The 143,334-nt window shown below is 48.1% G+C and overlaps 2 protein-coding genes and 2 long non-coding RNA genes across 9 annotated transcripts; 2 read left to right on the top strand and 2 right to left on the bottom strand.

Annotated features, from left to right (window-relative positions):
* Positions 1 to 53,971: 53,971 nt before the first annotated feature.
* On the top strand, positions 53,972 to 54,970 carry NPBWR2 (neuropeptides B and W receptor 2). Its single transcript, XM_042832482.1, has one exon. The coding sequence runs from the start codon at positions 53,972 to 53,974 to the stop codon at positions 54,968 to 54,970; it is 999 nt and encodes a 332-aa protein (XP_042688416.1).
* Positions 54,971 to 63,536: 8,566 nt separating this feature from the next.
* On the bottom strand, positions 63,537 to 86,019 carry OPRL1 (opioid related nociceptin receptor 1). Of its 3 annotated transcripts, none has more exons than XM_042832449.1 (3): positions 85,526 to 86,019; positions 66,626 to 66,981; positions 63,537 to 66,349 (listed from the first exon to the last, which is right to left on the bottom strand). In XM_042832449.1, exons 2-3 carry the CDS (start codon positions 66,969 to 66,971, stop codon positions 65,826 to 65,828), a joined length of 870 nt encoding a protein of 289 aa, XP_042688383.1. In that variant the 5' UTR covers positions 66,972 to 66,981; positions 85,526 to 86,019; the 3' UTR covers positions 63,537 to 65,825. The 3 variants fall into 3 exon arrangements, with proteins under 3 accessions (XP_042688383.1, XP_042688382.1, XP_042688385.1); XM_042832448.1 differs by lacking the exon at positions 85,526 to 86,019 and adding an exon at positions 74,969 to 75,421; XM_042832451.1 differs by lacking the exon at positions 85,526 to 86,019 and adding an exon at positions 67,614 to 67,628.
* Positions 86,020 to 86,153: 134 nt separating this feature from the next.
* On the bottom strand, positions 86,154 to 135,190 carry LOC122167654. 3 transcript variants are annotated; one of them, XR_006171068.1, is made up of 6 exons: positions 135,008 to 135,190; positions 92,430 to 92,581; positions 91,545 to 92,142; positions 90,354 to 90,461; positions 90,026 to 90,223; positions 86,154 to 86,540 (listed from the first exon to the last, which is right to left on the bottom strand). It is a non-coding gene; the product is annotated as an uncharacterized LOC122167654 (long non-coding RNA). The 3 variants fall into 3 exon arrangements; XR_006171069.1 differs by lacking the exon at positions 135,008 to 135,190 and adding an exon at positions 115,253 to 115,338; XR_006171067.1 differs by lacking the exon at positions 135,008 to 135,190 and adding an exon at positions 111,791 to 112,031.
* LOC122167655 lies at positions 133,685 to 140,532 on the top strand. 2 transcript variants are annotated; one of them, XR_006171071.1, is made up of 3 exons: positions 133,685 to 133,928; positions 136,367 to 136,506; positions 139,765 to 140,532. It is a non-coding gene; the product is annotated as an uncharacterized LOC122167655 (long non-coding RNA). The 2 variants fall into 2 exon arrangements; XR_006171070.1 differs by lacking the exon at positions 133,685 to 133,928 and adding an exon at positions 133,959 to 134,384.
* The last annotated feature ends 2,802 nt before the right edge of the window (positions 140,533 to 143,334 follow it).

Genomic DNA, 143,334 nt, shown 5'->3' with positions numbered 1-143,334 from the left:
AGCAGAGATCAGAAACTAAGTCTTAGATATGAAGGGTTATTTTTATTTGTTTTTAACCTGTCACACAGTTCTGAAACCAACCACGTGCATCCAGAATAGCAGCTCATGACTATTTATTGCTGAAAGGCTTCCCAGGTGGCAAACTTGAAGAAAAGAGGAAACAGTTCTGTCTCTCCCAGGGCAGCCAGGCTGCTGCTGGGGTAAAGTTTTATCTCTGAATAATTGCCACAGAGTGCTTGGCTGCTGCCCAATAGATCAGATCCATAAATCTCCCTGTCAGACCCTCAAAAATGGCTGCGTAGGATAAAGGAGTTTTCAAAGCCTGAGGGGGTGCTGCAATCAGGGCATCTCTGAAAATCCCCTCGTGGCACAGATACGCACACAGGGAGTTCCAGCTCGCCTCTCTCCATCAGCCCGCTGTGGAGACACATTCTGCACACTACTGGAAATGGAAGGTTTTTCCAGCCCTGATTTAGGTAATGCAAATACAATTTTAAACATTTGCATATATGCTCCTGGAAAAGGGTAGAGGTGGCTTCAGGGAAGAGTACTCCTGCCTTCCTAAACGTGGCTTTTATGACCCATCACTATCCTGGATGCTCTCAGAGACACCCTTCTTAAAGCCAACTGTTTGAGCAGATGTTCAGTGCTAAGCAACTTTGGAGAAAAGCATTTATACATCAAGCCCAAAGGCAAACCACACCAGAGCCACCAGCAGTTGGACATCCCCCCAGTTCCTACCCAGGATCCTTCCAGCTTCCAGCACCAAGGGATCAAACAGGAGATCAGTCCCACCTGTTAAGCACAATCTCAAAAAGGAAGACCTTGAAACACAACTTTCTTGTACCAGCACTGCACATTAGCCCAGCTCTGACACCTTCATCCTCTGACACATGGCTCAGTGCGCTCCTTCACAGGACCACAGCACGGTTGCTCAGTGCTAGCAATGATGGAGAGCTCACAACATGCGTGCAGCCGAGAGCGAGAAGCACGTCCATGTAAAGGAACACTGCAAATCACTGAGCACAGGGCTGAGCACACACGGACACGTGTCTCCTGCCACTTGACAATTCAATTACACTGTGTTCAAAGCACTGCTGATCCGTAAGTGAGCAGACGTGTGAGGGAAGGAAGTGCCAATTAGTGAATCTCAGCAGCCCTACTCATTCTTTCCCCTTTATTTGACTTCTCAAGGCTCAAAAAGACTAACCATTTATTAATGCTAATTGGGGCTTGCAGGCGGAGCTGCCCTGCAGGAGCCCTGGGGCTGCACGGTGGCAGAGCCCCTCCTACCCTGTGGTGCTACAGGAGGGGACCAGACCTGGCTTCCAGCCCCCCCAGCAGCCAGAGCCATGCAAGCATCCTCCGCAGCACCTTCATTTCATAGAATATCCTGAGTTGGAAGGGACCCATCAAATCCACCTCCAGGCTGGACTACCCCTTCTCTCCTTCTCTCCTCCCCCTCCCCCCCCCCCAAAAAAAAACCCAGACCATACGAGTCACAAAAATACTCTGAGAGATGAAATACCTCCCTATGAGGACAGTCTGAGGGCTGAGATTGTGCAGCTTGGAGAAGAGAAGGCTCCAGGGAAACCTGAGAGTGGCCTGTCAGTATCTAAAAAGGCTGTAAGAAAAAAGGGGGGAGAATCTTCAGTGGAGTCTGCTGTGATAGGACAAAGGGAGATAGGTTCAAACTAAAAGAGGGGAGGTTTGTGTTGGATGTAAGGAAGGTTTTGTACAATAAGGGTGGTGAGGCACTGGCACAGGTTGCCCAGAGAAGTGATAGTGACCCAACTCTGAGGACACCCGGGGTCAGGCTAGGTGGGCTCTGAGCACTTGATCAATCTGATGTAGATGTCCCTGTTCATTGCAGGGGAGTTGGATCAGATGGCATTTTAGGGTCCCTTTCTGACTCAAACAATTCTGTGGTTCTATGACTGGATAAGCTCCCAGCATCGGACTCCTCATTCCCTCTCTCTTTCTTAGAGCCACAGGGTATAGTTTTCCATCCTCACATTCAGACATCCACCTCTCACACCTTTTCCCACTTGTGTTTCAGCATTTCCGAGGCAGGATCATGCTGGGACACAGCAGCACTCACCACCATCTGCATCCCCAAGCAGGGCAGCGCTCCACAGCAAAGACCCCTGGGCATTCCTCTCTTCTCTCCTCGATGGAGCAGAAGCAGTGCTGGTCCCACTCCCCTCCTGCATCCTCAGAGAGCTTGTGCACTGCACATACAAAAAAGCCATTGAGGAAGAGCATTGGAGGCAAAAAGAACATATTCCTTCCAAGAGGCTGCACTGAAATCGCAGCTTTTCAGAGCCAGGCGCGTTCCCTGGAGGACTTCTAGCAATGATTTTCGTTATATCCCATCTTTTTGGAAGTTTCCCTGCGTTTTATCTCGGCAGGAAAGCACAGGAGCTGTGCTGTGCCGATCCCACCAGGGGGCAGCGCGCACCGTGCAGTGCATGAAGGAAACACTGTTGCTGTTGTTGGTCCTCGCTCGGGTTAGTGGGAAGTTCTGCTGGAAGGAGTTATGATGTTCTCACCCCATTCAATGGAATTTTAAACAGGGGGGGAAAAAAATGCAATGCCTTAGGTGGGTGATGTCGTGCCTTAGGTGGGCAAGCTGTAATCAACTATAAGCTTTGCTGAACAAAGAGGGGTTTCCACTGGGATTCCAGCCCTGAGGATGAGCAACTTAATGCTGTGTCAGAGAGGAACTGCTGAGTGAAACGGGCTCATCCCTGCACCACTTTCTATTCAGGTCACTGAGTTTTGATCGTCCATAGAAGCAGGCAGGGGCTGGGGAGAGCTGCAGCCAGGAGGGCTCCTTCTGGTCAAGGAGTAAGGGAGTGAGCCAGAGTTGTACACTCCTCTTTTCAGCATGCAGCATCAGGTTGTCAGATCCTTCTCCAAGCTGATCAGATGCACAACTTGCTCCTCACTGTAGCTGTCCCACCTCAGCTCAGTTAGAAGGCTGCAGCACTTACAAAGGATGCCTCCTGAAACAATGGGATGCTGCAGCAGGAATTTTCCAGTGGGGGGAAATTATACTCCAAGGAATGGGCTACTTTGGAGAGGCAAAATTAAACCTTCTCTCATCCAAACACCTAAACTGACAGCTTGACAAAACAGTTACCATAGCAACTGGAGGGAAAAAGTCATCAAAAACTCAGATCTTTTTTTCCTGTTGAATGGAGAAAATCAACTTTTGATTGCAGCGAGCTTCACTGCAGTGCTGGTGATAAAGTGGCTGCCATGGGGCTTGCTGTGGCTCACAGCATGGGACAGCACAGCTCCATGTGGTGCCTGGCCCAAGTTTCTCCTGCAAACCCTTCCTCCTCCAGACCTAGAAACACTGGGAAGCCCCAATGGACTTTGGAAAGGATTGGTTTTCCTGCTTTTTAGGAGAAGAACAAAACCCTGAGGGGAGTCACAGTGCCAACATCCCAGGAAAGGAAAGGAGGCTGAAAACTCAAACCGTGGTTTACAACGGAGGGATGTGACCCACAAAGCAAAACAGCTCAGGCATGCTTACTCCCATCCAGGCTGACAATCAGCAGTTTATTTCCAGTGGGTTTCCCCCAAACACTATTTAACACTCTATTTGTTATCTCTGGTGCAGTGTGATGCTGATGCCAATCATACAGCAGCCAAAAACCAGAAGTACCCCAAAAACCTGTGAACTTCAGCCCCCCCAGCATCACCTCAAGCTCTTTGCTGCTGTACTTCAGCACAACCCTCTCATTCTCCAGCCAAAGCATCACCCCCTTCCCCCCCGGGATCTCTGAGCCCCAAGGAGACAGGCTGCAATACAAGTGTGTTTGTTGTCGGTCTCAGAAACAGCACAGGCACAACCTCTGCAAACACCTCAGCTCTCCAAGGAGGCCTCAGACAAACCTGGCAGTGCCCTGCCTTTTAATAAAAGCAGGCTTAGCCCAGTCCAAGAAGCAATTATTTGCTGCAAAATGTTCCATTGGACCACTTTAGAGTATTTTTATCTTGCTGATAGAAAACACAGCCTGAACCATCAACCCCTGTCTGACCACAGGGCTCAGCCACAAAACTCTCCCACACTGTGAGCAGCTTCTCCTGCCCGGCCCTGTGCTCCCCCTGTGCCTTTTCCTTAACAAAGCAGCTTTCGATTCCAGCGCGATGCTTCCAGTTCTGAGAAACAACATGGATAAGACACTGCAGACCCCTTAGGTTTATGTAAACGTGGTCTGTTTATTATCCTTAGCAGTCGCTGTCTGAGCTGAAATGCTAGCACTTAGAGGGGAAAAAAAACAGGAGAAACTGGGTCTTTCTTTTGCTGTGCTTGCGTGAGGCTGTAAATAGGGCTTGGGCAGTCCTGTTTAAGGTCAGTGATGCCTTTATTAATGGAAGAGGTTTTTTTAATAGCTCAAAACGCACTCTTTGGTGACTCGTTTTCCTCTCCCCAGTCTCCCCACTCCCTCCAGCCATCACAGCCAAGCTGACAACCCCACAGCACCCAAACTACAGGCATCCAACCATGGGTGCTCCTCCCAGTCTGCCCCAGGGGATGGAGACCCCAAGAGCACAGGGTGAGAGGCAGTGCAGAATCCAGCACGTCCCCCTTCCCCTTCATCCTCCTTCACCAATCCATCACACAAACAGGTTTTTCATGTTGTTGTTTTGCAAAACTATCCTTTCCAGCCCATGACTCCAGATAATTTATAACAAGGCAACAACGAGCAACAATGAATTATAGAGGAAGATTATGGGAAGGTCTGACACCGATCACGTTTGGAGGAATAAATGGGAGCAGACTGTTAAATATGATTATTCCTGTTAGTGCCTGCCTTTCCTTAGGGTGCCTATCCCCAGAGCACAAGTGCCACGTGCATTAATTAATTGAAACAACACATTTACATAATTAGGGATTAACTCCTGTACTTCTCCTCTGGCTAATTAGTGTATCTATAGATCTATTTAGAAAGAAAATACACTCAGAAGGCCCCTGCCTCCCCCAAGGTATTCATGTGAACTAGCTGTCAAACGCAGGGATTAGAAAAATGCTTGCTTCTCCCTTCCCTCCCATGGCACCTCATCTTTGCTTATTTCTCTCATCTCCTATGCAGCCACCACACTGAGTTTTACCATGCAAACACTACTGTTCGGGTTTTTCTCTCCCAGGTTTCTTGCTGGCTGTCATCATCAGACTGCTCACAGGAAATATGCCCAGGTGGAAAAGAAGATTTTACAACAGGGATTTCAGTCTGGTGGCTTAATTAGTTCCTCCTGTGCAGGACACGGCTTAAATCTCAGCTCACAGGGAGGAAAAAGCAGTAACTTTTATGTGAGTACTGTTGCAAGCAGAGCTGTAGGCACCTACCCAGTCTCAGTTCTGGATGCAGCAAACCTGTCCATGCCCCAAACCCAGCTGCTGGTTTTCATAGCAAATAACTGGGCTTGCCCAGCTGCCTTATGGGCTCCACACAAACTCTGGAACCCAGTGCACCTGTTTGCCTCTCACCTTACCAACATCTCTCCCAGTTCCCAAATGATATTTGCATTTGTGGTTTTTGTTCTGTACCCTGGAGGCGTGCTGGGAGTGCATCCACAGATGCTGCTTTTCTTTCTCAAATGCAACGGGTGCAGTTGGCCTCATCACCCCCATCACCTGCTCTGCAGCCCATAAGGGGCTCTGATATGTTCACTGAGCTGCTCGGCAGGGCTGCTGAGCTCCAAAAGTCACAGAGCTCAGCAGAGTTGTGTAGGGACACAAAGTCTGAGAGAATTAAACATTGTCACTGCTGGAATAACACAAAATCCATCAAATTAGGTTTTAGGAAGCAAAGATATTTACACTGAAAAAAAAAAAAAACCAAAAAAAAAACCAGGAGAGAAATTCTCTATGAAGTTCAGTGTGACAAATTTCTCCTGCTTGCATTCAGGGGAGATCCCTCCTCTCCAGCTGCACCTCGACACAAAATGCAAAGAGGCTGCTCTGTATTTTCTTAGGAGGAAGAAAATGCAGTAACAAAAACTCTGCTCCCTCAGAGCACAGAGGTACTCACTTAAAGAAGGTCTGAGCAAAACCTTTCATTATCTTCATCTCCAGCTCCTCTAGAAGAAGCTCTGATCCATTGCTGGCCTCTATTTGCAGGCTGAGAAGGAGGAAGGCAGAGTTAATTCATTAATTACCAGCAGCTGTGGCCAAGCTTACTGTCTTTCCTAGCTCTCATACTGCAGATTTCCATGCATTTCCCCTATGGAAGAACACAGCCAACCCCAATGATGAATTTCCTTCCTCACCCTTTTATTGGGCTTACACTTGAGGGTAGCAGAAGAAGCTTATTGGGGTTTCTCTGTGGCAGAAATACACTGTTATGGTGCTCTTACTGCAAGACTTTATCTTTCCCTAATGTACCTGCATGAGCACCAGTACTTCTGTGTGCTTACACTGTAGGTATTGCAGTAAGCTGTGCACACCCCAACATCTGCATGCAAGTAGCTGTGAGCTCCTTTGTAGCACAGAGTTCTGCATCTGCCCCCAGGATCTCACCTGAGGGTGCTTGCAGACCAGAGCTGTCATGCACTGGAAAAAGGTGTCCTAATCTGAGCAACCACTGGGAAAGCTAAACAGAAATATGAGCATAACCACTGCTGGCTGAGATAACATGGGAACACCTGTGGCTGGAAATCCCTAGGGACAGACTGTAAAGCCTCTTCAAATGGCTTTTGGGAGAACCCTTGCAATGCTGATCCATTGACATCACGCCACAAATCTCTTCTCTGGAGCTGAGGAAATGGCATTTCAGGGAGCAGCGTAAAGCAACTTGCAGCAGATCTCATGAAGTTGGTGGCTGTGAATCAAATTTAAGAGGCTCTTTGCAAGGACCTCATTCTCACATCTTCCAGCAGTAGGAAAAGCAGTAAGACCGAGCCTTACTGCTGCTCTGTTTGCAAGTGGCCACTGGGGGAAAATGCTGTTTCAAAGTTTCTGTGCATCTCACAGCCCATGAGCGACTTCCACAATGGAGGCTCATCAGCACATATTACATCTCAATGATTCACACCATTTCTGTTACCAAAGACTTACTTAGAAACTCATTTTGGATACCCAGGAAGAAAGAGTGAGGCTCATTGCTGTGAGAAATGCTTTTTCTTGGACTGAAAAGAAACCCAGCCACTATTGCAAAGTGAAATCCCAAATGGGTTTTTTAATTCACTGTCACACAAAGATCCTTACGATCCTTTGGTGCTTGAACATACAGAAGATACCTACAAGATGGAGTTTACAAGCTAATGCAAAGCCCAAACTGAAGTGCCCGTGCTGCAAAGTGACTGCAAAAGCAGTGATGTCTCCTTGCATGGGTGTAGATCTGCTAAAGAAACATTCAGCCTTATTTTCCATTATTTTTGTAACATCTTGGGCTCCTTGACTGCCTGGAATAAAGGATTCCCACATAACAAAATATCAAGCCTATACAAATGCATGCTGATTTTTAGGCTCCAGTTCTCATCTTCTCCTCCACCACTGAAGCCCAAGTGGATCATTCTGGTTTATTCACACTGACTCTCACAGAGGCAACTGAAATTAAAATGAGTTAAATGGTTCTTCATCTTCCTTAAAGCTGTCTCGATTTTCAGTCTCTGCTAACTACGATTTGATTGTTGAAGCCATTTAAACAACACTTGGGGTTGAAGGGAAAAAATCACATAATTGAACATTAAAATTATTATTTGTTCTTCCCAATTGTGACAGGTTTTGAACAGATAAAATGGGGAAGTTTGAGACGCACACTTGTATGTTTTTCTGTTTTCAGAAAGGGAAAAGGAAAAAAAAAGCTGCAACAGAAGTGTTTTTCTTGGCAGTCTGTGAGCAGTTGGCCTTTCACTGTGCTTTAATTAGCGGCAACAAAATTCTGTTCTGCTAATTGGCCACGGCCACGCATTCTGCTAAACATCCTTCCTCTAGTCCAGAGCTGTTTATGTATTTGCACTGACCCTGCTAACAAAGTTGGTCCTTGAGATGCATGGAGCAAACATCTCCACCAACTGAGAGGTGAGGAACATTTCCCTGTTTGGTATCCATGGGGTGACTCATAGAGATAAAATCAGACAGGTGCCATACGTGGCTGGAGGACTGAGGTGGTAAAAAAGGCTCTGCTAACAGGAGTGACTCACAGCAGATACAGGCCATCTGGAATTTTGGTGGAGGTGGGTATGGTTGGAGAATGGAGAACTCACAAATGGAGTGCAGGAGGAACTTTGTAGGAGAGAGACAGTTAGCAGGCATGGTGGGGATGGGTTGGGGTTGGTGATCTTAGTGGTGTTTTCCAACCTTAATGATCCTATGATTCTAAGTGGGAAATCAACCAGCCCAGTGTTAGCGGTGCCAAGATGAGGTTTTTCTACTTCTAGTGATTGCCTTTGATTTCCCCTGTCCAAGTCAGGCAGTTCAAGCAATTGACACGTGTTCATTTCTGTGAGACTTCCTCATTACCCACAATGTTGATTGCAGCTCCCTGTGCTGAGACTGGCAGTGGCTTTGTATCCACAAATTGACATTAGAAATGAACACACTGCTGATTTTCATGATGAGAGAGAGAAAACAAGCAAGGAGGACAGCAGCTCCTGATGAGCTCTAATGGAGAACTCTCCAGCCCCAAACAGTGTGAAGGCTGTCGTAGAATCATGGAATCGCTCAGGTTGGAAAGGACCTTAAAGATCATCAAGTCCAACCACAACCTAACCATGCTACCCTAACAATCCTCCTCTAAATCTCTGAGCACTGCATCCAAACTGTTTTTAAACACATGCAGGGATGGTGACTCAACCACCTCCCCTGGGAGCCTTTTCCAGTGCTTTAACAACCCTTTCTGTGAAGAACTCCTTCCTGATATCCAACCTAAACCTCCCCCGGCTCAACTTGAGGCCATTTCCCCTCCTCCTGTCATGCTCCATCCTCCTGGGCTGGAAGACTCAACTAACAGCAAGGCCAGCTCTGTTAGCAGCACTAAAACAGGCCTGTAAAAAGGGAGAAGCACTGCATGCACATGGGGACACGGCCTTATTTCTAAAGGAAATAGCACAGATTTACTTTGGGGGAAAAAAACCTCACAACCCTAAATATCCACATGAGAGCCCAGTTCCTCTACTTGAAGACAGCTGGTGATGAGACAATGGGGAGAACTGGTGCACACATGGGGGGAAGGGAGGAACATGCCAAGCAAAATAAACCCTCCAGTGAAGTTCAATTTCTGCACAGAAAGCTCTCTCAGCAAGGCTTGGCGTAACCCAAAATTTCATTCCCTTCATCAAATAAATAAATAAGGAGTACAGGTGGAAAGCATTAATCCTTTGGCTACCCTAAGATTCACAGCACACTGCTGTGGCTGGCAGCTGCAGAGCTATTCAGCTGCCTGCCTGCTTCATTGCAATGCTGCACACACCAGGGAGGGCTGGACAAAATCCAGTTCTCCCAGTGGCAGGAGGAGAGGTGTCACTGGTGTGCCATCGCTTCCCCTCCTTATTGAAGGCAGCACAGGGAGATGGGAGCGTGCTGGCTGCTGATTGGCACCTCCAATCCAAAACTGTGGCTGCTTTCTAGAAGGAGTTTTTCTTAGTTTGGAAGTACTTTCTAAAAGAAGATGGATTGCATACATGGACTGCCTAAAAGTTAAGTATTATAATTAATTGTTAAAAAAAAAATCCCAGAAAAAAAAAATCGGGGTTGGGTTGTAAATTAGGTTCTCTTGAGTTCTTTATTTCCTTTTGGAAGAAAGTAAGGTGGTTTAGCTTGAACTGTTGCTGCACACTACCTGTGTCATTACTGAATGCATTTACGCACTGAAAACAAGCTGAGCAATGATCTTAGACTTGGAGACCAGGCTCTGAAAACCCTCACTGAGCTGCAGGTGTTCCTGTTCACTGTAGGGGAGCTGATCTCGAAGGGTCCCTTCCAACTCAATTCTATGATTCTAAACTTGTTCCTCTTTTTTTTTTTTTTTTAAGTAAAGATCTCAGAGGACGATCCTGAAAGCAACAGTGGGTTAAAAACTTCTTGTTTATTCCCCTCTTCCCCAGGACCAGGACCACTCAGCACCTCTAAGAGGTTTCAACCACTTTGCTTATGCCCCTGAGATAGAATCCATCCTGGTTCAGAAGCCTCATCCAAAACTATTCTGGGTCTATAGATAAGCAAAGAGGGGTTTGATGGTTTTGCAACCCACGAGGGTGGATAAGACAAGGAGGAGCAGAGCAGGGGAGGACACAGAGCAGGGTGGTGATGTGCAGACTGCAGTTCCTGTGTAGCAGAACACTTGTTTTTGTCAGAGTTCTTAGAGTTTTTTTTAATTGGAACCTGAAAGAAAATGGGAAGACTAAAAGTGAATCTAAATCTACCAGACGTACTGGAGAGCCTCACGAAATCTGCTCCATGTTCCTTAACTTAATCTGAAAATGCAGCTCCAGTTTGGCAGAATGAATGATTTCACGTTTGCGACATGCTCAGCTTCAGCTCTGCAACTCTCCCATAAGCTGCTTTTCCCACCTCAGTGTGGATTTACAATCACCTGCCAGCATCTGCTTGGAGCCTGAGGTATGGAGAGAGCTCAGTGCTTTGAAGTGCCGATGCATCACCAGCACAATGTTACCACTGCATCACCTCAAGTCAGACACTGAGGCACGAGGTATCGTCTGCAGCTGGCTCTAATCACATCCCTGCACTGCACACAGCCAAAGTTTTGTCTCCTTCTATTGTTTCCCACGGCTCTGTGGGATTTGAAACAGAGCAAGAGGAAAGAAGCCCCATCAGCCCTTCAGCTCTTCTTCCTGGGGATAACACCTCCTGCTTGAATTGATGCAGTCAATAAGCACTCCCTTGTGTAAAGCAAAGCCGTCATCACAAATAAATAAGATTTTTGAGCCAGCATGACGAGACTGAAACATCTCCTGGCTGCTAGAAGCGTGTTGCTTCAGTGTCCCTAAAGGATTGCACTGCTCCAAAGACCCCTTGACTCCATAATCTCAACTGACCGCTGTGATTTCTGCCCCTGCAAACGTTGGGTTTCCACTTTTCCCTGAGCAGTATGGGGTGGAGCATCATATGGCCCAGGGTTAGGACATAGCAACCTTCATTGGATGTGCAGGGTCTCAGAGGAAAAGAGGATACCAAACTCAAGCCCTAGCACCAGCTAAACAATTTCCATCTAACTGAAAGTAATAGAAGCCGTAATCATTACTAGAGCTGACTGCATATGGCTACAAATCCTCCAGCAGAAGCTGCTCATTTGCAGGAATTATGAGGTGCTCATGCATGGGAGAGAAGTTCTGGGAGATACAGACACAGAGATAGGATTTAAGACAAAGCCAGCCAATACAATCTTTAACATCCTTAAGCTGAACAGAACTTTGGTGCATCAAAAGTCCATCACTATTTCTGCTTCTTGGTAATAACTAATCCTTTGGCAACTTGAATTCAAAGAGGAAAAAACCCACGCATTAAATATCTTTCTTCTCTTGCAAAAATCTATAATCCTAATCTCCATATGCCTCATCTGCCTGCTAGGCTCCAACAAGCTTTCAGACAAGCTACACTGGAAGAAAAAAAACCTAGCTGTGGCTTGTTCACTATTCACCCCATAAGAAAAGCTCAGTATGAGTTTTGTCCCCCTGACCTCACGCAAGCCCAGGCAATGGCTCACCTCACCTCACTGCTCCATGCAGCTTCCTCAGCACAGCTCCAAGGCCCCAACTCTGGGGGAGAGGAGCAAACACCTTCAGGGCTAAGGAAAGCAAGAACCCAGAAGCTTGGCAAGGGGTACAAAACCATGCACCCAGACAGCTGAGAGAAGAACACCATGGCCAGACTTGCACATGGCAGCACTTATTTCCCCAAGTGGAGCAGCTCTGATGGGCCAACGAGTGATGCCCAGCAAACCTGGAGGCTGGGGCTGAGGGAGCCTGCCCTTCGTTACCAGTGACAGGAAGCAGATGGCTCTGAGCAGGGAGGGACGGGGCTTCCATCGGGGGGATTTTCAAAAGGAAAGATTAAGCAAGAAAAAAAAAAAAGAAAAAGTTAAGTCCTTCATTTCTTTGGTTAATTCATGGTAACCTTGGGCTTCTCATAACCACGGAGAGATCATTGTATTTTATACAGAGATGGACTAGTGCTGGCTTTTGCAGCTATGATATATGACTTATAAACAAGCCCTAGAGAAGAATAATGCTTCTGTACTTTGTGACGAAGGACCTAGAGCTGTTTTCACTTTTATCTGTATAAGAAACTGTCCAAAGGGGTGCTGGTTTTGAACAGCTGAACATAAAGCAAAGTCAGCGTGAGGAAGCACCAGATCAGACACTTAGCCACAGCTCTCCCTGGGCAATGAAGTGGGCTCATATTCTCAAAGTACATGAAATCATTGCACTGTTTTCCTACCTATCAATTTCCATCTGCAAATGTTCTCCTGCTGGGCTTTTGTCTCATAATCCTTGCATTAATTGAATTGTCAGCACCACTCTCCACCATTGTAACCAGACTTCTTGACGTCCTGTAGCACCAGAGAAGTGGGCACAGAGCCGACCACTGCAGGAACACATCTGTGTTTGCTAGAGATGGAAATAATCACTGCAGCATTTGGGGGCCAGTTTGGAAGAAGAGGAGCAGAGGCCAAACCACATCACAGCGTGAAAATAACCATTCTTGTTGCAGGTGTCCATGGGAAAATTACCCCTCAGCTTTTGGGATAGAGGTCAGAATGTTATTCTTGGTGAGTGGTGATGTCTCATGTCCCTCTGTACCAGCTGGGGCTGCACCAGGCTTCAGGAGCGATGGTCGATCAAAACGGACCCAGGCAGCCCTGCCCTGCTGCAGCAGGCATCACACAGGACCAGTCAGCATCACCAGCATCTCATCAGTGCCTGTTGCACGGGATGCCAACTCATGTACTGCATGCTAATTAGCAGTGCAAAGCCTGTGCCAGTGTTTGTCTCATTTCCCGGAACATGGAAGGCTCAGTCAAGAAGAGCACAGCCTCTCAGTAACTCAGCACATGACTTAAAGCTCACCAAAGCACTCAGAGAGCAGCAGCTGGGGGTGCAGGATGCTGGAGGGGCTGAGCTTCTGTAGCGTAGAAGTTGGCACAGGGTACCAGTTCCCCATTGCAGCAGGATCAGGGCATGAAGGGCTGGCTAGCATTAGCACACAGAGCTGAAAGGGGAGAAATCTCCTGTGATGAACCCCAGACAGAAGTCTCAGCGCTTTCAGATGAGCACAGACCCAGGAAAGTGACTTATCCCCCAGTGCTGAAACTCTCAAGGTGATGATGAACCAGGAATATTTGACAGCCTTCTCCTCCTCATCCTTAGAGACATTCAGGGCCAGGCTGGTCAAGGCTCTGAGCAACCTGATCAAGCTGTAGATGTCCCTGTTCCTTGCAGGGGAGTTAGACTAGGTGGCCTTTTAGGGTCATTTTTGACACGAACAATTCTATGATTCTAACCACAAACATTGAAATGAAGCAGTTCATCACCCAGCTGGCGATTTTACCACCTATTAGGTCCCAGCCCTGCCCATGGTGCCATCCTCAGCAAGGAGAGCAAAGGCAGCATTCCTCTGTGAAAGGGCCCTGCAGGTTGCAAAGGGGTCCCTGCTGAGCAGAGCCTGAGCAGCTGCTTGCCTCAGCAGAAGGAGGAGAGAAAGAATGAATAAGCTTCTCTTCATTTTTTTTTAAATGAAAGGTGCTGATAAATAACCAGTTTCCTTCTGAAAAATCTGTTAAAAATGACATTTCACTCCCTAATATCACAATCCAATGTTGTGAGATGAGTCTTTTTTTTTTTTTTTCTTCTTTCCATAAGTCATTATTTTGTTTCAAATAATCCTGCCTTGCAAAATAGCTGCATGCTGATAGGAGAGGCATTTTCAGTAATGTGCCCAGCTGTTCCACTGCAAAATGCTGACGAGCTCCAATCAAACAGCATTCACATCCCTGGGTAGGATTTATCTGTGGCATCAGTTGTGGATGAATCTGTCCTTGCCCTTTAAGAGTCTTGCAACCAGATTTTCATCCTCATTTCCCAAGGAGCTGAGGTTCCAATAGATGCTTTGCTTGATCTGCCTTCATTCCATCTTCCATCCACTACCATTTTTTTAAAAACCATCCAATCATGGGTGGAAGGATAGGTAGAAGAAAGGAAGGAAGGGTCTCACATCAAAGTTAATGAAAACAATAGCTCAAATGAAGCAAACAAAATGAGTCATGTTATTACACCCAGTGCTGTTGTTGGTGTACCATCCTCCAAGCATGCAGCCACTGTGCTCTGTAGCATCTGGGTAGGGTGGCAAGGAGCAGGACGGAGGTTCCAGGTCAGTGACGTGACAGGGGGCAGGTAGGGGATAATGGGTACAAACCCACAGGACATAAAAACTCATTAGTCCCAACGCCATGGGAGAGACTACAGAGCGAACCCTGGGAAAACAGAGCTGGCAGTAATGGGATCGAGATGCTATAAAACATGAATCACAGCCTCCAAATGAGACAGTGGAAGTCAGGGACACACTTCTCATATTCTTTCCTGGTGGCAATGGGAACACTTAAGGGAAAGATTCAAGGAGCACTTGTATTCAGAGCTCAGAAAAACACTACAGAGCTCTTCAGTGGTGATGTTAAACAAAATTGCAGTCATTTGGAAGAAAAAAGAAAAGAACCAATACCATTATATAAGTACAGTACTTCCTATTCAAGTTAGGTCTGAATGCAGATGTGTTTGGGGACGAGGAAAAGGGTGAGGTGCATTCACAAGGGGCTTCCTCCATCCAGAGAAGCTCTTCTCCATTGGCACTTCCCTCTGAGCAATGCTGTGCAAAGGCTGAAATCACAGCACACAGGTTTAAGAATTTGGGCTGACACGAAGAAAACTGTCAGCCAGCACAAAGGACTGTTTGGTGAAGAAAAAAAACCCCATAAAATAATTCACTGAACTTCTAAAACAACGGGCAAGGTTATCTGTGCTCTGAACTTACCCCTGGAGCTCCCCTAAACTGTGCCACAAACACTGCAGCAGCACCCGGCCGAGCAGTTGGCTTTGATCCCTTGTGTAGGCATCTTTACCCAAGAAATGCTCAGGGAGCCTGGAAACAACATCTGTTCTTCTGTTGACTGCTTTGGTCTGACATTTCAGTCCTGCACAGCTCCATGGGTCTCAAATTGCATGCATGGCTTCAGATGAAGGACGGAGTCATTGCTGCTGCTCTTTGGGGTCTTTCCTCCACTGCAGTCTCAGTGTTAGGAACAGATAAAAGATGAAAGCAGAAGAGATTATGGGAGCATTATCAGCTGGCTTTGAAAATAAATCAAAGGAAGGGGCTGTTGAAATGGTGTTTGATGATGTGGATTTTTGGGGAACGGAATTTTTTTGCAAGACTGGTTGTTTGAATCCTCCATGATATCCAGTGATACACTGTTGTGCCTCAAAAATTGGTGGTAATTTAATTCCACTTACTCTTTTCCTCTCCTGAACTGCTGTCTCCTCGTGTCCCTCTCAGCCCACTGCTCTGCTTTTGCAGTTCACTAAGACATAACTAAGACTCTGAGGCTGAAGCAGAAATACAGAACAGAAATAGAACTGTGATAAAAAAATAAAACAGGATTATGACCAAAAAATAAAAATAAAAAAATCTAAAGGCTCCAACAAGGTCCTGAAGGTTTCCACACATTGCTAATGCAGGGCCAGAACCAAGAGGCCGAGGAGGAGACATTTTAAGTAGGAAGGCTCTGTTTTTGCTAAGTTCTTGCTCAGCTCTAAGTCTTGCTGGCATTAAGTGGCAGTAAGATCCCCAAGTGATTCATACTCATCTTGAGCTTCCCCCTCAGTAAGTCTGCTTTTACTGGAGCCAAAAGGGAGCAAGTGAAGTTCAAAAAGGGGATGAGCAGCTGAAGTTGGCATAACTACTCACGTAGAGAGGCACTGATGAGTCACTGATGTCTGTGACACAGGCTCCCTTGGCTGTGGAACGAAAGGCACTTTATGTAGATGAGAATTAGCATCTTCACCAGTACAGCACTGAGACCAAAAGTGGATTTTCCCATCTTCAGCTCTGAAGAGTCCCTTTTAGGCTCAGATTCAAGCACCTCTACAGCCAGAGTCCATTGGCTTTGAAGGGAATAAAGTGCCCTCAAGTCTAGGATGCCAGCTGCTGGCTCTGTCCTCATTTCTCAGGAGTCATGTCTTGAAATGCACACCTGTAGGGAGCAGGAAGGCCTGAGGACACGTCAGCTGCATTCAGTGTCGCTCCTTTAGGGCTGCTCTCTGGAGATGCTCCTCCAAGCAGCATGGCACCCGCTCCCCACTTGTAGTTTCTCCAGCAGGCATAGCACAACAACTTTTTTTTTCCTTTTGCTTGCTTACCCACTACATAAAATTTCATTTCCTGTATTCACCCTCCCTATTTTGTTCATTAAATTGTCTTTTCTTATTTACAGTGATGAGACTGTTAGGATGGCACTCATGGATATGTGCAGATAGTTGAAATGTACCCACTTCAAACACCGCTCATGCGAGGAGTGGGTAGTTACGTTCAGACACAGCAGGAGAAATAATACGCCGGGCCCAAATGTCAAATATAATCACAGGTGATATTAACCTCCCCACTGAAAGGAATACATCCCTTTGTGCAATAACCTGGCTTTAATGTTCAAGATTGCTACAAGAGATTAAGCGGCAGTCCTTGATAAGTTGCCTACACTAAAAGCATCATGGAAATTGAAAACATAATGTACCTCACTTAAGTGATTCACGCTATTAATATGTAGAGTCTTCTAAGCCATAGTTTTATCAAAGCTGAACAGTGGGAATAAGAGAGGACTTGTCTCCTCATTTTTTATTTTTTTTCTAAAAAATAAAAAACAAAACAGGTGCCCTTATGTCCAGGGAAGACAGAAGTAAAATTGTTTCTGAGAAATGAGGCTTGGTACCTTGAGCTATTCTATTCCATACGGAGGAAAAAAGGAGCACTCACTATTGCCCTGCCCTCTTCCTGGAGAAGGGATATGCAGTGATAGTTCCAACCACACTTACACGTACAACACACGCGTCCACGGAAACAGACATACCCTCCCACACAGAAAAATGGGCAAATGAAAGGAAAGCATGTGTGACAGATAAGCAATGAGCTTATTGTATTTTCTGATGGAAGCGGCTGCTAATTATTATGGCAACACTGAATGAGATGCTGACGAGAGAAGCAGGATAGGCACACACAGCATGTGTGCTCCTCCACTCCACCTGTGTCTCTCTGCAGACTCCAAGCCTTGTGAGATTTAGAAAGATCAGATTTTCTTTTGATTACGGCTTCTGAGAACCAGTTTCTGAGGTGAGCCCCATGCTGGATATCTCAGCCATCAGAGCTAAACTGTACTGTTTAATCTACTTGTTGACTTTTCAGATTCAGTGCAGCCAGAACTGTGCCATTAGTCAACAAAAACCGGTTTGCAGCTGTTCCTGTTCTCTTGAAGGCTATTTAATACCCAGAGCTGCCATCCCTTCAGACATGGTCCAGAAATCCCCAGTGCCACCTCTCCTTGCCTCCCAGTACTACTTTCATTTTGGAAGTTTGAAGTTTGGGATAAAGCTGCCTTGAAGCTTCCTTCTATATGGCCAGCTATGCCTTGCCCATATCCTAGATGGCTTTGCAGCCCTATGAGACACTTCTTTCAGGAAATGCTGAAGGACACAAGAAGCCAAATACATTTTCTCAGTGTACTCAGTAGGGCAACCACTGCTTCACACTGCTTTGGTGATGCAGCTGGGACAGCAGCTGTACACGGTCCTTATGGAGTTGAATTTGGCCCCAGCATGCATCCAGTCCTCTTCCCAGTCCCCCATGGGGTGGTGAAAGCCAAGGGCTTGGAGTCAATGCAATGAACCACGATGCACATTTTAGAGACAACAACACAGCACACAAAGCACCCTCTCTGCTCCAGCCTTGGGGAGCCACAGGGGTTCATTCTGCTGCAGACCCCTTGCAAACAAATGATTCAGTACATGAAAGAAACTTCCCCATTCCTTGTGGCTGTATTCATGCTTCAGTTACCACCACTTCAAAAGAAATATCATTTTCTCAAATCCCACGCAGTCCTCCATTACACAGACACAGACAGTGAGGAAGGTGTAAGAACAGGGTCCCACTCTTTCCACCAAGGCAGCAGCTCTCCTGCCTTTGATTGTAGAGATCTAAGATTCACTGTTCATGGGAATCCCCAAATGGCAGCGGTCCTGTTCCCAAAGTCTCTGCCATTGGAGTGGGCATCATTGCCTTTTGGATGTGTGAGTTATCACTGTGTGCACAGGAGAGAGCTGCTGCTCCTCCATAACGCCTGGTGAGGTGGGATAGGAATCGCTCTTTAAAAGTCGATTCTGTGACAAGATAAAGGTCAGACCAACACAGGATTTCTAAATACAGCACTTCCTCAGTCCTTACCCCTCTGCTTTGCAGAACGTTCTTGTTATACCCAGCGAAGGAGAGTCCCAATGCACCAAAGCAATTTTCAGCAGCAATAGCCTGTGAAAAAAATCATGAGGCATTATCGCTCATTAACACTGCCAGACAGGGAAGGCAAGGGTAGGGGAAAGAGCTGAAACCTCTTTGATTCTTCTACCATAGTGGATTGCTCAATGAGAAGTACACATGGCATAATCCGCAGATGAGCCAGAGAAAGTCTTGTCTTTGTGTTAAATAGGTAAACACAAAGGTCTGGGGGAGGATATTCCAAGCTGAATTGCTTCCTTGTCATGCTGGAAATGAGCATTTGAAGCAGAGTTTGGCCAATTCACTTTCTGCACACAATGCTGCGAAGTGAGCAAACAACATGAGAGCTCTCAGCAGCCTCTCTAGTTTCTGTTTGTGGGAAAAATCACAATTGTATTCATCCAATAGGGACTGAAAATTGAATCCCACTGCTGCTGATGAACTGTTTGTCTTGTATCTCAACTTCTGCAGATTGGAGTTATTGAGCAAAACTGACTCTGGCTTCTGCAACGAAAACCCAACCTTGCAATGGCATCTCATGGAGGGGATGGGAAGAGATGGCAGCTGGGTGATTTTCCAGAGACATCATTCCCGTTTTCAGCCTCAAAAATGAAAAAGCAATTTCTATGCTCAGTTGTGTTTCAGTCTGCCACCTGGGGAAGCACCCATTTGTCCATGTTATTATTCATAAAGGCAGAGCTTGTTGAAGCTGACGCTGCACCATATGGGTAAAAGTGTGATTTTTTTCCCAAATGATACTCCTAATCAGCAAGTTTCAAGCTACTGGTATGCATGTTTCAAGCTCCAGAGACCACAGAACAACAACAAAAAAACGTATCTCATAGCTAGTTTATGGTAACTGCAATTTTTAGGCAATTAATTTTAACAAGAAACATCAGGACAATGACCATGCAGCTGGAAGTGCCCCTGTTTCAAGATGACTTAACTTTCTTCTCACAAAAAAAAAAAAACAAACCATGGGCTTCTTGCTTTCCTACTTTTCAGACCATTTGTCACCAAAGATTACTGCAGATCTGTGATGCAGTTTTGCAGGGGCAAGCAGGGTTAGTGGGTTATTTTTCGAAGAGAACTGTGGGTAGATAGAGCTTTGAATGGCTCCCTTGGTCCAGGCATGAAATTCAGTTAAACTGAAGGTATTTAATGATGTTAAAATTGACTTCATCCAACTTTGCTCAGGGCCTGGAAAACACAGAAGCGATGAAAAAAAATGCTCCATGTTGCTCCTGAGCCATTGATGCACCATTCTCCCTCTGCAGAATCAGATACAAACATTCACTATAGAACGTCCCTTCTCCATATAATGTTCTCCTAATGAGGGCAGGACCAGATCTGAGCCTGCTGGAAATTCCTGAGAAAAATGGGCAAACCAGCAGAATCCACAAACTGTCAAGTGATGGCCTTTAGAAAATACAGGAAATAAAGCACAAGGCTGATGTTCCCAGCTTCCAAATCATGCATTGGAAAGTGGGTCTGTCCCTGCAGCTGCTGGGTCTCTCGGAGCTGGGTTTTCCTCCTGAAAATACAAGTTCTAGCACACTCCTTGGTATAAATGAAACCAGCAGTGTGTATTATGTAAATAGGAATTCGTTGGATTAATGGCAAGATTACAAAAAGCTGCAGTTCCCCTACCCAAACAATTCATTAAACTGATGGATTTCAGTTTTCATCCCAATGGTCTCACTGGAAGTATCACGAAAACACCGATGCTCATTTCTTCCACTCCAAAGAAAGGAATACAGAAACAGCATTAAAAAGAGTGGCAGCGCTGCCAGAAAATGCAAACCCAAAGGCTTCTCTTGGTTCAGCTTGAGGATTAAGAAACGTGCTGCACAAAGACCTCCCAGCAGACAGCAGTGTGTGCTTCCCCCTTTGGTCCAGGCAAAGGCAGGCATTTCTCATGGCCTCTGCTATTTGCCTTCCAGGAGGGGAAGGAGGCTTTGTGCTTGGGGCATTCCTAGCACAGTGGGTTATAAAGATGCTCAAGTAACTTTAGTGAAGAAAAAAGGGGTTCACACATCTGACAGTATCTAATGCTTGGCCAAAACCACTTCCATGAAACTTCAAAGGTGGCTGTTGGCTCACCTGTGCTTTCTATGGCTTCCCTTCACTTTTGGCCCTTGCTGCCAACTTCAAGGCATGAAAACCTCAGCAGAACAATGCGCGGGGTGCAGAGACATCCTCCTTGTGCAGGAGTGAGCTAGCACAATGGAGGTCTGCCCACAATTGAAGGTGTGATGGCAGATTGTGACCAAAGCATCGCTCCTGTCTCCTCTAGAAAAGGGGCAAACTCCACAGAATGAGACATACAGAAGAAAGATCTGACCCTTCCCCAGCACCATTCTAGTAAACACATCAAAATTATAACAGCAGTGACGTTGCTCCACTGAAGTCAGAGATTGTAGCACTCCTCTTGCTTAAGAAACGATGGATTTTCTCACATTACCAGGACAAAATCTAGCCCATAATGTATAGGTCATGAACTCATTCATCTCCACCTTCTGTGTCTCTGGGCATGGTGCTACTCGAATTAACAGAAATAATAATAAACTCCCATCTCCTTTGGATCACAAGAGTTTAACGATTATTCATTAGCAGGAGTACATTGGTTCTGCAGCTTCCTCATCCCTCACATGCCCAACGCTGGGCTCTGCTGCTTGTATCTATGAGAAGCAATCAATAAGCATCATGCAGTCATCGGCTTTACAGGATGCTAATTTCTCCCTTCTTGAGTGAGGCACACAGTTCCCATGGCTCCATCAAACTCCATTTGCCAAGTGGAAAAAAAAACCCAACCAAAACAAGTAACAACCCACCTAATAAGACGTACCATTACGAGAGAACGTGCCTCCAAATTGCATCATGTGGCTGGAGGAGTGTGATGCTGTAGACAGGCACGTGCCATTGACAAGGGGATGCTGGAGCATGGTCCCACCAACCCTTATCTTCCTGTGCTCATGGGAAGAAGCTGACAAGCTGTATCTATGCCCCAAATCCTCCCTGGGAGGATTAGAATGGGATAATCACTGGGATGAGAACCCATCACACCTCTGTCCTTCCCCCTCCATTTAGGCACAAGGGCAAGGATAAATGCAAAGGCTGAGCCTGCAGGAGGAGGTGGGAGAGGGCCAGCAACCTCCATGGAATCCATATGTCATCAGGATGGCCTCCAGCTGCAGGTGGATGTATGGCCCAACTGTTCAGGCAATCTCAAAGCTGACTCAAAGCAGAATATGCCCCTGGTTTTGGAGCTTCTATGGCAGGTTTCCACATGCTGCACACCAAGGCAATGCAAGCAGTCAGCCCACAGTTGGAGGGCACCAAGCTGCCTCTTTTCTCTCTTCTTGGCCTCTGAACATAATTCATTTAAGCTCTCACAAGGCAATTCATATCCAGATTTCATTAGAAGTGGAAGGCCCTTTTATTTCCTCGGTGCATTCAGCACACAGAGAACTGGTGCTATGGTTAATTTTATTTCTGCACTTTCTGTGTTTTAATAATGATCTCCCCAGTTCCATTTGACTCTGAATAGATTCAGGAGATAGAGAGATATGAGGCTGAATAATGTAATCATGTACAGAGAAATACCACTAAAAATCACATGTAATGAGTGTAACTGAAGCATAGAGATGAAAGATATAAAATCTGTTATATTTGCACACCTACCAGGTATGTGGCTATGCTTTCCAAAAACATGCAGTTATCCTTTCAAGAAAAATGTAAAATGATGATGAAAAGTGACTTCTGTTAAAAAAAATTAAAAATAAAAAATTCAAAAGCATTAAGGCAATATAACTGTGCGGCTGTGGGGCCACATCTCCAGGTGCATTCTCTGTCTTTCACCACATTTTAAAAGCCAAAATAAGATAAAGACCTACCAGAACAAAACAAGATGCTCTTTGTGTGCTGAATGCCACCAGGGCACGAGAGCTTTGAGAATGAGAGATCACAGCCTGGAATTTCACATTCCATGGCCATGCAGCTGAGCTCTCTCTAGTTTGCATCCCAGTTCCTCGGGTTGGCTGATAGAGCACCTGGAATGATTAAGCACAAAGCATTTCCATCACTAATTCTGCTTGGTGCAAGCTCAGAGCATCTCCTGGAGCTGGTGGCAGCTGCCAGGGATTTGCAAAGGCAGCCAGCTTTTGTAAAGCTTGATTAAAACACCAGAAAAGATTCAGTTACATTTTAACATCATTCCTTTAACCAACGCTCACAGTTTGCCTGTTTTCATTAAAATGATCTACACTTTCTAGGGGATTCACACAGCGTGGATATTCAGTGGTGTGCATTTCTTATGAGCCAAGAAATGGGAAATTAAAGTCTGCCTGTGCTGGACACTGGAACCCCCCTGGCACAGTCAAGGAGATAAAGCTGAAATAAATGGGGCTCAGCACCAGAGAATTTCCCACTTCTTTTGGCAGCTTGTATTTCTTTCCCCAGGTGAGCTCCCATCAGCAGCACCTCTCCAGGATGCTCTTAACTTGAAGCTCAGCCTGTGTTTGAGCCCAGCTTTCACTTCCCATGTCCTGCAGTACCCAGGGTGCCCAGAAACTGAACAGGAGCACCACCTTTAATAAGGTGTCATGACTTCACCTGATTCATCTCAGCAGAAAGATCCGTCCTGCTTCTCCCACTAATTCCTTTAAAGTGAAAGGTTAATGCAGTGCAATCAAGCTGCCCTTCATCACTAAGAGAGGGATGCAGGCTTTGAACATCCCCAGGTGAAATGGCTCTGGCACAAACCCTCCTCCTCCTCCTCCTCCTCCTCCTCCATCTTCCCTGACCCTTCATCCCTGAGGGGATGCCCCATCCCTGTGCTGTGATCTCCCCTCCTGAGGCTGATTAACCCGAGCTGGAGTTCAGAAGAGGAGAGCACTGGTTTCCTCGTGGAGGTGCTTGATTGTCAGTGACTGAGTGCTCCCAATTAGCCTGCAGCCACTGTCTCCCCTCCACAAATACCTCACAAATGAAGTTTAACGAAAAGCCACCTGCATTGCCTTTTTTCAGCCCCCTCTGCCATATCAAAGCCTTCAGCAGTGCCTGAGGATAAAGTTTATTGCCTGGAAAAGCCCATTTGAACATGGTCTCATTAGTGCAGAGGCTGCTGTACGCAGAGCTGGGCAGCAGCCAGCAGCCCCTACCTCTAGCCCTGATTCTGGGAGCTTCTGGGGTTCTTGACAGAAATGTTCCCAGGCTCAGCTGCTTCCAGAGGAGCTAATTAGAGACATCTTGTTTCAGGAGCCATCAGTACCTGCAATCAGTCTTCCCTGCAGTTTGATTTCTACCTCCTTTCATGGTAACGACCAGCAGCTCAGCGAGGAGGAAAATAACACAGCGTTTTAATATTTTACTAAATAACATTAGTGAGCTGGCTTTCCAGGCTGCAGCTTGGCGAGGGATGTGGTGATGCACCAGAAGGTTGGATAAAGGCAGAAAGAGCGCTGCTGGTGGAGCTGGAAACCGGAGATGCACAAAGCCCCAGGGGCTGGTGCCAAAGCGCATCAAAATCAGGCTACCTGTGCCTCCTGGATCCTCCCTTCAGTAAGCCAACACTCAAAGCATCTCCTGGGGTGCTCGCCAGTAGGGCCAACCTGAGGTCCTCAGTAACACACTGCTGGAATCGCAGCCACGTTTTAAGGGCTGTTTGGGGCAATTTTGCTCTTTATAAACCAGAGGTGCACGTGGCTCCGGGTGCGGCACTGACAGGTGATTAGGTTCAGCTGCTGCTCACATCAAGGTCCACGCTAACAAGAAACACCCCTGACACTTTCACCCAGTTGAGAGGAAGAAGAAACAAAAGGAATATCATCATAGAATCATAGAATCATAGAATCATAGAATCACCAAGGTTGGAAAGGCCTAAAAGATCATCCACTCCAACCGTTCGCCTATTACCAATAGCTCCCACTAAACCATGTCCCTCAACACAACATCCAGCCTTTCCTTGAACACCCCCAGGGTCGGTGACTCCACCACCTCCCTGGGCATCCATTCCAGTGCCTGACCACCCTTTCTGAAAAGTAATACTTCCTGACGTCCAGCCTGAATCTCCCCTGCCATAGCTTGAAACCATTCCCCCTGGTCCTATCACTAATGACACAAGAGGCCGACCCCCAGCTCACCACAACCTCCCTTCAGGAAGTTATAGAGAGCAATGAGGTCTCCCCTGAGCCTCCTCTTCTCCAGGCTGAACATTCCCAGCTCCTTCAGCCTCTCCTCATCAGCCCTGTGTTCCAGACCCCTCACCAGCTTTGTTGCCCTCCTTTGAACACGTTCCAGGGCCTCAATATCTTTCTTGCAGTGAGGGGCCCAAAACTGGACACAGCACTTGAGGTGGAATCAATCAGTTATTGATTCCACCAATGCAGCATGACTGTTAAACACATCTAATGAAAGCAGCACCAAAATTGTCAGCAAACACCTTCGCCACCAAAAGCAAAATGCCTCAGGGTATTTCCTTAGTGATTTTATTGTTGAATTAGAAAAAGGGAGGAAAGGGGGGAAATCCTGAAAATAATGCTATTTTTTTTTTCTCCCTACTATTTTCAGTAAGTTTATTTTGCATTATTATCTCTTGTGTGGCCGTGAAGGTATTAAACACTGGAAACAGAGAAAAATACATAAATTAAACCAAACATTTTAACTCAAAGCAACTGACATTTCCTTGTCTGAATAATTTCAAAATTAAGAAATAATTCATGTCTGAGAAGCTTTTTTCAAAGGAAATGTTTGGTAATTTGCAGCATTTCTGTCAGGTGGATTAGTGCCAGAATGTTATTCTTTTCATGTTAAAAACACTTTCAATGCACCCAGATCCCAACTCTATAATCTATTCAGGAAAAAAAAGGTTTTTTTCCTAGTCCTTTCTCACAGCCTCTCACACAGAAAAAAAACCAACCAGCTGATTCTACCTGGCATTTCTTAGTTAGGATAGAAACACTGTACTTAAATTATAATGGCTGCATCACAGTTTTTCTGATCTTTGAAGGAAAGGTGTACCCATAGTTGGCCAATTTTTGCCCCATTGCTTGCTCCCATTCACAGAAACATGCAGGATTTCTCCATGGAAATAATCTAGTTTCAAAAGGAAAATCAATGCAATGAAACTTCCATAAGAGACCTTCTCTTGTTCAGCAGACTTCATTAGTGCAGACACTTCTACCAGACAGCCACATTAAAACAGAAGGGAGAGAAAAAAAAAGAAAAAATCCTTCTCTGAAGGTGTTATGGCATTGTGTTAATGAGCTGCCCCTCTGTTACCATGAGAAGCTACAGTATGCATTCAAAAAGGGAGCAGGTGCTGCCCACAGGATGAGAGGACTGCTGTGCCATGCAGGGAGAAGTCACGTTGGATGCTACCAAGTCCCTGTGCGAATGGAGCTGCTGCTTTCTTGGGGCTACAGCTCCTGTCCCATCATCAATCTCCCTCAATAGCCACTGCAAGCTAGAACAAGGCTGGCTCACCAACCCACACTTGGATCCAATGGGAAATTTCCATGTTCTGATTGCGTCCATCAAGAAGACCCAGGGATCAACACCCAGCTATGAGCTGAGGTTGGCACGCAGACTGGAATGGAAGGAACTGGTAAAGTGCTGGCAGATGCGCAAACCTGGAGCCAAGCTGAGCAAACTTCCCTCTGATTAAAGCAGGCAGACGACTGTGAAAGGTTTGTGTCATCTTCAGTGCCTCAGGAGGGATCAGCCAAGCAGCAGCAACGCAGACACGGTATTTTTGGGAGGGATGCTCAGGTGCATCAAAGAGAAGAGTAGGACCAGAGACACCAATTCACCCCCTTGTCAGAGACATTCTGTCTTAAACTTCTGCCTCAGAGCTTTCTGCACGTTTTGTATCTTCTCTGTGATCACCGTGTCACTGAGGTGGTCCCCAAACTTCTGTTTCAGCAGCACCCTGATGATTTTGATGCAGCGCTCATCCATCATGGGCTTCGCCTCTCGGAAAGTGTTGCCTCTGCGCCCCGTGATGGAGTGGCTCTGGATGTAGTCAGACGTGAAGAGCTTGTAGAGCAGCGTCTTGCAGGCAGTGCTGATCTTCTGGTCAAAGCGGATTGCTTCTCGGAGCTGTTCCTTGGTGTAGCCATTGAAGAGCTCTACCACCTCGCAGGGCTGCCGGTGGGGCTCCTCCTGGAAGGACAGAGATTCCAGCCTCTGTACCTTCTTCTTCAGAGAGAGGACGTCCTGTTGGAGGTCCAAGACCATCCTTTCCAGCTGCTCTATCTTCTCTCTGGAAGAAGTAAACCAAGGGATAACAGACAACAGGAAAGACAGCATGGCCTCACCACAGCCATTGCTAAAGCTGATACACCTCCACCCACACCACGCTGGTTTGTTTCCTGCAAAAGGGCACAGGACAAGAGTACCAGCCCACCCAGCAAGGCAAGGGCACAGAATGACACGGTCAGAGCTTTCCAGAAGCCCAGAAGTGTTCTGACTTTTACCTCCAACTTCACTTTGTCATGCATACAGGGAGACTTTGATGCTCAATTTTCTTCTCAGCTTTAAGGAAACATATCAGCCCTGCAAGTCCCAGGAGGCATGTATTCATGGTATGAAAGAATGGACATGCAGGAAATGACAAAGCAAATGCCATGAGGTGATTTTTGGCACCTGTTTCTTCGCAGTAAAAATGTCCCCAGTAGCTATTTCATCACTGGGTACTTGTCATCAAAGTAATGGGCAATAAAGCAAGCAATGCAGTCATGCTCAAACATGATAGGTGTCATTTTGATGGCTATAAGCAAGAGTTTTGTGGTTTTTGCACTGTTTTAGATCCTTCTTTCATCTCTAACTCTGAGCTCTGCAAACAGATCAAACACCAAGCTCTGATTGTACAGACACTGAGCAGCTCTTGGTTCTAAAATGGCACCACTTTGTCACCCAGCTGCAGACTCAGTGTTCTATCCTATCAGGAGGAAAATACAGTGAAGAACAAGTGCCTCCTTTGGCTAATTACCTTTCCATCTCACCAGGAGCAAATTTTTTCTGAACTCTCTCAAAGCCATCTGTCTCCTGCAAAGTGTCCAGCTTTCCTTCTTCACAGCTGGAAGAAAAAAGCAAGCTAAAAAGCACTGCCACAAGCTCCACTCTCCTGTTGTGGTCATTCTCGACGAGCATTATCTGGAATTCAAGGGTTGACAGCAAAGTCAACTCTGGTTTCATTTACAGCAAAACCAAATGAACTAAGAAGTACCTATGGTTCCTCATGCAGACAACCTCCTGAGCACCTCCTTCCAGGTGGAGGAAGCCCCACACACCGATGCTGGGAGTTCTTATTTGACCCACCAAGGGATCAGGACTCCAGAGCACAAGGGAGTCACTTGCTCTGCAGGATCAATATAGTCACACTGACTGCCATTATCTTCAGTGCTTTGGGTTTAAATCTATATTAACATCTACTCAGACAGCACTACTAGGGCATAAAGGACCAGAGTGGACAGACTACACTGCATGAAATTAATTTACGTGGTATGAGACATTCAGGGTTCCCACCGTGCTTTCAGGTGTTACCTGTTCAGACAGATGTGATGCTGGCATTGGGACAAGATGCCATCTGACTTCCTCTTCATTGCCAGGGCAACGTAATCTAAGAGGCAGGGATGGGGAACAAGCTGAACTAGCCTGCTGTTGACAAGGGCAGCACCTGGATCTCTTGTCTCCAGAACAAATTACCTAAACACTCAGCACAGCAACACGTTGTTCCCTTTGCAAAAACAGAACTATCCAGACCTGCTTTCCAGGATCAAACAACCAGGATTTCGTTTTTAGAGTGAGGAGGTATCTGAAGGGCTTCTTCTGTTTCCATTACAAAAGACACAGCAGGCAGAGCAGGAAGAGCCAATGTGCCTCTGGACACTGCTGTTAACCAGCAAGTAGATATTGCACTGGGGTATTTCTGTAACTACTCAATACATGCACTAGTGAATGGACAGGGGGGAACAGCTGGTACACGGTAGAGCAGACACTCTATGCTGCCACACATGCATGCATCTCTTTTAGACAGCCCTCCTGGAAAAGACCTCCTCGATAGAAAGGACCAGAAAATGGAATCCTATCCTCACACACCTGGATCAAAGCAGGGATCTCCTGGCAACTGCACAGATTCCTAGCTCAGCCCACCCATCAGGAAACAGCCAGAAGTCAAAGTCCCAATTTACAGCTACAGTTACCTTTGGTAGTGGTGTCAGCTCTGTCCTCCTCACCCTGGGAAGTCCCTGGCACAGCCAGGCTGACGAAAGCAGCTGGGGGGGTGAAGGTGCTGGTAGGATGGGGTGGCCCCAGGGTACATCTTTCCTTGGTGATGGAGGGGCTGCCAGCACTGCAGGGCAGGCTGGGCTCAGCTGCCTGCAGCAGTGGTTTCCCAGAGTAAGTCCTGTCAGCGTGGTATTTCCTGCATGCATTCACTGGGGTCCATTTTGGGAAGGTTTTCCTGGATTTTTTTGGCTGGGGTGGCATCACGCTGTGGACAGCTGCTTCATCTTCTGAAAGAAAGGCAGGCACTCAAGGCGTGTAATGGGGTATCAGTGCTGTGCATCTCCCTGCTCCCACGTGCTGCTGTTTACCTTGATATTGAGGTTGTGATGGAACACTCAGCCGCTTCCCACCCAGAAATCCCAATGAAGGCAGAAAGGTGCAATCTTCAATTCTTTTCTTAACAAAACCCCTGTCCTACCATATGAAAGGGCCAAAAGCAAAGACATCACTCACTTAACTTCTCCAGGAGTTGTCTATCTTCCAGCAGCTTCTTCTCCAACACATCTTTATGCTCTGTAGGAAGAGAGGACATTTCAGCATCAAAATTCTTCTCTTAGGGCTGCTCCCAGGCAGCCCCAAATTGTGAATTCCCAAACTGGAGGGGTGTCACTCACCACTTATGCCTTCCACAATGCCCCAGTAGAGCCCACTGAAGCCGGGGCAGCGGGCCAGCACCTGCTCACCCACGGCATAGAGATGGAAGGGCTTGCGGGGCTCCTTGATGTTCTCCATGCTGATGACACGGCTGCCATCAGGCCAGCTGATGAGCACGTAGAGCTTGGCCGACATCAGGGCTGCCCACCTGGAGCAGGAAAGCTCAGCAAATGGTTTTCTACCTGAGGCAGAAAGCCCTGGAAATACAAAGTTTGTGTCCGTGCATCTTTTCTACCAGTTATTTCTCCTTCCCTATTCATTGAATAGCAGACTGGCTTAGGTTGGAAAAGACCTGAACGATTATCTGCAGAATGAACCATCATAGCTCAATTGAGTTCAACTGGGCTATAGCAATTTGCTGCAGAGGAGGATCGTATCTATGTAATATCAGGGCAGTGCAGAGAAAATACTCCAGAAGACCCCAGTGTATTCCAGGAAATGATTGTTCCTTTGCCTGTACAGCTATTTCCTTCAGTAAATGTCAGAATGCTTTGATATGGAGGGCATCAAATTACCTCCATTTCACACATGGGGAAAACTGAGGCACGGAGCAGAGAGGGAGTCATTTAAGGCAGCCAAGGAACAAAGCTGCAAGGAGCTGGTCCTCTGGATCCTGGCCCTTCGAGACGTGCTTAGAGCTGCAGCTCAACCCACTGAATAGCAGCAGCCAGGTTACTGGAGACTTCCAAACCCTCCTGAGACACAGCACCAGCTCAGGGATGGTTTCTTTCCAGGTTTTTCAACCCACACATCACAGAGGGGCACTAAGCCAGGCAGAGACCAACTTTTGTAGCTCCTGAGGGCCCCAGCAGAGCCTCACCCCAGCCCATCCTGCTCTCCTCTGCAGCACGGTTTGGCACAACTGCTCTTGTGAGTGAGGCTGAGCCCTCATGCCAGGAATTACATGCAGGATGCTCACAAAGCCAATAGCAGAAAGCTGGAGCAAGGAAGGGAGAGGTGGAACAGGGACAAGCTGGCAGGACAGGCAGCTACAACCCCAGTTACTGCAATCTCTTATTCTGCTTCCATATCCTAAAAAGCTGTGCCTAGCTGAGATTCCCTCACCTGGGAGGTTCATTTCCCCCTGGAGAACTTTCTCCTTGCCCCCTCCAGCATTAATCAGCTGCAGCAAAGCTGCACACAGGAGCTGTAGCACTCCCCAGTCTGCCCTGCTGGCACAGATGCACACCTGGCTCACTCCGGTCCTGACCCAGACACACTGTGGGATTTATTTTTACAAGGAGGGAAGCACCATGCACCAGCAAATCCTATGGCAACTCGATCCCCACATCCCTCTCCCACAGGGCTGGATGCTCTGCAGCAGGCAGCTGCAGACTCAGGAAAGGCAAGGAGAGCCCAAGTAAACTGAGGTACATGCATAGCTGAGACCTCTCCCTCACAGCTGTCTCCAAACAGCAAACAACCCCAGCCCCCCCAAAAAGCTGTCTAAAGCGCTTTTCCTTTCTTTAACATTTAAAGAAAAAAACCAACACCGATCCTCACAGCTGCTGCTGCTCCTTCCTGCCCCACTTAGCAGTTCCTTACTCACCTTATCAAATGCAACAGAGCTACACAAATGCACAAACAGAGAAAGGGAGAGAAGCAGAGAGAGAGAGAGATCAACATCTTGATACAACAGAGCCCCGTCCTTGCCTGGTTAGCACTGCTCCAGGTGTTGAGTCTTGCAAAATGTCTCCTGCCTATGCAGATCTCGGCTGCCTGCTCCAGGGGAGGAGATGACCGGACATTCCTTTGCCTTGGGCTGGTCCTTTTACCACAGTTTCTTGTCAGGTCTCCTTTGTCTGGCTTAGAAAGCTCCCACCTGCTGTCCCCACTGCATTGGAAAAAAAAGAATAAAAATAAAAACCCCTTTCTTTTTTCCTTGTTGTTTTGTTTCAGCATTATTATTCCTTTTATTTTTCCCATACACATACATATATATATATATTCCTTAGCTTGTTTCAGGTCTGTTTCTTACGAGGAGAGAATGCAGAAGAAAAGAGAAAAAGCCTTGGGTTTTTTGGAGCATGAATAAACCTTGCATTTCCATGAGTTATTCATGAATAATTCATGAAAATGCATGATTAATTCAGGTTCATGAATTATTCAGGAATAATTCTCGAACATTCCTGGTTAATTCATGCTCACACAGCGAGTGAGTCAGGCTCTAGGGCTTGGCAAATTCCTTTCTCCCTGAGACAGGAGTAGAGAGGCTTAGAGACAGCTGCATTGTGCACTTCCCATTTGCTGAGCCTTAGAAGAAAACATTCTGAGGCCTTTTTTCTTTCTTTCTTTCTTTCTTATTTATTTATTTAATGAAATAAGGACTTGAAGAAAGGATCTGAAAATGTCTGCAGCGTTCTGGCCACACAGGAATAGCATGGCACCAAAAAAGAAAAAGAGAGAAAAAGGAAGAGTGGAATTGCTCTCCAAAGGGAACCTGGCAGCAAGTTTTTCTCACTTTCAAAGCATCTTTCAGACTAGCTGAGTCTTTCCTTTCCTTCTCCCCTGCCTCCACAGCTCTCCCTGGTTAAGATGCACATTGGCTGCTTTGGCATCACGTTGCTGCAATACCAGTGAGCAAAGCAATGCCATAGGGACACTGTGCTCTGCAGGACAGCCAGCCCTGAGCTTCAGGGTGACACACGGGGGTTTCCTCACCTCCCCCAAACCCGCTGTGACAGCAACTAAAGACCTCATACATCTGAAGACATCACCAAGTCCTTCCTTCCTTCTCGGTGCCGAGCTTTGTAGGTCACACCTGTTTCTGTTAACATCCCCATGTCCTTAGAAGAAGGTGGCTGTGGCACAACTCTGTCCCTGGGAGGGATTTTCTGGTTGATCTGGCAGTAAAAAGGCCATAATCGGTGTTGGAAATCATCCTCAGTGCTTTGGGTCTGAGCAAGGCTCAGCGACACCATCACCACGCTGATGCCTTCGAACAGGAGATGATCCTCAGCTTGTGGTGGTTCTTGGTCCTGTGGCCAGTCCTGCACATGAGAAGTTGGCTGTTAACAATCCAGTATTCTCAATCAACAAAACAGAACCGCGACAGCAACTCCAAATCCCGCTGATCAGCTCATCTAGAGGTTGAAACACACAGGTTTTCAATATTTCAATCTTCCAGTTCTCAGAAATCAAAGTGCAAATTTGGTTAGATGACATCTCCAGCTAAAATACAAGGATTTCGCTTTGTCAGAGCCCACAAGGAAGAAAAGTTCCCACAGGCTGGGATGGCCACCTGCAAGCTGAGGTGCAGTGGGTTGGAGCCTTTTTAGCTCAGTCCATGGAAGCTGCCTCCCCACCAGGACGTCCCACCCCAGGCCCTACGTGATGTGGGAATACAGCAGAGGACTGAATCTAAGCAGAGCTGTCTGTCTTGTCTGAAACCCAAACAGCTCTGGGGATCATGGGGAGAAAGGAAGATTTCAGATGTGTAGTGAGATATCATAAAAGGACCTCATGGGGCAAGAAAACGTAAGGAAAGTCCATGAATTGCAGTATTTACAGCTCAAAGAATACAGCTGTCAGCCCAGGGAAACCAGACTTTAAAAAGAGATCCAAGGATATTGAAACGTATTGCAGCAGATGTAAGTATTAAAAAAAGAGATATCTGAATTCTGTGAAGCTCTGTACAATGTTGCTGAGAAGGAATTACATACAAAGTATTGGAAAAGCAATGATGAGTGGAGAAATAATAGAGACACATAACAATGACTGTGAGATTGGATTCTGCTTTTGTACAGGACCTGGTCCAAATGAAATCTGCTTGCAAATTGGCCTTGCTCAAGCAAACATTATTTGCTTTCCTTTGAAAAAACAGCAATGTACAAAGTAGAGTGAATGAATGGGGGCAGGGGCTTAGCTGCAAACTGCAGGAGAAGAAAGGCTGCAGTGACCAGCAGAGGAAGACAAGTCGTGGTCCCAACAGACAGACAAACCAAGGATGTGCTGCTGATCAATGCAGTCTTACCATTGAATTATTCCAGCAAAATGCAAGTTTGAAGTAAATCCCAAGCATACAACTTCACCACTTCATCACCCAGCCATAACTGGATAACTGAGGGATGAGAGCCGTGCTGCTCACTACGTTTTATTGCCATGCTGCAATGACTGTGAGCCACCACGCAGTGGGTCAAAGAGAGCAGGTCTGTACGTAGCCAGGGCATGAGCTGCAAGCTGGATATGGGGACCCAGGCATTTAGCAATGCCCTTTTGTCCACAGTCCCATTTGGGATGGCAGGTAGGGCCAGAGCAGTCATCAGAACATGATTTTGTGGCCATCTGTGTGACACTGTGGTATAAGTCACTGCCTGTACCAGACAGCAGCCACCTGGAGGCATTTTGCAGCTTCAGTGACAATAAGTACAAGTCAAATCTCTGCTTGCAGTATGAGAACACTGAAACACGATCCAGGCTAACGAGGCTAATAATTAAACAAATTTTAATTAAGGTCTCGCATCTTTCCTAGTAGGCTAGAAATAAGTTAGATGGCTCAGAAATGGGGAACAAAGCAGCTATCAGAGGTCAGCAGTCAGCAGGTCTGGTACAGGTAAGCCCTATCTACTGTGGTTTGTTAATTGCTTTTCTGGACTCAAACATTTCCATGTTATTCATCAAGTGGCAGAGCCCAACAAACAGGGAAAAAAGCAGAGACCACACATGCAAGGCATGGCTGCAGAGGCTGCATGTGCTCTTGCAAGTGCACAGACCTGGCAGGACTTCGCATTTACCAAAAAGTCATATAGTCTTTCTTCTCTCTATAGCCTTGAATTCATCAGATTAATATTTTTTTCTCTATGTAGAAAAGAGTTTCCCCTTTGCCTCCCATTTCAGCTATTGAGCTTTTGCACCGTATTGCAAAGCCTATTTCCTGAGCTGTGTGTTTTTATTTGATCTTTGTGCTCTACATCTGTTCCCTTATCTGTTTGGCTGGTTGCTTGGCTGGCTGGTTCCTTGGGCTCCTTTTGTGAGCTCGTTGTGGAGATAGCATCCAGCTAGCAGAAAAAAAAAAGTAAAACAGAAAAAAGGTGGAAAAAATAGCAAAAAAAAAAAAGGGGGGAAAGCAACTCAAATAGATGAAGAGCAGAGCCATCAACGTGAGAATTCATTCTAAATATCCCCAAACCTTCTTGTGTTGTTTTAGCCTTTTTTTCCAGTGTTCACCAGGGAATGATGGGGGCCAGAAGGAATAAGCCAAACTAAGGATGCAACAGAAAGCAAAGAACAGATGAATCTCATGAAACTCAAAAAAAAATAAAATAAAAGAGAAGTTACTTGATGTCATAAAGGCTTAGGAAACAAACACTAATGAAAACTATAGAGATGACCCTGATGCACAGGTCAGGATTCTCAACCTGCTGCTAATGAATAGAATGTACCAGGGAGCTGGTGGCTGCAGGAGGGACCAGCTGGGTGGCACTTGGGGACATGAGCACCCATGGGTGTGAGCAGAGCGCTGTCTCCAGCCACATCCATGGGATTCATGCACTCTTGGCCACAGCACTGCTCCTTCCATCTATTTTTTCCTCTTTCTGGACATGGTACCACACTGAATGCCATGGGGACCTCACAACCCAACATCCCCATGTTGAACACCAAAAACTCATGAAATATTTTGCTTTCACTTTGCATAACCACGGCTGTCAGTTATTTCTCATCCGGTCCGTGATATTGCTGAATAATTCATTGTATTCCCCCCTCACATGTCACAGCTTCCAAAGCAGCAGCACTGAGCCCTTCCAAACACACTGGGTTGGCATTACATGAGTCCCAGCAGTGTCACTGTGTGGGGCTACATGTGGTCCCATTGAGCCAGAGGGAAAGGACAACATCAAACTGCTTTGCAGCAACAGTGTAAAAATCAGGAAAACAGGTAAATCATCCTCAGCCAGGCAATTCTCTAGGACCTGATTGTGCAGCTGGCAAATGGGCACTTGTGTGAATAGATCTGCCGGAACTGATGGCCCTATTTAGTGGTGAGAACAGTCCCCACCCAAGCCTTGTCCACTCAGTGACATTATTTTGGTACCTAACTATCTGCCTTGGTGCACATATTATATAGAAGGTGCAAACATATTCTCTCTAATTTGCTAAATTGACGAATTTACTTATCTCAGGAAGCAACCTCGTCTCCACCCTTTTCAGCCTTGCACACTCAGTTCACAACACAAAAAGGTTTTTCCTTAATTTCTTCTCCAGGAAAGAAGGAATTGAGCTCTTATTTTTAAGGTGACAGCCACGGTTTAAATTGACACGTTGACTGCAGAAATCCACTGCTCATCGCATCAAAAGCTGATGCAGTAGTGCCTGTTACTCCAGTAATAGAGGTCTTAGGGACGAATGGATTGGTACAAATGGATGTGTGAGTGGGAGAGATGAGTGACAAGACTGAAACAGACAAGGTCTTCTTAATAGGGGTGTGCATCAGTACAAGGAGGTGAAGGAAAAGCAGAAGCTGGGAACCACAGAGTCACTGAGGCTGGAAAAGCCCACCAAGATCACAAAGCTTAATCATCAACTCGTCCCCATCACGTCCCCAAAATTGTCTTCATCAGCGTCATTTCTCCGTGTTTCCTGATCATCTCCAAGGGCAGTGACCCCACCACCTCCCTTGGCAGTCTATGCCAATGCACAGTCAGTCTTTCAGAAGTTGTTCCTAATAACCAGCACTGGGTTTGGGGAATTTCCACCAGTGCTCAGGTCAATGGGACCCATCAGCCTGGAGAAGGGGCTCCTGGTTCCCCTCCAACCAAGAGCACACAAAAAGTCTACCAGGGCCATCCCAGAAAATCCTGTGCTGTGCCTTCTTTTAACATTCTTACCTTACAGTTCTGAATGCAAAAAGCAAGTTAGGAAGATCAGATTGTTCAGAAGCAGGATGTTTTCCACAGTCTTTTGTAAAGACTTTTTTGAAGGTTCAGGATGAAGGAGACATCTTCATGGAATGCACAATTATTCAGAATCCTGTTGATTTGAAGCTTCCATTTTTACCTCCTGCCAACTCTTACCTGCTCAGATCATCTCGTTTTGCTGACAGCTGTCATAGCTGTGTGCAATTTGTCATGCACCAAGCTGCACAAAGTCTCAGGCACTTGCTAAGTGAAAGCTCACTTGTTTTTTTTGGGACCAGGAAAGGTTTTATTTGCTCTACAGGGAAGCGAAACAGTTTGCTTCTCAAATCTACTCCACAAAGCATCATTGATACACTTTTAACTCAAAGAAATCTACTTGTTGCCTTTTCTTAAAAGGAGAGCTGCTCCTGTGGGTGACACCGAGTGCGGAAAATGCAAATAGCTGTTATTCAAACACATTTCTGAAGGGATTGTTCTCTGCTTTCAGATAAGATTAAGAGCTCAATTATGATACAGAAAAGGTCTTTCATTAAAAATGCTTTCATTAAATCACACGTACAACATAATAAGGACAAATTATAAAGCTCTTCAGAAACACAACTGTGCCAGACTGCAAGGCATAGAGGCCTGCTGGAGGCAGCATCAGCTGCTCTTCCTAGCCTTCCTTCAAAGAAATGAATCCCACATACCTCATCTTACAACAGTTATGAGGAAAACCTAACACGGAACCTTTGGGCACTCAACTGTGTTTCTTTCAGAGAATCACTGTGAGCAAACATTCACACATTTTATATTTGCGATAGCATGTTCAACTTAAGAAGAGCCCAGAAACTCAATGATTTCAGTCCTTTCAGTAGCAGCAGATCAACTACAGATTTTTAAAGATTTAAGATTTTTTTTAGCATGTAAAATATGACTCAACAATTTAAAAACCAGTCAACACAAATCACACCCAAGGGCAAGCCTGTTTCATCCTGGCAATCCTCATATGTTCTCCTGCCTGTAAAGCCTTCAACAAAACAACCTTCAGATGAGAAAGAAAGCTAGAAGAAGAACGCAAGCACATCTGGCAGAGGAGCGAGGCCAAAGGCTCACAGCCAGAGAGCTCTGCGCCCTAGCAGCCAGGCAAGCTAAATCTTCCAAAGAAAAGATACCACAAGTGCAGGGTGTGTGCATCACATGGACTGAGCAAGATGAGGAGAGCATACCCAGGGCTCTTCAGACTCACAGCTGAGAGAAGATTAAATCCTGACTTACCCAGTTATTCAGGAAAGAAATAAAGCCATGGGAGAGGGCTCAGCAAGCGGGAGTGTTGATAACAAACCGTTAGCAGGTACATGGAGGGAGGAAGAGCAACTTGGGCTGCATGCATCCCAACATCCCGCAGCATGCAGTGAGTCACAGCACCTGGCTCAAAACGTGGGTGGCAGAGCTGAAAAGTCCGCTGCTAAAGCAATGGAAATAATTAAAAGCATATAGAAGTGAGCGTGCTGATTAGAGCTGAAGAAAGAACCTAAAGAGGGTAGACGTCAGAGAGTAATTTGGGTAATGAAGATTGAATAGATGCTGCTGTTCATTACGCACCGAAAGACTGACGGACCATTGAAAGAAAGGAGAAAACAATTTGCTCACCACCAGTGGAAAGCTGTATCAAAAGCAATCCAGAATTCTAATTAAAACAGCAGCTTCCAGAGTGCCTTTGATCTAGAGATTTATCAGTATTCACACAAAGGGCGAGACATCCACATAGGTGCTGTGATCTCTGCTTTGAGCTGGGGAAGGAAAGGATGCAAACCTCCGCCACCCAAACTGCAGAAAGCAGCAATTGGATCCGAGAGAGACAGCGGAGAGCACAGCCCATGCAGTCTCTGTGCACAACTCTGCTGGGTTTGGGACACTCGCAGTCACCAGCCCTCATCCCCTTTGTGCTGAACCCCAGATGAGAAAATCAGCACTGGTCCAGAGTGCCCCTGTGTGCTGCCTGCAGGCCCTGCATGCCTTAATTACCCCTGCACAGGTGGCTAACGGCTTCCTCCTCTCCTTGCTGATGAGCCAGAGAAGAATGGAACAAGTTGGCTCGTTAACAGCATGACCCTTCAGGCCTCTCTGTACAAAGGAAAAGAAGCTCTGAGAGCTTCAACAACATAATAAAAACGATGGATGCTTTCCAAAAACCCCACTTTAGGGAGCAGCCATGGGAAGCAGCAGGCTGTGGGCTCTTTATCCACCTCCTGCTCACTGGTGTGTCACCCAACCCTCCACTGTTTGCAATACCACATGCTGTGTTTGGGGCAGGTTTCTGCCTCCATCAGAGGTGAACATTACAAAGTTAAATTTAAAAATCACACCCATCTTTCAATGCCTTGTTAGCAGACATCTCCCAGCTTGCTGTATCCTGCAGAAGCATTGACCTTGTGATGTGACCACTACGTGGTAGCATCTGTGTACACACATGCAAAACTTTTCCAACAAATATATGCATTGTTGCTCCCCCAGAATAACACAGTTTTACCTGTGCATCACCCAGCACTTCAAGAAAACACTCAGTGTAGGATGGCCAGAAAAAAATTAAGTGCCTCTATGGAGCAGTGGGCTGGTTTTAGTTCTTCTCCTTAGGTCATTAACTGTTGGTTTCATTAGGCTGCCTGCAGACAAAACATAATTGCTTTGTGGCTACTGCCTGGTGAACGGCCATTTGGGTTTATTAACATCCTCACAGCTGTAAACCTGTCAGGGAAATTCTTTTAAATATGTCTTGCAAAGTTTGTTCCTTCTCAAAGACCTTGTCAGGTTGATGGACTGGAGCTTGGAAGGAAACACCCCATAAATGGTGTTTTAATGCGGTTTAATGGCACCTTTCCCCTGAGCTTCTGTCTCCAAAATCCACAGGGACCTTTCTCAGGTAGGGGCTTTTAGATCTCTGTGAAGTCATAACTTCAGTGTTCATTTTACAGGAGTTTTACAGCCCAAGAACCAAGGCCATAAAACGCTGCATGGGTGATGAGCTGACAGTCGGACTTGATGATCCTTTCCAACCTTAACGATTCTATGAAGCTCTGTTTAGAGCCAGCTCTGCAAAGTCGTCTTTAGCAGAGCCCTGTTTTAAAGCCTGGCTCCCAACAAAGACAGACTCTGCTTAATTTAGTTGAATGTTCTCCTCAGAGTATCAGACATTATAATTGCTCTGACAGAACGCATACATCCACTCTCAGTTTACTCTTCCTACTTACAGGAGAGCAAGTTGTATCAGCCCTACGCACATCCTCTCTCCTACAACACTCTGACGGCTCCTATTCAACTTATTACCATGCAGACACGTTGGATTAAAGTTTACCTGAATGAGAGCTTTATCCAGCTCCTGCAGGAGCTAATGGAGAAGGTATTTCAATATATACAATGTGGCTATTATCTCAGGGGAAAAAAAAAAAGAAAGAAGTCCCGCTTAAATTAGAATAAGAATTCTGCCAGACTCAGTCTGCTTTTGTTTCACCCAACTATTCACTAAAAGCCCGCGCTCACTTAACAGCATTTTGTATCACTTCTAGCATTCATGACATAACCAATTATTTTCAGAGTCACGAACCAGAAATACAGTTAATTATGGTCTCTGGCACTTCTTCATTTTTATTTTTTAATCTCCATATTTTCCTCAACAATAGTTAGTTGCCCTCTTCCCTTTTATCTCCCATTTAATCCATTTGCCATCGCTTTTCCCAGCACAGCACACAGCATTTCCATAGCATCCTCTGTGCACCAGATGCACTGGTCACTGTGCCACAATCCCCACACCAACCCCTGCATTCCCACCCCTCCAGCTCGCCCTGCATGGAGTAAAGCCAAGGTCAGCCAGATGCAAATGAGATATTTGAAGCTGAAGCATGGCCGGGTGATGATTGCTTGATGAGCATAAGAGGAGAGAAAGGTCTTGGCCGTGCCTCGTTTATTTAATCACCCGCTGTTGTGTGGGGACAATTAAGGACAGAGCAGCTACCATCCTCTGACCGGCTTCCCAATGTCACTGTTAGTGGCATTAAGACAAAGAGGGACAGGTTACACACGTCCTCTTAGCCTGATTCCTGCTGCAATGAAAGCATTGCTAATAATAAATCAAAGATTTTCATTGCCTAGGTTGCAGCTTTCTGGTCCTCTTACAAAGGGGGAACATTTTGCTGGCAGAGGGTATGAGAAGGAGCCTCCAATTTGTCCTGGAAAAGCTGGATAATGGTATTCCTGTCCTTGCTTGGAGAGTCACTGCTGTACACCTATAATGTGTGCACCAAGGCTTTGTCCCTCTGGAGTTGCCCAAGGACACGGGCAGCATCACAGAAGGCATTTAAATGAGACGAGCTCAACCCAAGAAAGCCACACAGGCCTTTGCTACGGGCAAAGGCAAGCAGCAGAAAATTAATTGGTACTCATGTAACCAACATGTAACAGCCACAAGGCAAGTGAGAAGTTGAGCCCGGAGAATTAGAGGAATACCAGAAAAAGCACTAAGCAACATACAAGATGAGGAAAATACCTCACTCCAACAAGGCAGAAAATGGAGGTAAACAATTCAAAGAAAAGCAAATGTAGGCGGGAAAAAAAAACAAACAGAGCCAAAAAAGCCCACAAACAGCAAAAACAGCAGCTAACTAATAGCAAGTATGATACTCAGAGCAGAAACAAGCCCAGAAATGATGGAAGAGCTAAACATGTACTCCAAATAACGTAAGAAGTGAGAAGAGGAGGAGCCCAAGGAACACCTCTGTGCCTCCTCCACATACCTGATCCATTCCATGCCCACTGGGTGGCTTTCTAATCCGTGTTTTCTTGCATCATGACACAGAAATCTAAGAGCAAGTGAGCAAAGTTCAGCAGAAGTGTGGCTTATTAAGGACAATCCTGCACAGCACACAAAATAAAGCCTCCTGCATATCAGCAGGGCCACACCTGGGAGGTACAGCAACTCAGAGGAGGAGACAGGAGAAGAAGAAAACAAGTGCCAGAAAACAGGTAGAGGCAAAACCTGGAGAGGTGAGAGCTGCTGGCTGTCCTGGAGTTGACTTGCAGCCAGTGCTGCCCACAGCAGCAGGTCAGGGACACAGACATGCTGTGCTGGGGAGCTCCAGAGCCTCGCTTGCAAGTTGTAACCATGCAAATGATCCCAAGCAGAGCCCACATCACTAATTGCTCCTTGCCCTCTTTCCTGGAAAGCCCAATTACCACACAGGTCAACTTTTCTCCCCATCCTTGCCAAGAGCAAATGTTCCTGTCATTCCTTAATGCCCATCACACCTGTGCTCAGGGGACAGGACCAACTTCATTTGTTGGTAATTATATTGATTAACTTCCCCAACTACAGAGCTCAAGAGTCCCGGCGTGCCTCAGGTCACAGAGCTTTGCAGAAGGAAAGAGCTGCACTGAGTGATGCTGTGGATGCTGCAGACCCCCAGCTCTCCTTCCCTGCCCTGGGCACTCTGCTGCTCCATCTATGCTACAGAACAATGTGGGATGTTTGCCATTCCCATGCAAGTGCAGCATCTCAGAAAAACAAAGCATTTGCCCTCCTTCCCAGATCTGAAATCACACTAAGCTTGCCAACACCATCAAAAACACATTTCTATTACGTATCTCCATCTTTCGAGGAAAGAAATACGCTAAATATTTTTTCCTTTTTTTTTTTCTCTTAGAAAATCAACCAGAACTCTTCAGAAACAGCTTCCACCCCATTTTCTTGTTTTTCCCCATTTGACAGAACATTTTCTCTCTGTTGTTGTTTACACCACTGCATTTCTATACCTGGTTGCTTAAAATAGTGTGATGAGATACCAGGGATGGAAATCTCTGCTCTTGTGCATCCAGCGTATCTGTTGTTGGAAGCCTTAAATCCAGCTCTCCAGTGGGATGAAATAGATGCCACTAATCCAATTTCTAAAATATCAGGCATCAAACTGACACCATTTTAAGACTGAAAAAGCCAATTTAATCAAACCTCTGCTGTTTTCTCTTTCTTCTCTTCCACGATTTATGATGGCAGAAAGAGAGAGAGAGAGACAGATTGCTTGGGGAACGATGTTTTCAAACCTCTGCAGATAACATAACACTCTGGGCTGTTACAGCCCCCAAATGCACTCCATCTCCTCCTGTTTGCCCAAAGCACTGCAGAATGAGGTTTGTCCTTCAGTGTTTGTTTGAGCATGGCACTCCATATAGCTGCAGGGACAGAAGGTAACTGGAAGCTGGATACAGGTGGGTACAAAGCAGAAAATTAATTGTGAGTAATGAATATTTACTAGGTTGCCATTTGCTGCTATCATTATTTCCACTGAGTTCATCACTGACCATGAGAAAATGCATTGAGGCTTCTGGTGCAACAGCCAGGAATCTTTTCTCTTTTTGGATACAACATGGGTACCTCTGAAGCTTGGACGGAAGCAGTTCCCCGTCTGAAGGAGCTGAGACTTGCCACAATAAATGGAAAAGAATCCAATTAATTCTGACACATTGGCTAGGTGCAAATCCCTTGGGCAGCATTTCAGCCTGGGCTTTGTCTCTAAGATGGCAGAAGGGATTTTGGCAGGTTTACATCAGCTGCTTTGGTTGTCACCTCTCAGCATACCACCAGCAACAGCATGCAGAATAAAATACTTTGCATGGGTTGTCTGAGTCGTAGTTGGAGCCAAGCAGTTTGTAATGCACCAGGCTGCTCAACCCATCTCCACAAAGGAAGAGAAGCCTCAGGAGAGCTTTAGGCCTCTTCATCCACGATAAACATGCATTGCAAAGCTTTGCTCTTGGATTATACCTGACTTTTATCAGTAGGTCCAGAACTTTCATACTGTTCTTGGGTAAGTTGCAGAGATTATATTTCAGAGCAAGTTGAGATCAGCACAGCTCCTGTAACATGCAGCAAGAATCATCAGATCTGGTTGTTTTGGCCATGCAAACTGATGCATCTTCACCCCTTGTGCAAAGGTGATTATTAGTCTGTCACCCACGTGCCCCATGCTCCACAGAGAGCTGTTCCTTCTGCCTGGCCCTGGCAGGGCCTCAGTCCTTGCTTCTCAGCAGTTACTGACAGTGCCATGCAGTACTCCATCCCTGCTTTCCTCTGCCTTTTTCTCCCCAGCCATAAGACAGAGTGTGTGGGCACTGCCTGACAAGCTGACAGAAGCAGCATTAAAGTGTCATCTTGTTGACTCCGAGATGCATGTCACAATGTCACATTGAGTCCCACACAGCCCCACGAGGCTGTGACAAAACCCAGAGGCAGGGACACAAGGGACGAGGTCGGACCTGGCCACAGCATGGGGCAGCAGCTGTGCTCTGGGGGTCCCTGCCCCACAGCCACCTCCCATGCCACCATGTCCCCAGGAGATGCATCGGGGAAGACTTGTGCTTCCAAGAAATACCATTTTCCAGCAGCAGAATGAAAAGTGGTTTGGAGAACTACAGGAAGAGTTGAAGCCAATGAATAGATGAAGATAGGAACTATTCATGCTGCAAAGGTTTCCGTCAAAACCTCTCTAATAGTTCCAAGACAACATTCTGTCCCACAGAACTGGCAGCAGCCCTGTGCTGTAATTCAGTTATTGACAGCAAAGGAAGATCACCTGGAGCTTGTTTGGTACACCACATTTAATATATATTCTTTTGAAATCCTGAAAATGTAATTGCATCTATTCTTTGGGAAAAAAGAGAAAAAAAAACAACTGCTACCTACTGCTCTGAGTGGTTTGAAGCAAAGAGTTTCTTCCTATACCCACTTCAATCTCCAAGATAAATATTTTCTCAGAAGACCTCTTCAAAAATCCGAAGTTATTTTTAACATAAATAACTTCATTATTTTGTTCCAAATGATAAGAGAAGTCAGCTTGACTCAGTCAGCTTTACAGAAAGTTTTTCTTCCTGCTACTTCAGAGAGGAGCAGTATGCTTTCTAGTAGGAAAATGGAGAGGGGATGAGGTTCCCTTCCCCCTGAACTGCACGAGACCAAGAGGCAGCAAAGATCTTCCATTGTGCAAAGGGAAAACCTCTGAAGACACCACAGGCGAAGACGCAGTGGGAGAATCAGGAGTTCTGCAGGCAGGCTGGGGAAACAACACCCAAATCCAACGAAAGCAACGAACTCCAGACTAGCTCCCCTCACAAAGAGAAATACATCAATGTGACCCAAGTAGATCCATGACAGCAGACAGTCCAAGTCTGGGGCACTCCTCCATTGTGCTGCTGGATGGATGGCACATCTCCATCCATCTCCTCTCCATGCCTGCACTTGCTGATGGGCACAAGTTTCCTCCTCATTTCCAGCCTAATTGCCCAGCTATTGCCATTCACTCTTCTGCAAACATTGGTTTTTGTATTTAATCTCTCTTCCTCTCCCTGGTATGCAAAGAGCCTTGTGTGGCTGTAAATTATGCCATTTCTCCATAATATTACCCTCCAAGATTATTGCACGGATTTGGTTCTGGCTCAGCAATTGCAGCCTTGACACCATGAATTCAATAGCAGTTTTTTCTATCAATTTCCAGAGGCTGAGCCCGTAGAGAAGAAATTACATCAACGATTCCAAACAGAGGCCCTAGGAAAGCTGATAAAATGCTTCATGCCTGTGTTTGCTGCAGGGAAGGATCAGCTTCCCTGTTTAGCACTGCTTATTAAGTCATTACAAACAATTAAAGCAGCAGAGGGGAGGAAGACAGAGTTGCTGTCTCCTGCTTCCAGCTTGCCTCTGCCCCAGGCATGAATTTCATGAGACACAAATCTCCCAGCGGGAACCTCTCAGCTATTGATTCCCTGCTCGTGAAATCCAGCAGGAAGATGCCCTGGCTTTCCTACCAAGAAGGGGACATGAAAGGGGAAATGTGCCTCACACAGCTGCAATGAGAAATCTGCCCAGCCATAGGCCACGAACAACTCATGGGACCCTATGGGACAGGTGCTCATCCAAGCACTGTCTTTGTGCTGCATTTCCCCAGCACATGTTATTTCTCTGCAAGGGTTGGTTCAAGGTTGAATATTAGGAAACATTTCTTCTCTGAAAGAGAAGTGTTGTAGTGACACAGCTGCCCAAGGAGATGGGGAGGGTCACCACGCCTGGAGGGCTTCAAAAAACATGGAGATGTAGTGTTGAGGGATATGGGATGGAGGGAAAAAGAAAGAAAAGAAAAGAAAGAAAGAAGAAAAACAAACAAAAGAAACAAATGTCAGTGGCCTCCAATTGTACTGAGCCCAGCTGTTGACAAATGCCAGGTGCCTGCACTGCAAAGCCCATAGATCTGCTGGGTAGTGGGCACTGCCAGCATCTGATTGCAGAGCAAGTAGCTCATCGTATCCTCCTGGTAAATTAGGATGTGCTAAAGGACAGACATGTAATTGATTGCTAAGTAACCTGCAGAGACACAAAACTGCTCGGCAGTTATCTAGTACTCACTAAGCAACACAAAAAGGTTATTGATGCACTTGGGGAGCGTTTCTGTACAGCATGTGCTCCTGTAACTCCTGACATCGGAGGCAGAGAAACACATCACTTAGCATTTACGAGAAGAAAGCAATTCTTATAACAAGAAATCAGCTTCCTGGCAAGGAGCCTCAGTGAGTGTTTGCAGCAGCCGGTGGAAATGGGCCGTCTACAAGGGAGTCATTTTCGGCCGCCTTCAAGTGAAATTGAGAAGCAAGAGGAGGCAGATCTCAGAGCCCACGTGTGCTCTCTGTCAATGAAATGACACTGGCATCACTGAGGATCTCTGGGATTACATGGAACGGCCAATCCTGTCCTAATGCAGCCCTCCAGGCTGAAATACCTCCTGCTCGGGTAGCTCTGGTCTGACATGGCAGACCTGGCAGGAGGGCCCAAGGAGCTCTGTGCTCTGGGATTTTTCTCCATGAAAAAGAGAGGTTTTGTTTTATAACCTTTGTATCTGTTCATGCGCTGGTTTGTTTTCTGCTTAGAATCATAAAGGTTGGAAAAAACCTCCAAGATCTCCAAGTCCAACCCCAACCCACCCGACCATATCCTCTGCCCACATCCCTCCATACCACATCTCCACAGCTCTGGAACACCTCCAGGGATGGTGACCCCACCACCTCCCTGGGCAGCTATGCCATTCCATCACTGCTCCTTCAGAGAAGAAATTGTTCCTAATATCCCACCTGAGCCTCCCTTGGCACAGCTTAAGGCTGTTACCTCCCAATTGCTTCTCTTTCACAAGAATTAGAAACACTTTTCCTATGGTGACTGTTCACATAAAATCACATCAGTAGGATGTGGAGGTGCTGTTTCCATGCATGAAGCTTTATTTCCCCAGGGAATTTCATTCTGGAGGATTTGCTGTGGGGCTGGCTGGCGTTTGGGATCCACAGATTTCAAGGGAGAAGAGTCATGTCCTCCTGACTGACATTCACTGCTCTTTTTTTGTTTCTACCACGCTAAATCCATCCTCACCCTTCCTTGGAGCCAAATACCCCTGTTCCATCCATGCCAACAGGGTGCAGATGAGATGGCTTTGCTAACTGGAAACCTTCATTTGCAGCAATGCCTCACCACTTTTCTTTTGCTCTGCATTTCACAACACGCCATTTCCTACTGAAGTTCACCCTCTGTTACACAACTTCCATTTGTTCCAACATGTTGAAACTTTCAACAAGGAGCACGCTCTCACAAACTGAGTTTTCATTAGCAGTATTTGCCTACAGGGGTTACAATGACCTATTTAAATAGGCCAGCCTAGCATGAACTTCAAAAATGACCTGTGATAAGTGATTGTAGTCCATAGAATCAAGTTGGGCTACACTCAAACCCAGCTTCTTGTTTTTCCCCTTTCTCTTTTCCCCCCGTAGAACAATTGAAAATATCTCAAACCTCATAATCCACTTTCTTGGTTGGTCTGAAGAGCATTTGCAGAAAGATGCAGCTCTGTGCAACCACCCTGGAATACATCATGCTCGAAGACAGATCTCATGCCATTTTCTTTTTCTATTTAATCTAAACAATGAACACTGTACAAAGTATTAAAACATTTTTTTCTAAAACATGATATTAACATGGAGATGAGTCATTTCACTGTCACAACACAAGCAGGGAGGGGGAACCGGAGCAAACAAAGCAGCAAATTCATTCGGCAGCAATTTGCACTCCATAAGCCTCCGATGATTGGGCTTTTAGGCCAGATGAGCTCTGCTACTTAAGCAGACAAAGTGACACATTTAGCTGTTGCTTAGAGATATTGGAATATATTGCACACAGTCAAACATCCCCGAAGGGCTCTGTGCTGCTCTTCTGTGGATGCATTAACACTGCTGCAATGCTGTGTGCAGTCACAAGGAGTTTTCAAAGGGAATGCAGCGTTAGAAACAAACTTTTCAGGAAGCGATGCTTCTGTTACAAAAAACTCAAGAAGTAAATTCCTATCACCTGAAAGCAGCACGGGGCACCAAGGGCTGTTAGGAGTCAATTGCCAGCTTAACAGCAACTGACAAAGGAGAACTTCTGCACAGCACGTGTGTCCTGCACACCCCATTCTGAGTGAGGGCCCAGCAGAGCAGAAGATCTCTGCCTGTTGACTTACACCCGCTACTTTTCCACCTATCAGAGCAGATAACTTACTCTTAATTATCCTTTACACTAGTCCTTTTGGAGTATTCTCCCTTATAACTCTGCTGGAGAGTCTCCCATTAGCTCTGCCATATATGTGCCTTAGTAACCAGCAGGAAAACATACCCCAGCTCACCTCAGTACTTGTGGACAAGTTAGACTGTGAACAGCATCCCAAAATGACTACAAATGCAAGGAACTAACTGCATCCTGCTGTACTGCAACACAGCATGTCTGCTTTTGTTGTTGTTTTGTTTTTCTCTCATGGGCATGGGACCTGAAGTTGGATTAAATGAAACCATGATTCAGCGTGCAGATCAAAGAAACCTGAGACAGGGAACAGCAAAATCTCAAAGCCCAGAAAACAGCTCACTCACAGGTGATGCTCCCTGCTCTTTCCGAGGGCTGCAGCCACCAGCAGTGCACTCAGTGACATCAGAGTCCCAGTGCTGCACTGAAGCCAGCAGGGCTCTGGCATCCCGAGTCAAGCACTGCCTTCTCTCAACTCCCAAAAGGCTTAGAGAAAAACAGGAGATGCACTTTCCCCACTGGGAAGCCCTTACCACACGCTCATGGTAACAGCATTGTGACAAGGGGAGCCCTGGCTGCTCCCCAGCACCCCTGAACCCCCAGACCCCACAGAGATGAGTTGCATGGAGAAGAGTGGGTGCAGTGCCCTCCCTCCCCCCCTCTTCTCAAAGCCTTCCTACCCACAGCGGGATCTGTTCTGGGCAGACTCAGGGCAGAAACTCCAAGTACAACTTCCAGCCCCAGAGAAAAGCAGGACAAAACGTTGGAGAACAGAAGCATCCTTGATGATGAACGATCCAAGAAGAAGAATCATTTTGATTTTACTCTCTCTGGCTAAAACCAGAGGAAGAGCTGACAATTGAGCGGTTTCAAGCAGCTCTCTCGCATTCTATCCTTTAAATCCCGGTATAAATTGCAGCAAGACCAGCCGCAGGTCCTCGTTGGCGAGGCTCGGGCGCCGGGGCTCCGTTAATTGACCGCACGGCGCCGCAGCTCCGCAGCGCCCCGGCAGGGAGCGGAGCTGTCCGCGGTGCTGCCCGCGCCCGCCGCCTTTATTCCCATCAGAGCCGCTCCGAGGAATAAATCGCACAGCATTTATCTTAATCGCTCCCCTGCAGAGACAGCAATGGGGCAGTTATTGATACATCCCTCACCTGACAAGAGCAGGCCACTTAGAGGACTCATTACTGTTATTATTATTATTATTTTTTTTCTTTAAGCACCTGCTTTTTAACTTCGCTTCCCCTCAGCTTGCAGCAGGCTGGATGGGCGGGAGACTGCTGAATCCATCACAATTGCTATTGCCATTCAGAGACACCTTTTTATGAACAGTTCACCCATTTCCCAACGGAAAGCTCTGCTCCATCCCCTACCCAGTAAAACCAGCACCCTTCTCCTGGCTCCCAAAGGCGCTATCCTTCCCCTAAGCCAGCCTGGAAAGGTTGGAAAGCTGCTGCAGATACCCTGGCTCATGACAAAGAGCAGGACAGGAGTGACAATAAGCTCAGGTTTCCCCTTTCCAGCTCACCCCAACGCCCACCAGCTCAAGGAGCAGGAGATTACTGGGGGAAATAGCCAAGCCCCATGAGCACCCACCCAGACAGGGATCTATGCAGCTCAAAAGCAGCTCTAAGGCAGGGGCTACAACACAGCTAATGTTGCCCCACAGTAAATAACATGGCACTGCCTTTTCTTGCCAGAAACCACCACTTAGAGATCACTTGACACAACCAATGTTGAATGTTAACCCACAGTGCTGCACCACCTTTTGAAAAGTACGAACAACTCATTCAAATAAATCACCCTAATAACCAGTGACCTCAAGGCAGTCAGCAGAGAACATTTTGTTTTGGTGAGCAAAGTATTGATTGCACATCCATGTCCTTGAGATGAACTTGACTCTTTGAAAGCAGCAGAAGCCCAACGAAACAGGATCCTCTCCCTGCTAATCCCTTTGAAGAGTGAAGCAGAGCTGTTTTATCAAGCTGGACCCAGCCACAACACTTCTCTAGTGGCCTCAGAGACCCGCAGGGCACGTTGAGCATGCAACAAAAGTTCCACCTCATCTTCCCCCCAGGTTTCCTTGCTGAGGGGCTGCAGGAGGCTTGGACAATATCACTCACACTGCCATCAATGGGGGAACAATCTCACAGATTATTTGCTGTGTTCTCCAAAAGCAAAGAAGGCTTCAGCCCTGCTTGTGCCCAGAGCTGTGGGTGCTGCCACAGCCAAGCATCACAGCCCCAAAGTGATGGATGGCCCATGCCTGCAGTCAGCAGAGCATTCGCTTTATGGAAGCAACAAAGCAGCATTGATTTCACAACACAGGGGATTTCCCCCTCCCTAGAATACTGCCTGCCTTTGCACAGTTGACTCAAGCTGTATGGAGCAAACACGAGTTTCAAGAGGCAAAGCCCATCTGCACCACACATATTTGCTGGGGATAGAAACTTCGTCCCTATTGCACTGTGCTGGTGATGGGGCTGTCTGCACAAGGATGGGTCCAAATGGCTCAGAGGGAAGATGCCTCTTGTGGCCTTAACAGTGAGTTAACCAGTGCCTGATTCTCAGGGTTTCATGCCACTGCATGTTTGCAATCGTTCTCCATAATGAATCAGTGAATTTTACTGCAAATCTGTTTAAGAACAGAGCTCAGAGAAAGCATGGTCAGCGCATTTGTCTTGGAGATATAAAAGAAACAGAAGCCCCCTCCTCATGCTAGACAACAAGATGAGATTCTTAGTCACCCTCTCATCTCCGACAAAGCTTTAATCAAACACATCCCAACCAAAGCACGCAGGATGCTGTTCTCACTGCAGGTCCTGAGAACAAATACCATGCATGCAGCCCCCACACCCTTCCCCTGGGAGTGCACCCCACTGATAGCAGCACCCAGGCACACAGCCAAAGCAACATGAAAGCCAATCCCAGGGGAACAGTCCGGGGAGTGAAAGAAAGGACATCAGGTGTTCCTTGTGCTGGAAAACAGAAAATCTTCCCATTGAAGCCTTCAATGCAAACATTTTTACAACTTTTGAGCTGGGGAATAGATCACGATCATAATACTTCCACCTTTCAACAGCAGCAGGCAAGAAAACCCCTTGTCCTCACAGCTCTCTGCATCACCTTACAGCACAATTTGAAATAAAGGAGGAAAGTCCTTCAGCCTTTCCCCTCCGGGATCACTGCGTGTGAGGGACACCCTCACCACCCACTCTGAAAGCAGCAGCTCTAAAGACAGCAGCCAGGTAACACACACATGAGATGTGTGGTACAGATTTTGCTTTGAAAAGTTGGTTCAGCCTGCCAGCCTCTTTTCTGGGAATTAGTGTGGAAACAAAAAAGTCCCACCCAGTAAGAAGAACCACTGACGCTGCCAGAACTGTGTCAGCTCCTTTGCTTCCCTTTATCTCCCAGCAGTGATGGGGCTCCCTCTCATCTCCATCCAGAGAGAGAATGTTTCACAAAGGGTTGGAAATAAAACCTGCCTTGACACCAGTGAGACCCAGAGGATGCTCTCTGATAGGCACACATTGCATCACAATGGCAAGGTGCAGGAAATGGGACCAGGCTCACGAGAAGCTCTGCTCCTCCAGTGGATGCCAAAATCCACCCCAGGATCCTTCCAAGCAGCCTCACAGCCAGCAGGTAACATTTCCATGGTGACATTCTCACCTGCAGATCAGTTACACCTGCAGTAGTGCTGTGTATCTCACCCGGATCTGCTCACACATGCTGAGTTCAGATCTGGGCAAGTTTCTGACAGCCTCATGTTCCCGTCCACACAATTATACTTTTTCCCCCAGATAATCTCTCACTGTGAACAGTAGATCTAGCATTTTATTCTCCCCATTTTTTTGTTCCTTTTTTTCCTCATTTATTGTTCAATGTATTCTTGACAAACAATGATTCCTAAACCAGTGCCTTCCCACTGCAGCCCTATCAAACCCAGCTTCCCCTACAACAACTCACAGACAGTTCCAATTTTCCCCCAAAACCAAGAGGGCAGCTCTGGAGGAGTCTATTTTCTGATGAAATAACATTCTTATAATTGCTATGGATATTCCTCGGGCAATCTTCACTTTGTTTCATTTTGCTGAGGTCTGGCAACTGACCAGATTTTGGTAGGGATACGGAAAATACCAACAAGAGTTGTGCTCCAGGCCTGGAAAAAAAGGAGCGTCTGCTGAAAAGCCAGTTCTACCCATGGCCCTCAAGAAGACACTTCAAAGTATTTGATTCCCAGCCCATTACCAGTGCACAGGAATCTTGCTAGAAAAGGCCAAACATCCCCAGAAAAGGAGCAAAATCAAACACAGCTCTTAACAGCTTGGCTCATTCCAACACGCTGACCCGCTTGGTGCTGCACGCTGGCAGCAGAGTGCTGATGGATGGATGCCTCCTCTGCTATTAAATCAAAGGTCAGGCAGCCTCCAGCTGGAAGCTGCATTTAAAAGACGAAAGGAGAATGAGGATGACCTTTGGCTTCCTTCCTACGTTCACAGGAAAATAAAAGTGATCATATGCTGTTGATGACTTCGTTATTCGACCTGGGGTGGGTTTCTTTACAGCACTTCTGCGCCTCCCCAAGCACATCCCAAGATTAAGCTGTGTTTCCAAAAGCTGGACCAGGAGCTCAGCTGGAAGCAGCAGCGCTCTGGCAAGGTATGGCTGTTTACTTTTTCATTACCAGCTCCATAATGTTGTGTGCCCTCCTCCCACTCCCTCCCACCCTCACACATCTGTGCATCTTTCCTTGTTAAAAACAGCCAGTGCTCCCTATTGGGATATTCCAGCTCCCCCCCTCTGCTGCTTCACACATCCCCTGCTCAAACAGCCACAGCCTGACAGCCCTGGGTGCTGCCTGTGCACCTCATTCCTGAAGAGAGCAGCCCTGCTGCACCAGCTGCTCACCAGCATCTGCCTCATTTCCTATTTAAACAGCCCAGCACACACAGAACTTTTCTTCCCCCCGATGGGAAGGAGTGCTAATTGCTCAGCCGTGCCATGCACACACGGCCACCATGTTGCTATGATCTCAAAGATGGGTAACGTCAGCATCCCGGAGACCCTCCTCCAGCTGGGATCGGCGAGCCAAGGCTGAGCAACACGGAGCAGCGGTGCCGGAGGAGCAGCAGAGCTGCAAACCAGGTAAGGGACACCGCAGCCCCCTGTCCCCATGCTGTTCCTGCTCACCATATGGCCGAGCGACAAACTGCAAGCAGAGCAAGGCAATTCTCACAGCACAGCCCGGGGACAGGTTGCCAAATCTTTGATCTGCACAGGGGGTCGGGGTTTTCTGTTCCCTTCCTTGCAGAGGAATTTTTGGGAGCGTAGGTCAGGCGGTAGCAGCCAGAAAGCTGTAAGCAGAAGGGGAGATTCTTTCCCGGACTTTAAACTGGATCTGCTTTCATGGTGCTCCCCCCCTTTTTTTTTTTTTCTGGCTGGCTAATCTTCAACTTGGGATTCGTGGGTTTGTCTGTCGGTGCCAACTTTTGCATGCTGCCACAAGCGGATGCTCTTCATAGTGAGTGAGATCATAGCCTACCTCGGTTAAGAAATAAAGTTACTTTAAATGTGGGTTAAGCCCCTTTAACTTAGTTTTGGAAATACTCCTTTAACTTTATTTTTCCCCCTTCTTTCTGCTGCTAGGGCACCTTGGGAGAGGAGAATATCTGCATCATAAATGTCACTGTATGTGCAATCTCAGCTGCTGAAATGAGCTTGAAGTCCCCAATCTGAAGAAAGGCACTAATTAAACACAGCAATTCTCCTGCTCTGATACGGAAAAGCAAGCACTGTGCAAGTGAAACAGCCATCCCCCACATCCTCCAGGAGAGGAGGAAAGCCGCCCAGGCACAAAGCTTCCTCTGCCCTCCTTGTTGCTGCCAGCCCTGAGGACTCTCACTGCAAACAGCTGAACTGCATCCCTCCAGCAGAGAAAAGCAGCGGCTCACCGGGATGCTCTGAGAGCTGTTCCACTCGCGCAGGGGGATACAATTCTCATTTGCTTTGTTCATGAAGCCTTGGACGCCAGAGGGCAGCCTGTGACCAGCAGGCATGGGGAACAGCTCTCTGTGGGACAGTTTGAACGGCACCTGCAGCAATGCAGCCAACAGCTCCTACCTGGATGGCGATATGATGTTCAACTTCACCTTCCAAGAGCAATCAGCTGATTTCTACGTTGTCCTCCCTGTGATTTACTCTGTCATCTGTGCTGTTGGGCTCACAGGCAACACTGCTGTCATCTACGTGATCCTCAAGGCTCCCAAGATGAAAACTGTGACAAACATGTTCATCCTGAACCTTGCAATAGCCGATGACTTGTTCACACTCGTCTTGCCCATTAATATCGCTGAACACCTCCTCCACTATTGGCCCTTTGGAGAAGTCCTCTGCAAGGTCATCTTGTCCATAGACCACTACAACATCTTCTCCAGCATTTATTTCTTAACAGTGATGAGCATAGACAGGTACCTGGTAGTGCTGGCTACGGTCAGGTCCAAAAGGATGCCACATCGTACGTACCGAGCAGCCAGGATCGTCAGCTTGTGCATCTGGATCCTAGTCACCATCATAGTTCTCCCTTTCATCATCTTTGCCAACGTATACATAGATGACCTGAAGATCAAGAGTTGCGGTCTAAATTTCCCCAAGCCTGAAAGGTTTTGGTTCAAGGCCAGCAGGATCTATACCCTCATCCTCGGCTTTGCCATTCCAGTGTCCACTATCTGCATCCTCTACACCATGATGCTCTACAAGCTGAGGAACATGCACTTGAACTCTAATGCCAGAGCTCTGGACAAAGCCAAAAAGAAAGTCACCATCATGGTCTTCATCGTCCTGGCCGTGTGTCTCTTCTGCTGGACCCCGTTCCACCTGGCCACCATCGTGGCTTTGACCACTGACTTGCCCCAGACCTCCATGGTCATTGGTATCTCCTACTTCATCACCAGCCTAAGCTATGCCAATTCATGCTTGAATCCTTTCTTGTATGCTTTCCTGGATGACAGCTTTCGGAAAAGCTTCCGGAAGATGCTGGAATGCAGAACTTCTTGAACAGTGGATGGGAGGCTTGCAGCTCCCTTCCCTCCCATAGCTTTGCAAGGGAAACTTTGCAGACTTCAGAGGGCGGCTAACGAATGCACAAGTCTTCTCTTCAGTTTGTATGTAGTGTATGTTTAGCGTCATCATTCACAATTTGTCCAGCATTTTTCATCTCTGCGTCCCCAAACTTCTCAAAGCTGTATTTCTACGTTCTCATTTTTAATCAAACCCCAAAGCAGTGAGGACAGAAAACTTCTTTTGCAAAGGTTTGCTTCTGCTTCAGCAGTCCTTTATTGCCATCTGCTGTACAGCACAGTGAAGCTGTAGACCAACTTTCAGGCTGAGGGAGCAGCAGGGCTAGCATTCACTTCATGACACATCAACCACACAGAGGATGCAAGATGAGTATTTGGAAAGGGAAAATAACCATTTTCATGTGTGCACACGTGTTACAGCTTTGCTTTTGTTTGAGGGATGTCAGCTCCACTCTGACCCCCGTTTCCTTCTTTCTTGAACTGTTAACAGCTGTTACGTTTAAACCAAAAAGAAAAACCTGTGTCTTAAAAGTGCTGTTCAATAACACACCTTAGAAATATTGTGGTAACCGTGGGAATTTGTGCTAGAAATTATTTTTAACTAATGATTCCTGTTCAACGTCAGATATATATTTATTTAAGAGTGATTGACAAAATAAACTTCACGGGGAAAAATAAAGAGAGCCTGGTCCTTCTTTCACTGCAGAAACCTTGTGCTATTTATCCCATGTCACTGCTACACATATTGTGCTTTCTCTACTGTAAAAGACAACATCATCACTTGGTAACAACTGAGGTGTTCTGGAAGTCACAAGGCTGTCAGCAGGTAGACATGGGTGAACCTTCAACAGATAAATAATAAAGCAAAGTGCTTCATAGAACCAGGGCTTGTGGTGAAGCATCTGGAGACCAAAAGCTGTACACCGAGAGCCATGAGAAATACATGAACTTGTTGCATCCCCATCCTCTATACCTCCCTGGGGGCTGTGGGATGGGCACACACCTTCCAGCTTTAACAGCTATGGAGGAACCTCACCTCCCCTGCTCACCTACACAGCAGAGCAGGGCTCAGTGCCACAAGCAGCATGAGTGCAGTGCTCCCAGAAGTCCCACCTTTGTGGGAAGGAAGGGATGAAGGGACAAAAACCAGATGAACATTGTGATCCTTTTCAACCCAAGGCCATTCTATGATTCTATGACCCCACTTAATCCCTCTCTGCCCTCCCCAAACTTACAAGCACCAAGCTGAGCGTTTATCTGCCCACACCTTGTCAGGAAAACACAGAACAAACCAAACAGAGCCTAAACCAAGCCATAATACACACACACCAGAGCCTACCCAGGAGGTGATTTACCTGGAGCACGGGTCTGATGTCCATCCACAAAATGGAGCAGCAACAGGAGCTCAAGCACCATCCAAGAGGCAATTGTAGAAGCAGAGCCTTCCTTCAGCAGCATAACAGGCTTCTGGAGAAGCAGGGCAGAAGTTCCAGGTGTGGCCATTTGGGGCAAATCAGGCCCATCCATTCCCTGACACCAAAATCAGAAGCCTTCAATACAGCATGAAGGCCATTTCTTTCTTTCCTATTCTATTTTTTTTTTTTTTCCCCTTTAGAAAAGTGAAAGAGATTTCTTATGCAAGGTCGTTTGTATTGCCTTCTCTTCCCAGCCTTAGGCCTGGTGACTTACTGCCCACAAAGCTCAGGAGCCAAGTTTCATGGCTCAAATCTATTTCTTGTTAGCTGCACCTTGTGCCTCTGCCCCCTCCTTTACCAGAAAACCCAAAGGTTTGTCCAAATCAGAAATGACAACGTGTGGTTGGCAGGGGAGGACGGGGAGCAATGGGGGACTGCTTGCTTAGCAAGCTTCAGTCACAAAAGGAGGAACTGGGAGGCAATCAGCTCTGGCTGGAAGGTGCTGCTGCTCCCAGGAAGCACTGCATGACTCGAGGAGGGGCGAGATGTGGCAGGTTGGGGCGTGAGACTAATGGCTGATTTAGGAAGGAAAGCTGGGAGCTGCGGTCCTGACCCGCCTTCCCAGGGCAGGAGGGGGGTGCAGACGTATTGCCAGACCCCCGGAGCAGCCCAGAAGAGCTGAGGACGGAGGGTTGGCACAGACACCAACCGCTTCAGCACGGCTGCCATCTGCTGGCGACGGGCACCCGGGTGGGAAAACCTCCCGAACCGACACGCGCTGCGCACAAATCGCCTCGCTGGGTGCAACTCTGACGGTTATTAGCGTTACATCCGCGGCAAAGGCAGCAGAGCCTTGTGGAGTCTAAATCGCTTCAAGGCAAGAGGAGGCTCAGCTCCTCTTCGCTCTGTCGAGGGAGTGCAGGAGGGGGCTGCCCGCTGCTCTGCCTGCTGCTGCTGCTGCCCGGTGCTGCGGATCTGAGCGGCACTCGGTTCGCAGGTCCGCATCTCGCAGCGCCGCTCGGCCGCGCAGGAGAGAGATGCTGAACGCTCGGGGTGAGCACGCAGAGCCCGGCTGCTGGCAGCTCGCCCTCTCTCGGCACAAATTTCACCCCTAAAGTAAAAACTTGAACGCCTGCTTGAGTCTCTGGTTGGTTTTATTGCAGACCGGACCAGCTGCATCCTCAAGGCTGGAAGCAGGGAAATAATTACCCTTAGCAAGTCACCTAAAGAACCCTCTGCTAGCATTCTTGCTACCCAAGATCCCTTCCAAGGTTTCCCGGGGTTGCATGGGGCTCCGTCCCTCCCTTATCTCTCCCACCTTCCCCCCTAAGTGATCATGTATTGAGTGGGGAAAGCAGCCCAACTCTGCAAACAAAGCAGATGAACTTCCTTCTGGGATGCCTTAATAAATGCAAAGATGCTGGGAAACCCCACAGCTCCCTGCCTATGCAGAGCTGGGGGCTTTTGGCTTGCTCCTACCTGTCCCCTATCTGGGAGCAAGATCAGGACATCACCTTCCTTCGTGGCACTGAGTGATGTGGTTTAGTGGGCATGGATGGTGATCTGTTGATGTTTGGACTCGATCTTAGTAGTCTTTTCCAACCTTAATGAGTCTGATTCCCCCAGTTTCTCCCTTCATCATCCTTGGGAGAGGGAGAAGGGGCCATTTCCCACCTTCAAGACAGGAATTAGGGCTCATGCAGGGCTCAAGTTCCCACCATAGGGATTAAATGCAGGCAGCTGAGAGAAAGAGAAGGGATCAGAAATTGCTATTGCTTTTTAAGTCTTTGTGCTGCAGCAAGAAATTGTGTTTGTTTCGGTCAATTGTCCTTGGTTGAGTTGTGCTGCAGCTTGTTCCCACATGGAGCCGTAATCCCCCGGTATTGGCACAGCCTCCTGCTGCTGGTCACGACATTGAGTGAGAAATGACATAATGCTCCAGTGAGGAATGGAGGCTCCGCTTTCAGAAGGACATTTAGACGAGGGGAAAAAAATAATCAAAGGAAAGAAATGGGAAACAGATGGAAGAAAACTTGGGGGAGAGAAGATATGAAACAGAAGCGCTTCTAGATGACATTTTTAAAGCCATCTCAGGAAGATAATTAGTCCCTTTTCTGCATGTCCTGACTTATTCTTAGCCCTTGCCTTGTCACCTATAGGTTGTGGGAGCCCCTGGGTGTCATCTGGGATGGTGATGAGTGGGGTTGCTATGCCACCAGCCACTGTGCTCCCACTGTGAGTGCAGGATCCTGTGAGCTGCCCCGCTCTGCACAAGCCCAGGGTGATGCCTGCAGGGCTCTGAGCAGCTCAGAGCTCAGTGCTGGGGTGAAGGGCACTGAGGTTTGTGGTTACTGGGCACGGTGGGGATGGGTTGATGTTTGCACTAACTGATCCTAGTGGTCTTTTCCAGCGTTAATGGTCCAGGCTGGGCTCACGTGGTGAGTCAGAAGGGCACCTGAGAACCAGTTTGGGCCATGGGACCACAGCTACAGCAGTGCTGCTCTCATGGAGTGGTGGGAGGCCAGGCGTCCTCTGAAACACAGAGCTTCCCAAAGAAAGTCCCCAAAAAGCCACAGATTGCACTGCCCTGTTTCCCCAGCTCCCTTGTGCTGGAAGGGAGTTGGTTTAAAGCAAATCACCAAGTGCAGTGACAGTAAATATTTTCGTGTGTTTCTCACTGGCATTTGCTTTTCGTAAGTAGAGATGCAGAGAGGAAGATCAAAGCTGTCTGAATAGCTTTTAATTACAAGCCTCAATTGCTCTATTTTCTCTCAGAAAAGTATTACAATTATCTAACAAAGCTCATCAAGTGGAATTAGGCACTAGCCCGAGGCTTCAAGTACTGTTTAGTGGCTATTTTCCCTTTTAAAATAAAATAATATTTGATGTCTAGATGGAAAAACAGGCACTCCTGTAAGTGCTTAAAGGCAAAACCTGGCCTCACTGCATAGAGGCAGGTTGGGAAGCTGTTCACAAGCAGAACTGAGCTGCGCCCAGGGCTGAGCACAGCTCTGGGAATCCACCCCAGTGTGCCCTTAGCACCTCTGGGTGCTGCCATCACCTCCCGCATGGGGGAAGGGACATCCCAGGGAGGGCACTGAGCTGCAATCCAGGAGCAAAACCAGGCAGCATTCCTCATTGTCTGTTTTCTTGACAGGAGATTTCTTTCTCTCTCTTTCCCCAGGACTTCAGAGCAATTCCACCGCGTTGCCTTGCCCTGCACAGCTCCATCACAGGAGAGCCCAGGAGTTTCTAAAGGCCCCAGCATCCACTGGACACAACTCGATAAGAGAGACGAACGAGGAACGCGGAGAAATAAGGATTCCATTTCATAAACTCAGCCCTCAAATGAGATCAGAGGCTGGTAATTAATAAAGTCAGCTTTCAGCGCAATGAAGAACCTCCCATGAGACTCAGCCTGCTGCTGCTGCACATCGATGCAAAGGACGCGGTGTAATTACATTTCTCTGAGCTGTGTGCTGGAGAAATGGGGCTGTGCTGGGCACGCTGCTCCCCAGGAGCTGATGGCCACGTCCCATGGCAGAGATGGTGTGGTTGGGCAGCTCACATCCATCCCCAACACGTAACCAGGAGACAAGAGGCAGTTTTCCAGCCAAGCACTCTCAAGCCAAACCCCAGTGCTGATGCCAAAGCAAATTGTGGGCAGAGAACCCTGCTCGGATTTCCACCCCCAGCTCTCCACAGCCACAGGAATGCAGGCAGCAGGGGCAGAGCCAGGGCCAGAGGTTGGCTTCATGTTCTGCTTTTTTTGCACTCTATCCCTGGAGGCGAGTGATTATCTCCAGGAATTTTCTCTGCAGTTAAGCAAAGCAAGAGCATGCAGTGCTGAAATGAGGGGAAGTCCGAACTATGTGAGCAAATGACCTGTGCACACAGAGAGGCTGCTATTAGCACCTAAAATTGGATAAATATTGTGTAGCCAAATCACAACACTGGATTTGTTTCACACAGGGATGGGGGGGGGAGGGAGGTAGTAAGCTGAAAAGCCATTAATCTTGATTACACATTGACTGCATTGCTTGTGTGTTCATTCTTCATCACTGAGTAAATCAGTGCAGCGTGGTATTTTCAGGGCACTCACTGCACATGGCAAACTGAAAACACACAAAAATCCGTGTTTACAGAGTGGATAGGGCTGGAGCCAACTTTGCCTGGTCCCCTCTTTGTTGCCAGGAGAAAGGTGAATGGATGCAAGAAAAAAAAATAACAGGAATGTGCTCATTCTACCAATGGTTTACTTGGGGAGGAAAAAAAAATAAATCAAGCTTCCTATTTGGTTTCTTGCAAATTCATCCTTCACCATGGGGAAAACCTGCTGTTTGCTGTTTGGCAGGGCCAGTGCTGCTCTGGGCTTCCAAGCATCCTGCCTGGCTGCAGCCTGCAAGAGAAAGAGCAAAGGAGATACTGAAATTGCACAGGAGCTGCAGTCTCTGTGCTGGATTGTGAGCATCTTTGCTGCAATAGTGGGCTGAGTGCATAGGATTGCTCCCAGAAATAGGTGCTAACGTGGTCTGTGCAGGTAGAAATTCCCACCCAGCACCTATACACTGCAGCAGGGTGCATGGAGTGGGGAGTAAAGCAGGAGCAAGGAGCAAGGATGTGTGTGATGCTGTGCTGCACGGAGCTACAGGTGATCCAACCTGCAGATTGCTCAGGAACAATCCAAGCAGCACCAAAGTGGAGCAGCAGTTTTGCTTCCAGCAGAAGCAAATATCCTGGGAGCTGAACAGATGTTCTCCAGTGGGGAAGATGAACCCAGCCAGCTTTGGAGTATCTTTGTGCACTTCCTACTCCAGGGAGCATGAAGGGAGATTCTGGCTTGCTGAAGCAGAAACCTTGCATACATGGCAGCAGCAGCTCACAGAGTCAGGCAGGGGAAGCAGGTAACAGGGTGTCCCAGGGTACAGAGCCACATCACTGCTCTGCTGCAGACAGCTGGGATTGCACTGCATTAAGGGAGGGAGAGCAAAGGTAGTTTACGTGGCTGATTAGCATTGTTGTTGCCAAGACACATCACCGTGTTTCTCTATTTACTGGTCAGTTCATTCTGTCATGCAGTTTATCCAGGCTTCAGGGGACTGGAGGGAACAAAAGGAGCTGTGGGGCTCTTTCATCTAAAGCTCCCTCATCCTTTGCACATCTTCTCAGTGCTCTGAAAAATCCTGGAATTCCTTCTTTCAGAACGAGTTACAGCCTTAACACATCTGTTATGACATGCTTTGAGCAAGCTTACAGGGGCAGGAGGGCAGGAGCAGGCAGCCACTCCAAATGAGTGTGCAGCAGCTCAGCAGGAGCATCACCTCCCATCCCAAAAATCCGATGCCAAATACAAACTGTCATCACCATGCTCTGCCTTCTTATATCTCAGTTCTTCACCCAGCACCACGAATCCTCCAGGTCCTCCGTTCCCTTCCTCTCCCTTATCCCAACCACAGGGGGTGGAACTCGGGGATGTGATTCACACAGTGAACACAACGAGCTCCGCAGCGCCGAGTGCCAGCATGCACCGCCGGTTCTGCAAAGTCACAGCAGCAAAGCTCTGCCCACGTATTCACATGGAAACACGGCCGGGAATGCACGAGCAGGGCTGCGTACCCCTCCAGATCTGTCAAAAGGAGGTTCTCCTTTGCTGGGGGAATTCGGTTCGTACATCAGTACCCACCAAAATAGCTGAAAGGAAGCAGAGGGAAACGAGTGGGAAAGCCAAGCGGAGTTTTTCTGCTTTGCTGCCAGGCTGCTCGTTCAGCAGGCAGTAAGGGCTGCTCCTGCAAATCCTCTTCACTGGGGAGGACGTAGCCATGCAGAGCACCCAGCCCCTGCAAAGCAGAGCAGGGTAGGGGCACCAAGGCCCATGCAAAGCTGCTCCCCAGCAGCAGCACCTGAGGGATGCGCAGAAGGAGCAGAGCGCAGTTGCAGCTCCTGAAGGAGTTAACAAATCTGCCTCTGGGAAAGGGAAAAAAAAAAAAAGCAGACATATTTACAGTCTAGCTCCTCACAAAAAAACACCTTGTAAAAATAGCCCTGGCGACTTGTCAGCATTAGATAACGTCTTTATTGGGGCTGGAGCTGCAGATGGTGGAAGGTGTTGTGGTCCCGAAGGGCAGTGGGCATCAGAAGGGTGATTTCAGCTGGAAACTCACCTGAACCAGGGACCTCTGATGTGTGGCACAGAAGATAACTCATCCCCTTTGTGACATAAAACCTCACCACAGAGGAAAGCTGAGGGCAGAACAGCCTGAGCAGGGGGAGGTGAAGGGGGCACGGCCCCATTGAGCAAAGCATCCCTACAAAACAGAGCATCCTAAAAGCCAGGAGCATGGCAGGGCACAGCTCAGCTCGTCCTTCCTGAGCCCCTCCAGCAGCCAGCCCCAGCCACCAGCAGCAGGGACAGCACTCAGAGTGTTAATGAATTCCACAGTACTGAATAAAGCAGCTTATTTTATAGCTTTGCCATAAGAACTCACCCCTGGGTACTTACAATTAACTGGACTAGAGGAGCAATAGAGATTTCTTGTTTTATTTTTCCTCATCAATTTTCTTTCTCTTTTTTTTTTTTTTTCCTTTTTTTTTTTCCTCCTGGAAAATAAAATAAACTAAAATCACCACTGCTAATAAAGAAAGCTCTGCTGATATTCCCCTGTCTGGGTAGGAATATCGATCTCCATGCAGAGAGAAGACGCTTTCTTTATTGCACATCGCACAGGATGATCAATCTTTTCTGGCTATGGGAGATTGCTTAGGCTTTGTTTTCAAAGCAGGCCGGTAACTCAGTGCTCTGCAGGACCATGCCCAGAAGCTGCAGGAGCTCACACTCCTCTCCATCACCCGTTTTCTCACTTCTTCTGCATGCAGGCTGCCTCCAAACGAAGTCAGCACAACAGAAGTCCCAGTGAGCTCAGGAAAACGGGACTGGATGCTTTGGTGGAGCTGCATGCACTCAGCAGGGGTTTCAGGTGGAAACACAAGCCCTCCTGCGAGCGTCCCATCCAACAGCTGCTGACCCACACAGCCACGTCTTTCAGATTGCACATCATTCCAAGCATGGGGGTTTTATTTTCCTTTATTGAAGCACACAAGTAGCCACCAAGGAAATTGTCACTTACACTGCAGTAATTGTAAAATCATACCAACACGACCATTTTAGAGGAGAATTAAAGAGCCTGCACTTCAGCTGGGCAGCTGAGCACAAGCCTTTAATTCCATAGGCACAGTACAATAAAGCTTTTGCTTCCAGCTTTTGTTGCTCTTCTTATAACTCCACCGAGCATGAACAGAATGCCTATACACATCCACTGCAAGGGCCACAGAATTACCCAAAAGCTCAGTAAACACACATTTATTGGTTACTCGATTATGTGAGATTGTTGCAGCATAGTCATTATAACAAAATCCTTATAAAAAGTGCCAAACACTTTCAGAGGACATAAATCTGTTTAAAAACACAACCAGGAGCTACAAAGGGAGCTTGGCTCTGCTCTGGCTCATGGCACTGCAAGGAAAGCCCAGCAGCCACATCCCTACTCATACCCAACACCCCACATCGTGTGGCTCAGAAGACCCCACACTGCCAGTGACCAACACCATCGTTGCATCCATGAGCACAACAGCTCATCAAGCTTGCTTTGTTTCTGTCCCCACGGCGTGCCTAGGGCTGTATGAGATTTCCTGGTGAGTGCCTGGGGATAAACATCCATCACAAAGTGCTTACAGTGCCCAGACCTCCTCCTCTCCTGCAGCTACTCAGGGGAAGTGCTACTTGTAAAGTTCTCCCTTATATCCCCTTCCAGATTCCCAGTATAAACTACGAGAATGGTCCCAGCTTGCAGAGTTTACAAGGGATCTGGGTCCTACACAGGGGACGCTGAAACTGTGTCTATATTTTAAGCCCAACCGTAAGGGAAATACTCTACATAGAAATATAACATCAGATATTTTTTTCTTTTCTTTTTTAAACAGCATATATAAAGAACGTGATAGCATTAAAATAGTGGTAAAGTGATACATTAAAAATACAGCATCTCATAGACCAGAGCACAAGAACTACATTCACGTGAAGTCTGTACAGTTTGGCTGCCACCACAGCCGGCCATCTCCAAGCAAGGGCTACTGCTTTCCTTCCCAAATTTTCCTGTGGCCACAGTGCTTCAGGAAGAACACAGGCCCACTGTCCCTGCAGAGGGCACTCAGTGGCCAAACTCTCTGGAAACTCTTGCGTGACCAAATGAAATAGCAGAGCATTTCATTTTACATGAAGGTCCGGAAGAGGGGAAAAAAAAAAGAAAATCAGTCAGGTTGGTGGAAGGTGGGGCACCTCAGCAGCATTTCCCAAAGCTCTCAGCATCAGTGATGTCACTCTGCCAAGATAAATAAGTAAGCCATCTTTTGCACGCATGGAGCAGATGGGGTGGCTCTAGGCTGCTCTTCCTACCAGAAACATCCGTGTCTTCTGCAGGAGCTGCAGGGCTGTCTCCGAAATGGCTTCCCCCTGTACACAGGTACATGTGTTCATAGGCCACTCCATCCGCTTCATTCCTTCCTCATCTCACTGAGGAAGATCACCAAGGCATGCTTGGCAAGACAAACATCTTACACTATAGCTGTATCATAGCAATATAGAGACACATGTGTATATATAGACATTCTGTCCATTATTACAATGGGAAGATAATGCTAAAAAAAAAAACAAAAAAAAACCCACAAACAATAGCAGCATGTAAACAAGGATTTGTGTTCATTTCATCCATCTTTTCCTCCTCCTCTCCCCTCTCAGGTGGAGGATTTTCTGCAGAGCTCACCAGCTCCCGGCAGCTTGAATTTCCCTTTCTGCCAGCTCTTCTCCCTCCTCTCCCTCCCCGCATCCTTCCCCTCGTGATGACTCATCCTGGAGATGATCTTGGGTTTTGTCTGACGGCTGTTGCCCACTTTGTCTTCAGCAAAGTCTAATTTCAGAGTGGTGCCGCAGGAATAAACCCGTGCACGAGCGCCCAGAGAGGTACAAGAGCCGAGGATCTGAAACGACTCAGGGAGGAAAAAGAAATGGAATAGTCTGCATTTTGTCTGTCTCCCAGCAGCAGAAGCGTAAGATGCAGGAGCAATGCCTGTTTCAAACCCTTAATTCCCAAATTCTCGATAGCCTTGCAAGCCACCAGGGTTTCACAGGAATCAAAAGGCCGATTTCAAATGTGCTCCATAGTGCAGGGCACGTCGGAACTAAAAATGCATTGAATCAGCTCTTTTGCATGCTCTTGCATTGTCCAGTTTTCCCAACTCCCAAAATTGCTTCCTTGGTTTCTCAGTTTTGAGGTCCTGCTAAAGGGCCGTTATCTGAGTTAGCTCTGACGTGGGAGTGGTTGGACTCTGCTGGGCGACAGCCACCATGGGGATTTCCATGCCTAGTCAGGCTGGATTGTTAGTCCCCTCTGAGTTCTTGCAGGCATAAGCCACATCCTTGGCAATGCTGCACATCCTGTTGGACATCTGGAGCTCTGTTCTGAAGGCGGTAGGGAAGCAGAACTTCTTGAAGCAAGCCTTGAAGTTCTCATCTAGGAAGGCATATAGCACAGGGTTCAGGCTGCTGTTGGCATACCCCAGCGCTGTGCAGAAGCAGGAGATGGCCAGCTCGAGCTCGCTTTCAGCCTTGGCACCCAGGCACTGGACCAGCACGAAGATCTGGATGGGAGTCCAGCAGATGATGAAGACAGCCACCACCACCAGCACCATGCGGGTGATGCGCCTCAGGTTCCGGTCCTTCTCCTTGGAGCCCGAGAGGACACGGACGTTCTTGAGGCGTCTGATCATGAGACTGTAGCAAATGGTGATGATCAGCACAGGGATCATAAAGGAGAAGAGAAAAACGCAGATGCCAAACACTGGATCCCAGTAATCCACGGGTGAAGGGAGTTTAATCAGACAATCGATTTCTGCAAGGGAAAAGTAAGAAGCAGAAGAAGATCAGTAAGCCCGTATCAGGAACAGAAGGACCTTCACATTCCATTTCATTAAAGCATGTTTAATACTGAAAAACAATAGCAGTGATGCAGAGAAGCAACGACAAAGAGGAATGACTTTAAGCAGCTTTATAGCAGGGAAATTAGCCACTGTCGAAACCAGCTCCCCCTCAGATGGCTCCCCAGTCCGTAGAGCTCTCCTGGCCATTGGCATAAAAACCCCCCACCCTTCAGTGTGTTTTGACTGACCGTTGTTCTCATTCTCTGCAGATCCCATCACCATCGCTGGGATGCCAAAGACAGAAGCGAGCGCCCAGATGCAGACATTCACCACTTTGGCCTTGTGAGGAGTGCGGATGTCCAGAGCTTTGATAGGATGGCAGATAGCGATGTAACGGTCCACACTCATCATCGTCAGGGTGAAGGTGCTTGTGAACATGTTGTAGTAGTCTATAGAAATAGCAATCTTGCAAAGGACATTGCCAAAAGGCCAGAAGCCCAGGAACGTGTCTGTACCTTGGAAGGGTAAGGTCATCAGACACAAGGTATCAGCCAGAGCGAGGTTAAAGATGTAAATGTTGGTTGCTGTCTTCATCTTGGTGAATCTGAAATGTAAAAAGGAGCAATGGTTAGAGCTCCACCTGACCCCAGTGGGTAAGGCATTGAAGTACGCCAAAGTGGGCATCCATGTTATGGAGATGTTGCATTCTTCTTACCAGAGAGCTACATATTGAACATTGCCACCTTTTTCTGCCTCCCACGTGCTTCTACCCAGCTTCCACACTGATGGAAATGGTGCTTTCACAATCAGTTTCACAGGCAGAAAGAGCTCGTCCTCATAAACCAGAAGCAAGGACAACGAACACTTGAAGCTGTCAGGCCAGCTCGTGCTTTATGAAAAATGACTTCAGTAAGGCTAATCTAGGATTTCATCACATACGCCTTCATTATTACAAATAGTGGTGAAAGCTTTACCCAGTAAGCTGATTTGAAAGGCATCATATGGTCCAGGAGTAAGATGATTAGCCATTCTGTATGGGCTCATAGCCAAAGGCTACAATTAATGTGAGCTGTCAAAGCAGAACGGGTGAGATGGCCAACGCTGGTTAGCAATGGGCTACAAGACACCAAAAAAAAATCTGAAAGGAAAATGACACCTTGGGGATAAAGTCATGAGCCAATTCCAAACGATTTGTGTAATTTCTGTCAGTGGAACAGGCTGCCCCAAAAGATTCACCTTGCTCCAGTGTTAGTCGTCTCCTCTTTGCGCATGGGAAGTGATGCAAAGAAAGTTGTGATCACCAGCCAAGAATATCCAGAGTGTGCAGGAATGGAAACACAGCCGTGGCTCCAAGTGCACCTTCCCTCTCAGCTCCAGGAGGCTCCTCTCACAGACATAAGAGCTAACACGTTGATATCATTTAAAAACTTCATTTCATCAATCATTTAGCATACTAATGGCCTTCACAGAAGCGTTGCCAGAAATGGCAGGCAACAATATGTACAAACCGAGGACAAGTTCATTTTGAGGGCAACGCCAAAACCCATAAACCACCGTACAATTTGCACTTTGATATACGTGCTGCAATATGATGAGGCCTGATTTGACCTAACATGCTCTTTCAGTCCAGTCTGAAGAGCAAACTCAGAGCTGTGCACCTTCAATCAAAGTCGTACCCCTCCTGGGTGATGTGGACCTTGACTCCTGATAGGTGATTTGGGTGCTTGGAGGAACACTGTCACTGCCAGACTCTGAACACTGCCAGGACATAAGGTGACACAGCAAATTTGCAGTAGCCTCACCCAGAAAATCCACAGTTGGGAATATGAAGTCCATTTTATCCTGCCAGAGCTTGTGTTAGAAGCCAGGTGTTTGGAAGTGCCTTCTGCCAGACTGTGGCTTCAGAAAGCAAGAACAAAGGAGCCTATGTTTGCCCTTGAAAGCCAAGGGGAGCTTTTGGAGCAGGTGAGTGTTGACGGAAGCATTTGCTGTTGCCACGTAAGCTTCAGTCAGGTGGCTCCTGGCCCAGAAAGCACAGCAGCCGAGCAAGGCAGCGGGTTCTTAGAAAGATCAGAACTTACATAACAAAAAGCACTAAAGGAAAAATACCAGCATCCTTCCTCTTGCAAAGGGGTGAGGAAGCAAGGCACCTCACCAATCCAGCACAACCTGGAAGCTGCCAGGCTTTAGTGCTTGAGGGCTTCCCGTGCAATTCTGCCTTAAGAAAGAAAGAAGATTCCCGTGCTGCATAGCATCGTTGTTCTGTACCAGCACACAAAAACACATACAGATAAGTATTGTCAGCTCACGCTTCAGGAAATTAAGTCAGCTAAGACTGTCTTAGAAGATATCTCCTGAGAGCATTACTGCCTCTGTGTCCCTCAGTGCAGGCTTCCCAAAGGCCAAGCTTGTTCCCCCCACCCATGCAGGAGGATTGCACTCATCAGCACACCTCCATCTCACTCTTCTTTCACTAGCACTGTAACTTGAGGGAACAACAGCTGCATTTTTGAACAAAGATGGCCCACTTAACCAGATTATATATGTATATAATATCTATATTTCTGAGCAACAGGAGAAGCAAGAAACGATCCACGAATCCACCCGCATCCTCCTGCCAACCTTCATGTGGACTCTGAGGCTGATTTCGCGCTCTTCAAAGGTTGGGAAAATTAATTTGCACCTAATTAATTACTTCTAGCTCCACTTTCTCTGCACGCTGAGAGCCAACAGCCATTATCCCAACAAACCGATGTACCCAAACATTTCCAGAATGTTCAGTACAAACAAAAATCAATTAATCACTTCTCCACGGATTAACCTTTCTTTTCTTTTCCTCTGGGAACTGAGAATGTTCTCTTTCTTAATCTGAACAACAACAACAAAAAGAAGAGAAATTAAACTCTTCGGCTCAAGGATGCACATAAGTTACCCCCCCTCCGTGGCACAGCTGACTGACAAGGTCTGCACACAGGACATGAGCTCCTGCTGAGCCACTTTCTTGCACTCGGTCACAGAGGTAATTTCCTAATGGAGCATCTCCCACAGCGTGCTCCAGCAGCTCTCAGCTCTCCATCCCACTCCACTTCACCATAAATGTAATCCTGCTCTGTTCTTAAGCTTTCTCAGCTCCTGAAGCCTAAGAAGAATAACGACCTTTTAGAGCAGCTCAGCACTGGGTGCCCCCCTCCTTTCTGCTAAGTGGACCTCCAGCAGTGTTACACGGGGGAAATCCTTCAAGAAAGGGAACCTGCATTTGGGGGAGGGGGAAAAGACAGCATTTCCACATGGTCGCTCTGAGGTGCTGTTTCTCAGGATGGATTCTGCTTGTGGCTGAGCCTCAGGGCAAGCTGCAATGCTACTGTTTTGGCACTGTTCTTCCTGTCCATCCAGCTGCTGTACAGCATGCAGATGCCCCAGGGGTAAGAATCAGCAAAGTCAGATCCTGAAGCTGCAGGCATCAGGGCAGAGGGAACAGAGAGAAGACTTCACGCCCTGGGGAGGTGTGAGCATCACCTCCAGGAGCCCTCTGCCTCTTTGAGCCACTTGGCATCAGCAGCTCCAGCTCATTGGGATGCAGACAGTCCCTTCATCCCCTTCCCGGACACGCACAGATCTGCAGCAGGGAAGCAAAACAGAGCAGAAAGAGCTCCGGAGGGATTTTGCAGAGCTGTTCCAGCCCTGACAGCAGGAATCCGTGGAAATCAGTGACATCCCAGCTCCCAGCCTGCGCTTAGCCCAGAGGTTGAACAAAGATCTGGCACAGACTGTCCTGCATTGTGTCATCTCAGCCATGTACTCGCACAGTGCTCTGCACATCCCTCCTGCTCTGATCACTCTCTTGCAGCCAACTCATCCTGGAATTTCTCCCCCTTTTAAGCCTGTTTGCTCCTAACGATTCAACATGCCACAAACAGCACATTTCAGAAACGAGTTTCAGACTATGGAGCCAGACACCACTGAAAAAAAACAGCCACCATCAGTAGCACATAAATCCTATTCATTACCTGGGCAGGATGGTGACCAGCGAACAGGGGTTAAGCAGGCTGCCACAGCACTGGTGCTTTGGGACAGGCAATTCTCTCACCCTTCGAGTCTCCACGGTGTCTGGGTGACAGCTTTGAAAAACAAGCAATGTGTCCCCCCACTGCCAGGGTCTCTGGGGAGCAGCACCAGGAGCCAGCACAGGTGGGGACAGGGACAGCACATGGCCCTGATCTGCTATGCTGAGGGTTACAGCTGTGCCAACCCCTGCAGCTCACCCTCAGGCTAGCAAGGATGCTGAAGGCTGTCAGGGTGAGGGCTCCAGGATAAGAAGGATGTTTGCAGCAGCTTTTCTGCAGCAGGATGCTCTCATCTCCATAAACACACTGTGGACAACCTCTGCTGGACTGATAGAGTCCTAAATGTTGGCCCTGCTCCTGGGAACTGCCCAGACCCAAAAAGCATTGCGAACTGAGTCGCAAATCAAACATCACTCAATTACTGTTGCACATGGGTGACTCCCTTCAACTCATCCCACCAAAGCCAGGGGAAACCAAGAGCAGAGGCACTGGAGCTACAGGAGCTGTCAGTAGGAGATGGGCAGGGCTGCCCTGTGCCATGGGCACAGCTTGTCCATGTCCACAGCTGCACATCTGTCCCCCACAACCCTTGTCTTAGGGATTCCCCCCTCCACTCTGCACAGCACAGACCCCTCCACGTGGTTTTCCTTCTCTGCAATTTACAATTGTCTTTTTTTGTTTTGTTGTTGTTGTTTATACTCCAGGAAAAACCAGAGGAGGCCAATGTGGGGAGAGCAGATCTCCCAGCTGACCTCACTGCATCCCCTGAGTTTGCATTGCATTAACCGCTCACTCAATTTCAGCTCCAAGCCACACAGCTGGTCAACGTTCTTCCATTAAAAAGCTTTCTATTAAGAAATCAACATCTCTGAGATGTCCTATTAACTTCATTTTCCCTGGCTCATCACAGCCAGCTGCCCTCAGCCTCCACAGTCAAGGATCGATGGAGGTTTCAAGCAGAAGGACAGACAGCACAGAGCTGCAAGACAGGAGCGGCAAGGCAGAACTCAGGCTGTAAGTAAAGGGGGAAGAGGTCTGGCATCTAAATTGAAGAGCTGCTTGAACTGCTTTGCAGCCATGTACACCTGCAGGGAGAGCTGAGCAGCCCCAGCACTTTGTTGTCTGCTCCAGGCTCCCAAGGAGGGAGAGCCGGCACAGAGGGAGGCAGCCACCCCATGGACCCCATTGCAAAGAGCCCTAGAGATGAGGCATCGTTCTCAACGAAGCTGATCCCAATGAGCAGATTCAGCACCAAGGAAGAGTTCTCCAGATCATCATTGCCAAGCATCACAGCAACACAACTGGAGTGAGAGTGCTTCCCAGGCCAGAAGCTGTGTGCTCTCCATCATCCCCTCCCCCAGCACCTCTGGGGCCATGAAGCTTCAGGGCTTGGTCTCTCTCACACAGCAATGCTTTGATAGCTCTCATGCATAGGGAGATTCTGGGCAGCTGGGTCTGCAGCACCTCAACCCATAGCCCACATGTCAGTCATGCCCAGTACCATTGTGAAAGCAACACATCTCCCTTTGCCTTCCCTTTTCTTCCTGAAAACAAAGATTTTGGGCATCCAGCATTGCAGAGATCAGTGATAGGAGAGAACCCAGCAGTCTGCTCACCCCCACTCACCCCTCAAATCCTCTCTGCACGGCGATGTTCAACTCCTTGTTCTACCCTCATTAAAAGCAGCACAGGAAATGTATGCAGAAGAGAGCAGACAGCAGGAGGAGGGAGGGGAGGCATTCTCTGGGCTGGCGAGGAACTCTGCAATGAGCAGAGACGCAAAGAGAACAAAGCCCCAACCAGGCAGATCTCCACAATGGGCCCTTTACTGTCCAGGAAATAGTGCTCCTGAGAAGAGCCCTTCTCAGTCTTATCCAATTAGTGCCTCCAGCACTGGGAAGGGACTGGCAGTCACGTGGTGACCGGCGCTACAAATTAATAGCTCCAGATGTTAAATCACTCCAAATACAATAGAGAGGTAGGTTGGCTTTTACAACACAGGGGAAAACCCAGAGGAGGCTTTGAATACGTTTTGTCTGAAATACCAAGAGGTTCCAAACTCTTCCCTGTGCGCTATGAAAAAACTCATTCAAACGGAACAAATAGGCCTTCTTGAAGCCTCCCATTTCCTTCAGCACCCATTTTTTGAGTCTTTGTGTTTCCCCACTCCCTGAAAAACAGAAAGCAGTTACTGCCTGCATCATCAAACTGTTCTTTTGGTGAAAGGAAATACTCCCATTTCTTACAGGTAATCCCCTTATCCGCAGTGAAATACAAGCACAGAAAGGTGAAAAGAGCTTCTGTATGATGCAACACAGTAGATTTGCCCATCTTCCCCCATCAGTGGAAGCATTATTGCTGAGAGTCTCAGAATACACTGTTTTGCCAGCAACCGTGCTGGACCCACTAGAAATGATGCAGCTTAAGGCACGAAGCCCAGCAGCACTGATGCTCAAGAAGTCAGCCAGGCCAACAGCAGCATCCTCACACCCTCACACTAACTTGGAGCTCTGTGTCAATCTGTGTGCTTGGCCCTGGTCAGGTTTGGGATACTGAGTTTGTTTCATCACTATATCTGCTCCAGAGAGCAAGGGCAAGGAAATAGAAGTTCTGGGCCAGAATACCCAGAAGTTGCTGCTACTCTGTGAGCCCAGAAGGATCATTGCCCGTCGCAGCTCAGTGTTGCTCTCAGCCACTGCTGAGATTCCAGGAGATAGCAGTGGGGAAGCAAAGGACAAGATGTTCTAGGGGAAACTCCAGGACTAAATGCCACTTTTTCTTATGGCCCATCTTTATCGCTGGAAAGTATCCAAGCCAAAAAGAGCAGAACAGAAGCCACTATTCTGGAAGTGTAGCCAGCACATCTCACCTGCCCAGGATGCTGGGTTGGGGTATTTGGTGATGCTGCTGACACATCAATCAGTTCTCCTTGCCACATCCTGAGGCTCTCCTTGCTCCTTAGAGGAACTCTGCTCCCCAGAGGCCAACACATGCAGGTTGTCACAGACACCAGCACCTAACCCACTTCCATGAGGATGAAATGATGGTGGCTGCTCACACCCCATAAGAACTTCTGCAGCCAGCAAGGAAATTCTGAGCTCCTCCTGCCACACACCTAAGGCTCACACACACTCTGGGTGAGGACTCCCTCCCCTGCCTGCACAGCACTTCAGGCACCCTCAGCAGCTGTGGCACAGGAACTTTTCATTGGCAGATTCACTGCTCACTGCATACACACACACCCACAGACACTGTGCTGTGCTGAACAGAAACACAAGCAATCCCAGTGTGGCACTGCTATGCTGCAAACCTCCCTCCATTTCCAGCTTCCCCAGCAGGGCTGCGACCCCTTCTCCTCTCCATAAAGCCATCCTCAGGAAGAGCTATGCTGGGCAACTCAATGAACAGGAGAGTAGCTTTGTCCTTGGGGCAGAGACCTAACCTGTTTGCCAACATTCCATTTAGCAGCATCTCCCCCAGCACAGCTGTGTGTTCACTGAAGAAACACTTTGGGAGCAGAGGGGCTTTTAGCAAGAGCAGGATTTAATCTCAGTGTCTGAACATCTGCTAATTATTTTTAGTGATCTTTGCTGAAGGAGAAAACAAAAGTTTACAGTGTGTTTTCTGCACTGGCAGCACTCACACCAGGAATCTGATGATATTTGTATAGAATGGAAGCTGATTCTATACTACACACAGCACTGAGATCACAAGAGGGATGCTGGCACTTGACACAGAATCGCAGCCTCAACAGTTGCAGGAGCTTACTTTGTACTTGCAGGGTTTCTGGCTGCAGGAAATAAGGTGGTTCAAACCACAGCAGGAGCAGGCAGAGAGGTCAGATAGTGCTGCAGGAGCAGCCCATGCTCTGCACTGTCCTCCTGCAAAGGTCCCCCAACCCCAAAGCCAGAGGAGTTGCCTTTATCTCTGCAGCATCCTATTCACACCCATATTTCCCAACGAGGTGGCAAAGCTGCACGAATTGCATTTACAAGCAGAAAAATGCAAGCCTGAGCCTCCCAGCAAGCCCTACCCTTCAGAACTTGATTCAGCTTCCCAAATGGAGCAGCACCTGCACCCACAGTGGGCTGCTAGGCACAGTACAGGAGGGAGACGTCCCACGGAGCAGTGGGCACACCCTGGATGCTCCCAACACTCTGCCCTCCCCAGGACGCCCCACTCCCTGCACAGCAGCTTGCAAAAAGCCCCGTTTTTTCAAACAGATCTGCTCGCTCTGTTCCATTCTCTGGGTTAAACTTTAGGAGGCACCAGAGGGCAGCTGAAAGCTGGTGGGAACCTTCACCATACCTAGGAAGGGAGAGAGAGGGGAAAAAAAAAAAAAAGAAAAGAAAAAGAAAAAACACAACAAATAAAACCCAAACCATTAAACAGACGCCACACCATTACCTCTAAAGCACACTGCAATTACCGGAGAATCACCAACCCGCTCCTCCTGCGGCACTGATCTATTCTCAGCAGGAGCTCTCCCTGCTCCCAGCCCTCCCCTGCACGCTGTCTGGTGCCTACCTGACGATCACATACATGACGGAGCAGTTGCCCACCAGCCCCACAATGCACACAATGGAGTAGACGACCACAATGGTGATCTTGATGCTCAGCGGCAGGAAGCTGTCTCCCGTGCCGTTGTTGAACCAGTTGCTGGGGAGAAAGCTCAGGTTCAGCATGGAGGAGTCGTTCAGCAGCTTTCTCAGGTCGGGGTCTTCCAAAATATGGGCAGGGAAGAGGGGGTCCATCGTGAACCACCAGCCTGTGCCAAGGTCCTGGGGGCACCAAAGAGAGAGTTTTAAGATCCGCCGGCGAAATGGGGCAGCTCACAGCACAAGGAATGCTAGGGATGATGTATTGCCGGGAAGTGTGCAGCCTCCCTCCAAGCTCCCCAGGAGCACGGAAATGGGATGCAGACTCCAAAGCTCAGTGCACCCTGAGCTCGCATATCTCCACACCGACAGCACAGCGGGAATGCAGGCTGCACAACTCCATCCCTCCCGGGCACCGGGAGCCCCCCACCCACAACCCACAGCCCGGATGAGGCTGGAAGCCCCGTCTGCAGCTTTGTGCACCCCAAACCTCCCCTACAGCAGCCCTCCAGCCAGGGCTAAATGCTCACCCCCGCCCTTCCCCCTTCTGCCCAAAGCCAGCCTGCTGCAGCCCTGCAGCATCACCTGCAAAGCGCTAGGAAAAGCCCGAAGTTAATATATACATATAAAAGATACAGAGATACGTAAACCCCTGCTGGCTGCTTACCTGCGTACGGGTTTCCCTTCTACTGCGGCCGCATCCAGGCAGCCCCGCAGGGAACAAAGCCGGGTTGGGCACGGCCGGAGGCTCCGCTGGAAGAACTGCACCCCCGGAACGCAGGTTTTAAGGAGCAGGGAAGGATGGGGGGGAGAGAAGGAGAGAGAGAGAGGGAGGGAGGGAGGAAAGGAGGGAGGACGGCGGCTGGGCAGAGCCAGCCCCGGCTGCCTGGCTGCTGTCACTGCGTAAAAGCAAAGCGAGATTGGGGGGGGGAGAAGAGAGGAGGAGGGAGGGGATGAATTAAAAAAAGAAAAGAAAAAGCCAAACCCAGCAAAGCAGAGCGAGCCCACACCTGCGGGCTCCGTCCTCACCGCTCGCAGCTGCCGCCCTCCCCCCGTTACCCCGCAGCCGGAGATGGGCTCCAGCACCGGGACCCGACCCCCCCCCCCCCCGCAATGTCCCGCACCCACCTGGGGCCGCTCCGCAGCTGGGAGGGCTGAGCGCTCCCGGAGCAGAGGCAGGATTTGGTAAATTTAACCTAGAAAGCGGCCGAATGGCAAGGAGGGCTGAGAACAGGGGCTCTAAGAGTGGCCAAAGCAGGGTGGGGGGGAAGGGGGGAAAGAATGTAACCGAGAGCATCCCCTGCTTTGTCTCAGTTCGAGGAGCACATGGAGCTTCGGAGCTGCAGACCAGCCACGGGATGTGACCACAGCTGTCTGCTATCCCCAAACACGGGGCAGAGGGGACCGTGAGCTCTGCCCCGTTCTGATCCCACACCAAGGGCACCCTGCCTGCAGGGCCCCACGCTCTGCTGCCCTGCTCACCTGTCACAGATGGCAGAAGCTGTTTTTCCAGCAGTTTGGGGGTGCAGCCCAACAGTTCAGCACACATTGGTATGGCCCAGGAAACAGAAAGAAGGACTACAGTCTCCTTGGGCAGCAAACACTGCTTCTCTTCCAGAGCCCACATGCAGCTCAGGAGAGCAGCTTGGGCCCAGCAGACAGCCCTTGATGCTCTAGTTCCACAGCAAAGCTTGTATGGAGGTATCTGGCACAGAAGCTGCACCTTCCTCACCAGTAATAGCATGGGAACACACAGCAGTGTTCCTAAATGCTTCCCTGAAAGCAGGTCTCAGCTCTGACAGAAAACAAAGAGAAAAAGCACACACCAGAGATCCAGCCCTCTGTGTTATGCAGGAGTCCTGGTGTTTGAAGGCGTTTTGGTCAGTCCATTAACGGGCATGCAAAATAAATACTGGGCGAGACATTACTTTAATTGTTAATGGATTTATTTTCAGAAGCTGAAGGAAGAACAGCAGTAAATTAGAGCAGAGAGCTCACCTGGACAGCCTTCATGCTGCTCAGCGTGCTCTCACATAGCCAAACCCAACATATTCCTGCTGCACCTTCAATCCCAATCCATCTGTTCTGCTCAATGTGACCCCAACCCGAATCCAATCACAGAAAATCATTCGAGGTGGAAGGGACCCCTAAAGGCCATCAGACCAACACTCCCTGCAGTGAACAGGGACACCTACATCTCCATCACGTGCCCAGAGCCCCTCCAGCATGACCCTGAGTGCCTCCAAGCCCTCAGTTCAATCATGGAAGTCCATATTAACAAAAGAGATCACTATTCCTTCTGTTCTGCCCAGGATCCCCTCCCAGTTCAGTGGGCAGGCTGCCATCCCATGACAAGTCCCTGCCTCATCAGAGATCTTCCCTGCCCCCTTTGGGGTCTCCACACCAGAACGAAGGCCAGCAAGATTTCATCTGTGAAGTCCAAAAGGATTCCTCCCAGCCCATTTCTTGGAAAAAGAAAGTGATCAGCTCTTCTGCTGGAGGGCTTCTGAGCAGACAGCAAAGTATAAAAGCCAAAAAAGAATGAGCCAAGAACAAAACCCTCCTTCCAGTGATGGCTGCCCAGAAGGCACACAGATGACGCTATGAAGAGATGCTGGATTTGCAGAATGCACCCAGAGCATCAACACCAATCAAGGACACACTCAATGCAAATGCCATTGCCTCCCTCCCTGCTCAACCCCACTTCGAATATCTGCAAAATCAAATTCAAGTCAAAATTGTACACAAATGCAGTAAATAATCAGAATATCCATAACAGATCAGTGCCAATAATTGTATTTGATGCTGTTTCAAATTGGTTAATTTCACAAACACTGTTCCACGACATGGAGAACTTTTGCTGCTTTTGCAGAGAACAGCCTACAGTCCCCTGCACTCCATAACAGCAGAAGCCCATAGCTTTATGCCTTTCCTTTCAGGAGGTGAAGCTCCTTTGTCTGAGCTGTTCTGCCACCTTCAGCACACTTTGCTGTGCTATTTAATGAAGGCCACTGTGAGCAGAGAATTAATTTTGCAAGATGGGAAATAATTCCTAACAGAGAGAAGGAGGTAGGTTGGGGGATGCAGAGCGTGCTGCTAGGAGAGCAGAGGGTCAGAAACCCATCTCTCACTGCTGGGCTGATGGGCACCAAGCAAATATAAAATTCCAGCAACATTTGCACTCTCACCATTGATGGGCAGGTGGAATGTGTTCTTTGGATATTAACCATTACTCCAAAATCCAGCAATCAACAGTGTGCACAAAAGGAAACTCCTCATTTCTCCCATCGCTGCCCACGCTGTAAGCACTGAGAGCGCCTCTGGTTGACATGCACACCCTTCTCCCATCAGAACTGATGGCACTGGGACACATCACCATTGGAAGCACATTGCCATTGATGGAGTCACTTGTTTTCCTACTGTAGAGCTAGGTTAAGCTATTTAGTAGGGTGAGAAACAGATGCAACAGGCAGGTAGCTCTGTTCTCTGCCATTAAACACATTTGTAAGCACAAAAGGTCCTGCTTTGTGGATCAGAAGTTTATGCTTTTCAAGGGTCAGCTCTAAGAATCTCTGCTTCCTTCACATCAGTGCTGAGCAGCACCACCAAGCACTGCATCTTTCAGCACCCAGGAAACAAGCAGAGCAGGTACCAGCATTTTATATAGAGGAACTGCTTGGCAAATAGGGATATTAGAGCAAGAATTTTTCAGAGATTGAAAACATGCAGAATAAGCATGGAAAGTGAGACCTGGGGCAGCCAAGCTGTGAAAGAGCGCAGAGCAGTCCCTGCTCACCTTGCAATGGCTCAGCAAGACAGGAGAGATGCTGGGTTCTGTTTATGAGCGCTGACTGCTTTACATAATGCCACAGATCTATGGCAAACAGCATCAGAGGAGCTGGCAGGAAGTAATGAATGAAAAGTCAGGGCAGAATGGAAAAAACAACAACCATCTCTCAGACTCAAAACCTCTCCAGAGTCCCTCCTGCAATGGGATTCAGCACGACTTCACAGAGATGGTGCTGACAAATTCTCTTCCTCCAGCTATGTTATAAATCATGCAAGAACACGAGGGAGGAAGGATTCCAGAAGTGGATTATCTGCCTTCCATCACCGATGAACTGCTTTGAAGAATGAGAAATAACATCTATTAAGAAGAGGGCACGCTGACTTCAATATTTGCAATATGAATTCATTGTAAGCTTCCGTATTTGCTCCATCAGTCTCCTTTTGGAGATGGCAGAAGTCTCCATAGACCCTTTTCAGGGATGCTAAGCATCAGAACTGATAAGTTTAAAATAAATAGAAGTTCAGAAGGAACAAGCAGGGGCCTGGGAACAACCAACATCAGGAAAAAGGCTGCTCCAGGTTCCAACCTGCACTGGGACACTCCCCAAAGCCCACCAAAGGGAATGGGGCCAATGGGACACCACATCTCTTCCTCTTTTCCTTCCATGAGGAGGGAGATTCTCAGGGAGAGCTCACAATGGGGATCCAACCTGTGCACACCACACCATGAATATACACCCAGACACGTGCATGAAGACAGCAGATACAGCAGAGCTCTCCCATCCCAGCTCCCAGCTTCTGCTCCCAACACATGTGCCAGAACCATGGTGATGCGTGCCTGCTCTCCGCACCTCAAAATCCCAGCCCACAGCTGAGGCTGCAAGCAAGGACTGATCCACTATGGGCACAGCATACAATAAAAATCTCACCCCTGATCCCTGGGTGCACCTCAGCAGTAAAACTGGAATCAACTTATTGCTCTTGTAAAGCAGTAGGACAGAAAAATAAATGTAATTCCTACCCACCTCAAGCATAAATACAACAGAGATCTCTCCACTTTTCCTCTCGTCTTTCTCCTTCTATTTACTCTCCAGCACCCAAATCCATGTAGTTACTATGCCAGGGAATTCATCTGCTCCCACTCCATCCCTTGGGAGCACGCAGTGCAAGAAGAGAGAGCCATCCCACCCCCAAAACCTGAGCACAAGAAGAGCTGCTTCAGTTCTGCCCAATTCCTCCCATGTTCCTTGCATGTCTTGGTCATCAAGCCACATCCTGAGGGACAACAGCTGCCTACAGTGGGAGTCCCACAGCCCTCAGGCATCACTACAGGGCCCTCAGTGAGGGGTGTAACTTAACATCAGCAGCCACCTGCATTTTGCAGGACAGCCTGCATGGTGGTGAGCTGATCCTCACTGCTTACAGGTAATTCAAACCGATCATGCTCATATCATGAATTCATGTAAAGCAAAATCCCTCAAGTTCTAAGAGGAGAAGGCGAGTGCCTGACGTCACCCCCTTCACTGATATTTTACTGTTTGCCACCATTATTCACAATTTCCCAGGGAGTGATCATTTCAGGTGGTTCTGAATGAGCCCATTAGCCATCTTCTCTGTAACATTATATCCCTCTTTACAGCCTCATTCCTTTTTCCATCTCAAACCCATCAACTTTGAGGTGAGCAAATCTCTCCAGTCTCACGAGACAAACCCTCCTTCCTCCGGCCATTCCCTCCCCAGGACATGGATGTTGGCCCCCCACTCTTTGTACAGGCACCCAGTGACCACTGCTCAGTACTGTGGGCCCCCACAGCCCAGGCGCCAGGAGAGGAAAGGGCTCTGATTTAGAAGATGACAGCTGTGCTATTTACACAGCCACCAGAAAGACAGAAGAAACGATGCATGCAGATCCTCTAAGCCCCACCCCAGCACCTCATCCTCTCAGCCCTTAGGGAAGAGCACAACTCTGTGCTCAGATGGCAAAAGCCCTTCAGAGCAAAGACCTGCACTGCACCATAGGACAGCAAATTTACTGCAAAACAGTGCAGCACTGAGATATTCCGTGGCCATTTGCTGCTTGCTTCCCTCAGAGTTTTCTTTTCTCAAGGCAGCGTCACTCAAGAGCTTGTTGTCATTCGGATCAATAGCAACAGATGCTCACTAATTTGCCATTGGACAGCTTGTTTCCACAGCCCTGTCCCACCTGAGTGCAGCTCCTGAAGCACTCTCCTGTTCCACTTTCTGGAAAGAAGAAGTTATAGATGCTTACTGGAGATTTCAAGGGCTTGTGGTGGGAATTACACTCCTATCCACTTTTTTAGAGGCTTGAGTATCTGCCTTTAGAAGATTCCAATCCCTGGCAAAACCATCACTAGGAAGAAAAAATAAATTAAAAAAAAAAGAGATAAAAGGAAGACAAATGCCATGGAGCCATCAGCTAGGTACAGAATATGTATGTAAATAATATGCAACAAGCAGCAGATCCATAAGGCCCTCTTGCATATGCTATTTATGCGACTGTCAAACTCATTCTGAAGATGTCATGCAAAGAGCCATGCCAGCAGTGCTGTACATATGCTCCAAATTTCATAATGTTATGTGGGATTGAGAATCAACTGCTCTGCTGGAACCAACTCATCCCAGCAGAGCTGCGCTGCTTTGCAGGAGCCAAAAACCAGGGCCTGAAGGTTTGTCATAAAGGGGTAAGGCCTCTAAACAGTGCCCCAGGGACAGCACCCAGCCGTACAAAGCCACAGCTCCTTCTGAAAAATAATCAGCACCCCTCAAGAGAGCAGCCTCCCTTTGTTCTGTAGCACGCTGCACTGCTCAGATACTCCTCCCCAAAGCAATACTTCATCTGCAGTGAGATCCTATCCCACCTTCCTCCAAGCCAAAGCCTTACCCAGAAGCAGTGCCGTCACCAACAAGCTGCTCCCACACTTCCCACTCCACCACATTCCCTCCCCACTGCCCTTTGATTCCCTCTTCCCAACGTGCCCCACCTGCACCCAGCACAGCACTGGGACTCATTGATGCCACCTGGGCTGCAATGTTCCTGCCCTGATTGCTGTAGGATCTGGTTGGGCAGAAGAAACGATGCTGGTATCGAGCGCGTGTGACGAAGCCAGGCATTTGAATGTGAAAAAATGCATGAAAAGTTTCTGAAAGACAGATATCCTACCACAATTTCCAGTTCTAAATGTGAAAAACTGTGCAAAAAGGCTGCAGGGAGTAGATAGCCTAACACACTCGTCACTGCTGGGCTCTCAAACACAAACCAGAATAACAGCAGCCCGTAGAGAACAGGGCTGGTATTGGAGGAGGCATAAAGCTCCTTACAGCCCTCTTAGGACAGGGCAGCTCTCTGTGCATAGGATCACAGGGTTACTGAAGTTGGAAAAGACCTCCACGAGCACTAATTCCAACCCCAGCCCACCCCACCATGCCTTCTGACCACATCCCTCAGTGCCAAACCTCCATCTCCTGACATGTGATGGAAGCTTTCCATTCCTTATGCAATCAAAGATCTGCACAGGCCAGTTTCCACACAGCTGGGGTTTGGTGTAGATTTATTAGGTCCCTCTTGTGCACTGAGGGTCAGCCATGCAAGAGGATGGGCTCAAGGGCAAAAAAAATCCCCAACTTTTCTTTAAATTAAAAAATATATATATAAAAAAATTCAGAGAGAGCTCTATTCAAATCTTTTCCTTGCATGAAATGATCTACAAGCATTAAGAAGCATCATCTCAAGCTATCAACTGGTTTTATGTAAATCTGAATGAGGGCTGAGGAAAGGGGGAGGGAAAGGGGGAGGGAAATAGCACTACTAAAATTGGTCCCTTACCTCAGGGGTATTATAATTTTATATAATTATAATTCTAGAGGTTTGGATTTGTGCTTTCCTGCAGCCTTCATGCTCCCACAGAAGATAGATGAGGTTATACAATAGTCCTGGTGTAGCCTCCACTATCATCTAGTAGTGCAGGACTGAGCTGCTGTACTCACAGTGGGTGGGGGTTAAGATTTGTACAGGAATGCCTTTCAATGCCTCCTCATCACTGTGAATCTGGGAGTATGACAGTAAAATTTAAACGATTTAACAGTTCTGCCTTATTCCTGTCCTCCCTGACCTGGTTTTCTTCATTCATGTCTTCAGGTGATGAGCCATTGTGCAGCAGCACCTACACATCCCATTAAAAACCCCACAGCCTGCAAAATGGGGTACTGTGCACCTCCTGCATGGCCCCTCACAAGCCCTTCCATCACTTTGCAGATCCCATTGGAACCAGCAGGTGATGCTGAAGCAGAAAACATGGAGTTCTTCTGCTCTCTATTAGGCTTTTATTTTCCTTCCATAAATCTCATAAGTGAGAAAAATACTGTGATCTTGTTGGGGGATTTGGAAAGTGTAGGATATAAGTGATGACATGCAGCATATGGCTTTGTTCTCACTATCTAGTCAACTCCTCAATCCCTGCAAATACACGTGGGATTTTTTACACCTAGCAAACAGCGAGGAGGGCACCTGATAGAAGAAGGGACATTCCTCTAGCAGAAGGTTGGTTGGGTGCAAGCTTTCCTTGCACTGCCTTTCACACAGCCCTTGCACATCCCCAACCTCACCGCGACATTCCTGGTGTAAGTTAGACACTGCATTTCCCTTTGCAAGTCTGCAGGTGTTGCAGGGAGCCTTGTGTAGAGCAGCTGTGCTGGGAGAGGAGACTCGTGGTCAGCACCTTGCTGACTCCTGGTGCACCTCTCCACAATCAGAAGGCTGCACAGCAATTGCAGCAAATGACCCCATCCAAAGCAAGAAGAGATGGCTTTTTCTTTTGCAAGGCATGCATCATCAGCAGTTTGGGGAGTCATACTGATCTGCAAGAGTCAGTGGAAAATCATCTTGATGGTCTTTGCTTGAAGCCTGAACATTGCAAGGCTTAGCAGTGCTACAGATGCATCTCTCTGGGATTTTTATTTGCTCTCACTGCTTGAGCTAATTCTTCATCTAAATACTTCTGCTGGAATCTCTGCCTGTGCGAGAGACTGTATTTATTAGATAAAAAGGAGAAACTGGTATGTCATTGCTAAACATCAACAAAAGCTCCTGTTATTGCCAGCATCCACTGCAAGATACAAAAGATCCATCACCCTTTCTCAACCCTGCATCACAGCTCGTGCTCACGTCCCATTTGCAGGCAGCCATGGCACACACAGTTGGCCACTCCTGGCCACCAGACGTGCAGCTGCTGCATTCCCAACTGATGGAGAGCCACCAGCAGTGCCACCCTCACCCTGCAGACTTCTATCCCCTAATTGAGGCAGTGCCCAATCCAAGGCCCTGACGGTCATCCCTCTGATGTGCAAAGTGTAAACACGTGGACTAAATGGCTTTTGCCTAATGCCGGCCATCCTATGTAGCACCAGGAGGGATAATTTGTTCCATTCCCCTGGCCGTGCCTCAGTTTTTCCCTCAGCTGTCAGCTCAGGCGTGTGACACGTGCTTATTTCGCTCAGACAAAATCAAAAAAATCAAATCAGTACATTTACCAGAAACATTAAATTGTGGGGAAGAGGCACTTGACAGGCAGCCTCCACTCCAGGGGATGGGAAATGCAAAAGCACTATCTGACAGGCGGTGACATTTGCAAGTATTGCCAAACTTCAGCAGCAGAAGGGGAAAAAAGTAATCTTTGGTATGTCAAGGGACCTTCAGTCATGTCCTATCCACTACCAGGACCAAGATCCACATTACAGAGTCACAGAATACCCCACGTTGGAACGGATCCATAAGGCTCAACAAGTCCAACTCCTGCCTCCATATCGGACCATCCAAAAATAAGACCAAATGTTCAAGAGAGCCTGGAAACGGGCACCAGAAAACAGCCCCTCAATACCCCAACTGCTGTACACTGTATTTGCCCCATTGCTTATCAGTTGGAAACTGGGGGTGCAATGCACTGGTCCAACCATGCAAAGAGTGTGCACATGGACAAGCATGCAACTATTACACAAGTTTTTCTCCACTCATGCTGGATTTGCACAAGGGACGTTTTTCTCCTCTCACCCCCCATGGCTTTGCCTGCCCAAGTCCCATACATTCTCCTTTATGGAAGTCCATCACTGTACCCAAGTGCATTCCACATAAAATAACAGTAAAATCTGTTAGGATGCCTTTAGTTCCAGTGTTGAAATGTACTGGGCTTAATGGTTTTGCTTGATGAATACATTCAGTATAGATTTGAGTTCGTTTTCCATCTCCAGAGATTTTAGTTCAGTTGAAGTGCACCTATTTCTACAAAAACACATAAACCACGAGGATCCAAAGAGAACAAAGAAAGTTCACAAACTCAATGAGAATTTTCACACCCCCTTTTCATCTCCAGGTCAATCCTTGATGAACTCCAGCCAAACATTTTCATAGTTTCAGTTGAATTTACACACCATTTTTCCTAGAAAGATGTGATGCCACTAACTCTCCAAGCTCCAAGTAATAAAAGCCAAAACCCCGGGTAAGAGGCACAGTGACCTTGATGGAAAGCTAACAGAATAAATGTGGAACAGAAACACCTGAAGTCCTCTGTAGCATCCTTTGGTGCTGCTGGCTGTCTCAGCTGCAGAAAATGTCACCTCTGGCAAGCAGAGGGCTTAATCAAAAATTAAGTTCTAGGAAAAAGGAAGAAAGAAAGAAGAAAAATACCTGCTTTCATTCTAAGAAATACCAGATGCAGCTTCCATCCTCAAGGAGAGCGCTGAGAAATCATTTCCTAGTTGGCTGGGGGGCTGTTGGGCTATTTGCTTGTTAACGATGAGATGCAGCCAAACCTAAGGAGAGGAGCGGAGCTGGAATGGGCACATGGAGCTCTCTGAGACTGGAGGAGAGCCCTGGGGGATGAGGCAGCCATAGCACATCCATGTCCCCACACAGCCAGCAGCAGATTTGGGAGTGTTGAAACCACCTATGGCAGCTGCAGGAGCTGGCAGGAGCCACGTGCTGCTATCAAAATGAGCCCTGCTAGCTCTGCGATAAGCACACGCAGCAGTGCCTGCCAGCTCCTTCTCCATGTTAGCCTGCACTCATCCACGTGTTCTCAGCTTGTTTGCAGCCCATCCTCTGCTTTGTACAGAAGGCTTCTCCCTCCGTGTGGGTCTGCCAGTGGTCTGTTACAGAATCATAGAATCATACAGTCAGTATCGTTGGAAAAGACCTCTCAGATCCCCAAGTCCAACCCCAGCCCACCCCACTGTGCCCACTGCCCACGTCCCCCAGTGCCACATCTCCATGTTCCAGAACACCTCCAGGGATGGTGACCCCACCACCCCCCTGGGCAGCTCTGCCACTGCATCACCACTCTTTTGGAAGATATCCCACCCCAAAATGACACAAGGATCTTCTTCATCCTCAGCAATCCCCTTTGCCACTGCTGGGCCTCCACCACAAAGACCTCTGCTTCACCCTCAGCCGTGTAGTGGACATGGTGGTGGGTTGGTGGTTGGACTAGAGGATCTTTGTGGTCTCTTCCAACCTTAACAATTCTATAATCCTCTGACAGTATATTTTAAAAGCCCTGGAGAAACTCCTAATCTTACTTATCTTTTTAATGAGAAATATTATGCCTGGGGACAGCTGCTGTCCCTATGACCAACGCATTCTGAGAGTACAGCTGTGTTTTCTGGACTGTATTCTCTTTTCCTCCTCATGCAATATTTGTTTCCTGAGGGAGAAAAACAACAGATCAATTTTGCTCCATTATGTTCACTGCACATTTTTAGAGATTCCTTACAAAATTCACTGTGCTGTTCCACCCTGTTTATCTGAAAGGTTACAGGAACTTCAAGCATCATTAGATCCTTGACAGAAATTATTTTTGCTTGCAATTTACCATCCCTGCTTGGAGAAAAGCCTGCAATCTAAGGCAGATGAGCTGCCCTGGAGCTCGTTAGCTGTGTGAGTCTCTGCCCTCTGTGCAGATCAAAGCAGCAGCTCACCCAGGGCTTCCTGAAGTCTCCCCACCCATGCCCTGCTACAGCACAGCCTCACTTTGCTGCCCATGATCTGCTCCACACTGTGCTTCCAGCTTTTTCCAACACCAAAGCCCCAGTGGGGAAACCTTTGCTTCTCCTCTTCATACGTTCAAGATGCATGTTTTCCATGAAAGCATCCTGAACCCAAATGGATGTCATAAAACTGTAAGGGTTGGCAGGGTCTTCTAGAGATCATGCTCTGCTGTAGCTGCAGGGAATAAGCCCAATGCCTCTGCTGAAATTAATAGGTCCTATTTTGCCATTGATTCCTCACACTGCCTCAGTCCTTCTGCTTTAATGGCACTCCCTCAGGCATGTCTTGCTCTTCAGTTCGTGTTCATGCAGCATTTTCCATGGGCAGCCTGTGAGTGGCCTTCTGGACACTGTCACACTGCAACAAGTGCTGGGGGCTGCATCCCACTGCTGTGGCTTCAAGCACCACTTCACCCTTCAAACAAAGGTGAACAGCTTGAAAACACTGCGGTTTATCATTTCTTCTGCTTGGCCAGAGAATGTCACTGAAATAAGTTTCCCATTTCTTTGTAATATGTTCTTAACAGAGAGCACTCAGGCATTAAGATCACTGGCTACCATGGACTAAAATACCTCCTGTTTTTCATGTGGGGAGAAGTGACCTTAAAAAACTTGTGCATCAATTCAATCCTTCACTGCGACACAGTCAAAACAGCATTTAACCTGAAGGAAGCATTTAACCTGACACCAGAAGGCAGACCAACCAAAAAACTTTCAAAAAGTTATACCATAACTATATTTAACTTGAGAAATGAACTAAAAACCTTGGAAGCCCCCAGAAATGTCATGAGACCCAAAGGGATCAGTGCCTGCATCAAGTCCTGACTCCACCTGGAATGGGTCAGGCTCCCCGTATCTTGTTTTTCCTATTTCCATCATCAGGATGTGGAATGTTCCTCTGCCCTCTAAGGGACGATCTGAAAAAATCCAGGCGAGGTCTTTGATTGCCAAATGAAGAGTGCTGGCCAACGAGCACAGCTTCTTGCAGTCATCATACTCATCTGACAAGAGCATCCCTTCAGCACAAGGCCAGGTGACCAGGTTGCTCCAACCCCATCCACGTGGCAGAGATTTGCTCTGGGGCTGAGCACCTCTGAAGTGTAAGGATCACCCCTGGAATCTGCTGCTCAACCAGCACTGACTCAAGCTGCAAGCCCCAGGCAGCAGCACTTTTGTCCAACGGATGCCAATGAGATGTATTACTCATCCCAGGAGCAGGCGGGACTGGGATTTGTGCCCTGAGGGCAGCAGTCACCTAGCAACTCTGAGAGGCTGTGCCGTGCTCCTGACACATCTTTGACAGCAGCACTGTATCCTTTCAAGTCACTGTTAGAAACGAGAAGAAACACGAGAGAAATTGATAGGTTGAGTCTTCTTACAGGGTGAACTTGCATTGCTCCTCAGGCTTCATGGATTACTCCTGAGCTCTTGCTACTAGCCAAGGTGATGGAGGAGGGAATAGTGAGGCACAAGCAGCATCACTCCCTCATCCTACAGCCCAAGGCTGGGATCAGCCCTTGGAGAAGGCAGAACTGGAAAGGCATGAATGGCTCCAACCAGCCCCGTGAGGCCCTCAGCATCCTTGGGAAGGCAGAAAGGTGAAGGCGCTGCCTCTCGGCTTTGGAAGGCACTCAGCAATGCTGCTCTGCACAGATGGGCACAGATCCTGTGCTGTCCATGTTTTGGTGGCTGGGTTGAGTCAGCTGTGCTGAGGACTTATCCAAATGCCTTCTTGGATGGAACCCAGCCACATAAATAGACTACGCCACCTTTTTTGGAATCGTTTATTTTTTAATTTTCCTTTTCAAAATGTTCCTTGCAGTTGGCTCCCACCCTCATCTATAATTCTTACAGCAACACTCTGGGGCAAACAAACAAACAAACAAACAAAGCTCAATTTTATGACAGCCCAGCAAAAGACCTCACCTTGCTCTGTACCTAGAAAGGATGATGCAACCACAGCCAACCCCAGCAGAGCTCCCACCAAGGGGCAATGCCCCCTGCTGCCTTGTGAAACACTGTCGACCACTTTGCAAAACACAGGTTGTCCTCGACCTGCCTAATAACCATGACTAAGCTGATGAATTCAAGCTTCTAAAGACCTATGTTTCATAAACCCATTTGTTTTATTCCTAGCGCTGAATTCCTCATCAATTGAATTCTCTTTCACCTGTTATATCATTTTGTCCACAATTACTAGCTTGCATTTATCCCAGATATAATAACAGCCTTTTTAAAATACAAACTAGCCTTTTCCCAGCTTTTCTGGTGCTGATTAAAAATGAACATCTGCAGACCTCAGCCTTCTGCACCAGCTCTTCTGAGACTCTCCAGCACGCGTTACATAGACACTGATTTCTAAGTGTACCCCCTGACAACACAGACATAATTTACTACTCCACTGATTAAAGACGGGTTGGGAAAGATTGCACTGCCCATTAGAGACACAAAGCACATCATTCTGTCTTTCCAAATGCCACAAAGAAACACTGACCGAAGATGATTGCATGGATTGAACCACTCCACGCACTGACAAACCCACCAGCTGGAACCATTTTTTTCCTTCTGTTCAAAGATATTTAAAGATTTTTTTTTGTGCTTCCTCTTGACAACCACAGTTTCCACACTCTTATAAAAATTGTCCTCATGACTTACGAACTTCATAATTCCTGATACGCATCATTTGGTATCAAGCTCCTTTTGCAAACTACTGCTTTTCTCATATCACTTATACCTACCCTGGCTAGGCTCTTGAGACTGGGAGACCTCAAGGCAAAGACTTCCTCACGATGAATTCCAAGGGCTTGTCCATCATCCACGATGAACTCTCCTCAAAATCCCCTACATGCACGCCTTTTTTCTGCCCTTATCTCCCATCCACTTCCAAGTGCAGCCACCCCAGCATTCCTTTGGCCCTTTGAAAGCTGCCATAGGACTGCATGGCTGTGACAGGGATGGAAACGCTGCCCTTTTCAGCCCCTATTGGATGCAATCAGGCTGTGATCAGCAGTTCCTAGGCAACCACAAAATTCCTGTCCAGCAAGGTCCGGAATAGGCTTGGGGATTGTTTTGGACAAAATGCCTTTTGTGCTAGAAAACTATTAGATATCGTTATGAGAAATCCTTACCACATTTTACTTACCAGATTTTAGATAGCAGCTTCCAGAAGTCATTCTCAGCACATCTGCAATGACAGCAATTTGCTTTTTGCACATCATCAGGCAGCTGTGGGCCACAGGACCCTTTCCTGCCACATGGGGGTTCGTTATGTAAGCACAGGTCCACACTCCTCCTTTGCTCTGCCAGCACAGAGGAAATCCCACTTATCTCTCTTATAATTCTGCAGACAGAAATAAATATTAATGTGAAAATTTTCTGGCAAAAAAACAAGGGAAGGGAAGGGAAGGGAAGGGAAGGGAAGGGAAGGGAAGGGAAGGGAAGGGAAGGGAAGGGAAGGGGCTCCAAAGAACCTGAATAGGACCAGAGAGTCAGCAGCCAACCACCAGGAGGGCTGAAATAGAGGTCACAGGGAGAGCATGTCACTGAAGCTGTTCTCAGCAGGGCCTGAGAATGGTGGCCTGAAATAGGAATCATCACACTGGTCAATTGGAAATGGCAGCTGATGGTCACCATGTCAAGCCCCTTCAGTGACCCCTGTGAGATCCCAGTGCTGGAACACACAGCCCCCCATGAGAACCAGGCACCAAATAAGATGCTGTACCTCCATTCTCCAGTTCCTCCAATGCTCAGCTTCAGGAGAACCATCTTGCTCCCTCCTAACTCTCAGCTCACCCAGACCTCACATCCTTCCTCCCATGTCTCAAAGGTGCCCCAGAGCTGCTGGCTCACGAGCATCCATGATTCGACTTGATGACCTGAGAGGTCTTTACCAACATCAGTGATTGTACAAAGCCCAGGTGAGCAGTGCATTGGGAAGAAACATCATGCTTAATTTCTTCTGCTGCCCTCATTTGTGAGAAGAAGGAGCACTGTCCTACAGGAACATTTCACACTGCAGCTGCTGAGACACCTGCTCTCAGAGCAGCAGAGTCACTCCTCAGGCTGTGTGAAGCCCAGTCTGTGCATGTCCATGCATTGCACTGTCAGCAAGTTGGGGATTAAAACCTTGGGAAAAGGGCTTTCTCAGCCCAGCAAGCAAAAAGTAAGACAAGCATCCCTATGATGGCCTCACCGAACCCAAATCCTGCTGCTGTGGTATTGTGGGTAGGTGACAAATCCTAATGTCTTTCTCACCCTGAATGTCCCACAGCTTTGTTTACCTGTTAAAGGATTCAGTTCCAGTGGCAGAGATGGGAAGATCTCTCAGCAATACCTCAGAGCACTTTTCACTCTCAGAGCCATGCTGCCCAGAGCAGCATATTTAGGAGGTAAAAGCTGGCGAGCCTTGCCCTGAATTCAGCACAACGCTATTTATCTAAGCAGAGAGCAATAATAACACAGCAGAGATTTCATTTCCTTTCAACACATAAGAACTCTGCTGAGTGAAGGTGAGATTAAATAATACAATAGACAGAAAGAGAGCAAGGCAAAGGAAGGTTTTAAAGTCTTTCTCCTTTGGCAGGAGTTACAGGAGTCTTCACAGCTAAAGCTCCCTAGATATCCTGAGCCTCTTATTGAAGACAGCCCTGTTGCACACTCACCTCCAGCAAGACCTACGCCTGATGAAGTTAGCAGAATGTAATACAGACCGCCTTGGGCTTTGCCACTCTAAACATTCACCCAGCTTCTTCACCATGCTACAAAATTGAATTTTTTTCCTTTCAAATGCATGGGAAGAAGCACTGCTTAGTTCTGAAGGACAATGAGCAGCGTAAAGGAATCCAAATTCTTGATGTGTTGGCGCGGGCCTTGGCTCAACAACGGACTTGATATGTGCTGAAGCCAGGATATATCCAGGAATAAAACATAGGTGAGATTGAAGCACGTTCTCAAGCAGATCCACTCGGGCTCCATCAGGCAGCATGGGCAGCACAGCCCACCCAGAGCTGACGAACCACAAAGCGAGCGATATGTGCAGGAAGGGAAGGAATGCTCCAGAGAGAAGCACAGAAGGAGGAGTGACATTTTGGCACTTTATTGCAGTCAGAAAGCTGGGTTTTGGCTGTGCCTCACGGCTTTACTTCCAGCCAACACAACAGAAGATGCTGTGCCTCCTGTGCAAGAGCCCATTGATGCCATTGGAAGCCACAATGCTCCTTATCGCCGAAGACGTCTTGAGATCTGAACAGGAGCCAAGAGCTGCAACGAAATGTAAGACTTAATTATGTCTGACAAAAGCAAATCAATTAAAGGCTGCTTCACATCTGTGTCGTTTTGATGAAGGCTTCTGTTTTCCCATCTCTCCTCCGCTCCCTTGAAGAAATCTGAATATTTATCGCCAAGAATTAGGTCAAAGCCTAGGAGTGAATAAATGTTTCTCCGTGCAGGAGACAAGGAAAATCTCTGATTGCTAAACATGAAGCAAAATCCACATTATCTCTCAGGACTGCCAGGTAAAGCCTCCACCCGTAAAGGAAGGAACTCACCTGAGCAGTGCTGTGCCTGTGCAGCCTGAGCTCTGCAGAAGCAGTGGGACTGAGCACCAAATGCCCAGGATAAAGGTGGTTTATTTCTCCAACATCCATTAGATTTGCTTTTAAACCTGCTGTTAACAGCCTTTCAGGGGAGATCCAGGACTCTGCAACAACAATTCCATGGGTAGTTATTCACAAGGCATGACTACAAGCCCTGAAAAGAAAAACATTTATATGGAATGCACAGCAATGGCAAAACTCGTGTGTTTGGTGCAAGAACCCAGCCAGCACACTGCCCTAACCAAGCGCAAGGTGTTGCAGGAACCACATGAGATCAGCAGCATGCTGAGCCTGGCAAGATGTTCCCACTGCATCCCCAGCTGCGTGCCTTGCAGGTGAGCTCACAGCAGAGGTTGCTCACTGGCCAAAAGCCATGGGAAAAAACCATCCCTTCCTCTGCCAGCCCCACAGGAAGACTGGGCTCTCCCCCAGGCACTGTGATGTGGCCATCATCTTCACGCTCAGCCCCATCCCTGCTCCCTGTGGGCCATTCCTCAGGGAAACTTCAGTTGGAGACTCACAGAAATGATCATCCTGGTGGAATAATTATATCTGTATTGAGCTAATTCCTCTCCTCAGAGCCTGCCAAATATTAAGCAAAAGCAATGCAGCGTGCTTTGTCACCCAAGTGCATCGGACAAGGCTGACACTAAGTGAAAACCAGTGCTGACAGCATCGCTCTGTGTTCAACATGAATATATATAAATATAATACTTAGGGGAGAGGCTCGGGCTGGATGTTAGGAACGTGCTCTGTCCCCAGATGCTCAGGGAGCATCAGGACAGTGCTCTCAGCCATAAGGTTTGGGTGGGCCAGAGGGTGGACTCCATGATCCTTGTGGGTCCCTTCCAACTCAGGATACCCTATCATGCTATAGCACTGAAATCTTTCAAGGGAAAAAAAAAAAACAATTTTCCCCCCTCCTCTGTTCATCTCTCTATTGCGAGATTTTCCATCCCTGGTAATTTACAGCTTTCTCCATCCCAGTGGGATTGAAAATTAGCTCTGTCACCTTGTCTACCCGAAAGCACTGTACAACTGGCAGCACTGATTGCCCAATTTCCTTCAATAGTTAACTCTTCTACCATGAGGAGCAGGATGATCTGTGGCCATGCTGCCAGTGTATCTTCTGATTTTATACATCTCTCTGTCCTTGCCATGCACTGTCATGAGCAAAGGAGAAAAAGCACACTGCCCAAAGTGGCAGTGCAAGAAATGCTCTGCAGCCCTGCAATGCCACTGGGATGCGAAACACGGGGTGACAAGGGTTCAGTTGGAACATTTGTGCTGAGGCTTCAGAAGAAGAACAAAAACCGAGCAAGGCATCAGCATGGAGTGGCTAGAGGAGGATTATTGACTGCTAGCCCATGAACGCCAGGCAGTGAACAGGAAGGAGTAGCTGGAAGTTACGGGCAGGCAGATACTGAATGCCAACAGCAGGCTGGGACAGCCTGGTTCCCAAACCCTGGTTTCCCAGGGCTTCCTGCCAGTAGCACTGCTGGGTCTGCACCAGGCCCTTGCAGAGATGAGCAACACCAGCACCTAAACCTAAGTTTGCCCCCCTTCCCAAGAACAGCCCATGCTGTAAGCAGACCCCTGAACCCCCGTGGACTGGTTTACACATCCTTATACACAGGAAAGCAGCGATGGAAATGACAGATTTTGTTCTTAAACAGGAGCAGCTAATGAAATGTCTTGCAGAGATGGGCTGCAGAGGTTGTGCGGGGAGATCCCAAGATGAGATGGAGTCATTTTGCTCCATGATAAGATATCTAGAAAAGAAAAGAACCACGGGTACCAATGAATTGCTATTTCAGGCTCCTTCCTGCTCCCAAAGCCATCAGACACCTCTCTAAGCCAGAAACATTGCACACACAAGGCTATTACCAGCCTGCATACAGTAAGACCATTTTAGCTAATGAACCCCCTTCAGAATCTGAATCAGCACCTCTCCTGATGGCTCACAAAGAGCCCACCAGTGACCCCAGGAGCTTTGGGGAGCTGCTCCAGGGACACAACCCAGCCTTAGGAAACTGCTCTGCCTCTTCTCTCAAGGCCTTTGGTTACACCCAGGAGGCAAGCAGCAATATTTATGGCATTACCCAATAATTAAACTCATTGTGATTTATCCTCTTCCACAATGCTGAAGATCTTTATGGATTGATGAGTTGGCTGGATGCAGCAGATCTGTGGCCCTCCAGCACTTTGAGGTGGACCAAGGACCTCCTCTGCCCCCCTCCCACAGAAACCCAGGCCTTCTGCAGAAACCTTTTAATTTCTTCTTCCTGCTGCTCTCATCTAATTGTCCTGCTCTTATTTAATTCTGAAAACTGCTTTTGGAAGTCTCTGTATGTGAAAACTGAAGTTTTGCTCAGTCAGATGTTTACCTGTGCAAAAATAACCTCAAGAAGGGCTGGGCTTACAAGGTTCTGCCATGCTGGGCGTCAGAAAATGCATCCTTTAAGTAGTCTGTGACACCAGAACACAAGCAGCCACTTCCCAGCACCAAATCATCCCATAAGTGTACATGAACAAGGCTGTACACCCCATTTCTACACCATGTTCCAGAGCCGGGCTCTGCTTGGGTCTCCCCTGGAGCCACCACCGAGTTTTTTCAGTGAAAGAACCTCTGCATTTCCTTCTACCTTAGAAAAGGCCAAAAACAGCACCACAAAACCTAGCTCTGCAATTACAGAAACTTGTCTGTTCATCACAGCTTAATTGTTTCACACCTTTTGTTAACCTTCTGCTAAGTCCTGAACTACTAACTACTCAGATGGTGATAATTCTCATCATTAATGCATGAACCCTGGGGCAAAATCATTCAAACATCTTAACATTTGCACTCTCTCGTTTGAGAGCAACATCAAATATTCAGAACAGAAGCCCGAGTGGAAATGAAAGGCCTTGCTGGAATGGCAGATGTTCTAAGCAGAGCTCCTACTGCTGCAGGTGAAGGGCAGCTCCAGAGGTACAACCAGCACCACTCCCACCACTGGTACCTGGCTGAGCAGCATCTGCACATCTTCTACCCCAAAGCATCATAGAATCATAGAATATTTGAGTTGGAACAGGCTCATAAATATCATTGAGTTTAACCTCAATAGTGCAACTTTCATCCTCCACTGCCATCTCATCACAGCAGGGGGGAAAGTGAACCCACACCAGCTGTGGCATGGGGGGAGCATCCCAAATTACACCAAAGGATCTGCACTTTAATTGTACTTTCTGTAGGTATGGTTGGAGCAAGGTGCAGCTCTGGATGGGAGCTGAGGCACAGCAGGGAGCTGGTTCTCAGCCCAGCACAATGCCCCGTGTGTTTTCAGAGCAGAAGGAAGGAAAAATGGAGTAAAAAATTGGCCAAAGACATGAGTTTCTGTGGGAGGGAAGCACTGGAGTTCCTTAGTCCTCCTCAGAGTGCTGGAGGATCCCAGATCTACGGCATGCATCTCAGCAACATGGTTTTCCAAGGCACGGGCACCTTCAAGCCTAAGTCAGCATCCAGCCATTACTTCCCTCGTTGAGGACCAGCTGCATCCCAATGCTTGAGTTGAGCCATGAAGGAAAGCCAAGCTCTATCAGAACCAGAGGGATGGAACTGCCACACCAAAAGTCTTTTCTTTAGCACTTCACCCACTCTTGCAGGAAATATATTCTCAACTCCCCTTCTGCTCTTCCTTTCTCCAAAGCAATAGGCAGCAGCTTTTATTAAGAAAAAAAAAATAATAATAATAATCTGCAGGGCATGTGTGGTCAATGGCTTTTAATGGGTCTTAATAACATTTTTAGCATTGTGTTCCCAAGGGCTCATGTAAATAAAAAATGAACAAAATAAAAAAGAGAGGAAAAAGCACAGCAAAACAAATAGCTTGTGCACAGTCTGCTTGGAGTGCTTAATAATCCCCAAAGTAAAAGGCACTGCAGGGGAGAGGCAGGAGCCACGATCCCAATTACACCCTGTCTGTCCTCATAAACCAGAGAGACGGGGCTGCTGCTGGAAGACACTGATCCTAACGCTGCTAAAGACCCATATTGCAGGAATATGGGATTTGATTTTGATATGAAATTGCAGGAATGCTCACAGGAATCAAACTCTGAGCTTGAACTGCTGAGGTTTTGCTAAAGGACAGTCTGGATCTTTCCAGACAGGCAAAATTTGCAGCTGCCCCTGAGCTCAAGCATTTAAACACGCAGAGTGGGGCTGAGGTGTTTCCAAGCAAAAAGGGGCAACGCTCCGAGCTGGAGAAGGCCAGGACAGGTGGGATGATCACCAAATGCTTCCAGCCTGACCCCACAATGCTCCCAGCTGGGGCAGGAGCACTGCTAGGGGATCTCTGAAAGGCAAAGGCATCACTGCCATTCTGCAGGAGACCCTGACGTTGTCACCACTCCTTTGATTCATTGCATGGCTTCCACAGACAGCAGTGCACAAATGAAGTTCAATGCTGCTGATTTCTCCCCCACTGCTGTAAGAACTCAGCTCTCTGCACCTCACAGCATAGGGCTGCTCCTCGCCACCTCTTACACTGCAAATATCTCATGTTTAGCATCCCTTAGCCTGGACTCAACAGGATGAGAATAAGGAAGAATGATGAAAAAGAAAAAAAAAAAAAGCCTCTTTTTTTTCTTTGAAAACAACTTTAAGCTTTCCTTGGAAAGGAATTATCTGTCATTTGTACCATACTCAGCAAATGCAGCATTGTGTTACACGGACCTTTCAGGAAAATTAAAGGGCTGTTACTGCTCCACTCTGCTGCAGGGGAAGCTGACACCATCACTTACTAATAAGATTAAGGGATTTCAGAATTCCATTGCAACTCCCTCAGTACCTGGATGGTTCCCCAGCCTCACTCGCAGGTACATGCCAGAGTTACTTCATGCAACTGAGAATGGGAGAATTAATTTCCAAATTGAATGAAAGCCCAGAAAATCCACCAGGCACAGCCTCCTCAGGCTGATGGTGATGCTCTGCAGCACAGCTCCCCATCCTGCTCCAATCCAGCTGTCCACGCTGTGCACTTCACCCACGCTTCACCTGCTTGTGCAAACAGGGACATCTTGCAGAGAAACAGATGCAGGCAGCCCTGCTGCACCTACCACCTGTTGTTCCCATCCCACTGCCATCACCCCACCCCAATGCTGCCCCGAGGCAAAGGGACATTGCAAATCGCAGCAAACCCAGAGCCTTGCTGTGCTCATCCCTCCACACCTGTGCCTCTACCAGCCACCACTGCCACCCTACATGGAAAGCAGTGCAGGATTCCCTCCTGCTGACAAACCACAAGGCACGCACACTCCCAGCACTGCTCTCTTGGCTTTCACAGTGTAATCCTGCTCCCTGCAACCTGCCTGCAGCGTGCAAGGCGAGTTATCAGCACTCCCAGACAACCAAGCAGTTTGTTTTCACCACGGTAATCGCACGTGGAGATGAGAACCTTAATCAAATATCTGCTTTTCTCAACGCAAACATAAGCAGGGATTTTTGTTCGGCTGTTTTCCAACAAGGATTCCTCATGCCCTGCATCTGCTAAGTCGCTCATTGCCACTTGCAAGGCTCCTCCAGGCTGGGAGCTGGATGCCATGCCTCTAGGGCTGCTCATTGCAGGACAGCACAGAGTTTGCCCAATTAGCAACTGCTGTTAATTCAAAACATCTCAGCGAGGGCAAACGTGTAATTGGACCAGCTCTCACTTTGGTGAGTCATGGGATGGGACCATTGATTTCTTTCCCGGATCGATAGCAAACAAGAGCGATCTCAGGAAATCAGCTGTACATTCCCTTTGCAAGGTGCATCATCAGAAAGCTGTGGTTAACCCATGCCCACCCCAGGGGTGCCCACTCTCCTGCTGCTTGCAGCAAGTCGCCTTCAGCCTCTGCCTTAAGCGCTTGGGAAGTCTGAGATGTTGAAGAAATAGGTGACACTTGAAGAATATCCAGAGTGGCAGTTTCCATTTTGGTTTCCTGCTACTAAGCATTTTGTGACATCCTCATTTATAGCATTGTACTGATAGGTGAGATAGAAGTGGTCATTCTTTCGGGTTATATTGCTTCAATGAGCAGCAGAAGGATCCCATATATGTGTCAGGTACTAATGGGAGAGATTACCAGACTGCAGATCTCAGGACAGAGCTTCTACCTATCATCTAAAATAGGTTTTCCTATTGCCCTCTACCTCTTCTATCTTCCCAGCAGCCATGTTGCTGCACCCCAGCTACATGCATGGTGAAAGGAGGCATCCTATGATGAGACAGCAGCAAAGCTGAAAGCGCCAGAAGCACTTCTGCTCCTGCCAGGAGCTGAGCTCCTCATGCAGAAGGATACGATCCATCCATCAGTGGTTTAGATGCAATTTGTGATTCAAATACCAATTATTTCCCCCAGAATGAGCACCTGGAGGAAACCATTCCTTCCAACTTCAGAGCAGAGCCAGCCAGCCCCACACCCCATGCATCTTTCTGTTATCTCCGGCCCCAGGTTGCCAACAAAGCATCCTCTGCAGAGCTTCACTAGCCAAACTGCAAACCAAACACTGCCCAACAAGCAGAAGAGCACCATTCCATCAGCCCAGCTGTCCCTTACTCAGAGAGTGCTTGACACTCTATAGCAGCAATGAAAATGAAATAAAAGATTGAAAAAAAAAAAATAAATGGAAAGAGGAAAAAAAAGAAGCAGCAGCATTAAGCTGGGAATGTGGCACTATCACCCTGCCAAGAAGCAAAGCTGAGATCCTGCACTGATCTCAGAGGCAGAGCTCAGGAGCCAGCAGCTATCCAAGTGACTGCTTCCATCCCTCTTGCAATAGACGTGGAATTTAAATCAGGTATTCCAGCCCCGCTCCTGCTTTGTAGCTGTAATTGCTTCAAAGAGCATCTCACACTTGCTACATCAAGTGCCAAGCATGAAGAATTGCCAAAGGAAAATTAAGGTGGAATTACAGCTACAAGCCAACTTAGCTCAAGCCAAGGCAGATTTTCCATTGCTCACTCTGGAGCAGCATCAGACCTGTGTGAGGAGCTGCAGGGATGGGGCACATCCCCAGGCCACCTCAGCCATCCTCTCCTCCCATTTTCAACCACACTCTGCAGTTCAGGAGAGCAGCAAGGAGCTCCTGCAGGTGGGGATCATCCCATCCCAAGGGGAGCCCATAACCAGCCAGCCCCATTCCTGAGCAGCCATTTCAGGACTTTCAAGCGTTGTTCAAGAAATACCCAGCAACTCCTTTACTAAATGGGAACATGAGATCTGTGCTGTGGGTTGTTGTTTTTCCCCCTCAGTTTTTGTAGCTTTGCAGAAATGTTGCTTAATTCACAGATCTATGTTAAAATAACCTTTTGGAAGGTTGTGATTAACTCAAGTGCATGAAACTATTCGCATTATAGGTTGTTTTTCAGCCCTTGGCAAGAAAATGCTTACCCTGTGATGAACTCATCCCTTCCATATGAGCCAGGACAACTCAGTGCCATTCTACTGAAATCCCTACTGGTTTCAGAAGGAAACTGTTTAAAGTCAATTCATTTCATCACGCCAAGTCCGAAGGATGAAACACTTAAAAACTGAGAAAACTGCCACGGTGTCCCCTCTGGGTCCCACATACAGAACAGGATCTGCTTCACCCCAGGAAAAATCCCCACGTGGAGCAGCACAAGCTGGACACGTTTCCACACAGAGCTGGGGGAGGAGAGAAAGCCTTAATGCCTGTCAACAGATCCTACCATTTTGTAGTGCTTCCCCTTCCCAACTGCTGTGCTGGCAGAGGGGAGCGTTGGGGATGTTCCCAGCCCAGTTGTAGTAAATAAATCCTGTGCTCCTCCATCTGCTGTGCTGCTGGGCTCACAGGAAGCCCCCGCAGTGCCACCGAAGGCAGGGACACAGTGCCAGCTCACCAGGAGCTGGGTTTCAACGCTCCTACCCTAAAACCAGGCACTTTAGGGGAAGGCACCATCACTCCTCCCTTTGATGGAAAAATAAACCTGCCCTGCATCACAGCCCAGTGTCAGCAGCAACGTCACACTAACAGAAATACGAACGTGCAGTGAAATAAATAAAGCTAAAACTCAATCCCTTACACAGCTCCCGGTCGGTGTACCAGCAGCACGGGGATGAGCAAGATGCCCATCATGGCTCTGTTACTTATACAACACCCACAGACTCATTCAGATGCAGAACATATCCCATAGAAGAGCCAACCCAGCACAGCCCTATGCTCCCTCCATGGGAGGTGTGTGGTTTCATTACGAGGGGACCAACAGATCCACCAGCATCTCCCTTGGAGGGGGCAGGCACTGCAATGGCAAAGGTTGTTGTGGGCACTGGAAGGACTTTCCAGTGCTTCTTCTGCAGGAGCAGACAGGCAGGCAGCTGCAGGCTGGGTTCGAGAAGTTCCATTTTCTGCAGAGCCCTTCCTTCAAAGGGGAGCTCCACTCTGCTCTGTGCTTTTGATGCAAAGGACACTGCAGGGCTCCACCTGGCTGCTCAGCACCCACCCTCAGCAGCGTGAGCACTGAGACAATTACCTGCCCTTCTCCTTGCTAATTGCTCTCGGAGAAGAAGAATTTCGAGAGGAAAAAAAAAACACTGAAGTCCAGCACAGTGCCTCTGAAGTACAAGGCAGAAGACCTTTATCTAGCAGAAAACAGAGTTTGCGTAGCGTCCCTAGGAACTGCAGACTGCTCAGTGGAAATTAAAGGTCATCCTTTTTTATTATTTCTTATAGAGATGCAGCCCAAATCTAGGATTTTGAGAACAGAAGAGAGATAAAAGACAAAGCACCAAACACACCTTGTTCCTTGGTGTCCTTCCTTGCAATAAATAGAGAGAGGGAAGACATCTGGCACAAGAATGGAAGGGAACACTGGGAGCTTTGTTCCAGCAGCCCTGGGCACCATGAAGTCTTCCTTCCAGGGCTGGGTTCTCCAGCAGGGTTGGGTTCCCCCAAAGCCATAGGAGGCAGTGGGGCAGTGCTGGGGCTGAAGGCAGCACCATGTGCCCGTCTGTCTCCTCGCCTCCCCCCACGCTCCCACCTGCGATGTGTTTGCAGAAAACTCTTTTCTGCAACGTCTGCCACTCCACAGTCATTAGCATCCTCCCACCATTTGGGCTGTCATTTTCCCTAATGATATATTTAAAGAAAATGATACCACAGGCAAAGCATTTCTCACTGATTACAACACATGGCAAGTCCCAGCACCAGGCATGAGTCAGCCGTCATCACTCTGTTTTTGCTGCTCCTCCCGGAGCCTCAGGGCAGCCCGTGCAGATCTGCTCTCCCAAACCCACCCATATGGGGGTCCTGCCCCACACAGGTGCCTCCTGCCCCAACTTCTGCACCACCACAAGGTAGCTTGAGTCCAAATGGATGGGTGCTGCGTGTCTAAACGAGGGCAGTGCTCACGTGGAGACTTGGTGAGGTTTTACACAAGGCATCGCTACGGCTGGTGCATTTGTTAGACACATTTTTTCCCCTTTATGGCTGAGCTATAGCAATTGCACAGCAAAGCTCAGGGAGCGGATCGCACACGCAACCCATCCATCCTGGGAGCTGCAGGGCAAACAGAGGCTATTTTAAACCATTTAAACCTGAAAACCAAGACAAAAAAAAAAAAAAAAAAAAAGCAACAAAAAGAGAAGCCAAAGCCAGCTCTCTGAGCAGTTCCTAATGCAGAGAGATCCAGAGACGCCGCTAATACCACCTGGGAGTTCATTTATTGCCATTAAGTTGATGAGCAGCAGTATAAAATGCAGAGACAGACAGCTGTCATGTACACCCCTCATTAGAAAGCTAGGCTTCCTCAGAGGCAGCTCCCCTCCAGAGAGCTGCCAAACGTTCCATATTTGTCTCAAGCATTTAAAATAAAACCCGGGGAAGGACAAAATGTTACCTCTCATTTCAAGAGCAGTGACTGAGCCCACCGATTCTGACAGGTCCATGTGGAAAGCTCAGCACAGCCCGTGTCTTTGAGCACACGTTTGGTTGGTGCACCATGCACGTGCCTACAAGTCCACCTGGTGCAGCTGCTGCTGAAATCTATGCACTGGGCAAGGCCAACTGGGCTTGCAGTCATGCTGCAATAAGCGGATCTGCACTCCCTGTATGTTTGCTCACCTCGGGTTAACAAAAACTTAAACTTGGATTAGAGAAGAGGAAAACGTTTCACCGTTCTCGCAGCGCTTCTCACCAAAAGGCCCATTTTAATCGCTGTGCTTGCAAGGAACAACTAGAGGAAGGGACAGAGCACATCAGGAGCAAATCCACCAAATCCAGCACCAATGGGAATGGGGTAGGAGCCAGGGAGCGGCATCCTCCCCCCCCTGCAGCCCTTTAGATGGGAGCAATATGGAAGCAGCCTCCCCTCCACCCAACCCTGCAGGCAAATTGGGCTGCCAGGATCCCAGGACACCATCACTGCTCACACCTTGTCATACGAATTACTGCACTGCAGCTCACAAGCATGGCACAGAGATGTGTCTGTTGCTTTGCATCTGCAGGGATTTCACGCTGCACAGCACATGCGGAATAGCCAGGGGACACTCAAGGGGCTGAAGGCAGTGCCCAAGGACACAGACATGGTGCTCAGAGCCAGCACTCCCAGCAGGGCTGGTGGCATCAGAAATCCTACGGCCAAAAGTGGGGAAATGGGGATTTGCAGCTGCAAAGTGCCCTGCACAGTGGTACCTGCTTTGCAGCACGGCTCCAACAAGTCATCCTCATGATTGCATTCCTTTCTGTTGCCTTGGTGAGCATGGGGAGACAACACCCAGCAGAGGTGGGAGAGGACACCCAGGATCCCCCAGCTCAGGTGGAGTAGGGCTCTCCATCACAAATCCTTAGCACACATTACTGAATGGGAGCTTATTCTCTACGTCAAACTGGGAAAGTGCCTCACTCGATGCTTTGCTGCGCTCCTCTTTACACCTATTAAGCAAAGTTCTTAATTATTGAGGGGGGTGGCAGCAAACGCTCAACCTGTCAGCACACTGAGTGTTTGCCCTTCTCAAGGATTAATTTCTAATGGGTGAGTAATTTAGAAATTTCAAAAGTATCAGGTGTGTAATTTGGAGCAGTGTGTCACTAACTGTAAAGCTCGCAGCCGTGTGGATTTCAATCAGATCAGAGCAATTTAACTTGCAAAATACAGGTTGCAGTTCTGGAAGGCATGGAAATGTCTCCTTTTGTCTGAAACACACACTCGTGTCTCTCACCAGGAGATGCTGTTGTCAGTCACTCCGATTCCAGCAGGCATTATTACTGCTAAATGCTGTCTTTGCTATTTTGGGAAGGAAAAAATGAATTTCCACAAAGCTCTGCAGTTGCATCGTGGCTCAGCATTGCTTTGCTGGTGCCCATTGGTAACATGGGGCAGCAGGAATGGCTTGCAGCAGGCAGCCTGCAGGGAAGGAGTTGCTCAGGCTCTGCTTGTAGAGGAAAAGCAATGGGTAAGAGCTGCAGAGTGCCACTGTCCCCAAAGCACACAGATCCATTTATCTAGCAGAGCTTGAGGGTTTTTCCTCTCCTTCTTTCTTACTGTATTTTCACCAAAGGAATGCCATGAGAAGAGCACACAGACACAGAGGGACAGCACTCCCACCAGTGGGTGACATCTCAGAGCATCACCAGAGCCATGAGCAGGGTCCTGTCCCGGCAAGATTTTCCCCATGCACTGTGACACAGTCCCTGACTCCATCACAAATGCAAAGTAAAAATCCTGGCCAGGATCTGAGATTTTCCCCAGAGCAGCTCTGGAGCCCATAGGGACAGCAGCAGCACACAGCCCAGGGGAGATGCTGCTCGCACTGATAGCAGCAGGGCAGGTTTTGAAGCATGGTAATGAAGCAGGATATGTCTGATTTGCATTTCTGTGGCCTTGTTTGGATCAATATAAGTTTCATACACTGTGTTTACGCTGATAAGTGCACGCAGGCACCCATATACAGCTTTGTGATGCCCCGTCTCCCTTTGGTTTCCCTCAATCAAGCTCCAACAGCTCCTAAAGATCTCCAGAAATATCACCAGGACAAGCTAAGAAAAGCTTCCACCATCAGGATACACGGCAGAAGCTGAAAGCTGGTAGCATGCAACACCAGCTAGGGTTCACATGGACCCCAAAGCTGCAGTTTGCTCAACATAAAGCCACCTCCTCACCCACCACATGATCAGTCCCAGCATGGCTCCTCACAGTAGCCTGCCGAGGGTCATCATGCCAATAATGCATTTTTCTCTATTTCTCCACCTTGCTGCTTCCTGTAGCATCCTTGCGCCTTCAGAAAAGCCTGTATTCACAAATGAATAAGAAGACAGACACCAGGTTTACACTGGCAGTGCTGTCGCAGACACACAGAAGCAGATCCTCCTGTTGTTTCCCACCCATGGTCCCAGGGAAGATGGGAGATGCAGCTTCACAGCACAGCAGTGACCGCTGGAGAATCCACACAACCATCTGCCCTCCACTTCCATAGGGGTGTGGGTATCCCAAAGAAGCCAAGAAAATGCTCTGGGCTCTATTAGGATAAGTAAAAAAATATAAATAAAGTATCTAAACAGATCACTCAGGAGTTCAGGACTAAAGACAAATGGCTGAAGGAGAAGATGAAATCATTCTCCCATCAGGCACACGGGGTCCACAAGGATGTGCTCACAGCCCAAAGCTCAGTGCTCTGCCACTGACTCCAATCCTCGCACCAGACACCCCACAATGATGAGTGAGGCAGTTCAGCTCCATTCCCTTCTCAAGAGGAGATAAATGTGCCAAGACGACACAGAAATTGAGATGACTGAAGTCAAGCCGTTAAGATACTTAAATATTCCCTGTGCTCAAGCTTAGCAGTGCCTTAAAACCATCCGGTGACTCTGACAGCCTTCATCTCATCTGGATACATCCATCAGTGGGACAGGTCTGGGAATGATGGCCATCCTGTGCCACTTCTGCTTCATTTCTGCACGCTTCTGTCCCACCTGCTTCTCACCCTGCATGTCCTGGGACTGAAGGATCCACTTAGAAGTGCTTTGGTTTAGGCTGCAGACTCACTGGTGATGTACTGGAATATTTGCTTTAATTGTTCTGGTTTGATTCTACCCTGTTCCTGCTAAGGTCTGTCCACAAACAGGCAAAACGCACAGTTTCTACCAAGTGCTCAAACACTGATTTTGCTTCATGCTTGCACAGTTCTCTCATTAAGACAAGATGCCAATAGTTCCATCAGCCTCTGGTCTGCAGAGTTGCAGAAGGAGAGGGCATCGAGGACACCATCCCACTCCCAGGTATGGAACAAAGCTCCAAGACAAACTTAAACTACCTCCAGACAGATTTTACAGCTGGGATGGGCCAGGAAGCACCTTTTCCTACCTGACAGGAAGAGCTATAAAGGCAAATCCTGACTTATTTCAGATCTCGTTCAGAGCTAATAGCTACTTTCTGCCCTCAACCCTGCTGTGAATATTTTACTGCCATTTACATTCATTCTTAGCCCCGATTTTGCTGCTGGCACCAGGTTCAGCCTGCTTCGGATAATCAGCAAAAGCAAGTGACATGTTCTGTTCTCATTTTTGTTTGTGCGGATGACTACAGAAGTAAAATCATGTTGCTGTCATGCCTAATGCCGGCAGGTTTTGTGCAAGTGCTTCCCCACAAAGCCCTGCCAGCAGAGCTCATTCCTAATCCCTTCCAGCCTCCTCCTGCTCAGGATCTGGGGCCGCTTCCAGAGCTGACAGCCAGCGGGGTGGATTTCAATCCCTGCCTCCAGGACATCCTCTCCTACTACACAAGAATAACTTTATTTTGTCTTTGAAGGTGCCCATTCACGGGGCCATCTGCCCGCTGAGATCACTGCACAAAACTGAGTCCACCGCCCTCGCCTCCAACCCGATGTCCATCCCCTGAGATCCATTGCTAGAGCAGCAGTCCTACCCAAATACACCTCAGTAGGTGGCAGAAAGATCAGACAGCAGGGAGGAAAAAACATCGTTCTCTTGAATATTCAGTATTAATTGAGGAAGTGGATGGGAAAATCGGGTACACTCTGCACAAACACTTAATAGGCCAGATGGGTTGGAGTAATTCTAAGCAACGGTTTAGTAAATGTCTTAAGAAGAAAATGAATGCAGCCACAGAGCTGCATAAGTGGCATTCAATAAATACTTCAATCAACATGCATTAAAGACCAGAATAAAGGCTATTTGCAATTTTCAGTAGGTAAAAAAAAAAAAAAAAACCGCTATGATTTTAATGAGACACGAAGGCTAATTAGTAACTGGTACTTAATAAGACAGCGATAGTCAATGGGGAAAAAAATGGAAAGCACCCATTTGAAAACACCGCTACCACAGAACTGTATTTTTCTTTTAACATCATTCCTGAACAGTTTCCACCAGGAGAATTGACAAGCAGATGGTTTTTCCTCATTTAAGCAGTAAGCCCTGCTACAATGGGGTTGGATGGGGAGGAACACGCAGGTTGAAGCAGCACAAGGGCACGGGTTACCCACACAGTGGATGGGGGGGGGGGTAGGGGTGCAAAGCAATCTTTTCCACAGCAAAAAGTGTGAGCAGACGTGCATCACTAACCCGGAACCATTTCTTCTTTCCATGGTAGACAACCTGCTTTTCACAGCCTTTGCTTTGAAGTTCAGAATAAGAACGTCACGTGTCAGAGGACTTCAGTGGGTACTGAGAAAGCAAAGACTCTTTCCAAGCTAACAGGCTCCTCACCACTTCCCCTTGTTTTCTGCATCCATCTGTGCGCACAATTGGACAAATTTCTATTTTGAACCACATTGTTGCCATGCTGCAACGTTACTCCATGGCAGGAGCAATTCTGCTCATCAAGGAGAAGCCACCTGTGGCTCCAGGAGGCTGACATCTGTCTTACTGCCTACAGAAAGCCCACACAGGGAATATTAACTCTGCCTGCAAGCCGTCAGCAGCTCTTGCTCAGACACTTCTTGAGGCAAAGCCAATCCACGTGGGCATCTCCCTGGGGTCCTGTCCTCACCACCCTGCATCACCATGCCCTGTCCTCGTGGCTGCACCCAGCTGCTCCAGGGCTGTAAGAGAAAGGCATCACGGCAACACTGAAAAACCTCTCTGAGGAACAGCAGAGAGGCAGACTTTCAGAAAACACTCAGAGAAACAAACGAATCATCTGAATTAGAAGATGAGCTTCAAAAGCTGTTGCTTAGGCAGATCTGTGATCTAATCCCATGAGTCACGGCAGCTGTGCCTGGAAAGCAGCACAGACCCTGCCTTGGTTTCTAGCAAAGCAGAGCTTCCTTTCACCACCTGCCCTGTTAGCTTCCCCATGGTTTCACAAAGCACTGGGACACCCCTGCCACCACTCCCAGCCTTTCAGCCTGGTGCCAGCTTTACCAGGGCTGAATCACTCCCTGTATCCAGGTTTCCATCTGCACCATTAGAAAGAAGCAGCACTGCAAAACTGTGAAGACCTCTGTGACACGGGAAAGTTTGAAGGTGAAGAGGACATGCTCATAGGGAGCCAGCATTTCTGGGAATGAAGCAGAGTGGAAGACAAGCCTTCAAGAAAAGGTTAAAATTAACATCCTGATTGAGATACAGCTCACAGGAATCAGCTCAAAGAAACAGGCAGGAGGATGAGTGTGAACAGAGTCCTAGGGAAGACTGGGATGTAAAGGATGCAAGTCTTTCATCTTCTGCCTCTCCCATGAGCTAACCTGGGCACTGGTCTCCTTGGCTGGGTGAGCATCTCCAGAGCTGAGAGAATCCCTCTCACAATTAAAAAAATACCCCTCAGGAGGCAGGCCAGCATGGTGCCACACCATTTCCATAGGCTTCACTCTTCAGCCTTTTACACTCGCTTACAGTTTGACAATTCTGAGCTGTTACAGCCCTGGTCTTTGGGATAACCAGTCCCATTTACTGTTCTGGGAGAGCTATAGAAAACGTATGGCTTCAGCAGAATTAAATCATCACCTCCTGTGGAACATCAGGTGTGGAAAACACCAACACAGAACCTTCAACAGATCCCCCAGCACGAGTCTCAATGAGAGACCATCACAAGTTTTAACCATAGGCTGCTTTGGGCTGTGTAACACACAGGACTGCCTTCCCAAAGCATATGTTCACAGCGTTGTAAGAAAGCAGCAAATCTTGGGTGGCATTCACGATCAGAAACCAGATAAGGGATGCTGCACAGAAGGGAAGAGGAACGCAGGGAGAGAAAGGAACAAAGAGAACTGCTTCAGCACCTAGCAGTGTTATCTGTGATGTCAGTAATTAGCATGGAGTTATGATGATCACAGTGAGCAGATCACACGGTGGGATTGCTCCACAAAAGCACTCATTCGCAGTTAAATTTTACACCAAATTGCAGCATGAAAAAGAACAACTCTCCATAGAGGCCAAGGCAGAATTGCCAGAGAATATGCAGGTATTCAACAAGCCCTGTGGAAACAGCGTAAGCGGCTCAGTACAGTAAATCCTGCAGAAAAGCATGCATTCATCAGGAAAAATATATATGTATTAAGGAAAAACCTGCTTTATTCTATTTTCCCCTGGCACACAAGGACAGGCTTGGCTAAAGCCTTTTTTTTTTTTTTTCTTCTTTTTTTGCACCATCTCAGTGCCTCTGCTGCGTTTCCCCTCGTCTAGACATCTGCACTCTGCATGCAGAACGAGCACTGCTGACGACAGAGGGGAGATCTTACTTGCATTTCCCAGCCCCGTTTGCAGGCATTTTGCAGACATAACTGATGACGCACTCTGCAAGCCCTGGAGGAGGCTTGGGGCTCGTTACACTTTTTGCTGCATAGACACGTTCTGCAATCACTCCAACAACCTCAGCAAGTATGCAGGCAAAGAAAGGCAGCGAGAGGTCCTGAGCACCACAGGGACACAGCTGGGGAATGCACCAGCTCTGTAACTCGGGCTGGGGATTGCACAAACATGACCCTGAGGATCTCTTGCAAGTTGCACTGCAAAAATGGAGACTGCTAAAAAGAATCTCCAGGATCCCAGGCTCCAAGACCCCGAGCCAAGACCAGATATCAAATCATCTCCCCCATTTCTCCTGCTCCAAGCAGTCAGAACGAATGGGCTCAATCCAGCAGCCTGAAGGTGTCCTCCCTGCTCACTGCCTTTAGGAGCAATGTGAGCTGCCATTTAGTCAATGGGAAAATAACTCGGTTTAGCTTCTTCCCCTGTCATTAGCAGGCATCACATTAAGAACACTGCAAATCGCTGAAGAGAGGAAGAAGCACTTGTGCTAATCAGATTTCATTAGCTGGCAGCACCATGCATCAAAGCAGGCTAGAGACAGCAGAGAGGGAACTGCAGTCCTAATGGGAAACCTCAACACAAGCACCACGTCCTTCTGGATGCAGCATTTCCTTGCTAAACAAACACCAGGGTCCTCTCCACAGCACAACCAGCGATGCACACATCAGTGAGCACAGCATCCCCATCCTGGAGACTCTCCCCAACCCCAGGGGTCCCTGGGATGCTCTCACCTGATGCTCTCCTGACAACACATATCTCCTTAATGCAGCAGCAAAAGCCACGAGATTTCAGAGCTGGGACCAGAAGCAAAAACAAGCCAGAACTAGAAATAAGGCAGAGGTTCTAAACGCAAGGGTAATTTCCCAACCTGACAAGGACATTCAGGGTGTTTACTATCTATCACACATCACTCAGCCTTGAAATCAAGATGCAACATATGCAAGAGCTCAACCAGAAACACAGGCTCAGGGCGATGACTCGTGGAAGCTGGATTCATTAAGCCACTGAGTTCCATGCTCTTGTCACATCAACTGAGTTCAGCAGAGCACAGAACCCCGTGAAATTAAACCAGCTCAAGGTTTTCCAAATAGAAATGCTTTCATCTGGCACAATTTAACACACGCTGCCCTTCTGTGCAGATCAACCCACGCTGGCACAAAGCCCCACACACCCTCCCTTGCTGCGCAGGGAGACGTGCCCAGGTGCATCACGTCTCTGAATAACAGCAGGCACAAAATATGGCACTTGCTTTGCAATAGAAAAGTGAGCAGGAATAACAGAAGCACAAGACAAGCAGCAGTGCAGGTGCACATGGTGACAGCACACCTGGGTTTTGCTGACAGAGCTCCAGCCCAGCACTATTCAGAATTATCATCAGCTAGATCTGAACTTGAAGGCAAAATTTAAGTAAGTTTTAGCTCCTTGTCACCCAAAAGGAAACACTGACATGCTATCCAACCCCAAACCACCTTTTAGTCCTACCCCATTTCTGTTCCAGACTGGGCTCGGGCCTCTGTGGGATGGCACAGATCAGCATCACTCCTACAGCAACTGCACCAGAGCTCCTAATTTTCAGGAATACCAGGAACTGAAGCCAATGTATCACCTGTTATCTAGAGGTGTTACATGTTGTTAATCCCATAGCACAAATCAACCAGAAGATGCACTACAGCTGTGCATACCCAGCCCACCAATCCCTCACAACTCAGCTGGCTGCATTACCGTGGGCATTAAACAGATTGAATAGAATAGCATGAAAATACAAGTTCCTCAAACTCTCATCAGCTTTTTCCAGCTTTCAGCCTACCAAGAGAAGCTGTTCACTGCCACTGCAGTTATTGGTATTAAATTACCTCCATAGTGAGACCCACCTGCATCCAGGCTGCGGTGCCATACAGACACACACTAAGATGCCCAAGATGCATTATCCTCACCCACACACTGGGAAAACTGGGAAGGATGCAAGGCTCAGCCAGGAGATCTTCCTCTTTTCAGCCAGCCCATGGTGGTGAGTTGGGTCTGAACCCAGCCAAAGCATTCTACTATGGCTTTCAAGCAGCTCCCAAATTCATCACATCTCGGTCACTTGGGGACGCTGGAATCACCCAGTTCAGCTCAATAACATAATATGCTTTGTTTCCTTTATTCAGGGATCCAGTACATTTTATACATTAACCTGAGCCCTTCACCAGCACAATTAATTCAGCAAACTGGGCCACTCGTTGGGCCATTGTTGCTGAAAGATGTGCAATACGAGCCACTAAAATATATAAACAACATACGGGATTGCAGAGTGGATTGACAGAAAGTAATTAAGTGAGCTGGAAACCAGCCAGGACAGTAAAACGAAATAGTTTGTTTGGATTTCTTTTTTCCAAATAGCCAGAAGTGGTCTAGGCTTCCCGTTGCTGCCCAGCTCTGTGGACCAGCTGGGAGAAGCAGGAAACCCATTGGACCAATGCACCAGATCCATGCCTTGGCATAACATGGGGTGAGAATCAACATGCTCTTTCCAAGGACCCAAATGTTTCTATGTACAGCAACCAGTGCAGCTGGGTGCAGACCTCACCTGTGGTTTCCAGAAGAGCAGAACTGCAGCTGCTGAGTCAGGGAGCTAGCTTCTCCCTGCCTGCAGTTCTTTTGCAGACTCTAAACCTGCAGTTCACTTGCACAGCTCTAGCATCTGCAAGCCCCCCACTGCAGGAGCTGCACCTGGTCCAGCTCCTCCTGAGCTGACCTTCAGCCTTGGCTGATGCAACCCAGGAGCTCCTGGAGCATCTCCATGGGCAGGACTCAGCACCTCAGAAAGATCTTTCAGGATCAGAGCTCCAACAGCTTCCCTACAAAATAAATAAATAAATGGATAGATAGATATTACAAGAGTCAAAGCTATAGCCAGAACAAGAGACCCACAGTGCCCCCCCCTCCAACCAGCTCCTCTGCCCCACTCTGGCTTTTATTAAGGGGCAGTTGCTGCCTGATTGAGCTCCTGCAGCTCCTGTTTCACTACAGCTGCACCTTCCCTGGGGTGAATCAGTCCTTAGGGACGTTTCCCTACAAGCATCCCACCGCAAGCTCCACAGGCTTTCCCTGCCCCACAGTGATGCTGGACCACATCTCTTCCTGCATGTTTCTGCATTCCCATTGCCCTGCATGGCCTTCCAGTCCCAGAGCCACATCCTGACCTGGACCATAGCTCCCACCCCTCCCTTGCACTAATTACATGAGATTGCCCTGAGGTGGGGTGAAATAAACAACCTGAGGTACAGCACAAGAGGCCAAAATGCCCAGAAATTGCTGTTTATGTGGGAAATAAACAGCTGCAAAGAGCAGCGAGGTCACAGTGAAGTGTGGAGTGGGAAAAGCGAGCCTCTTCTTGACTTCTTCTGCCTCTAGAGAGCATTGTTGCATTTTCTTCCCAGCAAGAAACAAGAACAGAGGCATCTCCCCGCTCTGTGAGTAGTGGCACTTGAAATGCTGCAGTGGCACATAATAGTCTCACATTAAAACCCCCATACATCCCTTTTGCAAGCTCTGAGGACTAACAAAGCCTCGCAGAGAAGGTCACCATGCTTTGGGATCCGGCTTGCATCTCTTTCAACACACATCAGGGGCTCACAGCAAAACATTTCTTGAGAAAGGGCAACTGTTCCTCCCTGAGAAGAGCAGAAGGGCTCTGCAGAGCATAGCAGCGTGGGCAGAGGGAGGAGGAAGAGGAAGCAGGACCTCATGTGTGTGACCCTCTGCTCTGCTCTGCTCATCTGGGGGATGCAGCCCTTGCTCAGGCGCCAGGAGAGAGGACAAATCCCTGATGGGACTGCAGTGAGCCTCACCTGCTGCCTCTGTGTGCAGGATCCATCCCATCGCAGCATCCCTGCGTGACATCTCCACCTTCTCTTCCTCCTGCTCCATCTGCCCCATCCTGTCCTCACCCCCCCCTTCCCCCCCCAACTGCCCGCTCCCTCAGTCCAACTCATTATCCACGATCAATTAAAATATATTTTTAAAAGAGCATCACTACTGCTATGAAGAGAAAGGTTATTACTGGTCCAATTTGCCACGGACAGAATAATTACTGTCTCCCACGCAGTGAGTCAGGCTGCAGCCAGGGCTCAGCCGCCGGGGACGAGCGGTGTCTGGTGGCAGCCAGAGGGTAATGTGCACGGGCTGATGGGCTGATAAGGGGCAGCAGACATCGGTGAGAACATGTTGTAATGAGCTGCCTTCGCTGAAGCACTCTGTGCTTTCAAAGCCGGCATGTCTGCCATCATTCTCTTCTTCTGGAGTGCGGGAGGGAAACTGGAGGGACAAGGACAAGGAAGGCATGCAAAGGGCAAAGCAAAAATACCATTTTGCATGAGCTCAGCTGCTGTGAAATCCTTTAGAGAACTCCCAGCTGCACAACCAGCGCGTCTCACGGGAGGACAGGAGCAGGCTTTTGGCTTCTCCAGGTCACGGCCACCTGGGCAGAGCAGAGGGAAGCTTTGAGCAAGGCCAGCACTCGGCAGCCACCTGCAGAGCCAGAAGTTGTTCTAAACAGCACCAGCCGGTTTGATACGGCACTTTGTTTGCAAAGGAAAGAAGAAATGCCGGTGCAAGGAGGCAGGGTGGCAGCTGAGCCCCTAGGATTCCTGTGAAAACCAATACCTTCCTTACAGTGAGAACCAATTCACCAAAACTTTGGCAACATAGGAAATCTCAGCTCGGAGAGCTGCTGCCCAGCACAGTGCTCTGAAGCATCACTTTCGCTTGTGTATCCTCATTCCCACCCCTGGCACTCAGCTGAGCTGATCTCTTCATCAGTCCTTAACCCCTGTGCAAACCCTTGTTGCAGGCAGGAAAGCCACAGCCTGTGATACAATCAGTGCACTTCTCTTTTGGGGTGGGTAAAGGGTTTGCTTCAGGGGCTCTGGGCATGGGAGAAATGGGCCACCTCAAGAGTATGGCCACTGGGTTTTGTGCTTCTCTTCTGGAGTTTTGCACATGGCTCTGCTCCCTCTGCCCTCCTGGCTCAGTGGGCATGGTGGGGATTGATTGGGGTTGAACTCTATGACCTTAGACATCTTTTCCAACCTTAATAGTTCTGTGATTTTATGATCCTATAACCCTATAAGCCAACAAGAAAGGGGATCCCAAGAACCTCACGCTGCGGGGGAAATGACAGCAGCAGAGCGTGGCAGGGGGACAAGGCACTGCACAGTGGTGGCAACCATCTGTCACTGGCTCATCTCATCACAGCTCCATCCCTGAGGGCAGCAGGTTTGCTTCCAGCTTGGGCATTCCTGGAAATCGCCTCCAATGTCAAAACATGGGCAGGAAGGAGGCTGATCCAGAGGCTGTTTTTGTGACTTTTGTTCTGTTATTTTTTATGGTGGCTGTTCTCCAAGTATTAAACAATTGGCCAACTGCAGGATCCTGCTATGAAGTCAGGAGTTATATTTAAATTTCGGCTTTCCCAGTGAGGCTGAGATTTAGCAGAGGAGTGGGGAGGTTTGCACACCTCTCTCCCAGAAGGGTTTATAATGGAGCACAGCATTCTCCAGCGCGTGGACACAAATGCTCAGCCTGGGCTTTGCAACAGAGCTTTTCTGACGCTTTATGAATGATTGCCATGAACAGAGAAAGCCAGAAAATCCACCTGGACTGCAAATTCACACCAGAATAGGGTTGTGTTTAGCCAGAGAATAGCAGACATTTCCCTCTGCTAAACTGCCCACCAGTAGGCATTGAAAGCTGCACAGCCCCTGAAAGCAGAACATGAGTAGCAGGGCGAAGCCTTTGTCCTGAGGCCGCCTTTGATGCTGGCCATGGAAGGGGAAATTTTCTTCAGTACGGAGCAGGTTTTGGCGAGCTCTTGGTTTTCACACCCACTCAAGCAAAAGTGTATTTTCTAGCAAAGGAAAGTATGTCAGGCCATTGATTTCTTGGGTAACTGCACTGCAGAGCAGACAGAGCTAAATTCAGTGATGCATTAGGCTGCTGGCTGCAAACCAACTACCTAGTAAAAATTGCTTTAAAAACAAAAGCATACCTCGTTGTTGCTGTTGTTTTGTGGTGCATTTGGAGAATAACCTGCCTGCTTTTAGACTTCTGTCCTTGGCTGTCCAACGCCAAACAGGGGGAAAAGCGCTGCACAGGCTGTGAAACAAGAGAACATCAGAGAACTGTAGAGTCATTAAGGTTCGAAAAGACCACTGAGCTCATCAAGCCCAACCGTCAGCCCATCAATCATCAGCCTGTTCCACCATGCCCACTGCTCTAGCTCTGCGAAGCAGTGGAAGATCAATAGAGATCTGACGGAGCAAAGAGCCTGGCTGCATTCCCAGCAGGAGCAGAGATCACACAGCTGAGCTCCCCCAAATTTTCCCCCTGTAGCTCTAAGGGCCTTGGCATTTCAGGCGCTTTGATTGCAAGTGAGGCGAGTTCTTCCTTCTGGCCTCTGTTCCCTTCTGACAGGTTTTGCCAGATGGAGAGACGCGATTACGGGAGCAACAATTGGCACTGCTCCTCCATCCATCCCACTTTGGTTTGCAAATGCTGAATAACGAGAAGCACTTGGCTGGCAAGACCTTGCCACCGCAGGCTCCATTTGCAAACAGCAGCACCTAAAGTGCAACCATCCATCAAAGCGAAGCAGGGGCAGCCCGTCCGCTTGGCTCCCTACACTGCACTGAGTGCAGCTCCAGAAATGCAGAGGCTGAAGTTAACCATGACCCTCCTCCCCATGCCCACCTCTTCCCAACCCACCCCCCAGGGAAGCTCAGTGGGGACAGAAGGGATCGCTCCCTGCCACCCCCAGGCAGCGCTGCCACAGGGATTTGAAGACAGCCATAATTTCTTGAGAGAACATTTCCAGGCGTGCCCGGATAAATTATTCACAAGGAATAAGAGATGAACCCATCTGGAAAAGAATAAAAAAAATAAAACAACTAGAAAAGGCCACTGGAATCTGGCCAGCAGCTTTCTGCTGTAAGGCTGTTGCCAGTTTGCAAAGTTTGTGTTTGCTCTGTGAAAGAAGATAGCAATTATTTATACTGGGTTAATGGAAAGGGGATCCACAGCATGACATAAAGCGTGAGCAAACTGGGAAGCAGAGAATAATGCCATGCTCCTGGACAGGAGGAAGGACAGAACATGCCTCATCTTTGCTATAGCAAAGAAAAATCATCTCAGTACCATCCTGGTTGGTATTTACCCCATTTAACACTCAGAACGTTAAAGCTCTGTTGCAAATTTCAGAGAAGAAAACATATTTCAGCAGTGTTTGCTGGAAATATCATTAGGGTAACAGTCACCCCCGCAATGTTTTATTGCAGGCATTTACTTCCATGCTTCCATTTGCAGTGATTACTCCCAAAATTACTTCTAAACATCCAAACTGCAAAGGAAAGGAGTTAGTCTGGAGCTGCAGTTGATTGCTGTGTTTACTCTTGCATGAGCAATGGTAACAGATCTACTCTTTTTGAAGCATTTTGCTTAAAGAGATGCTGGAGCCCTCGGTGAATGTATCTGCACAACAGGAGGCTGAGCTGGCAGAGCTGTGTGCTCCCTGCACAGGGACCTGGTGCCACCTGAAAGCCAGGCACGTCTCTGAGCAAAGCACAGCACAGAACCTCTGCTGAAAACACATTTCTTTGGCTTGAATGTATGTAGAAAGGGTGGGAAATCTGTGGAAAAAAAAAACAAACAACAAAAACCACCATGGACCAAAACCTACAGTCTGCATAAGGTAGTTTGAAAGTGCATCTCAGCAATGTTAGGTAACAAACACCTGGGATTTCAGCTTCTTTAATCAACACTTAGAGCAGATTTAATAATGTATTAGGAGCAGACAGGCAAAAGGAGTTTGGGGAAACGACAGGAAAATAAAGCAGATAAATGCACTAATTGCAGCTTATCTGACAGCTCCACTTTCTCCTCTGCAGCTGAGACTCCAGATCTAATATTTATACATTAGGCAGGATTGATTCCCTGGGCTGAGACACGGCTCTGAGCAAGGTGGCAGCGGCTGATGGATGGGCACCATCTCACCAAATGCCAGCATGAGGCTTTTCCATGTACTGCAGACTGAAGGAGAAAGCAGCAGAGAGAGGCTGCGTACAGCAGGAGCGACCCGATGGACGTGTTGCCTCTGCACGTGTGGGCAGGGCTGCTTTGCAATGGCTTTGTTCATGTATTTGTGTGTTTAGGAGGGGGCAGATGGGCTCCCATCCTTCTGGGAAGCTCCTTACCCAAACCATCTGCATGTAGATAAGAGGCTCCAGACTGGAAAGCTGTACCTTGGTCAATTCCCACAAAGAGGGGAAAAAAAAGCAGCTAAAAACAGAGAAGGTGAATAATGATAGATGCAGCCCCTCAGAGCATCTCTGCATCTCAGGGTTATCCATGGTTCCATCTATTTGGCCAGAATTCTGGCTCCCCCAGACCCAAACCCCAACCCTAACCCAAACTCCCCTCCCTGCGTTAGGGCAACCCCACACATTCTGCAGCCCCAGGACTTTCCTGCTCAAACTGCCCCTCCGAAGAGGCTTGTTAAAATGTTTGCTTCCATTTAGTGCTTGTGCCAAGGAATGGCCAAATCCAGGGTGGCCTCAACTGGTTGTGCAACTTGAAGAGGAGGCCTTCTGGGGCTTTATCCAAGGCGAATCTCAGGCAGATAGCATCTTCCCGGGCAGCAGCAAGCAGCCCCCTGTTGTTCTGCATAACCACAGCATCTGCAGCCCCTTTCACACAGCAATCAATCATAACAGGGCTCGGTGGCAGGAGCTGGCAGGGACCGAGTGTGTCAAAGTGCCTGAGCTCACACACTGCCACAGAGGGCAGGATTTAATGAGGGGAGAAGCACAAAGTGAAAAAAAAAAAAACACCCAACCCAGCAGCAGCCTAAGTGCTGACCCAGCACATTCAAAGCAAAGCTTTTGGGTTGTTTTGTTGTTGTTTTTTTGGGGGGAGGGGTGAGGAGGGAAAAAGTCATCCTGAAATCATTGCTCCTGAAGCGTGTCAGATTGACACCGGAAAGTTCATCACAGTGCTCCCAGCACTGATTGCTGATGAAAAGAAGATGGAAATGCATGAGATCACTCTGTTCCTGTGGGCTTTGTGCTGTGCCTGGCTGTACATTTCTCACCCTCTGGAGCCACCCCAGAGAGCAGACACCGTTAATCCTCACCATGGATCTCTATGCTCTGCTCCCTGCAGAGCAGAGCTATGATGCACCCACTCTGTTGCATGACAGCCAATATCCATGAATTGCCTAAACCCAGGAGAAATCTAGAAATACGCCAGTGCCTCAGCCCAGAGCGCTTTCCCCTGCGACATCATCTTGGAAGGAAATTCTCTCAAACCCAGGCATAGACCCAGCTCTCCTCTAGCCTTCATTTTCAGGAGCACTGATTTCACAGTGTGAGCAAAGTGATCTGAAAGGTAATCCCAGCCCACTCGCATCCACAGCAGCACAAAGGCAGGGATGCTCCTGATGTGGCTTCTCCAGGGGCCTGGCAACTCCACATGAAGGACTGCTGCTGGTTCTCCAGCCAAAGGATTCCAATACATCGCTTGGGCCTGCTCTCTTCGAGGCTGTGTGGATTCAGGGATAGGTACTAGGCACAGTGCTCTGCAGGACCAGCAAGCAGCCAGTGTGGCATCCACTCACCAGTGCACCTCAGGAACTTCCTAAAATCCCTATGGAAGTGCATTGTATTCCCATTCCCACACTATGCCCTGCGTCCTGGCAGAATTTGCTAGGTAACTGCTGAAATTGCTTGCAGCCTGCTCTGGATGCTCCCCCCTGGTCCCACATGTGCCCAGGGCTCCCTGGCACATCTTCCAGCCCACACTCACGGTTTCCAGCAATGAGAAGCTGAGGCCTTGCAGAGCTTCACAAGGGATGCCCATCCCTCTCGGATCCAAAACCGATCTCCCAGGCTGCCAACTTTGCCCTAGACCAATCTTCATTCCATCTGTCCCAAAGGCACGGAGGGGGAATGGCCACACAAGTGCTGAGCAGCCCTGAGGTTGCTGGAGCCAGAAGAAAACAGGGCAGAGCATTGCTGGCAGAGTTAATTTGAACCAAGCGGTGCCTGGTGGAGCAGGCAGGGGTGCTGCGGTGACAGCTGAAGACACTATAGGCTGAGATGGCAGCAAGAGGAGAGCAAAAGGCTTGCTCCAAAAGTTTCGGTGCAATTGCTTCCAGTGCTTCGAGGCAAGGTTGCAGGGTGGCAAGAAAAGCCCAGGATTTGTGTGCAGAACGCTCAAACGGCACATGGGCAGTGCTAGCAGCAGTGAAACGTGGCTTCTTACCCGGGGTATTGCCTCTGCTGCTCTCATTTTGTACCTAATTAATGGAGATTTATTATTTTGTGCAACACAATAGCTACAGCCAAGAAGCAATCACTCCGGATGGAGCTTGTGCTTAGGAAACAAACATATTTCAGGACAACTCACAGTGTCAGTGTGAGGCAAGCAGTATCCACACACCAAAATGCATCTTTCCAGCATCTCTCCTCCTTCCTTTGGTCCAGTTCCTTTGGTCCAGTTCCTCCAGCTTTCCCAGCAGGAAAGAGACTGAGGGCAGAGACTCATCCCCAGGCAGGCAAATCACCTCACACACTGCTTGCTGTAGGTGATGGATGGCTTAAAGGCAGGGCAGGAGGAAGCAAAACCTCCTCCCCCCAGCAGGCAGGATGCAGCCCCAGTCACCTGGCTTACCCCAATTTCCCCTCCCTGCAGCACCAGCATGAGGGGAATCCCCAGGGCTGCTGCAGTTGGCTGGAACGACCAGCCCTGCCAGCTGGTTTCAATTTTCTCTGTGTTAGTAAAAGGGAAAAAAAAAGAAGAGAGAGAAAGGGAAAAAAAAAAAAAAAAAAAAGGGTCTTTTAATACTTATTCAGCATCTCACTGAAGGCTTTTTTAGCTAAACAAAACCATAACACTGATACCTCATCGGTTTGTAATGACAGCCCCACGGGGAGTTAGCGCTGTGCTCAATGCCCTGGGAGCCCCATCCCAGCTCACCAGGTCAGCGCGCGCTGGGAGCTCTGGTGTGGAGATGGCAGCCAGCTTTTGGTGTTGGAAGGCCGAATGTAAGGTGCCATGAGTTTGTGCAAAGTGCAGGATGAGCTCCAGCAGCAGGTCAGCAGCACCCACCAGCCTCAGCATCCCCACACCAGCCAGCCTCAGCCTCTCCCCTTTTCCTCCTTGACACCTCCTTGTCCAAACTGAATTAACATTCCAACACACGGCCAGTTTTTTTGCAGTCATTCCATTATCTCTTGTGTGCTCTGCTGCTTTGTTGAGCTCATTTCATCAGGAATCTTGGTGGATGGAGTTGTATTTAGGAGGTCTGTGTTTGTGTATGAATGGGTCTATTCAATGCACCCCACGCCAAGGCTGACATCCCAAGGACAACTCGCAGTGCTTCCCAGGAATAACTGGGTTTCAATAGAGGCATGCCTGCTGTGCAAGTATTTCCATTGAAGCCACGGTTTACTTTGCTGCAGGAAATTACAGAGTGGAGCAAGGAGATAGAGGTGGGCCTTCTCTGTCATTGCACTCACTGCTCTGGGGGCTGCAGGTACCCAACCTGAGCATGCTGAGGGCATGCACCCACCCTGCATTACTCCTTGCACCTCAGTGCTCATGCAGAGATTGCATTTGATTCTTCCCCTTGGTGCCTCTGATCTGGATCAAGGGAGCTCTGCAGAGGATGAAGAGCCTGGGGAAAACATGAAGCCATGGGTTTGGTGACGGTGATGAGGCTGCCCTGCTCTGCAGCCACCAGCTCCTTTTTCCATGCCATGCTCAGCACAACTCCATCTTTTCAAAGAGACAAAACCCTGCAATTGGCTGCAGGTTTCTGCAATGGGAGCACGGTGCCTCCTGTGGATTCCCAGCAGCACTGCAGAGGAGCTGGGCTGATGTCCCCAGACAGCACAGACAGTCCCAGAGCACTCAGTCTCCCTTCAGAAATGGGAGAACCCACTCCTCACCCCAGAGGCCACACACCAGCCAAAGAGGCACTGAGACACTGACTTGGCAGCAGCCATCTCAGCATCACCCAGCCCAGCATCCCAACAAGCACACAACGGGCTGCTGAAGCAACAGTGACAATAAAAGGGACGTTGTTAGCACCTCTTCCTTTGCCCTGGGTGGGGATGAAGGGACCCCGGTGTCTTGCACCATCCAGGGGTGACTCTATGCCAGCCAGCACAACTTGGCCCCCAGAGTTGCTAAAATAAACCTCCTGTGTGGACGCAGCCAAACATGGCATTGAAGCACATTTGTTCTGAAGTGTTCCTTCTCGTTTAAAAAAATAAAATAAAAAATTGATTAAAAAATTCATTTAACAGAAACAGGGAGAAAAAGAGCCACTGTCACCCTTTGAGTGCAATGAGACACATCCTTAGGAGAGCTGGAAGCTGCTGTGAATTAAGAACATTTCTTCTCCATTCAGCGGTCTGAAAAGCTCAGAACACAGCAAATATTTCAGATCTCAGCTCAATCCCAAATGAATTTTTCCCTGAATATTTTTAGCCCAGCCTCTGAACAAGGAAACTGCTCTTTGCTCAACTCTGCCCTGTTATTCCCAAGATGATGAGCACAAAAACCCCCTCTCAAACACCAACTTCACCACGCAGGGGTGATGCTGCACTGGGGAGAGATGGACCCAATGCCAAAGGTGCAGCAGCAAGAAAAGCAGCAGCAAATCAAAGCAGCCCAAGGCCAGACCAGCATAAAGACTGTCACAGCTTTACAAAGCTGTCCCAAGTCCCTGGGACACTGGCCCTCTGATGTTGCCACGTCTTTCAGCACAAGGGGCTGAAGAGCAAAGCAGGGTCCAGCATCACCCTGCAATGCCCACTGGCACCGCAGTGGCACCAATGCTGTCACCTCAGCACACTCCCGGTCCCGTCCTGGTCCTATCCTGTCTGACAGCCCCAGCAGAGCAGTGGTAACTCCTCGCTCCTTTTGGCCGTTTGCCATCATTTCCCATCCCATGCGTTCCCTTCCATTTAGAGATACCATCAGCTGAGAATTCGAGCTCAGATGTTTGTTATTGCGAGCGTCGTTCCGAGCCAAGCTATGAGCAGCCCTGTTCAGCCTTGCCCTGCACTCTCACCACGGAGGCACAGCAGCTGAGTCAGCACCCCGCACAGCCATGGTGCTGCGATCCCTGCAGGCAGACAGGAGCTCTTCGCTCTTCCTGCAACTCCTTGGGATTTTTACCACCTCTTGCTTTTTCGCTCCCGTTTATTTTTCAAGCCTAAATAAGCAGAGGGATGAGGGTAAAAAAGAAATCTCCTGCAGAGCGTTGCATCAGAAAACAGATTCCCAACAGGATTAATTTCAGTGGAAACAGCAAGACCTTCATTTGTCAGCAGGGTAAGATCAGAAGGGCTGAGCCTCGGACCCCTGGCATAGCAGAACTGTGGTCCCCATACCCTGCATCCACAGGCCTGGCCTCTCCACAGGCACTTTCTGACCTCTGTGAGCCTCCCTCAGCTCTGGGGTTTCCCCCACGCAGCATGAGCCTGCACCATTCCCAGTGCTGCACAGATGGGATGGATGGATTGTGCTCAACCCCCTACGGCTGGGCAGCATCTCCCATCCTTCCCAAAAACCAAGCTGCATCCCAGCCCTCCTCCATACCTGGTGTGGCTCCTGACTTTGGAAAAAACTTCCCTGTTTGTTTGCCCAATAACATCATGGCCAAGGAGCTGCTCTCCACATCCATATCCAGCCCTGGCTCTGGGCACCGCCTGACAATAGACAGAGCAAGGGGACCAGCAGGAGCGTGATGCTCCCAGTCATCCTGTTGCTTTGCCTTTGCATTCAGCACAAGACAGCACCAGTCTGCAGATCACAGTGCCCTTTCCCAGAAGATAATGTCATGCTTAACAAGGAACTTTGCTTTTTTATTAATATTAAATTTGCTATGTGTTTGAAGAGCTGGGTCATCTTTGACTCACTCCAATGCCCCGAGCATCAGAACTTGTTCTTGTGACTGATGAATATTCCCTACTAAGAGCTCACATCTGCGGATGAGGTGCTAATGCTAAGTAAAATCCTGCAGCAATTTGTGCATTAGAAGTCAGAAGACATTAGCAGAAACCTCCCTGCTATTTTCACAGGTGAGGGAAGAACTCTGACAGACTGTGAGAGAAAGGAGAGCCCATTAGCACAGCTCTGCTTTACCTAAGGCTGGCTGGGGGCTCTTTGGAGGAGAAGAGGAAAATGTGCCAAGACACAATCATTCCATGTGCTGGATTTGATTGCAGTGCCTGGTGTTCACCTCTGGCATGGGCAGCCCCAGGAGCATCAGCAGCACCGAGCCCAGAAGGGACCATTCGAGGATTTCCAATCCAGCTCTTTTACTGACATCTGGAGGGGCACCACGTGGCCCACAGTTCTCCAAAACTGGGATTGCATCACTGATTTGTGTCTCCCAGCAACTGAACAGTGCTATGTGTGGCACAGTGAGCTGCCCGGGGCCCAACGGCTATATTTAACCCAGGGCAGACTACATCCATCCAGCAAATTCCCAGGAAAGACAAACACATGGGACTGCTTTTGCTGTGCCAGAGCTGAAACCCACCCAGGGTAGAGCAACTGGAGAAATCCCTCAGCACTGGCACACGGGGATGCTCAGCGGCCCTGGCACAAGGCAGCAGCAGGAGCTGATTTGGCAAGAAGCTCTGCACATCTCTACACAACTCCGCTGACACACACCTGCCTCGCTCCATCCAGGGGAGAAAAAGGAGCAGCTTTCATCCTTCTGTGTGAGCAGAGCTAAGGCTACAGCCTTGGATCAGTAACAGAACAGGAAGAGAGCTGCCTTTGCTTTTGAACAGAGGCACCGCAGATCTCAGCATGCCCTTCACAGCTCTCTACTGTTGCCTAAATAAATGCACTCAGCCACCAGGACCACAGCAGAGATGGGTTCTGCCATCACCTTTCTGGGACACCCCAGCAGATCTGTCCTGGTTCTGTCTCATTTGCAGCCTCAGCCCTGAGCCGTCCTGCAGCACACACAGCACACATTACCCTGCTGCAAACACTCTCCTCAGCACCAAACCCGTGACTCTGGCCCTCCAGCTCTTTATTAGTGCCCAGCAGTGCAGCAAGGCAAAGCCTTCCCGTGCTGACAGCACAGACCCCAGGGCAGGAACCGTCTTCCCAGCCTCATTCAGCTCACAACTTTACCCCCTGCTTGCTTTGCAGAAGCAGTTTCCCACTGCCAGCCCCCATGCTGCAGCCTATTTAGCCTTCTGGGGTAGTTGCCCTTTCACAACAGTGAGAAAAAGCTGTGTTCCCTGCATTTAGGGCCAGGGCTGCTCATTTGCACTTGAAATCCAAACCATTTGCTCACATGCCTCAAGTGATGCTGATGCAGCCATTGATCCATGACAGCTCTGCATCCCCCTGCCTGCGCCAGGTGCCACTGGGCAGCCTTGGAGTCAAGCCCTGGACAAGACAGGAGCCACCAGACTCCTCCCCACTTCCAAGCAAGATGCTTTCCCATTTATGCACATTCCTAGGACCTTGGCTCTAATGTCAGCAGCCTGTTCATGGAATTCTCGAATCCCAAAATCCCAGGATGACTGGGCATGGAGGCACCTCTGATGAATGCATCTGGTCCCACCGCTGCTCCAGCAGGGCCACCCAAAGCAGGCTGCCCAGGTCCATATCCATCATCTTGAACATCTCCAAGGGGATTCTGTTCTTCTAAGGCTGGCAAGACAAGGAAAGCTTCCTCCAATCCCAAAAGTGTATAATTATGAGATAAAATGAGCAAGAAGCATTTGGGCAGGACAGAAGCTCTTGGGCTGAGCAGGGCTGTCGCCTTGAAGAACCAAAGGCACTCATGGGATGCAGGAGGCAGAAGTGTCTGTGGGCAGGGGGATACAGAGAGTCAGAGAGGAGAAACAATAGATATGGGAAAGCAGCCCCTAAGGTAGCATCTGAGTGGATACAAGCCAGCCAACAGCAAATTTGGTGAGGCCAAGAAAAGGATATTGCTTCAAGAGGAGAAGGATGTGATGAAAGAGCAAGTGGGAGTTCTAACTTCAGGAAAAGCTGTGTCTCTGTGGGGTTAGGCAAGCTGTTAGGTGGCCTGGACATGAAGACACAGGAGGAGGCAGGAGATGAAGACAGCACTCAAATGCTGGCAAAGGAGCAGTGTCCTGGTGTTGCTGAGCTCAGCACAGAGCTGAGACTGAGAGGTTAAAAGTTCTGTTTCTGTGTTGTGCTGGAGTTGGTGGTGAGACATTCACAAGATGTCAGAGCTCCTCTGAGATATGAATTTGGACAGGGAGAGGAGAGCCCGGCGTAAGGATGCATGCCTCTGAGTCATCACCATAGAGATGGTATTTGAGTGTAGCTGCATTGAGATTGCCCAGAGCCACAGCTCTGAACTCCTGCAGCAAATGAGCCTCTAGCAGCAACCCAGCTCTTCTGCACCAAGTGGGATAATGGTGGCCAAAAACAGGGCACGTGCAGAGCAGGGCTCAGAGGTGGACCACAGCTACCGGTCTAGACCATCACCAGGAGATGCCCATCTTTTCTCTTGGTTACACAGGAAAACCAAGTCCCCAAACCATGAGATTTCTAACTCACACACTTCAGATGGGACAGAGGTGAGCTTCAGCCCTCCCTCTGTAAACTGGGGGGAACCTCAGGCCCACAGTCCACCACAGTGCTGCAAGGATGCTCAGGGCAGTGAAGTGCTCAGCACAATAAAGTGCAGCACAAACTGAAGTGCTCAGCACAGGGAAGTTTCTCAGCATCTCCAGCCCTGATGTCAGGGAAGGGGACAAGTGGGATTTCAGAGCAGAGCCAGAACAGGCTGCTGTGACGTGGGACAGCAGCTCCATCACCATGCTTCCAAGAGCAGAAACCCTGTAAGGAACAGAACCGCTTGGACTGAGATCCTCCCGTGGCGCCCTCCCTGATCTCCAGGACCAGGAGGAGCCACCTCTCCTCCCTTCAAGCAGACTGGAGTAAGGAGGACAGTGCTCATGGCACACCGGGCATTGTACCCCCAGCATTTTGCCCCTGCACCGCTGCCCAGGCTGTGGGTGGTGCTGGAAAATCGACCAGAAGGTGGCAGGCACCACTCATCCATGGGCATCAGCTCTTCTGCAGCAGGGTCTGGCCTGGAGACAAAAGCATTGGTATGGCACTCCTAACCCATCACCTCAAAAGAAAGCCAGAGCAGCGAAAAGCTGGAGGAAAATGAGAAAAAAGAGACTATTGGAGCTTCTCTGAAAAGCAAGCCCAGCTTAGGTGAGTTTCTGCAATCTGGACTGATGTGTATCAGGGATATGATCACTCTCAACGCCAGGGCTGGCACGGGGAGAACAAGCATGCTGGTATCATAGGAAACAGTTTCTCTCCATACCTGTTTCAGATAAATAACGTGAATCAATGGAGAGGAGGATCAGAATCATGCCTGTGTTTCCAGCTGCTGCTCCCCACTCCCAGCATTCAGGTCCCTGAGAGAGCATCTGAGAAACTGCAATCGCTATAATTAGAAGTAGCACTCACTTTCCAAGAGGAAACTGTGCAAAAGGTTGACTTCCTCTTTCATGCCATTTCAACCCGTTAACAGCTACATATCTGCAGCTCCATTGGCAAGGGGATTTGCCGAGCGGCAGTCTGGATTGCTAACAAGAAATAAGAGTTTCCTCCCACTTCAGTGGGGATTTCTCCTCTGGGCAGAGGTCCTCCGACGCAGAGCAGGCTCTGACACTCCACTCTCTCCACCTTGCAAAGTGCAGAGGTCTTTCTCATTATCTCCTCATTATTATGCATTGCTCCCTAAAGCTAATTAATGCTGCCGCATACAGCATTGGCTTGGGAATGCCAAAGACATTGGGAACTTCGTTGCTAGAGCTTTCAACAGAGCTACAAGTCACAAGCAAGCTCCTTGTGATGCCATACAAGGAAATATTCACAACATATAATAAAAATAGCCTCCATCACTACACGTTATAATCACATCAGGGAGTTTCCAATCTCTGCAGTAACAAATGGTGCCCTCCCTCTCTACCAAAGCACTTGACCGAGCTCTGGTTAACCCTCCCGATGCCCCAGAACCAGTCAGCCAACATGACAGTGCTGGAAGCACAGCAGCAAGGCAGCAGCAAAGACTGGCCAGCAACCACTGCTCTCCTTTCTCTGATGTTCTCACTAACACAAGACATGCATGCAGTGGATCTTGCCCTTTCCAAACTTTTGACACCTTAAGGCCAAGAGAAAACATGCTATTTTCTCAGCATGTTCTCCCTACAAAGCTATTGTTATGATAAGCCCAGAACATGTGATGGATGAAAGAGTCCCCTGAAAGGCCATCAGCCCCAACCCTTGAGTTACTGGGAGGTGAAGGATGTCCCACTTCCCTTGGCAGAGTGGGCAAAGTGGGAATGGGTTGGTGGTTGCACTCGATGATCTTAGCAGACTTTTCCAACCTTAACGATTCTACGATCCTTCTTACTCCTGCACCACATTTACATGACTCCTTCTGCTCCGTTATGATTAAGCTGAAGTCAAAGGGCATTTCCATCTCTCGTTGCAGACAGCCACCAGACTTGTCACTGGAAATGCTCCTCTGGCCATGGCAGCTCAGGAGCTCATGGAGCCTCAGGAATTCCTGTAACAAATTTTCTCAGCCTGGCTCCCCAGTCCCTCGTTACACACACCAGGGAAACTCAGGCTCTCCTTGAAACCACTGCTGACATGAAAGGCATTTCAGCACTCAGCTCCAGGACGCCTTCCTTAGGACAGAATGCAGCCCCACTCATTTATCTACAAAAACTCCTTTAAAATCATTTCCCTAAAGTTCTTCAGACAAGTAAACCCAACCACATCTTTTTTCACTCTTTTAAATCCAGCTTTGGAAGTCAGATGTGCCATTCCCACATCATTCTTTGCCTTTGACCTCCCTGCAATGCCCAAATTAGCTGCATGTGTGCCAGCCCCATCCCTTCTGCTGCCCCAAACATCTGCAAGGAGGCAGCGGGTTTCTATGGAAGCTGTGGCTCCCATACAAGGCAAGCGCTGCCAGCCAGCGAAGGACAGCTGGAAATGTTTGACCAAGTAAGACGCTGATTTGGCTGAGCATCATTTAATTCTTTACAATGGGGCAGTGATGGCAAAATACTATTGGTTCACCTAAAAAAAAAAACCCAAAGATGTCATCATTTTATGTTGCTCGCTTCCAAAAGATGCTTGAGTTTCTGCAAATGTCAGAAGTAGGGGAAAAACTCAATCTGGTGGCAAGTTAAACACCATCTTTTCTGCCACTCATTGCAGAGGGAATAGTGCCTCGACCAAACAGCTTTCCCCATGCAATGTGCAGGATGTGCTGAGGGGCTGCACCTTTGCAGTGGGGTTGCCCTGGGCGAGCTCAGGTCATGCTGCATGCGCCTCAGCAGAGCAGTGTTTTGAAAGAGAAAGGCAATTGCACGTGTCAGGCAGATTAGGAGGTGATAGATAGACAGACAGGCAGGCAGGCAGCCTTTTAAATAGTCCTCATCTTTTTACTATGACATCTGTCTGCAAGAGTTTAAATTATGATTCTTACTTACAGCTTTGAAAGGATTTAAAATGCTTAAATCCCTGTTAAAAACTAAACTACCAAGGCTCAGCTAGATACTACATTTTTAATCCACAATGAAAGCAGCACACTGTATTTTCAAGGGCTGCCGAGCTCTCATGGAAATACCCTGCAAACACTGAGCTCCTCCTAAGGACCAACCTGTTACAAAAAGGAATGGTGCCAAATTCAGATCCTGGCTACATCACAGTTGTGCTGACGTGCCTCCACAAAACACAGAGCTGAATGCTTGCTGCCATGCTGCCCACCGAGCAGTGCAGCCGTACTTCCCCTGGCTTTCTGTGCACAGAACTGCAGCAGCCCAAGCTGTTGGAAAAGCCCACTGAGAACAGAACCCACAGACAATAAAGGCCCTGGGAAGCCCTTCAGTTCCCGTTAAGCTTTATTTCTCATTCTCTTTAAGAAAGCCAGATCAACTTCCACCTTCCCATGCTGAGCTCAGTCTGCTGGCCGCAGGAACTGCCCTGCTCACAGACAAGCCCCAAATTCCTCTATTTCTGCCCCAAAACCAAACATGGCCAGAGCATGTGCAAGCATGACACCACAGCAGCTTGGGAGCAGTACTCTGCCCGTTGCTTGCACGCCCTTCTTGTGCTGTGCCGTGGGAGAGGAAGCTCCAACCTAAACTGTTGTACTCTGATGAGGAAATAGAGGTGGATCTACCAAGCAGGGTGAAAAAGGGGACAGGGTCTGGCCAGCAGCACTGCCCTGTGTGACTGTAGGGAACACGATCACTGCCAGCCATACTGCCTGGTCCCCATTCAGCCTGCAGCTGGATCTCATTGCCAGCGAAAGGCTTCTGCCTTCTGACTGTTCTGTTTATTCTGCTAAAGACCATAATCATCCTGCTAATTGTTTGAGTTTGTTTGGGTTGCTTCAGTGAACTCCTATTTTGGTGAGGCCATGTGCTGTGCTCCCTCTGCTGGCAGGCTGGTTTGGGCTGCGGGAAGGCGACAGGGGAAGGGAAGGACAAATCCTGCTGCCACACCACAGCCCTTCCCACCCCTGGCTCCATCAAGTTTGAGAGCAAGACCTGAGGCTGGCCTTCGCCTGCCAGCTTTATCCCTTGTGTCCCGGTTATTCTGAGCGTTCCCAACAAGAAGAAAAAAGCTTAGACTTGAAAGCCACAGCAACACAACAAGCGTGTCTTGCTGGTGATGACTTTGAGCCACAGTTTTCAGGGGAGCACTGGCTTAACCCTCAGCATCAGCAGTTACACCTGTGACAAACTGTGAGCAAAAACACAGAAGCAGATGTAGGTTGTAGAAAAGGGCAGGAAATGTTGCCTGAAACAAAGATATGCTTCAGAAGTACCTTCCCATGCCCAGCACCAGGAGGAAATGAGCTTCAGAGCAGAATTTCAGCGGAGCTTTCTCCACCTTCTGTCTGTGGTTTTGTTTGGTTATTTCATGGGTCTGACAAACAACCATTAAACCGGCCACAATGCAGCACGGCCAGCTCACGGCCACCACAGCTGCTCAAAGCTACATGCATGGAAGCATTAGGAAACCTCCCAGAGCACTACCAGATATCTGGGGGAGAGAGCAGGACCTGGGGTCAAAATCCACCCAGGGACCCATTCAGCCTTAAGCTTACAGCACTGTGCTGCACCAGAAATGCCCCCACAGCACTCTGTTTTCCTCTGGGATTCTGTTTTCTTCGACAAGTTGAGCAAAGCCCGGTGCAAGAAAATCCCCTTCTGCTTCAGGGAACGTTTCTCACACATGGAACAGCCACAAAGACCTTGGAGCAACCTCCCCTTTCTGGAAAACACCATGAATGGGATTAAGCCCAAGGTCTTGCAGCATTTACAGTGCTACTTTCATCATCAGAGCAGCAGAGAAATCTTTTGATGGACGCAAATACCAGCCAGCAGTCATTAACCTAAAAGTAGGGGAGTTTTTCATCAGCCCTATTCAGTAGGATAGTCAGGAAATGGTGAGAACGTTCTTCACATCAGCGAAATAAAAGGCAAGACATCCCCCATATAGACACTTTCTTGCTAAAACTATTAATAAACATCACACTTCACGTCAGCCTCTGAAGGTCAAAGCAATCTTTGTCCCTGGTGGAAGCTCTTATGGAGTTTTTAAGAGCTGTGTTTTACGCCTAAATGTACTTCCTTAATGAGCGCAATTCTACATCTGCTCAGGTGAAACAGGCTGCTGTACATTTGCTTCCTTCCATGGTTTTATGACACCTCCTCGGCTGCTGATGGCCAGCCAAAAGAAATGAAAGGTGCTGGGAAATGAAAATGGAGTTCCTGAAAGCATTTGTCTTTAGAAAATAACAATAATAATAAAGGCATATGAAGCAGTCTGCCTCAGCAGCAGTTCACAGAGAAATCACTGTACATCTTTTCCTATTACAAAAAAAAAAAAAAAAGTACGTAACATAAAAAACTGAATTCAACCGTACCACGTGGAATAAAAACAAGATGACTGCAACAGCCCACAGACAGCAGGGCCTCCCAGAAAGACCTCCCAGGCCTGGAGGCAGGCAGCAAAGATGGGACGCCTAAATACAAGCCTGTCAAAAAATACAACCTGTCCAAGCAGGTGGAAAGCTCGCTTTAAAAAAAAAAAAATAGCCTAAAAAGCGTTTTGGGGGAGGACTGCGGCTCTGCCGGGAGAACCGGCATGGCGACAGGAGCAGGGCAACCCCACCGCCGCCATTTTCCCCCTGCCCCTAGCAACCGCCCCTTAGCAACACCGGGCCACGCCCCCCTGCGGCCACGCCTCCTTCGCTTTCGCCTCTCAGCCAATCACGCCCCTCAGCCGCCGTGTCGCCGTCACGTGACGGCGCTGCCCCGTCGCGCCGTAACCATGGCGACGGCGGTACACACGCGGCGACCGCATTGAGGGGTACGGAGGCCGCCCAGCCCGCCGCGCTGCCGCCCCGAGGCCCTGCGGCCTGACAAACCCTCGTGGGGCCCTGAGCTGCTGGGTTTTTTATTATTGGTTTTCTTTCTTTTAGAGATTTGTTGAGCAAGAAGGGGCTTTTTCCTATCCATAGCAATGCCACAGATTTGGATCCCTTGGATCCCTGTAGCTCTCTCCTCGTGCCCCGTTCCCGTGGCCTTGCTAGTAGTTAAGCAATGCTGGAAGAAGCTGAAGCAGATTGTGAAGGAATCCCTGCCCCCAAAACCTACGGTTCTGCTACGTAAACAGCCGTGTGTCACAGGTGGCAAAGTACAGGCTGGGGAGGAGGACGACAGAGAGCTCTCATTCTATCAATTTAATGAGTTCTTTCCTCAGCAGATCTGGACAAGGCTGAAGATGATAAGTGGCTTTTCTTAGAGATCCAATGACTGTGAATTGGTGCGGGGGAGCTTCCTTTGTTATGCAGCTGACCAGATTTTCTGCAGATCAATCTCTGAAGAGCCGAGCTGTTCTCAGAGCTGTTCCCAGCTGAAGTGAGCATGCAGATGGCAGCTGAGCTCTTCTGAAAAACCAAGGTTCATGCAGGGCCGAGCTCTGAGGCTGCAGGGCCGAGTTCTGAGGCTGCAGGGCTTCCCCCAGCAATACCCCGGGCCTCACAGGGTGATACAGCGCTCAGAGGGAACTTCAGCCTTACTTCATTTGCTACGTGTTTGTAGCGTAAGGGTGCAGTGCATTGCAGGGAGCCTTGCTCTGGATCCCTCTGTCCAGCTCAGGAAAGACTCTGTGGGAATAAACTTAGTCCTGGGAGCTGCTGGTAACTTTTGAAGTGATGTAAAACAAGAGTTTCACTTGGCTCATTTCTACCCTCCTGAATACCGATGTTGTTTTACCTTGCATCTCAAGAACACCAAGGGCTGACCTCCTCTTGAGAAAGCGGATAAGCTCTAAATCTTCATATACAACCATTCAAAGAGCTTTAGCACACACGAAGGCTGCTTCCATCAGCAAAGAGAAACCTTGAGGCTAAAAAGCCAAGCTGCAGGTGGTCCTTGTTTAGTAGGCAAGGATATATCTCTTTTTTCAGCAGAGTGAAAATTGCTTTAAACATTGCAAATTTAAAAGGTGACTATTTATTCCTACACATCTCATCCATCACATTTTCTTAGTGATGTGAAAGCACTTTCTCTCCAAGCTCTTAGGCTCCTCGCTTCACTACAACAGTTGGGAAACAAAGCCACGTCTCACACAAAAGACACAGACACCACACATCTCACGTGCCACCAAAAGCAGCTCTTCGCACCATGCAGCCCAGTGGAGTTTTTCCCCTCTTTGACTCAGATAACATCTGTCTGCTGACTGGGTGACACTCAGCAGGAAAACACATCTGAGCTTTGTAGCAGGAGTTGACAGCACTGTTGTGCTGCTGCTTCTTAAGATGCGTGAACAGACAGCTAGAGCTGTGCTGGCTCTGATTAAATAAATGCTGTGGAATCAGCCTCCTGAATTTCTGTTTGCTAGGAACAAGTCACACAGAGGTGAGAGCCTGTGTCCCGTCACAGTCTCCACTATTACATCGTAATGAACCATTTAGGAGCGACCCTGAGGAACGACCACTTGGTTGTATTTACAGGCACTGACAGAAACCAGATTTTTTTGGTTTTGTTCCGCTACTGAGCTGAACATTTACTGCTTAAAAGCTATCAATCACCTCAAAATAATCACAGCTACATTTTCTATAGCATAGAAGAGCCGTGGATGTAGAATCCATGCAAGAATCACTGAAAATACACCAGATGTATTGAAACGTACAGATAGACACAGAAAATCAGTAGATGCCTCTGCACACTTTGGCGTGCACAGTTATTTTTAAGTGTATTCAAAACCTTGGCAAGCCAGAACTGAAACTGCTCTCGTTTGCAGCCCCGACCGATGCACAGCACGCACAGCAGCCACGCACAGCTCAGAAGCTGCCTCGTGCTTCTGTTGAGGCAAAGAGGTGTTGTGCTGGGGCCTTGGAATCTCTATAACCACATCAATAGGAAAAGGCAAACAACACCAACGCCAAGGACCCGAATAAACACGGATTATCTTGTTCGCTGCAACCGCTTACAAACGACAGAGGCAGCCCTGAGTTATGCAGAAGTCGAGCGCCTTGCCCTGTTTCTATAACCGGGCCTCCTGTTGAATTGCCTGCTTCCTACCAGACCTGGGTGAGTCAAACAGGGCTCGGGGAGGTGCAGCCTTGGCAGGCAGTTCATCTCATTTGAGAAGTTTCAGTTCCTGGACAGGTTTTGTAAGAACAACGCCCTGAAGCAAGAGATTACGAGACAGCCTGGCTGCGTTTCATCCTGAGCCTCGGAAGCTTCAAGCAGAGCTGCCCGAGCTGTGCACCATAACACACACTGCTCCTCCAGTAGCAGAGGAAAAAAGCAGAAGCTGTCGTGGTGTGTTAAGCGGTAGAAAGAACACGCTCAGATATGCCTGACATCCCAGTTGCAGAGTCCAGTGCCATCCTTAGAACCACTTCCTCCTCGTCAGCAGCTTCCTGTGTGATTTCCTGCCTCGTTGTGTAAGGGCAGCACGAATGAAAGGATTCCTCGTTTACACAAAGCCATTTTCTTTCAACTCTCCTTACAAAATCCCTTTTAAAAGCAGTGTCCTAACAGGTTGGTTTCCTTCGGTTTGTTTGGTTGCTTTTAAGACTTACGTTAGTTCCATCTACAGTCAAAATCTTCTTCCTGACTTCTCTTTTGAGATACAGCTATGGTTAACACAGAAACGTAAAAACTCTCATTGCAAAAGATATTTTCTGAGAAAGAGTACAGCAGGGTTTCTACTGCATGCACACAAGCTAATTTTTCACTTAAATACTTAGGGATCTTAATAGCTACAAATGTCTTGGGCTTTATTTCCTAAAGAAATTAATTTCCTTTCCATCCCCATCCAAAATCCACTCTGAAGAGCAAATGTATTCCGAGTAATTTGCATGCACTGTGCACCATTCCTGCTATGGTGAGGATATCGCTCCCTCCCACAGCCACTAAAGCTGCTTACTCAGTGCTTAAGGCCAAACTCTAATAATGGTTTGATGGATCCTAAACTGAGGTAAGTTGGCATCTCCCAGCAGCTCCTGAAACTGAGCTTTGGCAGGAATATAACCTCCTTTGTACACAATTAGATTCTTTTAGTTTCACTTAAACTGCCACCCACCTTCCATTGTGTGCTATAAGCCTTCCAAACAGCCTGAACTTTCCTCTTTTTTATTAATATGTAAATTAAATCAGTTTACCTTCCTGCTAGTCATCTTCATCTGGGTACAAATGAATCTAAGGAGAACCCAGCTGAGGCAAAGGCAGGCTGCTTATCCTCCACCATATCCTCATGCTTTTTTCCACATCTTGTTGGCTTGTCTGCCCAGAGTCAAGCCAATTTACTCCACCTCTTTTGTTAAGAACCCTGTCAATGAACTAAACCCAACTGGTAGCACAGACAAAATGTAAGGCTTGTGAGGACCAAACACATTCGTTGCTCCTGACCAACAGTGCTTCCTGTGATAAGAATAGTTTCTGCTTACCACAAGCTGTCACGAACTTATGCACAAATTCCACTTTCTGAGAACTAAACCAGTTATGCCTCAGGCTGACCTTCATGTGAATCTTGGCAGGTTTGGTTCACACGGCTTGGCAAAAAACAATCTAGGCTCCTGGAGTTTGTCCACGGGTTTGCACTCATTCACCCCTGGCTTTCCAGCTCTGGCAGGCAGCTCACCACATTTCACCCACCATAGTTCTAATAAACCCATCGTTAGTGTAATTTCCACCTGCAGCCTTTAACCACCTTGCATTAATGCCGCAGAACAGAAGGTGGACTTCAGGTTTTATTGTAGAATACTGGTATGACTCCAAGGAACCTGTTTTGGTGGCAACAAGTTGAATTCAGCAGCAGTTTCTGTTTTACGCAGGTTGTTTTCAGAGGTTGTTGACATCATCCCGCCTGTCTGGGCTTCTCTGCTGTGATGACATCCTCACCATGAGACCCCCTTGCCTTTGTGGCTTTCTAAAATCATGGCTCTGGATAGCATACCTGATCCACAGGTACACAGCAGCAGCAAATGATGAACACTAGCTCTCCAAGTCCCAGTTTTAACAGTGGAGCTGATGCCTGCAATCCTCAGTTATCTGGTTACCCTTTGGGGCTTCAGTAAAACAAAGGCAGTGCTACTTAGGACCTTCCCAAGCCCCACAGGACTCAGATGGTTAGCATATGTGAAAGACTAGGATTTGTATGATGCTTTCTGAACAGCAGATGCATTTGGATTGCCCGGTGGCTTGTACCTTCTTCATTGCTTTCAGCCAACAGTAGTCAGCATATCACATGGCATATCTAGCATCTTTGCACTTCTTGTCTTATACTTGGCGAGGTCGTACAAGACTTCCATGGCTTTGACTCCTGCCCTCATGCAGCTGGGATGGCCACTGGCAACCTCAGTGCTTGAACCGAGCTGGAGCTGCAGTTCCAGGAATGTGGCCTGACCCAGTCCCCTGTGATGGAGCTGGGGCTGCTCCAGCTCCTCGGTGGAACTACACTGACTTGCAGTGACCATTGCCTGGCCGTCTCCTTCCTGCCTTTCATTTTGGTTTGTTCACAGACCGCAATGGAATCAAGGAGGGATGTCAGCCTCAAGATATGCTTGGCAAGCTGACATGGCCAGAGCTACTGAAAAAACACCATGACAGCCATCTCCCCACGGTCCCCAGATATTTAGAATCTTCCAGTTCTACTGAGCAGGTAAAATGATTCCCTATTGTGTTTGCGTTGCAGCTATTCTGCTTCCATCCCGAAATGCAGATGGCTTTTCTCAGAACTTGAAAATGTTGTTCTCTAATCAACTGAATTGAGCTTTGTATTTTGTGAAGTGGTGGGGGCTAAGTACAGTGTGTCTGTAATGACACATCTGTCTTCTAAGAAGCTGTATAGAGCAGAGCCAGAAGACCTTTGGGCTCATCTGAAAACACTGCATTCAAATGAAAACTGAACTAAAAATAGTAATTACTGGAAAACAAAGGGAACAACCTGACCCCACAGTTGGCAGACGTAGTACAACAGGAGCAATATGCAATTGTACGAATATTTCTAAGCCATACTTGAGAGCAGCTTCTAGAAGCTTCCAAGTAGAGATGTGTGCATAGCTCTGACAGGAGAGAAGGCCCAAACAGCCAGCCAGTTTAACACATTGCAGCTTATCTAGCTGCAAAAGCTTGCAAATGGACAAGAACTGAATCTTTTCCCCTACGAAGACTTGAACAAACAGCAAAGCTGTAAATAACCATGATGAGGTAAGGCTGGGTCAATTTAAGAAATAAAAGGCTTTTTTTTTTTTCCCTTTGTGTACAAATTTCTCCTCTGCTTTTCATGGGGGGGGGAGCATTCTCTAATGGTGTTTTACTGAGGGAAAGCATTCCAACAGTTACATAGACATTTGCACGTGGCTAACTTCTCTTGCCATATGTTTGATATGAAATTTGGAATGGAAGTTTGGACCACGATTTTATGGTCGTTTGTAACAGGTTTGAGCACCACTGGATCATTTAGCATGACAAATTCAATCCAGATCAGGCCTGGGCACACAATTATTTTTCAGCCAGACTGCATAATGTGGCATTTATGCTGGCCGTGGGAAGACAGACAATATCTAATCTGGCATAAAGCCTACCAATACAGAGCTAATGTCAGAACTTTCTTAAACAGCTTTCAATGGGATCAGCACTTCGGGTTGTGTGGTCAAGCATTTTATATCCAGGAGCCCTAGAGCCAGATTTCCTGCATTGTCAACCTGTGACCATTTTGGCAGCATTCAGACATTCTCCATCAAGCTTTCTCTTGTTATGCCTCCATGCAAGCCCTTTGTCCTGTTGGAGATTCTTGCTGCAGTCCATAAGAGCACTATAGGTATGAAGTATTTGGGATCTCTCTAAACACAACAGCCTCTCACTGTTGCTCCCCAGGTCCTGCAGAACTGTGTGTGCATCTGATTGCTCTTAAATCTGCAGATACAAATATCACAGTTGGTTGTTCAACTGGACCCATGGATGCATGCTGCTTGCACAGTTACCCTATCATTGCCCATGCAGCCGTAGGAACTGTCAGCATTGATCTCCCAGTCCATCTTTCTAATGATCATTAGAACAATGATTCCTGAAAGGAGCCATGCTTCTGCACGTCTCCATATTCCAGGAGTTGGGCTGGAAAAGACTGTGCTTGCTTTCATTCTCAGAGGGTGCTTTTCCTGAGAAAACCAAGAGCTCCAGGCTGTCAGTCACTGAGAAACCTTGAAGAATCTCCTCTCTGTGCTGTTCTACCTCCTGACACTTCACATCCAGTCACTTTTACCAAAGTAATCCTCCTAATTTACAACTGCAGGCTGGAGTTTCTCTTTGGGAGACACTCATTCTGGAAAAGTTGCTTATTTTAGAACCCACAGCCTCTAGGAAGATATTTTTCCCTAATCCCAAACTAAATGATATCATACTTGGCTAGTGCTGTAACCATGGTACTGAAGTTATTTATGACTGAAATTAATGCTATAGTTAGCAACACTGGGGCAGGGTTCCTTCTATGCTACTGTCCAACTGCTTCCCTCCCCCAGCCTGAGGCTACACTGCAAAGCAAGACACAGAGTCTCCAGAGGGTCTTTAATTTGCAGTAAACAATGTCAGCCTTTGCTGATTCCCAAAACTTGGCAACGCACAACTGGATGCGCACAAAGATGCATCTTCTAAACAAAACAAAGCACTTGGCTGTGTTGCCATTGCTCTTAACTCTGTTTCGAGATTTGTTTTTATTTATTTTAGCTCTTAAATTCCTTGAAGGGACCTGGAACTCCAGCGTGCAGAGCCAGGACTGGCAGCAGCAGGGAGAGCTCAGTTGTACGCCACTCATCAGCTCTGAGCTGAGGGAATCACCACGAGGGGAAGAGGAGGGGTCAGCATTTGTGCCTGGGGACACTGTTAGTCACCTCTGAGAAACTGATAGCCTGCCTGTATGCAAGCTATCTGGGAGCCAAACCAATATTATTCCAACCTCATCCCTCTGCAAAGATCTCAGAGAAGGTTGGGAGGAATCCAGCAAAGTGGGAAACAGAAGAAACAAAACCACGCAGTGCCGAGTCCCTCCTGGTCAAAGATCAGGCAGCTCCCTATTTCCACAGCACAGATGAGAGGGAGCAGCTCATAGACACATCCTGAACTTCAGTCAGACCCAGACACCTCTGTGCCCTTGTGGGGCATCGCACCAGCAGCAGCAGCTCCTGCATGCCTTCCTCTGATCGTCCCGCAAGTCAGAGAATCATAGAACAAGATTGCAAAACAGACACTGCAAACAGAAAAATAAAGGATGAAACAGGGAGGAGAAAAGAAAACAGAAGAGCACAGCAAGAAGAGAAGCAGCATGGGGAAGTGGTGGTGTGCTGTGCTGGGAAGAGTACAAGGATATCAGCCCACCTACTGATTCATACAGGGGGCAGTTCAAGTGAATTTAGACATCACAGGCAGTAAAGCAGGCAAGCCAGTCTCTGCTGACCACACCACTACCGTGGTTCCATTGGATGGAACATCGATTTCATGTCAGTTCTGCTACCTGGATTAACCTTTCAATGCCTTTCTTTGAATGCCAGTTGGCACAGCAGTCTAATTCTGCTCACCCCGGGAGTGAAGAACCAAATGCCTACCCCACGGTTTGGGGCTTTTGGGATAGACCGGCCTTAGGCCCAATCCAATTTACAGCTAAAGTCTCAAGGGCTTCACTGAAGTAGTCAAATCATTCTGGGAAAACGTACTGGGGGGCAATGCAGTATTTATTTTATGCCTCAGTCTCACTTTATTTTACAGCCTAAACCTCCAATTCCCAGAGCCACGATTCTCCCATTGCCTTCATGGAATTTACATTGGAGTCACTTAACAGGGCTTTGCTATGTCTAAATCATTGCCTTATTTTTTGCTCTATTTTTTTGTTTTGTTTTGTTTTTATTTTTTCTTCTTTTGACCACAGGCAAAGGAAATAAATCATCTGATATCCTGCCAGCAAACTGCCATCAGCACTCTGAGACTGGAGGCGTTTCTCCTGCCCCAAAAGAGCATTAAAAAAAAATATATCTAGCTGATAACTTGGACAGTGTTCAGGTATGTTTGTGTGCATACCAGCAGTTAAACTGATTTCTTCCACTATCTTATCTGTCCATTTCAAGAGGAAGAAGTTTGGCAGGCGAGCTACTCTTGGAACGCACTCAGTAAACCATGGACAGGAGAACCAAGGAGCGTAAATAGAAACAACCATAGGTGTAGCAGCTGGGAGCCTGACTTCTGGCTTCTATTCCCAGCTCTACCCATGACTCACTCGATGACTTTGGAAAGCCACTTTGCCTCTCCCTGCTCCAGCATTCTCCCAGGCACAGCTCACCCATTTCACAGGTACCCCAGGCAGAGGAACCCCACTGCTCCCAGCTGGGTAAGCGTCTCTGGAGGAAGAACCTCATCCCTCTTCCTCTGCCAGCCCCACACCATCCATCCCCACAACTCATGGCACCCAGAGGGAAAGTGGCAACTTGAACCAAGTGCATCTTGTGAAGCTTTTTGGGATCTGTCAAGGAAAGGAAAAGCACTTGAACAAACTGTTGCTAATTACAGCTTGACAGCACATAACACATTCCTGCTCTGGACAGAGCTCTGCTATCAGCCAACTCAATTATACATTATCTTTGCCCAACTCCCTCCTTATTAATTGTGACCAAAGCACTGAATAAAGCCAAATTGCTGCCTGCTCTCCATTTCTCCTTATTCAACACCAGTTCCTTGACAGCAACAGTGAGACTGCAAGGCTGCTATGCGGGGCTGCCTGCGCTCCCTGCCCCCAGCCTGCAGTAAATACGTCTCTCAACTTTTATTCCTGCCTGCCCAGAGCAGATCCCTGCATGCTAATGCTGGTTAAGCCGTGGCTGAAGCAGGATGGAGCTGTGCTGTCACCCCAGCAGACGCCCTGCCACAGTCCTTTGGAAAGCAGAGCCCCTTTTTTCCAAGTGCTCTGCAGCATCCTGCTGCAGTTGAAGCATGCAAGAGCCCAGATTTCTTCAAACCCTCTGGGTGTCATCCAGACTCCAAGGGACAGGGATTTAGCATTGGTAGCAAGCAGGAAAACTGCAGCAAAACCCGGTGCCCACACACACACATTCTTTGCACTGGGGGCAGCAGCAGCATGAAGGCATCCCAGATCAACCTGATTTCTATATAAAAACAGGAAACTGCCCCTCCCTCCACCAAAAGGGAGGAAGAGCTTCCTGGCCTGTATCTGTGTCACTGAGAAACGAGGCAGGAACAAACAGCTCACTCCTCCTTATCCTAGAGCGCATCTGAAAGAGCAGACACTTCAATGAATTCCTTCTAGGGGTGCTCCTAAATCTGTCCCCAGCACGGTTCCTGGAAAACAGCGAGATCTCTGCTCCCACAGGGCTCTGACAGATGGCCTCAGACTTCTCCTAACACCCACTTCCCACAGGAGCAGCAGATGGGAGCTGTGCTACAAGCCACAGGGCAGGGTTACCTCCTGATGTGCCCAGGGATGCAGGCATTTCACACTGGGCTGCTGCTCCAAATCCAGCTTGAGCTCATAGCAGCTGGCCCTCAGCACTGACAGTTGTTTGGTGCCCTGTAGGAGATGAGTACTTGCACAGGAGCCCAGCAGACAAAGCTGGGATTGATTCAAGATCTAGAAGAAGCAATCACCCTTTGCCTTCAGAAGCGGTGCTTCCCACGCTGCACTGAGCGTTTTAAGGCAGGTTCTTACATGTCACTTTAACTTATGTACTGCAGAGATGTCAGGTTGAATGTTAGGAAACATTTCTGCTCAGAAAGAGCAGTGGCACAGCTGCCCAGGGAGGTGGTGGGGGTCACTGTCCCTGGGGGTGTCCCAGAGCCATGGAGATGTGGCACTGAGGGATGTGGGCAGTGATGAGTTGGGGATCTTGGAGGACTTTCCCAACCTTAACAGTTCTGCATCAAGTTGTACCTACCTTATCCCACATCTATTACACATGGCATGAGCTGGGCCACGATGTCTTACTCAAGTAAACCATCTTATGGTTACGACTTATGTTTGATCTGGCATGCCATGCATGTATATCAGGCCATAATCAAAGCTTTCAGTATCACCTGATCTGATAGAAAAAGGGATTGTACAGCATTAAGCCAGAAAAAACACATACAAGAACTGTTGTTCTGCACATAAAAGCTGTCAGCTTAGCATACGTGAGAAACCTCAAGGTCATGAGCACTGCTTCCTGACAATGATTCCTGGACCTTGCTATGTCAAAACAGAAATACCAGAATGATACTTAGAGTCAGCAGCCATCGCTTGCTTTGCCTGCTGCTATGTAACAGGCAGGTCGTGCACACTTGTTTAGATGCATCTGCATAGGAATCCAAATTGCACATAAAGAGCTGCGACAGAAGTTGTGGTTTTGTTATTACTGCTCATGACAGAGACTACATGAGAAAAACACTTTCCAGCTCAGATGGAGGAAATGGAAAGCACAAAGGCTCCGTTCGCTGCTCAGCAGGGTGGATTTCTAATGAACTGCTTCTACCAAATAATTGAGAGATGAGGGAGCAGCGTGGAGAGGTGCTTTCCTCACAAGAATGAAAATCAGAATACCATTCTTGGGCTAGGTTACACAACCAGGAATATGTTTTAATCCTTCCCCCACTTGTGCTAAGTACTTTGCTTTCATTGTAAACACTTGACCTCTACTTCTCAAGCCTTCCCTTCAGTTACCTTCATCTAGTTCTTCCCCCTCCAAACAAAGAGCAGAGGCTTCCTGTCAGCTCTCCAACATACCTGCGCCAGCAGTTCCGTCCATCTGCAGACTTTCAGAGAGCACACAGAACCACCTTCATGTCCGCAGATGAAAGACTTGCAGAGCAGCTCCCAGCTCCTCCCGGATGGTAAAGCTGGTGAGCTCTCAGAGCAGAAGGGTGAGAGCAGCCTGGATGCGGCCCAGCTTTTCCCATCTTGTAGTCAAGGAAAGGCCATGGATGTGCCTTTCCTGATTTCAGCCAAAAGAGAAATCCATCCAGCTCCGTTTTGTCTTTGTGTTACACTTTGTGACTTGTTCCTGACACACTGCATTGCGACTGCTCGGCCATTGCTGCAACAGTGATGAGGGCTCGAGAGAAAGATCCTACATCCCTCAGAAGCTCAGATGGAAAACCACGGAGGTAATAAGGAGTGTCACCACTGCTACACCTGGCAGCACAATCCACAGCTAAATGAGCTGTAAACTGTAAAAAGACTTGTGCCCTGCTTCTGTCTCCTTCATCATTTCATTGCATGAACAGGGCTGTAGCGTGGTTAAATCCCCTGCATGGAAAGCAGCTCCTAGGCAGTTTGTTACACACAAGTATTTCCTTTGCTCTTGACTGTGTCAAGGAGCAGCAAGGGCCAGCTGCTTCCCAAAGGATCCAGGAGGCAAGAAGGGATGTCACCAGGCAGGATCCAGCCCCACAGTGGGACAGGGCAGTTCCAGGCATCACCACCATGTCCATCTAAGAGCCCTCAAGGTCACCAGGC

This window comes from Centrocercus urophasianus, unplaced genomic scaffold, assembly GCF_019232065.1.
Source record: "Centrocercus urophasianus isolate 14NV4802_14NV808 unplaced genomic scaffold, USGS_Curo_1.0 seq_38, whole genome shotgun sequence".
Taxonomy (NCBI): domain Eukaryota; kingdom Metazoa; phylum Chordata; class Aves; order Galliformes; family Phasianidae; genus Centrocercus; species Centrocercus urophasianus.
Note: the sequence above shows the minus strand (reverse complement) of the source record. Positions and strands in the feature narration are given on the sequence as shown.

What these genes read in the sequence shown, in the direction of transcription:
- OPRL1 (XM_042832448.1), bottom strand. Translation starts at nt 75,195, where the DNA reads ATGGACCCCCTCTTCCCTGCCCATATTTTGGAAGACCCCGACCTGAGA. An exon ending in GTCATGTATGTGATCGTCAG is followed by an intron (nt 66,982 to 74,968) that starts GTAGGCACCAGA and finishes TTTACATTTCAG; the next exon opens with ATTCACCAAGATGAAGACAG. An exon ending in TGCAGAGAATGAGAACAACG is followed by an intron (nt 66,350 to 66,625) that starts GTCAGTCAAAAC and finishes TTTCCCTTGCAG; the next exon opens with AAATCGATTGTCTGATTAAA.
- NPBWR2 (XM_042832482.1), top strand. Translation starts at nt 53,972, where the DNA reads ATGGGGAACAGCTCTCTGTGGGACAGTTTGAACGGCACCTGCAGCAAT.